Raw genomic sequence first — 144,179 nt, forward strand, 5'->3', positions numbered from 1 at the left:
TAAGGTTTTGGTGGTTGGAAAAGCAGTGGTTCCCAATTCTAATGTGAAATTTCGTGTGAGGGACACTTTCTCTATGTCCAAGCTCTACCCAGAATGCATTTCAACTTCCTGTCTACTGTTCCATAGCGGTAGATGTTTACTTGCACACTTGCTAAAATATGCATTTCTGTTTTAAATGTCTTGAGAAAGCTCAAGATGATGCTCGTAAAAAAGTTGCAACTGCGTTATAGTTGCGGTGACATAACGCAAGGTGTATGTCACGGAGCATCGCTAGTGGCAGGAGAACTGGCTAGCATGTTTTGAATTAGAAATCTGGAACAAGATTTAACTTGGCATGGGGGAGGTGCTAAATCGAAAACCGGGTTACGATTTTGGGACAGGTTGATTCTGGGGTCAACGGTAAGCGATTTACCCACCAATGAGGGCAGGATTGTCGTTGGATGTGGACTCAGAGGACCTGCTTTGGATGCAAGAGGCGATGTTTCTGAAATCAAATTAGTCGAAAAGATTCCCTCCAATTTAGTTGACAGATCGCAAACAATTTCCCGTGATCCTTCGTGCAAAAGGAAAGTCAAAAACACATTTGCAAAGAGTATGAAACTGGACTCAAAGGGACATTAGTCCTGGATTGCGCCAAAATGGGTTAAAAAGCGGGTTTTAAACGAAACGTTTATTGGAAAGAGAATTTAAAAACCAGAATATAAACGTCCACGCAAACATCCTTTTAAAACTGGGCGTGTTTGTGTTATTGCGAGAACCGCAATGAGTGACCGGATCCTCGTCCAAAGTTGTATAACTTATATTGTGAGAATGAATTTGTCCGACGGAATGCAAGAAACAAATTCAGAAACTTACGCGGGTGGGTTCGAACCCACGACCTCCTGCTTACTAGGGCAGCCATCTTACCACTCGACCACCGTTCTTGCCTGACTAAAATCGGATACCTATACATATAATACCAAACATGGTGCCGGCTTTACCGATGTTGTCACTTTGAAGCGTTTCACACCCCCGCCCAGCACAAAATTGCATATAATTCTTTCTAGGGGTAGTCAATATATTATGTCACCATAATTCAATACTTGTTTTGTTTTATTTTGTAAACAGACCCAAGGAAGAAAACACACCGTCATAAAATCGATGATCACGGATATAACCTACTCCGAGAGCAAGGAAGGGTAAGTTATTACATAAAGTTGCGAAGACATGTGGCCAGTGTGTTTCTTGCACGTCAAAGTCAGGCACATACGCAGTCTGAACTTGTATTGCATATTTTGATTCTTAAATGGAACATTGATAAAATAACCCCAAGATAAGATTAAGTGTCTTTTCTAATTTTGCCTCGTCGATCTGCGGAAAATATGTAATTCGTAAAAAGAAATAGGTCTACCCAGTTTTTTTAATATTTTGGTTTTAGAGTTGGAATTGATATAATGCCACTTTATATAAAAACTAAGACTTCTGACCTAAAAATTGAAGAACTACAAGTCATAGCGATATACTGTTGTTGGCTCTGTTGTAAGGCCACTTCTTCATCCGCCTATAATAAATCATAATTCGGACCATGTGTGTAACCCGGCAGGGTCGGGAAAAGTCAATATCTCTTCAATGTTTAAAACCAAAAGTGTTCCTTCGTCTTGAACTTGGAGGTGATGAGTGCAGCTATGACTGTCCAGGGATCTATGACCCAATTCTGGTACCAAGCCTCTTGCGTCAGAAAGTTGACCTTTGACCGAGGCTGATTGACGCCGACAAAATGCGCTTTCCGTCCACCATTTTGTTCGTTACTTCGCAGTTTACTCGAGATTTGACACTGATTCTCGGCTTTTGGTTACCATGGAGTTCAGGGTACGTCTATTCCACTGTTGATTTGCCTTTTGAGGCCGGCAAGCGGGACATGTTGAATGTGGTTCGAAAGTGTGTCACGCACGGTGGACAATCCCATAGTGTCCTGACCGTTAAGATTTATTCCGTCATGAGGCGGTGAATCGTAAAGTTTTGTATGCTATTGTGGTCTTAATAGATGCAGCAAATAGAGAACATCTCAACCGAAAAGCGTATGTTCATATCGGCCCACAATGTAAAAATAAATTACTGATCTATAAGCTTAACCATTACAGATCTATTAGTAAGAAAATGGAACCGTTGTGACATTAGGACATGTCGTTTCCAGGATTCATATTCAACATTCGGGCAGCTTTGGTACAACGCGCCCTGGCGAGATTGTGTCATTGTAAGAACAAAACGTAGCTCCAGTGCCTTAATTGTCCGTATTGGCTCTTGTACGCGTGTTAAACTGATTTTATTAATTTTGTTAAATCATCATCCCCAAAACTTCAACACCCACCGCCACCAAGGGCGTCAATCGATTCTCCTAAGTGGGCGGGGGGGGGGGGGGAGGCCCGGATTACCCAACAGGCACAGTATGCACTGTGCCTAGGGCCTACGAAAAATTCAGGGCCTACGAAAACATCGGGGCCTACGAAAATACCGCAGTATGCCATAAAACACATAATTATAGGGCCTACCCACACCACCGTCCACGCGCACAGAAAAGTGTTTAAAAACTCTCTATCAGAATTTTCGATTTCACCAACTGAAGCATGGTACCAACAATGGACGTCGATCGGTGATTATAACTACTGCGAGCGCGAAGCCCTAACGTCGCGGAGTTTGGGCCCGCATAAGGGCCCCGAAAAAAATTGGATTCTAGACGCTCTGTGTACTGAGGCAATTTATGACCATTTTTGAGCAGAAGATCATTATCGAGTTTTGAGTCGTTGAATCAGCTTTTCTGAGCTATAGAATCAAATATGGGCTAAACTTTTTATTCGGGGACGAAAAAACAAATCGGAATGGACAAACGGTAAACTATCCCCCACCTTAAAAAGGCCCCCACCGATTGTCGCGAATAACCGCCCCCACTCCAAATTTAACGCAAATAACTGCTGGGTCATCCTGGCGATGTCCTTGTTAGGTACGTTTACCCAATTACGGTGAAATGACAGAGGGTTTATCCCACATTATACAACCCAGTTTACCCGTGACCTCGTTTTCAGAACGAACCCTGCAGTTTTCTCCTGGGTCCCCTGTGAACTTTACCTTTTTACAAAGAAGTGGCGCGGTCACTGAAGACCTTGGGGACTGGAAGTGTTTTGAAGATCCCTGCATTTTAGAGTCGATCTTGAAAAGGACTTTTAATGTTTTTCAAAAAATAGTTTGCCCACCCATCAATGGAATTGGGACGATATTATGAAGCCATTTTGTGCCAAAGTTTCAGACACCTTATGAAGTATTGTTTACTATGGTGCCCACTGCCCAGATTCCAGACATAGGCTGCACAAGTCTACCAGCACGTGTTCTGACTTCTCAGCACTGCAGGTCTTATTCACGTAGTATCCCATTCTACCCAGTGACCTTTGACCTGTCCTCATTTGCATAAAGACACCTAACTGTACTTTTTTTTCAACTTCAGTGACACCCTTTTGGGCGCCTGCAGTCAACGATACCACGTGCTGCGCGCTGTAATGTTTGGTACGCAAAGCTATGTACAGGGAGCGTACTCGTAGTAGGCCTACATCTAGAAATGTCTTGCTTTCCTTTTTAGTGATTTTCATACCGTGGTGGTGTGATGTTACACGTTATAGTGCCTCTCTTTTCACCACAATACGTGAAAGTTTTTTTATAGTCATAAAGTCGAATTCTTTGCTTCGGAGCTACGTTCAAAGTATATTTAATAATTTTAGGTTGGTACCCGGCAATCCTTATTGTAGCTAGGGCAGATAGAAGCGTCAATGATCAAGCTTGAGAGATTTGAAATTGACTTTTATTTATCTATTTTTTTACTTGTTAAAACCAAAACATGGCTGTTTGTTTTCATTCGGTTTTAATATCATTCGATTCAGTTTCAGTTACCAAAAAAATCTAAAGATCGCTGCTCAAGATTAACATCCAAAATGTGTTTTTTATGAAACTCTCGAAATCTCCAGGGAGTAAACGAGAGTTTTAATTTGAGCAAGAAACGCCGCAAATTGGGATGATTGATCGTTAGTTTAGTCTACGGCCAAAGCATGACAGCAAACCTGGAGGAGTTGCGGTTACCCACAAACCATCCGAGACTTGTTAAGTCGTATACATAAAACCTGACAAGAACAATTTGTTGGTCAGTTGTTAGAGGTGTCGATATAGAAACCTCACAACTTTACAATGATATCGCTGTATAATGTAGTATTTATAAATAGCTAAGACAGTTTAGCCATTCTTATTGGTCGAGAGCCCGTCAAGTGGCCGTTGATGATAAATACCGGCTGGCTGGTTTTAAACACTTTTCCAGTGTCACATGAAATTTGGACTCTTATGAAATCCTGTGCCTTTTATCGTTTTATTGGTTAAACGTTCACAATCCTCACGTAGGCATGCGCAACACTACCAGTGAGTTATAGCATTTCATAGTCCTTAATTCACATTACACCTGCACAGCTGCGTTGGTTCTGCCGCACATCGCGCAGTACGTGTGACGCGCGCGCCAATCTCCATATAAGGAGTTGTTTACCACACAACTCTCGAGACTGGACTTACCATTATATAACAAGAGGGGTGTCCCGAAAAATATGAAGCAAACTTGTTGAACAAAATCGTTGGAAATGAATATAATTTTGGGCTTGTTTTAATTTTTGGACCGAAAATTTGTGATTTTATTATGAATGGGAATAAATATGTGCTTGGCCGGTATTAAACACTATGTTTAAGACCGGTTCGAGTCACCCATCCAGATTCAATTTTATTACCCATTATCACCCATCCCGATTCAAACCGGTCTTAAACAAAGTGTTTAAAACCGGCCAATCATATTTTCTTCCCTTAGCACATGTAGTCTTCCATCGAGTTGGATATAGTAGCAGTTTGGTAAAACTGGCTAGCTTAGCCTGGTAAATCATTATGTTTCATGAGGCTGCGTTGATATGAAAATGATTTTATCCTTGAGACGAGACTGCTCAGTTTAATCCGAAGGTCGCCTTTCATTATGTAGAAATCTGAACATGCATGAATACCCCCATGAGCGGTATAGTTAACTATAGAAGTAGTATAATGGGTGGGTTTTTTAGGATCTCAACTTTTGCTTCCACAACTGTTGTATATTTCAATATCACATGTGAATAATGCTTGAGAAATAATGAACAGTTTTCTGGACTCATCATGATACGGTTTCTCTTTCTTGGAGGGTTATACTTTTAGAGTTCACAAATGTTGTTTTGGAGGGGTGGGATATGTTTCCTACGCATCGGAACCAATCACGCAGAGTTGTCCTAATCACATGAACCAGAACTCAACTCTCGGAGACACACTTCAACCTGAACTCTATCATAAACAAGAACTAAGTCTTTCCCTGTCACACTGTGAGGAGAAATATTTCATCCAAGGTGCCAGTCTTTTTTCCGTATCCCCATTGCATTAGGACGTCAGGGATCTCAGCCACCTGTGGTTTTCTAACCGCAATTTTCCATCCACCAATATAATTCAATTGACGGTGTGTTTTGTTGATCTATTTTTTGTCTTCCCTACTCCGAGGACAGGATAGCTTCACCGTGTGAGGTGAGGGAATCGATGCCGGTGAATCTTGCGGTGAGACGGCACCTGGGTCGCCCGTGAACCCGCATTCCTTCTACCTCCCCACGTCTCTCATCAAGTTAAGGGACACACTTCATTCAGGATTAACTTTGGAAAATAACAACTTCATAAGATTCACACTTCAATGACCCGAACTCACTTTGATGATATCCTATGAGTAGCACAGTGGTTTTGCTACCCACCCAACCATTAAAAGCCACCCCCCCCCCCCAAAAAAGAGGAAAGGTTTGAGCGGAAAAGGTAGAGCTTCATTTAAGTGAGGCATTTCTACCACTGTTCGTTGAGATTTTCAAACCATTTATATATACATTTTGCCTTCATATCAAATTGTCAAACATCCAGCAAAGCCTTTTAGCTACGCCCTTGTATACATCTCGCACTTCAAACTTTCCTAAAGCGGTATCAGTTATTTTGCCACATAAATTGATCCTCATTTTGAATGATTTCCCGTGGCTTCGAAACTCATTGCACCGTTAAATCCAGCTCCATTCAACTACGTGTGCCGAATTCGAGAACGGGTTAGCCCCTTTAATTCTACGAGATGGAGACCTCTGCCTAACCCGTATCGTGTCGTGAAGGATTTGGCAGTAGATGCAGGGGACAGGACTAGCATCTATACAGACCACCAACTACGAACTTGGCCCGTCCCGAGCGAGTCTGCAGCCCAGCCCCAGACCGAATTAAGGTCAATTTAATGTAGATTTGTGAGTTATGAAAACATATCCTGGAGGAAAGGAAACAACTAGTAGAAGTGGGGAACTATTATGTCCAGAACATTCCTGAAAGACAAATGTTGCCTTTTCTTTATGCTGTCTGTATTGAAATGGCGTTGTTAATTAAAGTAAAAATAAAGTGATATCATTTCAATTGTGCGGCAAAATTTATTATGAAAACAATGTGACGTACAATTACAAAATAAAAATATATATGTGTTACTTTATTCTAATAATTTGTCTCTCTTGGTTGCATAATAGAGCTTGTTATTTACTGTCATTTTTACGCTCTGTTCACATTAGTGTCAATAATGACATCCGTTTTAGTTAGATTGTTTACAAAAACCCGCCAGATGTTGCCATAGCTGAAATAAGCATATTTAGAACGATCACGATGATAACTCGTGTTCTTCTCATTTGCATAATAACAGAGAAAACAAAATGGTGAATATTTTCTAGTGTGTAATGATCCACAGGTGGTGAACATCCGATTGGTATAAGTGGACGGACCCTGTGTTTTGGTTTACCAGGTATTTTGCTGAGAGAGTGGTTTTGCAAATGTTTATTAGAGCCACGACATTGGAATTAAAGGATTACAGTACACCAAATTTTGTTTTAAAAATAAGGAAATTTCTTATTAAAAATGAGGTTTGTTTTAAATCTATAATTCCTATACAATGTCAACTGATAAAACGAACCAATTGATGGCTTTTTATAGTTCATGTAAGGGCGTATTAACATGAAATCTGTGAGGAACCATTCTGGTAAAAGCAAGTTATTTTCATGCCCTGGTGTTTAAGTCACATTAACTTGGGTGAATTATTGCGCACATTAAATGTTGCACTACTATTAGTTACTTCGTCATTTTAGTTTAGATTTTTTTAATGGGTTTCGCCTAAACACAAGGCCAAGAGCCGTATAGAAGAGTAACATAAAAGGTGTGATAACAAGTATGAAAGATCATAGGAACAAGTTTTCATGAGGATGAAAATGTACCCCAGTGAAAAAAGTCCGAGTTGGGTGGCATATAATTTCCGTGTCAGGTCATGTTCGGTCACAATGTGATTTGATGGTACAATAATTGTAACATGTGTCACACACGTGACTGTCCCCCAGTCTGCAGTATCAGAGGTGAGGTAGTTTGAAAGGATTGCAAAGATGGAGAATTGGAGACATTCACACGGCCATGTCTGGCGGGAAGATCAAATTAATTGTTTTAGCGCTTCCAAAACCACGACCTACCCAAGCCCTTAGAATTACATTGAGAGTAGGACATAACTTCACCCGACGAACCAGACACAAAACGAATTCATCACGTTTAATTTTGCAAACGTCTTCTCGACCGAAATCGGGGAAGAAGGTAGAAAGGGGATATATTTGGTTCCGGGTGTTTTTTTTGGGGGGGGGGGAATAAGTTGACGCCCCCTTCTCCGCCAGTATGACTACCCTGGAGACTTCATAGTCTTTTCTCAAGTCGAATTGAGACCTCCTATTACAGCTACAGGAGTCATGATTTTTTTTTTTTTTTTTGTGGGTCAGATCATTCACGAGCCAATAACGTCTCGAAATGTTAACTTTGTCCGATTTTTTTTTACCGGAGCAGCAAATACCCACCAGTTGGCATTGTGACTTCCTCCAACTTAAATACATTTGGAGAAGTTCAAGCAAGTGGCCCACTTACACGAAGGAGGTTGGGCATCACGACCACATGAGTCCTTGGATGATTGTGCCGTAACCCAGAGGGGGAACTTTGAACTGGAGTACTTTTAATGTTGGATGGAAACGTTACTCAATGGGAATGTATTCACCGTGCAAACATAAGTAAATTGTTTAAATCTAGGATATAAAAATCGTATAGATGTGACTTTTGTTGTCCCTTTTCTATAGCCAAACATGACTTTTGCAATGATTCTTTTCCTGACCGCATTCCAAGATAATCTATGAGATACCCCCTTGCACAGCAAGGGTCTATGATATGTGAGCAGATTCGGTGATTAACATCCATATTCTGGCCATTCAGCGAGCGCCTTTTTTGGGGTCTTCCGTAACCCATTGTTGTTTTACAAAAACACGGCAGTTAAACTGGCCAATCAACGGCTTAGTCCACATTTCTGAACGAAAGACGTCACTGTTATGTTTCCGATTGGCTGGCGCGCGGGGTCACATAAATTGTGCACGGTTACGTTTTATATCAGACGTTCATTCGTGTGGCTCTGCACACGTGAATGTCTGATCCTCAGACTAATTCCAAGACGTTCTCAAGTCGTAAGCCAACTCCATCTTCTCCCCCGTCCAAAATGTCACCTTTCCTGCATGGTCGCATCGAGTTTTCTAAAGGAATTTCTTGTGTAGCGTTATTCCTTTCACATAGAGCACACCAAGCATATATACCTTACGTGTGTATTCCTTCCACACCCCTTGTTAAAAGTACACCCCATCCACCCACCCGTGCACACACTATCACTCAACCTTAGGTGATGATTACCAAACCTCGGCTTCATCTGTAGCTATGGCTCTAGCTTTATGGTATTGAGTCCCTGACTAGTGGAAAACACGGGCTCAGTATTGGGCCAATTCAAGATATACACTGAACGTCAAATCATAATAACACCAGGCCAAAAAATTAGACGATGTTCATTGGATTCTAAATTATTTTGAAGCCTCAGTGATATTTGGCTTCAGTGAAGCCGAAGGCGGAGATATTGCCCAGATCGGAAACCCCCTCCCACCCCAACTTCAATCCCCCTCCCCCTCCACCACCACCCCCTTCCTTTGAAAAATGGCTATCCCACATTCGAATCAGCTGTTGAATTACTCGCACATGGTCCGGGTACCCTACCATTGACCTCAGCATTAGACGACTCCCAGATGACTGGATAAATCAACATGTCAGAATTCCTGCTTACCTCCAGAGCACGGGAGGTATATCCCTGGGATTACCCTGTGCGACGGTGGGTTACGAATCCACTTGACTTGAGGGAATAATTTGGAGTAAATAACAGCCTCATGGTTCACCCAAGTACAGTTAAGAAATACCACAGATGCCTAGGAGAGAACAGTGTTCAGGAAGTGCCTTTAAGACAATTTGAAGGAAGAAGTTGTTACCGGCCATAATGTCACGTGATGCCTCGGTGCTTTTTGATTGGTTCTCATCCAAACAAAACACCCTCCCCCTCCACAACTTATGCTCGTTTGGTTGGGTGATGGAGGTGTTTTCCCTTTTCTACGTTCCGAAAATGTAAAACCTGAAAAGGATTCGGAACCGCACAAATAAAATAGTTTCATTCTCCCGCTGAATTTGTTTGGACAAACCTGGGACCATTTTAGACTTTCAGTCATTCATTGCGTAAGGGGATTGCAGGGGTAAAACCTTGAGCGGAGCGAAATAAAGCAACTGTTGTCTCTTGGGGTTCATGAGGATCAAAGTCCTCAAATTGAGTCGTGTCTGTTTACCCTTAAACCTGGCCAAGTCCTCCAAAACCCTCCTTGCAAAATGGAGGATTTTGCAGGATTGAGGCTATATGGGTGTGTGGCTGATTTTGGAGGATGCACTGTGTCAAGATCTTGGGCCAGACCTTGTGTTGTTTATGCTCAGCCGTGCATAAATTTGTGCCTATATTATGGCTGAAATCCTCCGCACTGCTCCAGGATGTCACTGGCTCTGCCTAATCATAGTGCCGGTGATAGCAAAAATGCCTAGGGAGTTAGGGTTAATGTAGCGCTGAGCAATTCATGTGCAGAAAGTCCCCCACTCGGAATTGTCCTGCTGTTACCTCGCCATTATTTGAGATCAATACGAATACGAGTTACATTTTTGATCGCAGTAAATTTTGCAAAACATATTAGTTTTTTAAACTCTAGTGGCGCATTAGCATAATTGGCTTCTTCCGACGCGACCGATTTTTGTGATGACAAGACGTCAGGTAAAATCAGAGCAAAGCTAGACTCGAACGGCCACTGACAAGGAACTGACAAGGAACGACTCCCCCCACCCCACACGCATCTGTTTGTCCCATTATACGCATTCCGACTTGGACCCATTTGGGTGAATTTTGGTGATTGAAAAGAAACGGGAATCAGGGGGAAAAAAATAAAGTCACTTCACGCTGGCACAGATCGGGGACCTGGGAAGGGTCACGCCTTCTTGGAACGATATTGTTCTGATTGGAGGGGAGGATTGATCCTTATGAATAGATGTAGCTGACAGACTTCGAGAATGAAAAATATCAAAGGAAGAACGAACGTTAAAACATGCGCAGACCTGTTCGCATCAAGCGTTTTCGAATGACAAATTTCTTATTCCCGACGGAAACCAATATAATAGTCCCTGGGATAAGGCCATTCAATCGAAAATGTTATGATTAATCTGAATATTATTTTCTGTTGTAGGATACTTTGGGACACCCGAAAATGGTGCTCTTCAGTTTCACAGCCGGTACTTTTGCCTTCCAGCTAAAAAAAAACCCTGTTATTTTTTGAGTTTATTTTTTGAAAAACATAAAAACATTTTTTCGGCCACTGCCCTCTCAAAAATGGTCCCATCCGGAACTGTTTTCACTTTTTACCATCTTGATAGGATGGATAAACAAGAAAAAAATATGGTTGGTCTAAAGTTTATCGGCATTTGTGTTCTCTGGCCTCTGGGGTATATTGCTTCGAGGCCACCCCCCCCCCCCCCCCCCCCAATCGTGCGACTTTGCCCTATTTGGGGACAGAAATAATTTCGAAACTCATACCTATTCTTAAGATAAACACTTTCTTTGTAATTAAAAAAACCTGCCTGTGACCACAAGCTTTAATTTGAGTGGTAAATAAGCTTTGTCTTGAAAATTGGGCTCGTTATAAGCATTTTGCTTACCCTCTACCCCTTAATCACTCATATAGCATAGCAAACCTATCGTGCATTTTGTGATAAAAGCGCCAAAGACCGATATATCATATCAACAAAATTGCGGATTTTGGACCATCGCAGAACGACGGCCGTGGGAGCCATCCTTTAAAAAGTGCCGAGTCATGCGAGTCAGCACTTTTTGGTAATGCGTTTTCTTGAGCAATATGGACGCCCCTGCCTGCCCCCAAATTATCAGGGGGATAATTTTGTATGTCTCCCCCCCCCCCCCCCCCCATCCCCAGGGAATTTTAAACCATTTCATTGTATCATTCAGCTCAGGCATGTTGTTAATACAGGTCCGACTTTTCACAATATTAGACGTGGAAAAGATGACTAACCTGGAAGAGTCGCAGAAAGGGAGATTTAAAAGCAAGGGGAGGGGATGTAAATGTACTGCTTCTGTTGAGTTTTGTGGATGGTGTCTGCCTTTTCTTTTGGCGACGTTACTTAAAAAAATATTGTGGATAGTTTTGGTAACCATGCGGAATATTTGTCCGCAAGTGGGCGAAGCCATTTTCGTGAATAATTCAGTGGTTCCATTGCAGGACACTTTTACGTTCTCGTCCCCCCCCCCCCCCCCCCCACACGCCCGTCCGGTTTTTTTTTTTATTCCAACGATACATTTGGAGAAGAAAAATACGAAAATGTGCATCGGTGGATTCGAACCAGAGACTTTCTATCCATAGCTCCGCTCGCTATCGATCCACCAGGCTACTGGGTAGGCCGCTCTTTAAAATGCTTTAATGTAACCAGTTGACTAAATGATCCCATCGAAACTACTGAACTATTAAGTAAGATTTGGGGCTTTGCATGGTGGAGATACTGATACTAATTACTGAATTATTCATGATATTGCTTCACTCACCTACGGAAAAAAAAAATCGCGTGCCATGCTCATTGGGAATGAGAAATTGCCGAACTCCCAATGAGAATGAGATTGGGCATTACTCTTAACTATAGTATCTGGAAGACCACTTGATGGTATTTTTTTCTAAAGCCTGCGTTCCATTTTATGCGTGTTCTCTCAACCACCAGTTGATTTTGAATCAAGTATCGATGAGAATGGCATGACATCCTTGGGTCAAACATATTCAAAGCGCCCTCTGTTGACGCACAGTGACGGGCAAATAATTGACGTGATTCAACTTGCATTTATTTTAGTTTTAGTCTATAACCAGTAAAAATCACAAGCATCAATACATTCCACAGTAAGTGTGTATGCTTTCCGAAAAAAGGCAGGAAAAAACTTTATTTTCTGATCCCAAGACAAAGAATCGAGGTTGCAAGAAAACCATTCAGCATAATTGCCTCAAACATAAACATAAGCTTGCAGCAAATAAAACGAAACCTTAATCGTCAGCTCATTAATCGATCCTCAAACAAAATAAAGCAGAATATACATGTACATGAAACACCATGAACGTTACTTAGAAAACATGATGCTAAGTCCAGCCAGTACTCCTCCAAAATTTCGTTTAGACTACAGAAATACGCTACTTCTACTAAAACTACTTTTACACAGTCGATTTGTATTAAAGATTCGATATTCATCTATTAATTTTACAGAAAATGTACAATCATAGTCACATTACATCTGACATTGCAAATAGCAGCGTTGTCTGGGAACCAGACTTCTGCAGTGTTAAGATCACAATGCACACATGAGGACACTTATTAAATACAACGTCAGACAACTTTGAGGTTTTGAGGCTCAAATTGGCAGTTTCTGCACTCAGTTTTGTTCGTCTTCTGAATACAATTCTTCATATCAGCTATCAGGCAAAGGAAAAATAATCGGAACTTGCCAATGCCTCGGATATGTATGAATGGAATGATCACGGAATGTCATAATCGGAAGAAAAATGTCGTTTTTCGTCAATAATGATCAGCATGTTGTCACTCATCATCATTCTTTCGTCTTTTCGTGGTTTACACCTCGCCACTTTCAACTTCGACTCATTCATGATTGAATTGCTGTTGGCATGGTTACCAAATAAACAATGGTAACTATATTTCACAGCATTTATTGGTGTCATTTTGTCTGTCTGACAAATTGGATATAAAAATAACTCCCACTCAAACCATATTTGGTCAGAAATTTGAGCACAACAATCGGTGTCGCCTTCACCTGGTTAAGAGGAAACACAGGTTCGGCGGATTAAATGTCACGTTAAAATGTCACCTCTCTGTAATCGGTTCACCATTGTTCTCATTAAGAACGCCCTCTTTTGGTTGCAGCCAGAGAGTGGCAGGCTAAAAATATACTTGTTTGGATGTTAAATAGTGTTACTTGTATTGCTCCAACTCATAAATCTTCAGGGGAAAAATTTACTTTTAACAAAGTGGTAGTTCAATTGTTGTTGACAAAAACCAAAATAAACTTTAAAAATCCTGTACACGCTGCATAGAAAACAAACCTTGTGTGCATTTCTCGACTGCCACTTGCGCAATGAAACCAAGAGAGGGCGCTATATTTGTGATCTATTTATAAAACAAAAACAAAGACATCGGATTCCGCAGCTTTTCAAGTAATATTACACAATTTTTCATAACAATTTTTCGTAACAAGGATACATAACTTCGAAATATTTTCTGTGTATAAAAAGCCATTTTCTATTCACAATGCATTTTGAACATTCCGTCCAATAAAAAAAGTACACATCATTTTTGTTCAGACAGTTCTATATTTTTACAATTGGGTATCATGTAAAAAAAAAATTACATGTTCGTTATTCTTAAAACATTACAGACTGGTTATTCATGAATCTGTTTTAGGTCACATACAATGTAATTATGGCGCTTAAAAAAATGGAACTCCGTAAAACTCGATAAAACATCATCTGCAGAACATATTCACAGTTCAAGAAAACAATTAACCAACGTTCTTCGCAAAACGCCCAAACAGTGATGTTAACATCAAATAAACTGCAAATAATTTCGTTTCACATATTCCATTCACATATTTTTACTACATCATACATGTTCCACAAAACATGAGCTTGCAACGAACAAAATATTCATGAATATGCAGCGCGTATCCAGAGTGGGCGGGGATAAGGTCACGTGGCACACATTAAAGGACCTCCCCAAAAAATCAACGACCACCAAATTTGCATGAGGCTGTTTGTTAAAACAAGTTCTCACTTGGTCAAAATATGCTCTCAGCTCACACATTTTTAGGCATTTTACACACATTACTACAAATGTTATCATTTTTGCACCCAATATTCAAGATCCAACTAAGCCCCGCCCATCTAGTTTCTGGTTGGTCCGCTAAGCATGCATATTCAATTGAACGTGATGCCATTCGTCTTTCAACAAACCACACATTCGTTTTTGGCATTCGGCTTTTTACAGCACGTAAAGTTGTTTTCTTTACAAACTTGGTTGAGCGCAACTGTTATCGCTCATTCCTTTTGTCTTACTTTCTGTCACTCACTCGCGTGGTGACGTAAGTGTGACGTCATAGATTACCGGAGCTCCTGCCGAGCAGAAATACCTCCACAATATTTCCGCATCAGGCTATGCTCCGGTAGTTTTTTTTTTTTTTTAGCTTTTTTTATTTTTTCGTATTTTTTTTGGTAATATATAAAGCTTGAATGAACCACTTTCGTGATATTCAATCAAACTGCATATATAACTTTTTTTTTATTTTTTCATATTCTTGGTTGTTTTTAGTTTTTTTTTCTTCTTTACTTCTTTTTGCTCTTGCTTATCTTTGCGTATTGTGGTGTTAAACAAATACGACTGTTTCTTAACTTGTTTCGTTTCAATAGTTACCCGTTGTTCCGACTGACAAAATTGGTAGTTTTTTCCAGATTTCTGTCAGATACCTAGGGCACCAAGGCCTTGGTATTCTATACAAAAATATAACTTTTTTTCTTTTTTTTCTCTTCTGATAACAAAATCGGCAAGATTCTTTACATTAAGGGCGCGTAAAGCTTACAAATTGATGCAAAGCTCGCATACGTAGTACACAGCTAATAGCGACATGTAGACAAACTTTGCAGTACTTTACATTCGTCCGAGATCGCCACAAGCTTAAACTTTAGTGTTTGACTCTATACAAGGTTTTTCTCATCTGTTTGTCATGTACGTATCACAAAAATTGCATAATGATAACATGTGTACAGTGACTACATTCCACATAGTTACACGTCAGGGTTTGGTCCAATAATATTGAGTACAATGTAGATTCGTTCTCAAAGTACATAAAAGTAGAAGGCTTAAATTGCAAATATTGAATGATTTGATATCGACCAGAACAGGACCGGTTCGTTGAAGACTGATAATTTGATAATAAACGGTTTTAACTTCTGGTCGGTTTTTGCATTTGTAAGTTCACGAAAACATCAATTCGTAATTTAGTACCATTAATAGATTACAATTCAAGATTGCTATTTAAGCCTTCTCGATAGCATTTACTTTTACTTTGACGTTCAATGTGTAGTTTACCATGTTTACCTCAGGTTTAAGATGAACTCGCATCTGGTAAAGTTCACTGTCCCATGTGGTTCCATTTAGTACTGTAAGACAAGACTGGAACTTGGCCAAAAAAGCTGCTCGTTTTAGCTGCAAAGTGGTGGTGGTCAAAAGTTTACATGAAGTACTCGGGCGATTCGGGACTACTCGGCAAACTAACGGCTCGGGGTCGGCGGGAATTCTTCACCAGTTCGAGTTCTTTACGATACTTGTCTCGTTCGTTCTGAACTCGCTCCAGCTCTTTCTTGAGCCGTGTCACCTCGGTGTGAAGGTACAGTTGACTGTGTTCGAGATCCATTCGCTGCTTGAGACGCTTGGTGCGGCAGCATTGGGCGTAGCCTCTGTTCTTGAGTGTCCTTCGTTTCTGCTTCAGCTTTACAACGTCCTCTTTCTTGTAGCCTCGGAGCTGACGATTTAGTTCCCTCACGGTGAGGCGAACTAGCTCGTCGTCGCGGTACAAGGAAAATATGTCTTTAGTCGGCTTGGTCACGGCGGGTGCGCCTGGGTCGGTACTGTCTGAATCAGCCGAGGATGAGATACTATCCTCATCTTCATCATCTTCTTCTTCCTCCTCCTCTTCATCGTCATCGCGCGGCTGAATTCCCGAACAGTCCGAAAACTTGTCGTAGTCGAGGTCAGAGGGACAGGTGAGTGTAGTGGGTAACTCACCTGTATCGCTAGTACTGTAGACCGGAGACATCAGCTGTAAGTTATTTATGGTCGTTAGAGACTGGATGCTGGACATCCAATAGAGCTCATCAAGGCTTGGTTTGTACTCCATATCCACCGGGCTGGGTATTAACCCCAGATCGTCCGGTGATTGAGGTACATCAACGCACGGGGACTCAACTAGCGGAGTCAACAATCCCGTGCCGAGATTGGGTAGGTTGGTCGGTGGGGAGCGACGCTTGGCAGGCCCGGTACCGGAGTTACCGCTGCTCGGTGCTGCGGTAGTCGTCCCGGTACCTTGGCCCTGGAGTAAGCAGGACGTTCCCAGAGAGTTAACCTGATCCTCTCGCTTTACCTCGATGTGTTCAAGAGCCAACGGCAACAGGTCGAAATCCTGAATGTATTCCATGGCTAGAGCGGCATCCGTCTCGAAGTCACAGCTAGTCGTCTGGTCTGTACTTGCCATCTCCCGTACACTGCAGCTGGGTTTCTGATCGAGTCACGCTATACACACGCCGAGCTAGCACCGGGGAAACTAGCGGGGCTGTCGGGTGACCCTACAGCGAGGTCAGCGTGCTGTGCTGGAATGACGGCTACCCCTGTCTCGCGCTTGTCAAATAAATGACTTGTGCGTGTGTTTGTGTGTGTGTGAGTGTCTCTCCCAATCTCTCCTGTTGTGTTTATGCGCTCTTGTCGCGGTCTGGTCGTGCGGTGGTAAGAGCGCAAGCACCAAGGTGAGTCGGGGGTAACCCCGGAGAGAAATTTGAGACAGTAACCCGATTCCCCCAAGGGAAAGACCTTGCGACGGCTCACCAGACAAACCGCCGTTAGGTGTGGAGGATCCCTAGGAGTGAATGCGGCAAACAACGATCGCTACACTACGCGCGAGCCTGCTATATACCCGTCACCGACCGCGATGACGTCATACATTACTTCCTATATTCAGCTCATTACATCACTTTGAACCAATCAGCGCTGACCTTCACAAGTGGAATAGGAATTTCCCGGATGATGTACTTCGGTGTACAATGTTCACAGTTCATCCACGGAGAATTGGTTCAGGGCGCATTAACAATAATATCGATATTCAAATTTTTCGGATCACTCTCCCAGCTCGTGCTTACATATCGAACAAAGGTTAATTCTGTTTTCAACAATATCTTTTACTGTATTAACAATTTTGATAAGCAAAACACAGTGGATTATTTGGTAACATTTTACTACCAGTATTAAAGCCAAAACGAATGCAGACTATAGGATATCGTTGCCTGGTGCTGAAGATTGTGGGCAAACAGAGATAAAATTATTATAAATTATCCCTATTGTGAATTATTTCTATCACAGATGAATTGATTATTATAAACTGGTATGACTAAATATGACGAAATATGCCGCAACAATCAGAAATTTCTAGAGAATCTGAACACGGTAATTATGACAACACTTTATTCATGTAGAAAAAAAAAACCTGAAAATCGGTTCGTCCATGCACGGCTCTATATACACAATCACATCAAAATAACTCTCCTACCATTTTATTTTAGCAAGGAAGACGTTGTTTCTGATGCCAAAACTGTAGGCCTACACCTTTTATCTGGTACAATGTACTTAGTATATGTGGTTGTGTGTTTGTGTTCTTTTGATCTTTTTAATAAATATAAACCCGTTATATTCGCAAGGGGATTTGCATTGAGCGAGTCCCTTTAAGAAGAGGCATTGCAAACTGTTGGGGCAATACCAGAAGCGTGCGCATATTCGTTACTTCCTTTATGTTTGCTTTCAATGGGTTTGACTCACCGGTTGGCTTTCATTATCCAACCCGTGTCGTCATTAAAGGGACGCGCACGGTGCCGGTGACCCCGTACATGTACATCATTACATGACTGTGTTCTGCCCTATTCTCACTAAAATAATCGCAACATTGTATTCCGTGGTTTGAGAGCATTTACATTATCTTGGACTAAAATCTTCGCAGTGATACATTGTACATTCATTGAACATGATTCAAGTCACGGTTTTGGGTAAATTTCTTAAACATCACATGAACTGACAGCGTTAGCCCATGGAGCAGGGCGGATCCCGTAAAAATATTTGCCTTCACACATCACTGGTTCTCCAAAACATTTTGTATTCGTAGTACAAATAGAGACAAGCTACTTAGCATGTCAAATTTGATCCGCCCAGTTTCACGTCCCGCTAGAGAAAGAACACTTAATATAGTACACCATCATCAAAAGAGTTTTAACATAAAGACCGGCTTGGTAGATTTTGCTGGCAATTAAGGAAACCTCAAATAACAAATGTAAAGCTTTCAAAATAACTTTTGTTTTGATTCCGCAGACCCCCCCAAAACAATTCTAGCCCACATGTATATAGAAAAATCATGTATAACCGCCCCCCCCCCCCCCCCCCCCAGTAAAAAGAAGTCCTCATTAGGCAAAAATGTATTTCAATATACCGTTGGAAAAAAAATTAAAGTAGAAGGCTAAAAGAACTTTTATTTCGTCTCAAGCTCGATCGGCCAATTACCGATGACTTCCATTTCTTCGCATTTAATGTGGGTTAAGTGGTGGTATATTTCGCCATTTTGAGCACGGTAACAGGTCCTCCATGTGATCTATTACAATAGAGACCAGTCACTTGAACACGCAATGACACACTGTCTATCCCCCAGGCCATAGAGACTTGTGGAGCCCAACTCGGAAACAGGAAAAGATTCAATCAGATCTCGCCGTCTGTTCGGGATCTCGGTCTCTCTTAATAAGCCCGTCAGTGGTACAATTTCCAATTTGGTAGCGGGAAAAGTGAGAATTTTTAGGACTTGTGAGAACGTGCGTAAGTGTGAATTGATTCCTTTTTCTTTCTTTCTTTTTTGCTGGACTATTAAGAGGGCATGGTGGTTTCAGATTGAAGCAATTATTCTCGGGATGAGTGGAAATTGTAGACAATTATAATAATAATTCTGTGGTATCTTTCCCCATTTTTTTTTCAAGTAAAAATTATTTTAAAAACTTGGATTGAGTAATTACACATGGTATGGCATACTGTACTATTTGGGGCATTGGAAAATATTAAACGGCTAAAATTTGAAAATTTCATTGCCGTATAGTTCCCTTTGTGTGTGTCGTATTACATGACATGACACCCCACCCCCTCAATAAAAAATTAAGGAACAGTTAAATAAGCATTTGAAGCTTCATTGCTGTGTCATATACTCATGCCTAAATATATGGAACGAAAACACATGTACATGCACAATGCGGCGTGCAATATGTGAACAGTTACAAAATTTCAACTTGTTGCGCAATGTGTAAACATGCAGCACTGCACGGGCATAGGTTTGTGAGTCTATTAATATAATGCTATACAAAATGATCTCTGTACCGTGCGTTATGCAGCAACATATTGCATTATGTTGATAGTATTATCAATAGATATTGACGTAGGCCTATATTATCAGTTTTGCACACACTATTGACCTTGTGTTAATAATATTCTGATCTGACAGTCACATTGCGTGCAGGTTTACGTTAAATGACAAATATTAATGTGTACTGCATGGATGTTGGTTCATTCTGTTCCATACACGGACATTTTGGCGGTAAAAGTTAACATAAAGATGAATTGAACTTTAAAATAATCATGAGATATGTATAGAAAAGAAAAGGCATGTCTGCTAGTGATTCATAACAACTAGTAAAAGACAATACAATATGAAGGCATGGTTTTGATTCGAATTAGATTTAAGACGTAAATTGCAAGCAAGTACCGGGTAACCAAAACTGTACACCACAGAGCAAGGAAATATCTGTATGGGTACGGGCGAAGAGGGGGGGGGCTTGATTCTCCTGTCTAGCCCCGCCCCCCCCTACCCACCAACTGTTTACCCAACTCACGCATACCGTTACGTTGAGAACATTTGGCAGGTCTGATCACAGACTCGTTACCCCAACGAGGACACACAACAAGGTCGTCTGGAGGACAAACAATCCTCAATTATCGGAAGAATTTCATCCCCCATAAAAAACAACACAAGGACCCCTTTAAATCTTTCCGTGGCGGGCAGCTTGCACATACAAACGCCGTTTGCGTATAAACAGCCTAAAACTACATGTAAGACAGGACCACTGACCCGTTTCCCAGCACTTTATGAAAACAAAAGTGCCTGAGTTTTCCCTGATATTTCGTGAATAAATTTCCAAAATCCAATGAGAAATATTTTCACTTTAACGAGGTTGCCGGGGAGTCAAGAAGTTCTGTTAAAATCAATAAGAAGTGGTGTAGCACTAAGCACAGCCAATTGATATTCTGGCGAGGTGTGTAATATTCACACTGCATATAAACACTAAATAGCTAATCACAGCCGGCCAGTCAGTTAATAAACACAACTTGGACACATGGCACAAGACGCGTGTACGCCAAACTGTTAAAAACCTTTCCCTTCTGGGTCGCTGTTAACATGGGCGTCGTCAGGATTTTTTTCCGGGGGGGAGGCAAAGCAAACTTTCCCCCCAAATTCCTTAACTTTTTCATTATATTCTCAATTTATCATTTTTGCGAGCGTGAGCTCAGAGATTGGCTGGGAACGAATCCTGGTTACCGTCTTGCCTGAATCATCCTACATGTTCCTTGTTTCAGCTGGAATCTAGGTCAACTTGATAGCCCTCATTTTTTTAAAAAGAAAAAAAAACAAATTTATTGCACCAATTTTGAGAGTCGAGACACGATTAAACTAAAATTAAAGACAGACTTTTTCCGAACGCTGTGAAAAAAAGCGGAAAATTGCCTTTCCAAATCTCCAAGGACCTCCGTCGAACAGTGAGGGGGTTTAAGATGACCTTAAAAGGTCACGCGTACCGTTACCATGGCGATATCCAGCAGGTTTTTAATTAATCAATTCTGGGGGTCTCCATTATTAGAAAACAGGTGTTTTAGCCAGGCATCTGGGCTGAGTGCCTTGGAAGGTCAGGTCTCAATGGGGATTGACCTGGGCTCTGGTCTGGCGAGAAAAACCAGGGACCAAAATTTGGCGGCCGCTCTGTCATTCATCGCGATGGAAATATGGATACAATTTGTTATAATTCGCTTGATGTTCATAGATTTCAACAGAGATTAATAATTTGAGTAATACAATGACGGATTGATATCGCTGCCTAGAAATTCAGTTTTGGAAAGGATGCTGCATCATGACGCCGCTTTTTTTTTCATCATTATATTTATCTCAATGAAGGTCTGTCATTGCAGAAATGTCGAAAAGACATGAATCTGGGATTGAGAAACATTTCCAATTTTGTTGGAAAATAGTTTGAAAATGCACTCGACTCTCTGTCGACTTTGTACACAACCACAGAAGTGGCGTCTGGATACTTCATTCTGTCCTCGTTTTTTTTTTTGGCCCAAAAATAGGGCACTGGCTGTACTGTCGCACAAGTGTTAAAACGAGAAACATCTTGACTCTTCATGGCTCCATGATTTAACTATCATTTTTTTTTATAATCTCAGGTGGTTTTGTGTGGTTTACTGTCACCTGTACACGTGCTTTTATAAATTTAGCATCTTTCATGTCACGCAAATTCAAGGAGCTCGAGGCAAATGGTTAAAACAATTATTTCACAGCTATTTGTGACCTTACATGTTTATACATGTTTGACAATAATTCTCATTTTTGAAGGTTTGTGGTCAACAATCCCTAGAACCGAACGCGCACCTGCACTGTGGTCTTGTCAGGCAGGCAGCAAAAGTGGCAGTGTCACATCATATCAACGCCCCGACTGTAAATATTTGGTCAAACCAAGTTTCAAGGTTGTGTTTTCCTCTCTGTAGTTCGGATTCATTCACCAGGACTGCAGGGGGGCCTGGGCGGGGGTTTGGTTGACGAAACACGGCTTGCTCGGTAGCCTGAGTGCGGTCACCGCTTCGGTGTTTGGGTTGCGGTTGGGAGAGTTTTTCAATCTGCGGTTTGTTGTAACAGCCCACAAGGCTAATTACAAGGGGACTGTCGTTAAGATGCAGGGTCACTGCTCATCAACTTCTCTTCTGGTGGCTATTAAGTTGGTATGGGGTTGTGGGAATGGCTGATGGGAGGAGCCGACAAAGGAAGGGGGCAGATGTTGTTGCCTCCAATACTCATTACATTAAGGTTGACCAAAATCCCCACCCTGGGGCATGAAAAACATGCCAAAACCCGGACACCGGACCTGGGGCAGCCCGTGGGGGGAGGGGTGGGGGAAACAATTGATAGACGCATTAACCTTAAATAAACTGAATGTATTGTAGAGCTATCTTATCAGGATAATACTAACTTTTATTTTGTCATACAACTTTATAAAGTTTTTAATGACAGATTTTTGTTACTCAGTGTACCAAGTTAGACAGGGATAACTAGGAACCAAGAAATGAACCTGGAACTAGGGCACTGAAAGGTAGCCAAGTTGAGAAAAAAAATGTGTTGCGATGTAGGCCAAGGCTGCACACTCACTTTGGGAATCCGCAACTTCCTTTAAAAAAAAAATGACACATGGAAATCAGGTAATGAAGAAAAAAAGAAGACAAAGTCTGAGATGCGAGTTAAGAAATGCACTAATGCAGGTGAGGAAAGGTGAGACTAGTCACATGGGATGAGGGGCTGATGAGTGATGAGGACCCTAGGACTAGTCAAAGAAGTCGTGGTGTGACAGACAGTACGCTCTATGGAGAGACATTATTGCGTGATGATAATGATCTTAACATTACAGACACATTATAATGAAATTTGCAGGAAGACCTCTTTGGTTTGCCCTGCAAAGTTAGCAACAGGTGGTAAGTACCATACACCCCCCTTAGGGTGGTGAGGGGTAAAAGGGGAGGGCATATTTTTAGGGGGTACTTCACAAATTGATTTTCAAAAAATAATCTTATTCTCCTGTGAGTTTGTACGTGTACATGTACATGTAATGGCAAGCTTTATGTGAAATGCAATAACAAATATACAGCCATGTCGAAATGGGAAATGTTCGTCTATGGCTATTCACCATACTGCAACAATAGCAAAAGCCATTGTCGTAGCCACAGCATGCCTGATGACACAGCCTAGCCTCAGACCAATCCGAGTTGTCCACTTTTTGTGGCTACTGGTCTGGCTTTCCTCCATAGACCTTTATCATGAAGCCACCATTTCAGTCTTGTTCCCTGTATCCAATAACAGAACTGAATGATAATATTTTTATGAAAAAAGGGAACCAGACTATTTTTCCTTCTGACCTCGCTTTGGTTACATTGATTTAAATGTGGAAAAAATCAAGATGGCCGCAACGTGATAATGGTCTATTACCGGGATGCTTCAAAGCTTGATTTGGTATATCTCACAATGCGCTCCTGTTTAGAGTGGCGTGTTGAGATCTATAAAAAAAAAACGCACGTGTGATAAATGCTTGGGCATGGAAGCGTCCCTCAAAATCGGATCGGTGTATATTAAGGAACTTTACAACAGCGCCCTCAACTCTGTGCATACCGGGATTAAAAAGGTTCTTACACTCGATATAAGCACTTAAATATGTTCCCCTTCTGGATCGACCAAATAACCTCTGGTTCTCCAATAAAAGGCAACTTGTTATCCCAACGAGGAAGCCAGATGAGAATCTGAATGGATACATCAATCATACCAGACTTATTTATAGACCAGACAGACACCACATGCTATGTTGCGGCCCGTTTGTATCAAATCCCTAAGAACGTTGAACGACAAAACCATACATGAAGATATGTCTAACTTTAATGTTGAAAACATTTTTTAAGCAAATATAACGTAAGACTGGAACATCAAGAAGAGTGTTAAGGCAAAATCAGAATAAACTCAACTAGCCAAACAAATGTGTAAACTTCACAAATTTGACATGAACACAAAATTATGGCAAAACTATGTATAGAATTGATTTAAAAGTAATATACAAATTTGCAAACAAAGAAAAAAACTACCAAATTAGTGCAAGTCGAACATCCTGTGGAAATCATGGCACCTGGTGTGCTGTCAATTTCAGGAAAAGTGGAATTTTTGTATCAATTCCCAACGATGGTCAGCCGACCATCTTTGAAAAAAAAAACTGGGTTTTTTTCCTTCAAATATTGCTTTTTTTCAAATACTGCCCCCTATGTGCCCAATGTATAGTTCGTCCACATTTTGTTTGCACATCCATGAATGGGTGCAAGCCAGCTAGTCTGGCTCCCAGACTTGACAATTCCCAAACGTCTTATAAAGTGCTCTGTTATGGTCAGGGAAAGACAAGAACAACATTTTTTTTCTCTAAAACAGGTCAGTGTAACAGTGTTTGTTATAAAATGCTATCCCCCAATTCCATCCATTTCTAAAAATTACAGCAAAAGCAAATGTTGTATATTACCTTTAACATGGAACCTAACAGTAATGTTACACAAAACCAAAGCTGCAAACATTAATAAAGGAACCCTTTCATAAAGAAACTATTTATAAATAACATTCTTCACAGAATAACATATTACATAACTTTCATCTATGCTCAGGTCAAGCATGTTCTTTTGCCTGATCTCTGTGAGTACAGCAATTATCCTGAACCTGCGTTCTTGTTTATGATCAATAAAAAAGAAACATTCAAATAAATCACTACTTACATGTACTTTGCAAAGTTGTTATAATATTTCCTTATATACAATAATTTTACAATGAGGAGTGGAGCATATTATTGGAATTGAATTTTTTTTATACGAAAGAGGGGACTTTAACTGGTTTGTGAAAGATAACCAGGAATTCAAAGGAAATTTCTAAAGATTTTTGTTAAAAAATGCTAAATTTTAACCAATTTGTTTTTCTTCTGATAAATATTTGCCAAAAGAAATCACTTTTTGGGGGGGGGGGGGGGTAATAAGAGAATTGTTTTTTTATAATTTATTTATTTATTTTTCCGGGGTTTGGGGATAGCATCAAATATCTGTAGAACTGACTTAGTTATACACAAAACTTGGTTCATTACTCCCTAGGCACTTTTGCTAGGATGCAACCTCAATCCTGCAAAATCTTCCAACTGCCTCCATGTAAAAATTGCACACAGCGTCAATTCTGCAAAATTCTCCATTATTTCTTGAGTGTTGTCCTTGGAGGGGTGACCACAGCCTCAATCCTGCGAAATCCTCCAGCAATCACTGTCAATATGTTGAGGCAGAGCCAGTGACATCCTGGAGCAGTGCAGAGGATTTCAAGTATAATCTAGGCCTAAACTTATGCATGGCTGAGCATAAACAGCACAAAGTTCGGTCCAAGACGTTGACACAGTGCATCATCCAAAATCAGCCACACACTTTTGACGTAATTATAGCCTCAATCCTGCAATATCCTCCATTTTGCAAAGAGGATTTTGGAGGATTTGGGAAGGTTAGGGTTAACAAAAATAGCTGGACAGTAAATGAAGCACAACTGGCATTTCCACATGCCTGGTCTCTGGTTTTGAAGACTGGTCTGGCCCCAGACCCTCAGTCCAGTCTGGCTTCAATGCTGAATGTTCTCTGACTGCGTAGATGGGTGTGGTCCTTGGCACATTCTCTAGTCTGGCTTCCGTGTAGACTACCACATCATTTGGAGAATCGAGGTTTTATTCTCGAGCTTCTTCTAAGCTCTGAATAAAGAAACAGAATACAAACCACAAAACTTATCTCACAATAAACTAAGGGGTCAACATTGCATCTGTAATCAAATTCTGGAAGTAAGCTGTAAAGTTATACATTCAATTGTTGCATAAAATGCTGGTTTCACACCATCCTCTTTTGACTTCAGAAACTAATTACAGTGTACATGTATTTTCAAATCAATGTGTGGCATCTGATGGGTAATACTCTGATTTTGACAAATTTTGTCAAAATATAAGGGAAAGCAGCCACATGTATCCTTTTTCTGAGTTCATCAAGACAATTTTACAGGCAATTTGCTCCATGCAGAGAAGAAAACAACAGGCAAATTTTGATTCTGTGTAAAGTAAGTAAAAGTCTGTCACAATCCAACATAGCCCATCGGGCTGGCGTTTATCTCCAGTTTCCTTGGCACAAAATGACTGAGAATATGTCTATTCCCCCTGGATGGGACCAGTCCATCGCATGCTACTCCCCAGCTAATGCCAATACCCATTTATACTCTGTGGGGAGAGGCAAATGGGGGTAAAGTTGCTTGCCCAAGGACACAACATATGGCCAGCAGCTGGATTCAAACCCCTGACCCTCTGATCGTGATTCGCAAACCCTAAATGACTGAGAATATGTCTATTCCCCCTGGATGGGACCAGTCCATCGCATGCTACTCCCCAGCTAATGCCAATACCCATTTATACTCTGTGGGGAGAGGCAAGTGGGGGTAAAGTTGCTTGCCCAAGGACACAACATATGGCCAGCAGCTGGATTCAAACCCCTAACCCTCTGATCGTGAGTCGCAAACCCTAACCGCTTGGCCAAACTTCCCCATTACAATTTACAGGTAAGGTTCCGGGGAATTCCAAAAACTGTTGGAGCAATGTACTTCAGTCGTCCCTGGGGTTCCTTTATTTGTACGTGCACTTGGTCTCCTGCAAGTTTCCTATGAAAATTGCCTCGTACGACTTGACTCTTACTGAAGCAAAAGAACATTTTCCCCATCCTTTGCTCAGAAATGTTATACCATGGAGGGACGTTTGTGTTCCTTCCTCCATGGTTATACCACGTACCACACTCCCTTAGAGTATACCGGAATCAGTCATGTCCCGCCTAAGCCAAGACATTGCGTGCCAGGAGATTATAGCATCAGCCCGTACAGTCGGATATATTTCATGTAGGTATGGGCTCTTTGAACATTAGTCCGTATATCATAATTACTGTCAGGTAGGTCGACGGTTGTAAATCTTAAGGAGTAGAAGGTGTGAACGGGAGCACTGGCAACAGTTACAGTGAGGGTGGTGATCCATTTCTAGGCATCAGGTTTCGGGAAAGCCAGAAACACTTCCAGCCTGTTAGCTTGAACGATTTGCTGTTATGTTGTGATTGTAAGAGGTTATTGGTTTGTGATCAAGGATAAGGATGTGACTTTGCGTTTAATTTTGTAAACGTTTAGCAAATATTTTAAGAGTTACACCCCTCCTACAATGTTGCCATCCCTTCAGTCTCCTGACAACAGGCAGAGTATACGTTCTGAAATGTTGAGTTTCCCCAGTTTTTAAAACAGGGCAGTTAGCTTGTACACACACATCTTGAATGAATAAAATTGTACTGAATCTGAAATGCACAATTAGGGACATACAATATACATACATCTGTGGTATGTCAAAAGCTGGGAAGCCGTAGCCCAAGCCATAGACAAAAAAAGCCAGCTTTCAAAACATGCAACATGATGCCTTGAAAGTGTTAGCCTTAGCCTTAGCCACAGACCAAACCAACCTGACCATGATTGCAACACAGCAACATTATTAAGTTCCCTGAAGACAGTGCCAAGAGATAACAACGCCAATGTGCCATTGAAGAGCGTCACTCATCGGCCGTGTTTGTCAGTGGGGATGTCTGCCATTATAAAAGGGTCAACACGTTGCCAGACACTAGGAATGATCCCCAAAACAATCCAGCGTTAACAAGGTCATAAGAACATTCAGTGAAGCCCTGGGCATGGGCTAATGCATTCTGACTCAACCTTGCTTGTATCTTTCAGTACAAACACAGAAAAGGCCCAATTTCATGGCTCTGTTAACCACAGAATTCCACGCTTAGGGTTACCATTCTGTGCTAACAGTGCTAGCAAAAGAATTCTGCGCGGGGCGGGGGGGAGACATACCTTGATCAGAACTAATGCAAGTGTGAAATGGGAACCTCTTACGGCATGGGGTTTGGGGCCCACTAGACAATCTGAGGCAATTTCTGACAACTATAACCAATTTTTTTTTAGCAAAAGATCATCATTTAAACATCATTTTCGAGTTTGGAGTCATTGAATCAGCTATTCTGAGCTACAGAATCAAATAAAGGCTACAACTTGTTGTTCGGGGACGAAAATAGTGGGGGGGGGGGAACAAACGATACGATAATCCCCACTTTAAAAAGTGGGGGGGGGGGGGGGGGAGGGCCCAGTCCCCCACCCTTTGACGCCCATGGTTCACAAGTACGGTTACGAGTAAAAGTGGATGAACAATAACAAAGGAATGCCTCCGTCACAGTTCATGAATAGCTTGCGAGTTAATTGGGACCGGAGGACTTGTGATAGACTTGTGGGGACTTGCAGGGACTTGTGATGGACTCACTACAACACCGCTTGGCCCCCAGGAATTGGAGTCAGCTGTTACAGGAATATAGCATCAGTGTGCCTATCCACAAACAACCAAACACGTGTGCAAGCAATCATGTGATCATAATTGAAGTCATGTGGAAATGGAAAGTGCCAATTGGCTCTCTCTTAAACTCAATTCCAGAGAGGAATCAAACAGGTTATTCTACTCTGTCCAAATTTCCGGTGTTGGAGTTGGACCAGAGACATACATGTCTACTTTGGGATTTTGTACTCTGTTCATTCTTGCAAAATGTTTTGAGTCCAATGCCTCTCCCGTAAGTTTAAAAAAAACCTGTACAGGCAAGATATCAACACAGAGTTGAGGAAGAATATGTGTAGTTTCGACTTCAAAGTACCACAGGAGTGGAGCTTTATTAAACCTACTTATCACTGCGATACTATTAGTGCAAAAGGTGTATGGTGCCCTAGTTGACAATAAGTTATGGGAAAGTTTTCTATTGTTGGGGAAAATAGGACCGAGTTGTGGGGACTTTCTGCTGCCTTTGGTCACCTTTATCATCATCATCTAAGTGGTCGCAACCGAGATCTTGTTCACAACGCCACGCCAGGTGTCTGTATTCCTCATTATGTACGGAGGGTCTTCAATTTCACATTGGGTGTCTCTCACAATCACATCAATAATAACTTTCGCTCCACTGATCCCCACCATTACGGAACAAGACTGTACATATGTCAGGGGCGGATCTAGCTTTCAGAAAACAGGGGGGGGGGGGAGAAAATTGAAGGTGTACATTGCTGGGGGATTCTCCTGCATTCTAAGGCAATTTGTGAATAAATTTAGCACTTTTAGCATTCCATTTATTATTTTTGACCCATTTCACTAGTATCGTAACTTCAGTCAGCTGCTGGAGGGGTGGAATTGCAACCCCCCCCCAACCCACCATCTAGATCTGCTACTGTAGGTGTTGTGTATGTGTTTTCACGAGTTGATCACCCGTGAAGCAGGCGACTCACTCGCGATGCAGGCGACTCACTCGCGATGCAGGCGACTCACTCGCGATGCAGGCGACTCACTCGCGATGCAGGCGACTCACTCGCGATGCAGGCTAGGCAAAGCCAACTCCCCCACATAGCTGGCAAGGCAAAGCCTCATTTCAACAATTTATAAAAACAACCCGAGTCAAAGTATCTTTTCTTTGATTTTAGGGACATTTTAAGATTCCTTGGGCCTCTCCAGCTCTAGTCAACTTCTTTCCAGATGACCATACAACTAAAACATAGATTAGCCTGTCCTTGGTTATATGGATTCATTAATAACCCAGGTCTGCCCAGACTCCTGGATAAAAACATGCATGAGTGTCCTCAGAGTGTCCTCAAGCTTCCCCCCAATCACCATCCTTGAGGGATAAATCAAGGGGCTGATTATTGTGTTTGGTTTAAGACCGATTCCAGCTGGTACTCCAGGCAACCCCTGAGTGATTGGTCTGCTCCATGGTTTGCCCTGTTTCCCCCCAGGGGGGCTGTCAAGAGGAAAATCTGGCACCTGTCATCCTGGGCTATAATGCTGTTTTGGGATATCTTAGGGGCTGGGATTTGGATTGTAGTACAGGTACTTCTGTGGCAATTTGGGATTTGTGAAATCGATCTGGGTTGTCAAAAATACAGACAAAACTAACAATCATTATTGCAATAATCAGTTATGTGTAATTTGATGACGGTTACTTCCAGCAGATGTTCAAGGTTTTATGGAAACTTTGTGGAATGTATGCCCAAAATTTCGGAAAACTCTTATTTAAAAAATAAAGTAACTTTGCCTGTCCTTTCTGTCACTATATTTACTGCTCCTCTTGCTTTTGTCTGTTTAAAAAAATATGTCATACAATTCTGACACTGTAAAGTCATGATGGTTTGAAAACAAAACAAATACTTGCTATCTGCCCAGGCGAGCTACTATCTCAGAAACAGCAACTCACCGCAGGCGCAGTGAGACATACACATTTGGATATTATTTTTTAAATTGACTGTGGCCTCTCAACGCTTCCGTAGATATTTGAAAGCATTTGGAAATTTATGTTTGAAGTTTTATTAAATTGTACTAAATTTTTGATTTGCTTCAATGGAGATACATTGTGGAAGTTTGGGAAGGGGTAGGGGTGGGGTAGGCTGTGGGGTGGGAGGGGTGGGGTGCTGTATGCAGTTGTGTAAAGGACTATAGCCGTGCCACCCTTAAAAAAACCACCTGTTTTCTGAAAACAAGTTATCTTTGGGCACTCGCTTCTCATCAAATATTCCTTAATTTCAACTGGCCTTGTGTATTAACTGCAAGCTTGACCAAGGTTGAAACAACTTTCTCATGAGGCCTGTCCAAAGTAGCATGGTCACTTTAATGTCTCATCTTGTTTCAACATTCTTCTGGAACCCTACAGATAAAGTTTGTGTTTGGAGGTCAAATTTAATTTGCTCATTTCATGGTTTATTAGCGAATATTGGCCGCCTGGTGTCCTCAGTCAACGAGTGGACAGTGGGGTACAGAAACTTTAACAATCAGTGTGTCCAAGCTATGTCAAAGTGATCAAACTTCTTTACTGTTTGAACTTTGAAGTGCAAGTAATAAATAGTCATCTTTCATGCAACACACTGTACCTAAAGAATGGTTTGAAGAACTTTTGTGTGTTATAAGGTCCCAAATCTGTCTTTGTACCTTTACAATGACAAAAAACAACAACAGAACCAAAAGGGAAACTGGCTTGGAGAACTTTTTGTTCGTAAAAATTTGAACCCTTCGTTTTTAAGCATACCTTGATTTGTCTGGGGTTTTTTGTGCACTTTTATTCTATTGATTTGTTATGTCCAAGTTATGTCAAAGTGATCAAACTTCTTACCGTTTGAAGTGCAAGTAATAAATAGTCATCTTTCATGCAACACACTGTAACTAAAGAATGGTTTGAGGAACTTTTGTGTGTTATAATATAAGGTCCCAAATCTGTCTTTGTACCTTTACAATGACAAAAAACAACAACAGAACCAAAAGGGAAACTGGCTTGGAGAACTTTTTGTTGGTGGGGATTTGAACCCTACGTTTTTAAATATACCTTGATTTGTCTGCTTTTCTGTGCACTTTTATTCTATTGATTTGTTATTTAAGGATAATGGAAGCAATTTGAAGACAAAACATGTTTTTGACGATTCAAGGAACAACAGTACGCCTACAATAAATATGAAGCGCGTTATTAGAGAACTAAACTGTCAAAATTTAATATATGTACTTTTTGAGAAAACTGTGAATGGTAATTCCTCATATTGGCATTATATTAAGCTCAATGATTTCAGAAGATTTATTTACAATCAAGTAGGATATTTCATATTTTGACACTTTCAGTTTTGCATGTTTGCAAATGGTGTATATTACCTTTAGAGCAATTTCAATTAATTGGGGCATTTTTTTTTTCAAATTAAATTTCAAATCACAATTCAAACTACATTTCATATTTGAATCAGAGATGAAACTGGCATATGGCCAAAAAATCGGAAAATACGTAGAACAAAAATACGTGTCCGAAATCTGGGCCGCGCTACAGTTACACACATGTACAGTATGCATGTACAGTACACTTCATGCCCAATTTCCAGACACCAACTCCAGCTTAATTATTTTCGATTCAAACAAAATTTTACGATGAAAAAAAAAATGGTCAGTGTTTTCATTGCATAAAACGCCTGAATTACGGTTAGAGTAAAGGAGTCATCAACAAAGAAGTTCACTTCTTACTTTAAAAGTCGAGGGAAAAATCCGAAAGACAAGGGCACCGTTCATGGTGCTTCAATCATGACAATGATTCAACCACACAACACCACTACTCCACGTACATGTACTTGCATTCGTACGTGGGGAAAAATCAGGCATTATCGTCTTTCTCTTCCAACAAATGCCAGTGAAATGTTAAATGCTCTCTTCGCTATTCTCGAGATAATCATCATGATTTTTAAAGCATTGCATTTTGTACTTGTAACTAAATCTGAAACCTCCGAAAATCGCACAACATAATGATTTTATCCACTGGATCGTTCACGAGGCCGAGGCCACCTGTTCCTGACCGGCGCAGCCATGTGCTACGTGCTGGGCGGACGGTGCATTACGTACGCTGGTACCATTGCATACATCTTTGTATATGCACGCACGTGCGACGACACAGTGATTTTTCCATGTCGCCTGTCAATGTTTAACCTTTTGTCCAGCCTGAAAAGGCTCCGATCAGTGTTTTGGCCTGTGTTTCTACCGTTGAAACACACCAATAACGACTGGTGAAAGAGATTAAAACTACGTTCGCGATGATTTTAAGGTGCCATTTCCATCGACTTTTCATCGACTTTTCTTCGAAATTATGATTGAAATAAAATGACATTTTGTAAAAAAATCGTTACAAAATCAAATTTTGTGGGACACATTGTAAAAAAATCGGAAATTTCGTTGGAAAATTCAAAAAGTCGGATTTCCGATTAAAATCGGAAAAGTTTCATCTCTGTTGAATTTCCCTTTCAATGCTGCTGTTCAGTGGGAACCCTGTGCTCTGAATCAACAAACTATTAGATGCAATTCTGAAGGTTTACAGAAGTGAATGTTGGACCCAGGAATGCTTTGATTGTGTCCTAGCCCAAGACGTTAGGTCAGATGTGACGGGCTAATTGGATTCAGCTTGACCCTGTGTGGGCGTGTTACCAGTTTATATACTACGGACCAAAAATGCACTGCCTACAAATCCTGGGCATGTTCTCACTGTTCACACAAACGAGGCCCCCTTCAATGGCGAAACCATTGTGCACGCTATTGTGCGAAGCTACTGCCCCGTGATGGATTATCTGAACTATAGCTAGCACAATGCTTTTGCCATTGAAGGGGGCCGTTGTGATAAAGCACATATAAATTAACTTCACTATGTGCACGAATCTGCTTTGCACAGGAATATTGTGCTTACTACAGGCATGGAGGTATAAGACAGAACTTTACCAACAGCTAAATACCAAAAACTAAATACTATTTTTTTTAATTTGCTTGAATAACTGGTATCTTCAGCTCCATTACATGTACATTCAATACAATAATCACGTTTCAAACATGATGCCAAGGCCCCAATGTGGATCAGGTTGTATAGACAGTGTAAAGATTTCCTAGAAATTATCAACAAGAATTTTCCGCCCACGTCTTAACCTCAAACTTTTTTTAGATTTTGTTTTTGTGTTTTTATTGGTGGTTTTGGGTTTTTCCCCGGTTTTTTGGGTTTTTTTTTTTTTTTTTGAATGTCAAGTTTTTTAGTTTTCATAGAATACTGGTGCACCATGTGCTCTAGATCAATAAACAAAACTGTAAGAATCATCCACATACCGTGTGCAAAGTACTTTTTTAATTTGAAATTAATTTAATGCCAAAAACCCACCGGTTGCGGTTTAAAGTATCCACAGCTGGAGTGGAAGTCACAAATCAATTCTGGGTCAATAACTGCTTTGAACTGACAATCACCTGACAGGAAACCATAAAATGGAGGTGGGGGGGGGGGGGGAGAGTGGGTTGGTATGGTAGGCTGTCTGAAGGTCAAGGGTCACAGGAAAGAGTCGGTATGCAAATTATAGAGGCCGCTTTGTTGCTTAGCAATAGAGTAAGTTGACAGTAGGTTTGTGCAGTATTGGATTTCTGGAATCCACGTATACTATACTATTATATAATTTCCGCGCTTTTCGGCATTACCGGGTTCTTTTCTAGGCAGACTTTTATGCCATCAAAATAAAATAATGCACATTATGACAGGGAAACTGCAAACAGGTCCACATGAGCGAAACTTGAAAGGCTCCACTGCATTACTAGTAAGCAAAAAATATGGATTGAGAATTCCAGCTCCACAATTTGTATCTTATCTAGATACCACGACAACAAAGACGTTAAATAATCATCCTTATAGTGCAGATCTGGCCAAGTTGTTTCTGTCACTTTTGTTCAAAGGACTTTTGCACACATTTGGCCACATTTTAGATGGAATATCGTGGTACTGAAATTCCACACCGAGTTTGTTGGTATTTCGGTATATTTTAAGCAACGTCATTATTTTGGAATTGTTCGGTATCAAAAAAAATATTGTCACTATGCGGTTAACTAAATATCGTCCAAGCCTAGCTTTCAAAGCTTAGGCCACTTTCGAATTACTTGTCTTAGGCAGGAAGTTACACATTGGCTTTTTAGTGGCTGAATTAACTTCAAATACATGTGAAGGTTACTGTCAGCAAAAGCCAAGTACACACTACTTTGGATGGAACTTTAAGAAAAATTGTAGGCTGGTTCCAGTCTCTCAATTATATTCCAGACTTCAATAGGAGGGATTGGGAACCAGTTTTTACCATGCTGGATAATCACGTTAAAAACCACTGACAGCTTTGTTTTGCATTTTTAGTACTTGTCACACCCCTTGGTACATGTAAATATGGAATCTTCCATGAGCCAGAACTCACCTTGTTGAGCAGTATGTGCTAGATCCTCCATTTGATCAGCGGGGGTGTTACCAACTGACAGCTCTATGTATGATGGCATGCTGCTGGCTGTGCTGCCCTTTTCATTTGGTGTCAGTGAGGGCAGTGTTACCTCCTTCTTGGCTTTTGAAGTGAGCTTGGCGGGTGCCAGTGTGTGCGTATCATCACTAGGGGGCGCTGTGATTGGATCGTCTTGGGACGAGTTGTTGGATATCGGCGTGTCGTCGAAAAGTTCCAGACAATCAGTCTGGTTGTACGATGCCGCTACATCAGACGACGGATCATTGGACGTCTGGATTAAAGACGGATTTGTTGACTTTGCCTCTGCCTTTGTTGTAGTTTTGTGCTCAGTTGATGATGCAATTTCTTTTGTCTTATCAAGAGAGGATAACTTGATGAATGATGGAATGATACCACGAACCTCTCCACTTGTTGTCACCGAGGGCGCTCTTTCCTTAGCTTCACCCTCCTCGGCAGTCACACTGATAAATGACGGCATGTTATCGGCCGCCTCTCCTGTTGCAGACTCTGAGGGCGCTATTTTTTCTGGTGGACCGTCCGCTGATAGCTTGATGAACGATGGAGTGTTGATATTTTCATCTGCTCTTTTGGCCTTCTTAGGTTGGGTTCTGTTTATAAGGCACAAAAATAAAAAAATTCAAGTCGTTCATTATGAAACTGAGTCAGATTTTTAACCAAATTCATTGTCAATTCTACAGGTTAAGAGGAACAAAATGTTTATGGAGGCAATTTATTTTTTTGGGGGGGGGGGGTTGGGAGTAAACATACGAGAATAACAACTTCATTAGTGGAACCAATGCTATAGAAGTACCAGGTAAAAACATGCTCTTTATTTCAGGAAAAAAAAAATCGTTCAAATAAGTATATTTTGAGATTTTGATTTCAATGCGTTGGTTTTTTTCTTCATTGACAGGTAGAACTTTTTAGCAGTCCCACCCGAGTAATTTGTAATTTTTTTCTCACAATCACTAGGGACAACACTGAGTATACAGTGTTTATAAAATACGTCGGTGAAAGGAAAAACCCAATATTAAATTTACATCACTCCAACGCAATTTCTATCTTATGAAAACTTTCAGTTTGTATAACACCCCCGCCCCCCGGAAAATTAGCGTTAATATCAGGGATGCTTAATACAGGCAAACACAGTCTGCCAATGCAAAATCAACCTATAATTTGTTTGTGCTTGGTATTCCACAAGGGCATTTATATTTAGTCCAGCTGTCCACATTTATATGGATTGAAAGAGAATTTATTGTAGTGAGTTGACCTAGAAAACTGCAAGGTCAATGTCACTGTCTGGTTTGACCACAGGGATAAGCTTTTTCACACACTTCAACGACCTTTCTGAGGGTCACGAACCTTCAACTGGGCTCAGAAATAAGGTCATTTTTCAATAACAACCAGCTCCATCTTGACTGTCTGCTCCAGGTTAATTTAGGAGCTGGTACTGCTCGAACTAAATGAAAATACCCTGAATGTTGGGCCTCAAACTATCGTGATTTTGATTTTTAACGGCAGATAATGGACCAAATACCAGGAGGTGAGACTTGTCACAATTTTCCTGATTTTAGGGTTTTTTTCTGGATTTGTTGTGAATTCAAGAGTTTTTGTAAAGACTTTTTGAGCTTTTACTGCAAAGTTGTTTTTTATCCGTAACAATTTATGCAGAGCACAAGAAACTTACCAGGTTAGTTTTTGAACATTCTTCTTTGGATTTTGAGTGAAAAATACAAAATGCATGAAAAGGAAATTATCCTATATGCCTGTAAATTTAATATCTCTGCGATGCAGCACACCATCTATTAGAGGCGTTAAACTAACCTTGTATCTGTTTCGTACGTGTGCCCCGATCGCTTTGCAGCTTTCTTCGTCTTGGTTTTGCTCCTGCTGCTCTCACCAGCATCTTTCTTGTGTAACAAGGGACAGGCCTTCCCTTTGTCGCATTTCCCTGTCTTGCTGAACTGTGCACATCTTAGGATGTGCTGCTTCTTGCACTGCAAGAGACATTTGGATAAAAAAAGGCAAAAAACTTTAACTTGAACCAGTTTGAACTTTTCCGTTCCTTTTTTAAGTTCTGGCCGGAGCTTCTAAATGTCACTTGGTCAGTGTTGTTGGACTTGAGTCCAGGACTCGGACTCGAATTGGACTTGAGTCACATTTTTCGTGACTCGGACTCGACTTGAGTCACATTAGAGAATGACTCGGACTCGGACTCGAGCTTGGTGACTCGTGACTCGAGTCAAGTATTTTCATCAAAAGAAAAAAAAAAACCTTACGTATTTGTGCAACGAACGTAGCATTCTTTTTTAATTTTAATGTCCAAAAAAAAAAAAAACCACTAAAAACTTAACAAAATTTGTTTGTAACAATTCGGAAAGATGTTTATGAAAAGTTTGCTGAAAGTCCGCATCACATGTCCACACCATTCAGTTTCTTACCAGGAGCGACATGATCTGCACTATCGACCCCTACCTTATCTCCCAGTGGGCAGTGCCCTTTGATGAAAGCAGCACATGGCGTTGCTTTGCTGCTGACCTTGACGTGGGAGTATGGGCAGTCGTCCCTGTTGCAAACGCCGCGGAGAAAGTAGGAACACACTGGCATCTGGAGTGTTGATAAAGATCGAGAAATCAGCACTGCGATCAGTGGATGACATTTTCGCTTTAAAGCTATAGTCCATCATTTGCAGCCATCCGAAAAAGTAACGGGCGTATTATTGTTGAAAGACTTACTTGGTTGAAAGATAGTAAGTGGACTAAACTCCCTGTGAAATTAATCTTTCTGGCAAGCTATCATGATGAAGTTATCAACGAAAGAAGGCCTTTCCAACGGTGCGTCTTAAGACGCACCGTAGGAAAATTTAATTTAGTAGTTCGTTTTGTTATTCGGCGAAGCGCGCACAAGCATTGGCACGACGCACAGGCGCGCGCGGTTGCTATAATTCGTCGGATCAGTGCGCGACATCGCGTATAGCTGCAATTCAAAACAATTCAAAACATGATTCAGCAACTTTTGATTTGAAATTGAGATCCTAGAATGCTGTTTTTCTCGGAATATACAGCTGAAGCTGAGCTGAAACTTCATCAGGTTAGTTTTTCAGTATCCTTCATTAGATTTTGAGCACTTTTGTTGCTTCAAACGAACAAAATGCACAAATTACAAATGATGGACTATATCTTTAAACTCCTTGCATGGACAATAGGGGTGTGCATTTACAGGTAGTGCTGGAACTGGATACCCCACTGAAAAATACACGGGTACCCGGGTACCCGTTAAAGAAAACCAACCCAAAAATCAAATCTTGGAAGTTGCTGTTGAGTTTGTTCATAAAGGTCCGCATGGTAATACTACCACATCAGTGCGTCAAAACAGCAAGAGATAAGTGTGTACAGTGAACATAGCTTTACGGTGTAAACTGCAGCTTTCGCGAGCGTCATAAACGTAAAATATGTTTTGTTTTCCCATGTTGCCTGGTTTTTCATTTTAAAAATTACCCACAAATGACATTTCTGTTGCATTGTCTGAGAAGTTACTACGTAATATGTAAAGTTAATTACGGGTACCCAATCCCATCCGGAACTGTTTCCTGACATCAGCGGTCGAGTACTCGGGTACACGGTTCCGATGCACAGCCCTAATGGACAATAGATGGTGCATACATGTAGTGACCACCGGTGAATGCAGAGCACACTGCATGCACGCATATGGTACAGTGCGGGGTGGGGGGGGGAAACATATGGTACAAAGTACACCCGATGAATTCTCATCGGAATGTGAATAACCTTGTAGCGTCTTTGCATAATTGTCAGGCACATACGTTGGGTACCTGTGAGGGTAGAGGACCGAATGTGCGCTGATATCGGCTGCCGCGTGGTCTCGAGGCCTGATGGGGAATAATTGGGGAATAATTGTAAAGCGCTTTGAGATTGTTAATACGATGGAAAGCGCTATGTAAGCATTACAATTTATTTTTATTTATAAATTTGTGCTCAAAATTCCATCTTTACTTTCCCTTTGTTACCGTTGTGGGGGTACTTGTGCAAGTAGTCTATAATGATTCTGTGCCCTGTGACTGTAAAATGTTGTGCCTACCGGAGCACAAGCACAGCATACTGTGCCAATCAGAGAGTAAAATATCAGAAGGGGGGATTATGAAAACACTGACCTTATCTTTGGAAACTTTGTGAGAGAAGAGACAGGAGCCATCAGTCTTGGGGCAGGTGCCACGTAGAAATCTTTAAAAAAACATTTAAAAGAATTTGAATTTACATCCAAAGAAAGTGACTGCAGTTACGGGTTCTGTTCCTACACGAGAACAAAATTCTGAGTTTTAGGTTAAAGAACTCACTCAACTATTTAGCGATATTTAAATCCAACAGAAGCGCCGTGGATAGAGGATAGGATTTTGATTTTTGTTGAGGGAAATTTTGGGGTAAATGATGTTGAAGACGACAAAACGCAACACAAAAATATTAAGATGGTGATCACAAAAACTGCGTTAATCCGCATGGCAGCAACTGAAAAATGCGTAAGAAAATCACATTGTCCAGTAGATGTTTCTGTTCAATTAACAAAAATAGGGTCATTAGAATTCAAAGAAAACTGCTTAACCCTAACCACCCCTAACCCTTCAAAATCCAACTGCATGTTTTCTTTGATTCTGTTGGAGAGAGGACTGCACTGATTACGCCTTACATGGGTCAGGCATGCCACTATAATCAGAGCCCAACAGTTTGGGTGTTGAATACCGTGTGGTGTTGGATATTGCAAGAGTGAGAAAGCATTCTAAGGGGATGCAGAAGTCATTTTGGAATGATAAAAACACTGTGAAAACTACAAAACGAAAGAGGGGCTTGTAGCAACTACCCAATCGCCCCAAAGTGGACACAGTTCGCTGGAGACAATGACCAGAGTCAAATTTCAGAAACTTTCACTTGGAAAATTTATGTGCTAAGCGAGAATCAGATGAGTACCAGTTAGAAGGCATTATACATTTCATGACATTTTAGCTGGTAACCAATTTTTGCTAAGCACATCATTTCTGTGCTCAGCAGCCCAAGACATTTGCCCCAGGGGTGGGGCGTGATAGGGTTTGGCAGAGGGTGGCTAGGGTGGGGTTAAATCTATATATTTTTTCTTACCTCGTGCAGACAGCTACTTTATCAGGATCGTGTATATACGGGCAAGCGTTGCCCCTTTTGCAACGACCGTACAGATTGTAAAACATACAGTACTGCTTCATCTGGGATTGTTTCTTGGAGCGTTCTTTGGCGGCCAAGCTAACGTGAATGCTCCGTCGTAAGACGTGGCTAGCAAAAGGAAGATAGATTGTATGTAGGTGATAGTGCATTGTCGTTGGGTTCTCTTAGCCTTATAAAATATTACTGCAGATTTGTACGTAAACATCGTTGTAGATGACGGCAGAGATGGTTATTGTGGTTGATTTAAGCTGCTTTGCACCGAAATGGCAGCTTTGAACTGAGATTGTCTTGAGAATGTTTTATTGGCCCAATGAGCAGGGTAATAATGATGTAGCGCCTTGAGCACCAATACTGGTGGAAACGTGCACTTTATAAATACACATTATTATTAATATTTTTATTGTTAAGTCTCTCAACTACAGCACTGCAGGGACATGTGAGTATTCAAGTCATAGTGTTTGTAGTTCACTAACCTCGCTACTTTTCTTGTGACAGACGGAGTTGATGAAGACTTGAACGCAGGCTTGTGGCTGTGCCTTGATGAATGGCTAGGTGTCTCAGTCCGCTTCCTAGAGGTGCTAGGGGAGCTTGTAGGGTGACCCGAGGGTGCAGTATGGGTGCTCGGTTGGATGCGGTGTAAGACCTTGCTATATCGGTTGATGCGAAGCTTAAACGGACTGCCTCCCACATTAACCAGGGACCCTGACGGCCTTCTGTCACCTTAAAAAGTGGAAAAAATCCGATGGAAAAAATCAACTAGTGAAGTAAAATGAATGTTAGTACCTGCTCCAATTTTTGGTTTAAAAAACCAGCAGTATGAAGGTACTTGCAAAATTGTAAAATTATACATTTTGTATTTTTATCTTAATTTGTATTTTTGGAGTTTTGCCAAACTCTTTAAAGATGAGCAAAAAATAATTTTAATTTACATCCCCCCGACACAAAAAATGTTTGCATAAATTGTGGTTTATGGATGATTCATAATTAAAAAGGTATCCTCTCTGAGTGATCTCCGTTTGTTATTTCTCAGGTTTGCAGCATTGGTAATGTTGCTAGCATCGTGACTTTGGGCATGGTCCCTGGCTACATGGCATATAAGGGTTGGTGGCTTCTGACTAGCGCCCCTTGAACAAAGACATTGACAAAATGGGGAACCGCCAACATAGGGCTGGAAAGCTCTGACAGTTGGAAGAGCATCGGTACGGTGTCCCGAAGGTCGCAGGTTCAAACCCCGCTCCGGTCGAATTCTCTGTTCAATTTCATAATTAATATCTAAGCAACTTGTCAGTTTCCCTTTGTGGTTTATAGACAACATATAATTTGTTTCAATTTTGTGTGTATGTGTGTTTGCTGGGGGGGGGGGGGGTTAAGGGACTATATATGACAGATAGCACCAACCTTCAGCTCTTCTTATGAGTTTTGTCTTCGTGTTCTTGACCGTGACAAGCCGCTCGACGTCTGACGTCTTTCTTGATGACCTTGACAATGACGTCATGGATGACAAAGGACGGACGACGCTCCGATGACCTTTGACCAAGTTGTATCTGGACCTCAGAAGGACCGGTGTGTTACTGAGAACTGTTTGCCTTCTCCTATATCGTGAAACACAAAGCAGAGTCTGTCAACTTGTAATTTTAAGGTCCTAAGAACTTTATCCAGTTGAAATTTATTCATATTTTTTTTTGGCGAAGAAGTTCTGAAGACACGTGTTTGATGAGTTATTATAAGATAATATTCTTGCATATTTCAAAGTTTCAATTCTTATGTATAAATTGTTTTCTTTTAATACATGTATGTGAATTTGGACAAACTATTGGGAGAACTAGTTGCCACTAAGGCAGTTAAGTTATTGAGTGAAGTTTTCATTCAAGAAAGATCCATTCCCCGTTTTTTTTAATTTTTGACCCAATGATGACTTCTTCTAATCTATAGATCACTCATTGATCTGATACACGGTACCCTGTGGAGACATGTGTATAATAGGGAACAAAAGATTGTATACGTCTCCACAGGGCAATTTCTATAGGTGAATACATCTCCACAAGGTTATCACGAAATATGGATTTTACTCAAAAGCTAGGAATTTCCAAGGTGTGTTGATCCGTCGCAAATTGAAGTATTTTATGTAAGGGATATTAAGTCCGAATTTTAGCCCAGGAAATTAATTCTGGTTAAAATAGGAGCAGATTTTCAAACTCAAAATTTTAGTACAGGAGAACAAAGAAATGACTCCACAAGGATACAAATTTCAGTATGTGTGTTCTTACCTTTCCATGAAGGTCAGAGGCTTCCTTTGGACACTTGATGCATGAGATTTTTTCAAGGCGTATCGAGAGCTGTAGCTTCCTTTTGTTGCCATCTTACAAGATGAAGAAGACCCTGCAATCACAGACATAAATATGGACTCAGGTGAAAAAACAAGTGCTTCAACTTAACCTTTTAAGGGCCTGGCCAGAACAAAAAAAATAACCAAAAGAAATGAAAGAAGAATCCAAATCAGCTAGGATGATCCTTAAAAAAGAATCAGTCATCTGGGTTTTATTAGACTTGACGGACTGCGGAAGTACAGCCAGCCAGTATTACTTTACATGACACTTTCAAAGTTTACGAATGAAGAATGTCTTTCTTAGTTTCTGGCAATCGGAAGATATTCAACAATTCTCATCTTTTGCATAAAAAAAACAACTTTTGAAAACAGTGGTTATATTTCTTTTGAGAAAGTGTATTATATAGGAAACTTTATGGGATATTCATGATAATGGGAGGTTTATATACTCCTTTTAGATATTCCTTTGAGAAAACGAGATATTTCAGATTTTAGGATTTTATATACTCTACCTTTTCTATCATCACTGCTCCTGTGTGGCAGTCTCGATCCTCTCGCTGACCTTTGACCAAATGACCCTTGACCTCTATATAAGCCCCGCCCTCTGCTCCTCCCAGATCCATAACCTCTGAATATTGATGACCGATATCCTCTCCCTCCGCGACCTCTAAAGGTCACCGCCCCACGACCTCTAAAGGTTACAGCCCCACGACCTCTAAAGGCAGAAAAAGAAAATCCTCGGCTAAATGGAGATCCGCGACCTCTTGAACTCGCAAACCCACGTCCTCTGCTTCTAATGTAAGCCGGGCCTGTCCTACTTGGGAATCCGTAACTTCTAGCGGAGACATGGTCGTGGTGACGAGTTGATTTATGCAGGCTGCTGGAAGGGGTGGCTATTGGCTTTGCGTTGGTGGTTGCATGAGAAGTGTGATGGGTGTGAGACGACTTGCTTGCAGACGGAGTACTGGTGTAAGTGTAACGGGAAGAATGGCTGGTGGATGGTTTGTGGTGATGCGAATCGTGTCCATGCTTCCTGGAGGAAGATGACGGCGTCTTGGATGACTCAAACCGATACTTAGACCGATGACTGTCCAGGCTGTGATGTCTGGACGTGGAGGAACGTCTTTCAGTTTCAGAGCTACGACTTCTAGACGTCGGGGTTGTGTTGGATCTGAACAGCGATCTGCTACCGTCGTCAGATTGCGAGGCGTGATGAGAAGGTCTCCAGGAGTATTTACTGGATGATCCCTTCGGTGAGTGGCTGGAAATCGGCGACGTTGGTTTGACAAGGTGGGTTGATCTGTGAGAATGCTCCTTAAGGCTACGGCGACTCCAGCTCTTACTCAGAGGATCTGAAGCTGACAAGCTGCGAGTTGTTGAGGATCTTGGAGTTTCTGAAAGGCTTGAATGTAAACCGGGCTTCTGGCTCATTTGCCATGTTGATGAGCTACGGCTACTCACCGGTAGGCCTAGTAAGTATTTGTCTTCGATCTCTTTCAGCCGGCTAGAGCTACTCAAATAGCCTTGCGACGTAGATCTCTGAATCGGGAATGATTCCACAGGTACACTCAGAAAAGAGGATTGTCTGTAGGATTTTCTCTGAGTAAATGCATCAAGGCTGGGTGATTTAGCAGCTGAATATTGTCCAGATTCACGACTAGTGTATCCAGACTGGTTAGGCGTGGAGCTCCTGTGCTCACTTGAAGCTTTGGTTGAATATGTGGATGATCTCGAAACCAAGGCCGACGATTTACCAGGGTCAGCTGACCATCGATCGTAACTCCAACACGGATTTGCTCCACTGGTTTTAGTCAGTACCTTTGAGTCCCTACTTGTCGTGGAGATGTGCTTGGTTCTGTCATATCCTTTCCCCAGATATTTAGCCTCGAGCTCACTGGTGTACCTTGGGGTAGGCTCGGAAGCAGCTTTGATGCTATACTTGGATGAGGTCGACAAAGGCTTCGGACTGTTCAGGGAATCTGTGGGAAAATATGATCATAATTTAACTTAGTTTGGAAAAACATGGATTTGGGCATGTTGGTAGGGACCGCACACAAACTGGCAGATCTCCACAGCTGTCACGCAACAGTGAACAACGTTTTTTCTAAGTTGCCGCACGATTGCTCTACGGGTTTATGCTGATCAGAAGGTATAACGGGGTGATTCCACGTGTTATTGAACGTCATCATAATTTTCATACGTCAACAACAATGAGTCCAAAATACTGGGAATGTTTTTATTTTTTATTTATAAGCCGAATTAGTCCATCTCAACGTATCATGTGATGGCTCCTCCTTTTCGTGATTGGTGTATGACGTCCGATAGGACTGCTTAGGCTGTTTATTAAACCTAGTATGTAAACAAGGCATATACATACACAGTTTTTCCATCTAGAACTTAGAAGTGAGCAAAAAATCAATCATTACAGAAGAATTTTTTAAGGTCATATTTCAGTAATCCCTTATCTGATTTCAAAAATTTAAACAGCTATGAGCCTAGATAAACATGTATGTTTTCTCTCACTTGACACAAAAAGTGGCTTTTAAAACCCTTTTTAAAAATTGGGTGCAGTCCCTAATAATGTTGGGACTGAGATTTATCATTTCCTAGTGAGAAACATTTTAAAATTTAATTCTGTCAGTGTCAGAAAATCCTTTCAACATGTTCACAACTCCCCACCATGTCCATAGATTTTGCACATGACCACCAAAGCATCTTTAGGATACAACATTCTTTCAATGATTAACACAACCCTATTTCTCATTATATTGTTACTGGATGCGGGTTTTCCCCTTTGAAGTTTGAGGCGTCCGAAAACTGGGCAATATTATCGTCAGACGTTCAAAGATTCTCCGTCCCAGCTTTAACAATCGAAACAAATGCTGACTACGATGCATACATCGGACTAGTGTATTACTGAAGCAAAATAGATAATGCAATATCTTACCTGTCAGTTTCTGGATTTCTTGCTGTAATTTGGACAGTCGCGATAGAGTTGATTGCCTGTCGTAGTTCGCCATGGTTAGTAAGCGTTCGCGTATTATGATGTGTACGCGATCGAATTTTGTGATCATCACATTGTTGTGCCCATTCTTGAAAATCACGCATTCTCGAAAATGGGCATGCACATTCTCGAGAATGGGCGCGCATTCTAAGAATGAGCGCCCATTCTTAAGAACGAGCACGCGTTCTTAAGAATGAGCGCTCATTCTTAAGATTGGTTGGGAATATCACGTGCACAATTTATGAATTTTGCCCAATCTTAACAAACATTGCACGACATAATTATGTTAAATGAATTGTATAGCGGTTAAAAGGGAAACAATTCATATAAAGAGGAAAGAAAATGTGCTATGCTTCTGTACTCGTATAATTACGATAATTTGAATCAAATTAAACCTGTTATTATTGCTTTTTTCTGCCCACTATGGGAAGTTTTGTAATAACGGAGGACTGGGAACTAGTCTGGGAAGTGCTTTGTTTAGGCTAGACAAGTTACAAGTCCCTGCATGTATCATATGCGTGCCACAAAAAAAAAAACGATGTCCAGAAGCTGCCAAAATTGCTCTTTTGACTAGATAGAATCCAGCTCTGCGACGTTATGGTGGGATGTGAACAATAAATTGGTGGCAATTTAATGGGAAATAGCATTAGCACTATGGGATGTCGCAGTATTCATTCTCATTCTTCACATTCTTCATTCTTACGTCCCCCCCCCCTTGCTTTTATTATCCCAAAAATCAGAATTCTTTGCACTAGTATTATTATGTCTCTTATATTTTCCCGGTCCCCCCCCCCCATATTAATACGCCTTTACTTATCATATCCACTCTACTTTTCAGAGCCTTGCGTTGCAACAGTATAATTATTGAGAATCAGTGAACGAGGATTCAGCTAGACTTGCCAAGCGCAGCCGGTGCTCGGCATCGACAAGACCGTTATCTTGTCGCGCATTCTCGAGAATGTGCGCTCAATCTGGAAGAGTTATTTTTTGCCAAGATTGAGCAAGGATCCACTTGCACATTCTCAAGAATGTGCATGCCCATTCTCGAGAATGCGTGATTTTCAAGAATGGGCACAACAACATCATCACCGTGTTTTGTGAATAGCGCCATCAATCGTTTGTAATCGTACAACCAAAAAACACGTGCTTGCAAACATAATTTGAATCGAAATATGACGTTCCATGCGAATCTTGGTAAGATTTGTTCGTTTAGTTTAATTTGCAAAACCAATTTTGTTTACAATTGTCAGCAGCCACTTATCTTCTGTTTTATGTCTGAAAACAAGTCCATTATTTGTGAATTCATGCGTTAAATTTGGAGGGATACGGGAGAGAGAAAAATAATTTCTAATTCAAGAACTTTGCACCCGTGTGTGTCTTCAGACTGGGACCTTGAGTGCTAAAAAAAACAGGCGAAACGAAATCAGGCCAACTTCCCTATTCGGCTCACGAAATTCCCAGAAATGTTCATGAGGCAAAGACAAGGTCCTCAGTATTTCACCAGCTAAGTTTGAAGTCTCAATTCAAATTTTAAAGAAGACTTTTCTTCACTTTTTTGCAACTGAGAGGGAATTAAGTCAAATGATTTCAAAATGTCAAACCATGCATTGGCCAGCTGTTTGAAAAGACTGGCCTCTTCATTCAATGTCACTGGTCTGGTGGCGGACTATGGAGAAATGTGAAGAAATAGAGACAGACTACCAGACATGCCAGATGTTTCTTTTCGCAATTGATGCAGTACTGAAGGGTTGTTGGACTGGTTGTTTCAGGTGCTAGCCCCTTAAAGGTGGCCAATTTACTGGACTACCTCCATAAATAAAGGCCATGCACACTTGGAACATGTACCCGAAATGTAGAACTTTGTCAAATTTGGATTTTCACATGTAGTCTTTGTTTGTAGTTTATTTACGCTTAAGAAGCACACTCGCCCTCTTTAAAGCGATAGAAAGTAGGCCTAGTCCCCTTTTTTTCAGATATCTTTATGTCGTGTAATTTCCAGGTTCATTTGCACACGTTAGCCTATCTAAATTCCAACACAAAATTACACGAAAAGTAGATGTCTGAAAAAGGGGGGACTACTTTTCTATCGCTTTCAAAGAGGGTGAGTGTGCTTCTAGAAGTACAAACTACAAACAAAGTCTAAATGTGAAAACCAAAATTTGACAAAGTTCTACTTTTTCGGGTACATGTTCCAAGTGTGGCCATTATTTACGGAGGTAGTCCAGTAAATTGGCCACATTTGTAGGGCTATTCAGGTACCAGTCTATTTTCTTGTATTGCATGTTTTCCATACCTTAAATTTTGGGACTCTCGTACACAGTATTGAGAGTCCCCAAATTGGAAAGATTTCCATATAACATGTTCACTAATTTTCCTCTGTATTGACTAACAAGCCCCCAGATAGCAATTTCATGTCATCAAAGTCAATTTGAGCAGTGAGAAAATACAAGCATTTTCTTAGAAAACACTTAGAATTTTTCAGTCCACTCTCATAGGGTTTGTACACAGGGTGTTGAGTGAACTTCTTATATGGAAATCTTTCCCCCAAATTTTCAGACTAGTGTGCCTTTCTTACTTTCTCAGCACTATCATTTTTGGAGTCGACGTACTAACGCTACGGGTTTCAAAAAAGGCAATGATAGTCGATTTACAGCAATCCAGAATCTCATACAAAAATCTCGCCAAAAAGCAGCCATGACTGGTCCACGTCTCTTTAAAATTGAATAACAATGGACCTCGAACCGAAAATCTTTTTAGATATGGGAGTTTTTACTCACCGATATCAGGTTTCCGACACGGCGCAACGTGCACGAATAAATAGCATACCCTACAGTAGTTGATGCAGGAGAGTCGGTTACTGACATCAACTATATGCTGTTTATTACTCGTGCACGCCGCATCGCATTTAGTGTCCATGAATTAATGTTACAAGAGTGAAACTTTGCTATTCCTATGGTATTTTTTTTGGTTTCACCAAAAAAAGTACAGGTTTTCAAATGTCTATTTCTCTAGCAATGCAAAAGCTATTCACATTGGAATGTTCACTAGCAACTTTAACCGGTGTAATGACAAAATTACACACAAAAATGAACTCCCCTGCCCCCTCCCACCCCTGCCGCCCCCTGCCACCCCTCCGCCCCCTCCCCCGTGGTGACAGGTTACACATATCTTTACAAAATTAATTTTCCTGCAATCTTGTACCTTACTTTTGGTGCCAAAGCTGATTTTCATTTTTAAAATGCATGTAAACTGAAGTGCAGCTCATGGATGCTGGCCTGCTTGGCCTGGTTGGCCTGTGACAGAAACTTAATTAAGGACCACGTACCCCTTAAGGCCAGCCATTAAGCACGCTTCCCATAATGCTTTGATAGTTTCTTGGGGCATACATGTATAATTTTCCCTTGCATGGATATCTTTAAAGGGAATGTACATCATTGGCTTTTGCTGTAATTTTCAGAAATGGAGTATTTGAGGGGTTAGTATAATATATCAAATATTGTTACACTGACATGCTTGAAGGTTTATGTTCGAAAATGCTGGAAAAACCAAGAAAAACAAAATTGTTCAAGTAGTCTGGTTCCCTGACTCCAGTAAAGATGAAATGGATCAATTTATAGTTGCCAGAAAATTGTAAGGTAAGGGAACCAGTCTAGCTGGCCTGCACCCATTCATGAACATGTAACCAATACAAAACAAAATTTGGACTGAAAAAGGGTAAATTTGGAGCAGTAGTTGAAATATAGTTAGGTTTTTCCAACGGTGGTCGGCCGACCACCGTTGGAAATGTATACAAAAATACCATTTTCTTGGAAATGACTTCACACCAGGTGCCATAATTTTACAGGATGCTTTAGACTGTCATTTACCAACATCCTAGTAAGGTATTTCTTAAAAACTTGGTAGTTTTATTTTTCGATGTTTGCAAATGTTGTATATTCCCTTTAACACGGTATAACACCAGCCATGGTTTTAACTCGTTTCCAATTTATAGCCATTTGTGACAAAACCTGCATAACAGCATCGACTGAATTTTATTGGAAGCATTCGTTCCCATCCATTTTCCCTTTTTGTTTGATTGTCATTCAATAAATCAAATTATTTTATTTTTTTAGTTGTAGAAAATATCCTGGCTTTTTCCATCATTTTTGTCACGGCATTAAGACAAGAAAGACTTAAGTCAAAACATAAAAATCTCCGTCATGTAAATTCTGAATAAACTATTGTCTGGGCCAGACAATGACTTATTAAATTTTAAATCAAAAATCTGTAGATTGGTCTAATGCAGTGGCAAGTTGCTGTAATATTCAATGCTGCATTATTTTAAAACATGTTAAAAAGATTGCAGTTGTTTAATTGATCTCAAAATAACACTGAACCATTTCAAAACACTTTTTGTAATCAGTGGACTGCATATGCAATATAAATTTCCGAACAGTTATCGTTTGGATTAAGAATTCTCTTTAGTTGAGAGTGCAGACGTGTACATGTTTCAACTATGACTGAAAAAGAAGAACGAAATCTTCTCCACCTCATTACCTCTTCACCCTAGTGCAAGATGCTTAACGGAGACTCGTATGCACTCATACGCAGTCACTGCATGTGAGATGATCGAAAGATCAATAACCTCTCCCTCTGCTCATTTTGGTTGCCATGGTAATGCGGGATTTGTTCACCTTCATTTTGCAGTATTGACCCACTGTTCTCGGGTTTTCAAAACCGTTCTTTTTCCTTCTTCGCCTCATGTTTCATGTTGTTTCTGTTTTGAATTGGGTAGTTTAGATGTTCATTGAATATTTAATTTTACAACATGAATTTTCTCAAATACTTTTTCTTGTAAAAAAAAAAAAAAAAAAACAAGAAAAAGAAATCGGTAGATACTTTTTAGAAAATATATCATTTAATATCTTTCTTTGTGTTAATGTAAGAGTACTAGATTAGTTATTTTAGTAATGGAAACGGTATGAAAAAGCTATTTCATTTGTACAAACATTTGGAAATATCCCAATAAATTATTTTAATAAAGGACAAATCATTGAATAATGCCGAAAGCATCCTTTTTTTCCGTTTTCTTTAGACATGCTTAGCTGTTTTTGTTTCTGAACTGTGAATATAGACATGGAGTTTGAAATCAGGGATATTGGCAGAAATAAGGCTTCTAATTTTTTTTCTTGGATATAGAGTCTGACAAGAAATTGGTCAGCGACAGTGAAACCTTACGCAGTGTCGATGACGTTTGTAGGAAACGATCAGCACCATATGAGGCTGCATTCAGGCATCGTGTGACAATCACTGACACTGCACGCGCATTCTCCGTCAATAGTTTGGGCTCGGAGAAATGGTGCATTATGATGGCATTGTCTTCACTTGTGCGTTTACTTCCTCATCAGTGACTGCAGGATGCGGTGAGGCGGACACGTGCCAGGAGGTGTGTCCAGCAGAGGCCAGTGTCTTGGTGATGCTGTGCGGAGACGCAGTGTCTTATGACGAGCATGAATTATGTGACGGGCTTGTGTTGATGATGTGTCGGGGTGAATTGTAAGCTGTACTATTGAATGCAGAAAGGTGCTTGCTGTGTCAAGTTGTCCGGATGAGTCTTATGATGGTGAGTTGATTGATGTTCTTTTGTGAAAAGTACCTTGTTGCCTTTTTATGTCTGTTGCCATTTTGTAATGTAATAATGTAAGTGTTTGAGTTGGCCAGTAATTTGTTTGTATCATTCTTGCTTTAGAGTAAAATGAAAGGACATTTCTTTGTTTTTAGAATAGTGAAAGTAGATAAATCAATTTTACAGTTTTAAGATGAAGGGATGAAGGAGTTGAAACAATTGTCAGGATTTTTGCAACACATTTTGTATTTTAGGAGTAGGGCTGTCCGTTTTCGAATAATTTACTGTTCGATTACTCAAAACCGTGTTTGACCTAATATTCAGATATTCGAAACTGCCAGCTGAAACTGCATGCCATGCCGGGCAAAAGGTGCCTGCGGAGCGTGCCAGTTAAACTTTGTGTGCAACGATCGATATAGGCCGCTCATTGCTCCATTATGGTCCACTGCAGTGTTTTGCAGTAAGCATTTTATAACTGTCAACATGATGGTCAAGGGTTTTAACTTGCTAGAAGGACAGGAACAATGAACAGCCGTCGACAATAACGTTACCATCAACAACATCAAAAAAATTTCTTGTTCGTTGGTGCCATTGTGCCGTTCACTTTAACCTGCTAAAAGGACAGGAACAATGAACAGCCTTCGACAAAAAAGTTACCATCAACAACATCAAAAAATGTTCTTGTTCGTTGGTGCCATTGTGCCGCTCATTTTAACCTGCTTAAAGGACAGGAACAATGAACAGCCGTCGACAAAAACGTTACCATCAACAACAACAAAAGTGGCACTATGAGTTTACGTGCATAGTTTTTTGGTTTTTGCATATTCAAACCAGCAAAAAGCTATTCGAATGTTTAGTCGATGATGGAATATTTGGTATATTTGGGAGAGACCTATAGGAGTCTTGCATTCTCAACTCACTCTTTTCAGGTTTTATTTATTTAGTCATAGGTGTTTATAATTATGTACTTGTGTTTTTTTCCCCGATGTTAAATACACAAATAATACAGTGCATTGCAATGGTACATTTTTTTGTTTTTTAAACAAAATTCACAGGTTAAGCCCCTAAGTAGTCTAGACTACATCAAAAAACTGGAAACCAGTGTAGAATTTGTTTAGTTTTGGGTACATAAAGATGAAAATACGGAAATTACACGAATGATACTTTTTACGAAGAGATGAGCATTCATGAACTAATTTTAATATCCCATCAGAAACCAACAATGAGAGTTGCAAAATTAGCCAATGTATTGTCAGCGATTCGCATAAATACTCAAATCTGTCATTGAGCTAGTCAAGAGCCTCCCCAAAAACTAATGAGCCAAAAAGTTGTTGACCTTTGACCTATGTTGGCAATATGAGAATGATGTCCTATAGGTTGCCTGTGGTGATCAGTAACCAGCCACCTTCATTCTTGGCTCCCTCGTGTCTGAGTGCTAAATAAATCAGAGGGCAAGATCCACTCGATTCGCTGAGTGCTCATTATTCTCAGGTGTTACTTGCCCATTAAGAGCCAGCCAGACTTTCTCTCGGAGACCCCTGGGGCTCGATGTCGGAAATTTTAACCCCCAACAATCGCCAAAGCATGACTAAAATCTGCCTGGTAATCGCGGCTGATCTCTTTGAGAGATAATTTATCATTTGGACAGATTTTTTTTTTTGTTCCGGTGATTTCCAGAGGCAATTTTTCTTGTTTGTTGGTGCCATTGTGCCGCTCATTTTCTCTATCCATAATTTATTACTCATTCGTGGTTGAGTCATCGTTTTGAAATTTTTTTAATCTGATGGGAAATTTGATTGCTGCATGAATTATTCAGGAAATTGTGTTTAAATGAGAAGATTATTTATCATTTTTTTTTGGTGAAGCTATGCAAACATGGTTCTTAATTTGATGACTGGTAGGCCTATTGAAATTCTTGACAATGAAAATTGACTTAGCAGCGCTAGGCAAATAACTCAAAGGGATTATTCCAGGTTTTTTTTTTTTTGACTGGTTTTTATAATTTTGGTATTTTGTGCCCTCTGTCAATGAAAATAACTTCTTCTTTTTTTAATTGGATTCAGTAGACTTTTGCGCAGATTCAGAGGGGGGGCAAAAATAATTTGACCCAGATGAACTTCACGACAAGAACTTTTAAAGCCTAATAATTTATTCTCTAATAGATTTGTCAGGATTTTTCTTGATTTCAGGATTTTTTGTCAGGATCTTTAAAGAATCTTTTTTAAATCCGAAAATCCTGAGTATTTACCACTAAAGGTGTTTTTATCTTGAAAAATTTACACTATTATAGAACAAATTAGGAGATGGGTATTTTAAGTGGTGCCTTTAGACAAATACAAATATAGATCAAAGATTATGCATTGCTCTGCGGGCCCTCGGCAAGCCTCAAACCCTCGGCTGATTATTTCGTGGATTTATCATGTTCCCTTAAACTCAACCCTGTCTCTGAACTTTTCATTTAATTTATAGTTACAATGTTATTAATTATCTTTTACAGCCATGACTATGTAAATTCTTTTTTTGACAAAAACATTCAGTCAATTAACTTAATTTAAAAGCCATTTTGTTGTTGTTATGTTGTTCAATTATCAGTTGGCAACAATCCAATGTTTGTAACTGTGGAGAAAACAATCTACATTTCGAGTGCAGATCACATCGTCTCTGAGAATCCACTCTGTTTCCAAGACATCAAAGGCTACACTACGTATGTTCCGACCTCAGATGTTAATCTTCAAGTACAAATAAATTACTTCGTGTAGTGTGTCGTCTAATGTCCCATAGTACATGCAATTAGTGTCGGAGCCGGGGTGATTTTTCTACAGCAATCTGCTCATCAGAGGAGTACCGACTTGAGGTACACAGTATGCCGGGTCCGCTGATAAGTGTAATATTTATTGAGCCCTCTGAGTATCCCTCTCTGCTTGTCCGGGGCGACAGTGCACTGATGCATTGTGGGTTATAAGCACGTTGATTTCAGACTTGTTGCATCGCATGGAAATGAGGAATTCTAGATGAGCACTGGAGACAGATTTATTCACAGTATAGGGAGACGAGCCGGCGGTTTAAAGCAAAGCTCAGAGTATGGGAGGAATAGGAAATAAATTCAGAACAATTTGAATATGTTTGAATGTTGCCTGAAGATCTATATGGGAAATTTGTGTCAATTTGCTTGTAGCTTAGGGTCAGTGTTGCAATATAACAACAAGGGGAGTAATTTGCATTACATTATGTTTGTAAATCCAGAATGTTCCGTGTATCATGCAGGGTGCGCATGGTGGGTTTGTATATTATTGCCATCTGGAAAATAGCATATTTATTCTTGATCAGGTATTTTTTTAAGGTCGTCATTTCTAAGCACCATTGATATATCGATATTACTCGATTATTCAATATTATTTTGATATCGATATCGCCAATAGCAATTGTTTTATTGAAAAAATATCAAAAACAGGTCAGATTATTACCAAAGCAGATCTTCCGTTTGTACTTTTACTTTGTTTTTACTGTATAATAAAATATAATTCGGCGCTAACTTGTGTTTGTGACTGAAAATAAAATAATCATGAAATAATAAGCGGCCACGCTTTGTGCTCTGCGTTCGCTGAAATTCTTGGTCTCCCCTAATGTAAAACCTTAAAAGAAACCGTCTATTCTGGACAAACCCTCAGTGCAGAGATTTGTTTAAAAAAACATTTGAGCAAATAACCCCAGAGAAAGCTGTGGAAAATTGGGATTTAAGATTGATTTTTTTTTTATCAAGTGTCATCTTTATGGTCTTTAACTTTTACATGGGGATAATCGATATACTGAATATTCTCGATATTGGATTTCCGATATATCGCTTATTGCAAATTCTGATATCGACAGTGCTCAGTCAATTCCCAAGAACGCTGTTAGTTTCTTCAGAAGTTCAAAAAATAAATGTTTCAAGAAAGCACTGTCAAAAATGTTGTACGGAACAAACTGTTCCGTTCAACAACAAAACAGTCCCTATAAGGCATGTAAAAAATCATATTACAATTGGAGGAGTCAGATCTGTTAGGAAAGAACAATCGTTCAGAGAGTTGTATTTAAAAGGCCCATGCAATGTAATTTGTTTAATGGAATCCTTGGGAATGCACCTTTGTGTCTCACTTAACCTTTTTAAATTTTCGTTTTGCCATTTTCAAGGGTATTTTGGTACCTATTTGGTTTTATGCTACTGTTCATTTCCATATTCATGAACAAAAGTATGATGTCATTTCAGGCAGAAACATTGATGTTACAGCTGTTTCAGCACCAAAAGTTGGCAGAATTTTGGAGATTTCACCGTCATAAATTTCCTTTTCTTTGGTGATTCGTTGTTGTGCCAGTACATGGCAGTAATTGGCAATAAGCAAACTTTTCTCACAATTTTTTTCAATAAGCAAATTTTTGGGTTCACAAATTAAACAGAAACCTCCTAAATTGAACAGTGTCTTCCTGAAATGACATCACAGCAACAGCGCTTTCAGTTGTCCAGAAAGCACGGAACATTTTAAATTTTTAATTGTTAAGTGCCAAAAAAGGATTTCAAATATTTTTCATACATTTAAGAGGAGCCTGAGAAAATTGCACAAAATATGTTCCTAAGAAAAATTCACTTCATGGCCCTTGTAAAATGGGAATCAGGATCTTGTTAACTTGATACAGGATAGCATTAATAAATGCTAAAACAGATTCATAAATTACATGCCTGATGGGCTTTTTAGAACTGTGACGTTACTAAAATTTTCATTATTTTTCCAAGAAAGTTTTATTTATGACACATTACTTCTTGAATAATATATGAAGTTTGCTTTTTGCAGGTTCTGCATCCGAGGATAAACTGAGATGTGGATATCTGCAAGGAGAGAACTGGACTCGGCAAATGCCAGAAGGTCATTTGTAAACCCCCCCCCCTTCCCAACTAGATATTGATTGGCTGTGACGGAAGAGGCGAGAAGTTGCCGGTCATTCGTTCTAGTCGACGCTCTGACTGAATGAAGGATGATTCAGCAGCAGAATGGACATGTAAACAGGTCATGGTTGATTGAGGACGGGATGAGAAATCGCGGGATGCATCGTCGACCGCATACGCCAAAGCGAGAGCAAGACTTGCGAGCAGATAACGATGGTAAACAGAGATGGAGCATCTAGGATTGCACAACAGCGGACCGGTGTTTACTAAACACTCCCCGATGAGTCTGGATAGTGGTGTATCGAAGAGTGGTTTGGATAACCGGAGAGAGTCTTTAAACAGATGCCGGTTGTAGGCTCGGCGATAGGTTACACCGTATCCAGGCTTCCTTTACGTCAACAGGTTTGCTGGATGTGAGCACACATTGATTGCAAAATGGTGAACGAATAAAACCTTAGATTGGAAAAGATGGTAGAAAATAGACACAAGGACAGGCTATTATAACCTGCAGTTCGAAGAAAGTCAAGATTTCGGGGAACCAAATTTTGACTAAGTGTGAGTGAATTCGTCTCAGTCGAACATATTTAGTTGACTGGCTGTGTGAATGAAGTTGGAATCATGTTGTACAAGACGGCTTTTAGAAGCAAACATAACGCAAGGATGTACTCGGTGGCCTACGGCTTCATGCTGCCATGGATCTGGTCGGTCAACCGACTTCTGTCCTTAGTGATACGGACGACAGATGAATCCCGAAATGAGGAGGAGGCACCATGCTACGAACGCTGCGTGATTCTCCTCTTCTCGCTGCCTGTCTGCCTCGCCCTGATCATCGCGTTCTCCCCCTTTGCGTTGTTTGGTTTCATCGCCAGGGTGTATCTAGCCAGCAAGCGTGCCCCGTACATGTACTCCTTTGCAGACACACCAAGTCGGGTCAACGTTAACGAGTGTATATGGGCGGATCTCTCATCCAAACACTTCTTCAAACTCGCCGTTATCGATACTTGCCTTATGCCGGAGGGCATGTCAAGATTAAACAACCTCCGGAATGTTCAGACCCGGTCGGTCAATCTCGCACGTCGGATCATTAACTCGCAAGTCAGACCAAGCCCAAGGATTTTTGTCCAATCTCCATCGGACAGTGAACTGAAAACCTACAGCATACACCCACCGGCCTCCACCAACCCAATGAGTCTGTTTAATGTCGGAGAAAGCAATCAACTAGACGTCAGTGACGCAGAAGTGTCCTGTGTGACGTACACAAATATCCTACCGGAAGAAACGTCCTTCTTTGCGCAGGGTACCGATAAGATCAGGGATAATTGTGAGAACGGGGAACCCATTCACCAATGCAATGGGGACACACCTCTTACACCGGACACACCTGTCAATGGAGACATGTTAAGAGATTCTAGAGATGCCGATCAAGACTCAAGAAATGATCCGCTAGATAACTTGAACTCTGTGCCTGATATCGTACCCAAAGACATCTCGGATACCCCAACGCCATCAGAATCCTTGGCCTCCACTCCAAACTTAGACTGTAGCATTCAGATTGAGGTACCTATAACACCTTTCCATGAGCCAAAGCCCCACACACTCACTGGCGGTCCTCAACATCAAAAACTCCACAGTGAAAATAAGATAGGAGACGTTCCTTCACCGTCGGAACACGCCGTCAACATCAATTTTCCCGCCGGTTTGGACTTCATCTGTTTTCAAGAGGTCTTCGAGCGCAGAGCCGCCAAGAAACTTGTCAAGACTCTCCACCTGTGGTTCAGTCACATCATCTACGACGTAGGCGTGGACTCCTGGAGAATTAACAGACATTTCTTGAACAGTGGTCTGTTGTTTGCCAGCCGCTACCCAATCCTGGACGCAGCGTTTGAATGTTTCAGTCAGAGTCAGAACGAAGATCGGGCAGTTTCCAAGGGACTTCTGATGGTCAAGGTAAGAATCTGATTTTATTAGCCCAGCAAAAAGTAAACCCACAAATCTCAAGAATTTTTTTTGTCAATGTTTTGATGAATGAAATACAAAAATAGTTTGCCTTTCCAGAAACTTTGGCAGTAGCCAGAAATAACACACGAGTCTATGGGAAGTGGCTGCAGCGGCTAGCCAGTGGTTTCCATAGGTGCACGTGTTATTCCCGGACACAGCCAAGTAATTCGGACACGTACGGCTTTTTATATTTGCAAACGGCATTCCTAAATTTTAGTTGAAAGTCCTAAATTACTTTGCATACTTGAAATTCAGTGTCCGAAACTGATCCGAATGCAGCTTCGCGATGTTTCGCACTGAACCGACGAATTATAGCAACCGCGCACACGTGTGTGTCGTGTCAACGCTTGCGTGCGTGCTTCACCAAATAAAAAAGCGAACTACTAACGGAAATTTCCAACAATCGTTGGAAAGGCCTTCTTTCATTGATTTCTTCAAAATGACAGCATGCCAAAAAGAATAATTTCACAGGGAGTTTAGTTCCCTTACTATCTTTCAACCAAGTATGTTTTTCAACAATAATTACGTCAGTTACTTTTCGAATCGCTGCAAATGATGGACTGTAGCTTCAAATATTGGTCAAAACATTGTGGGGTTGGGCTTATTGGATCTGTCTGTTTAAGCAAGCGGCAGTTCAACAATTACATGTTTGTTTGATTGGCAAATGTAAATTCAAGAGTTGTGTCTGGGGCTGTCCCGAATATACCGAATATTTGATCATCAACTAAATATTTGAATAGCTTTTTGCAATTTGAATATTCAAAAAGAAAAGAAAAAATATGCAAGTGCACACACGACTGTGATGTGATTTTAATCGCAAAGTTGCATTTTTTATTGTCACTTTTTCTTGTTTTTGTCGACGCCTATTTATTGGTCCCATTCTTTTAGCTAGTTAAGTAAAGTCCATTGATGGTCATACAGTCCTTACTGCAAGTACTCCATCGGCCCATAATTAATATCCATCGCTGCGTGCAAGTTTTAACCGGCATGCTTTGTAAATTGTATGCAACTTTTGACCAGGGAGGAAGGCAGCACAGCTGCCGTGTGTACAACTTGATCGGCAGGTTTCGAGTATTCAAATATTCAGTCAAGTGCAGTTTCCAATAATGGAATACTAAATTATTCCAAAACAGATGGTCCTAGTTGTGTCGAAAAAGCCGATTACGTAAATATGGAATTCTGGATTCCAATGGATTCTGATCATTTAACCCTCCTATGCAAACATACATTCTGTGCCTTAAGTTGTCCTTGCTGTCAAAATCAATTAAGCATGGACGCCAATCGGTGGAGGAGGGGGGGGGGATATCATATTGTTTGTCCCCTTCCCCCCACTTTTTTCGTCCCTCTCCAAAAACAGAGAAACCTACATATGATTTTATAGCTCAGAATAGCTGAATCAATTACTCCAAACTTAAAAATGATGTTTAAATTACGATCTTTTACTTTAAAAAAAATGTGTTAAAAGTGGTCAGAAATTGCCTCAGATCGCACCACAGAGCGTCTTGTATCCTAAATTGTTCGGGGCCCTTAAGCGGGCCCTGAGCCCACGCCATAAGGGCTTCGCACTTGCATTAGTTCTGATCAACGAATGTCCCTCCCCCACTTTTGAAAAGTGATTGACGCCCTTGCAATCAAGTGACTGCTTTCAACCCTTAAGAATTCCCAGCCAACATAAAGCAGGATTGACTTGCCTTGGACTGATTAAGTAACCTGATTCAGCTATGCTTTTACTTTGGATGAGTGATAAAACAGCTGTGACCACAACTTGCCTGCTTTGTCTGTTGACCCAGTTTGACTAGACACAGTACTTGCTTGACATATGATCTGACTGCTAATGACAAGCTATAGCCCTTGTTAAAAGTATAGCAGGGGAAGTGGAAGTGAAATTTGACTGTCTGTGACTGCTTAAATAGCAGGAGGGTTAATAGAATATCCGAATGAACAAAAAAATATATCTGACTTGATTAATTAAGGATGTCTTACCAGCACTTTGGTACTTTTGTTCAGCTAGTTTGGGTGATGACTTGAACTTTTTAAAGTTTCAACAATTTCCCGTTTAAAGTTTCCACATCCAGAACTTTGAAAGTTTGTGAATGTGAACTATTAAAACACGGTGCCCAGCAAATTCTAATGGGAAATGTAAATTTTAAATTGGCAATCTGCATTCTCAATAGAGCATGACTCTGCCAACATGTTGTTTTCCAATCCTAACATATACAATGTCAACTTCAAAATTACATCTGGTGCCCCGTATTCCCTATGGGATTTGCAGTGAAGCAGCAGGTAACGCAAGGGGCCGGGTTATGCAAATCAACGTACGGTAAAGTACTTGCAAATGGTGTGAATATATTTGAGACACTCAGTGCGTGAGATTTGGAAATTGCAATGGGAATTGTTAAATAATCTGAGGACACTGACTTGTTTCAATAAGAAAATTTGATATTTGTTTTAAAGTTGTTTACAACGAGCAAAAAAGTTTAAGTCAAGAATGTGACTTTACAACTAAATATCTTGAAACATTAAAAGTTACTTTTATTGTTTAGTCAAAATGCAAGAAGATACAAGACATTAAACTGACATCAGAACGACAGCAGGATAAACGAATCCTTAAGTAATGTCTCAAGTGTTGTGGCCTAATGTAGGAACCCAATTTCAATTGACATGCAGATCATTCATGCGAAAAATTAGGTTGTTTTTTTTGCCCTTCCAGTGTTTGAATCAAAAAGGATAACCATAGTAACCACACAGTCTTTTTACGCAAAACTTGTCAGAGCTTGCTTGATATATAATTCAAAGCACATACTGATTGCTTCAGTATTATTTTTTTATGAAGAGAATCTATGCACACGCCAAAACTAAAAAAAAAATGAGTCCTTTCTAATGCAACTCGATAAAAATTCCTTTAGGCTAAAAACAAAAATGGGGGGTTTATTGTAACACCCTAAAAATTATCCTGGTAGGTAGGTAGGAAAACAATTGTGTTCGTAACTTTGTGCAACGTTGGTCAGTCGGTCGGTCTTTTGTACATACTTTCTTTAGGAATACCTTTAACAATATCCTGTTTAGTTACCCAATTCTATTATGAGCATTTGCTCATAATACAAACAGACAAAAAAAATTGCATAAGTAAGATTTCTTGTTATCGTTTCGGTTTGCAGTAACACCAAAGGGTAATAACTACTGTCGATCAGTAGACGTTTAGTTCTGAAAAGAACTTGTCCTGCTTATTATCAACTTTCGCTAAGTAGTTTTTAGTTCTGATAAGAACATTCCTGCTTAGTTCTAAACGCACTTGTCTTTGGTTGTCTCAACGTTTGGACTAGCCTGCCCCATAGTATGACTAGAGCCTATACATCTACTGAGCGACATGATACAAACCGAAATGATACTGATACTCCGCCATGCAAAGCCTGAAATCTTATATAAACATATTTATTTTCTTCAAAATATAGTTGTGTTTTTTTTATTTTTTTATTTTGGCCCAATGTGGCAATAAAAAGCTTTTGAGGTTGGCAGTTTCACCTAAAAATATATATATATTTGGGGTACCTTTAACAGATTAATTAACCTGATTAATTTTAATTTGCTAATAATAACCAAAAAAACCTTGCATAAGGAAGATTTTTTTATTTTAAAAATATAGTATATTTTAAATTGTGGCCAAATGTGGCAATAAAAACTTTTGAGGTTGGCAATTTGGCCCCAAAATATCCAGGTAGGCTGAGTTACCGTAAACACACAATATTTTGTTTGGCTTTATTGATGATATGGGAAAGGAATTGAATACCCATAGCAAATGTGAAATGAAATGGGGGGGGGATGCAAAGAATGACTTGTGCCTTCATCACAAGTTCCATTACTTCTACTTCATCTGTTCATCCATTACCCTGATCCACTCCGATCAAATCTGAAACATAATCCTTACGTTCCATAATCCTACCTCCTAGCTCAGGGATGTATCCAGGGAAGTCGACATGAAGTAAAGGTATTGAATATTTGAATGACAGATGTCTTCAGGGAATAGAAGACTGTTTATGATTTACTGTGTTTATACATTATAAAACATTTAATGTTTTCAGAGAGGTATTTTTTTATATCTATATGAAATATATTGTGGGTTGTATAATAAGTTGTTTTGCCATTTTTTGTTGGGGGTGGGGGGGGTGAGTAGGATTAAGTGTGTTTACTTATATATTTCTCCCCTTTTTCTTATTCAGAAACTATCATGTTTCTCAAAATGTACATGTGCTGGTACCTATGAAAACAGTCCGTGACTTTTTGATGTTACAAGCATGCAACTTTTTCTCAGATAAGCTGACTTCTCCTTTCTTTATTTTAACCAATTCCCTTGTATGCTCTTCAAAACTGAAAAATACTGTAGCTCAGTCTTGTATAACTCGGAATGTCCTCATTTTTGTGACTTCCCAGTTGTGTGCCTGTTTTTTTGTTAGAAAATTAGAAAAATGCTTGAAGAGAGCAACCCATCCCTCATCACCCTGTCAAAACATGGTGGGGAAGTGTAAGGAGGATGGATCTCTCCATGCCTTATGGAATATGTACGTCACTCCTTTTTTTTCTTTTTTTCTTTTTTACAAATTAGAGACACGTACGTGGACAGGTCAATAGTGTACTGTGATATGAGCCATAGCATGTAAGATATTACACAGCCTCGTCTCTGCTTTTGGCAAAGCATACTACTCTTCCATATTGGCCTCTCTTTTTTTTTAAGAATAAGAAATCTGTGAAATGTTTAGATTTCCGAAGTCAATTTGCAAATTTCATGGGAAATGAAGGGAATTAAATATGATTGAGAGTCATGGTGAGAACATAATATAAATGCTACATAAACTGAAATGATGACTGATTCAAAATTTGAATAGACCCTTATACATCTCTCAAATTAACATGTAACATAACATTTTTGACATTCTTAAAAAAATAGGTTTACTACTTATCCTTTCATATTTGTTTGGTGGGATCCTTTGTATTCTTTCAAGACGGTATACACTTTAAAGATTACCCTATATTGACCATATGTGGCAACGTATATCAGACTTATCACAGAAATCTCAACACAAGGTTGTTACCAATCTCCCATGAATACATCAGGCTGTTACCATGGCAACTGAAAGTCAAATGGTCTTGGGATTGTGAGTTAATGGAGGCGGTGCATTTGAATGGATCGAGTAATGAACTGGCTAAGGAAATGCTTTGTACTGCAGATCAGATGGGTGACATCAATGTGGTCTATTGTTAATGTCAAGTGATGTTATGATCAATCACACCACAGCTAGTATTACATGTAGCAACCAGGTTTATAAAAAACGATTATTTTTTTTACTTAAATTACAGAAAGTAACCTTTGGTACACAAAATTGTTTGGGAAAAAATGAGTTAAAGGGAAAATACAACATTTGCAAACATCAAAAACTAAAACTACCAAATCATTTTGAAATACCTTGCTGGACTGTTAGTGAATGACAGTGTAAAGCATCCTGTAAAATCATGGCACCTAGTATACTGTCATTTTCAAGAAAAGTGGTATTTTTGTATCAATTTCCAACGCTGATCGGCCGATCAGCGTTGGAAAAAACTGGCTTTGTTTCAAATACTGGCCCCAGTTGACCATCGCACTTGTTTGCAATCGATTACACACCTATGAACGGGTACGAGCCAGCTAGACTGGTTCCCTGACCTTACAATTCCCCAATGTATGTAAACTACTCTGTTTCTTCTTATATGGAGTCAGGGAACCAGACTACAGGAAAATGATTGTTTTTCTTGGTTTTTATAGCATTTTCGAACCCAAAACCTTAAAAAAGTCAGCGTAACTATATTTGCTATATATTTCCAACCACCCAATTCCATCCATTTCTGAAAATTACAGCAAAAGCAAATGATGTATATTCCCTTTAAAATTTAATTTTTTGACCTGTGGTATGCAGAGTTTAAAATTATGGTACAAAAAATGAATGCACTCACGAAATATGATTGACTGGACATCCATTTTTGTTCAGATAGGGCCTACATATATAATAAATTGTCAAATTTGTCATTGTAATTTCACCCCTGATAGTCCAACACGCAGAAATGTGAACTACCTAGAGCACAAATGTCTGCAGATTTTTTTTGGACTATGTGATGATTGAGAATTTTACATGAATTCATATAATTCTTGCGGTTCATTACTTGCAGGTGGTTGCGTGGTGACATTTCTGGGCTCGTTCCTAGCCCGGCAAAATGAGCTGCAGTTGAGATACGATCAAATCCCTGAAATGTTTCTCAGTCAACATGAGTCGTTGACATACATTTATATTCATTCATTCGATTCCATCAGATATATGCAAGCTTTTCAGGGGGGAAAAAAATTCAGTTTGTGAAAATCTGGTTGATAACAATCTTTGTGGAACATCTCAGAAAAAGGTTCATGGTTTGTAAATCTGGGTCATAACGATCTGACCGCTGCATTATTTAATGAAATCTTGCTTCCAGACAATCTCCGATATACAGTCTCCGTCATCGTTTTTTTTTCTCCCTTCTTGTAGTCGGCTGACTTGTACTACTGTCTGAGACAGACGGAGCCTACGAAATCCTTCTCCCTATCCCCCCCCCCCCCCCATTCCTCCTGGGTATCGACTCAACCGTTCTCAACAGGTCTTAGATGGTTCTTTTTTGCATCTCCGGTTTCATTCCTTAGACTATGAATTGGCGTCCTTCACCGATCGTGTTTAAAGCACGGTCAGTAGTTGGCATTGGGAAACCATTATCCAAATATAGATCCAATATAGCATCTTGCCTTACTTTTTTCTTTTTTTGGGGGGGGGGGTTGAGGAACTGGAGGGTGCTGTTAGGTTTTAAGATATATATTTATCTTTCGGGCTATGCAAATATAGAATATGATGTATTGTTTCAGAGGTTATCCGTTTTTGCTCTGTATACATGGGTATTACTAAGAATATACTCATGGTCATGCAAATATCCATGGAAACAAGAATTGATCGTCCTCATGGGATGGGCTACTGTCAGATTTCATCATAGCTCATGGTCATCAGTCGGAGTTACCATGACAAACATGGCACCTTGGGCTTGGTTGGTTAGTTCATGTTGATGTCATCGGATCCTGTTCATATCGCTAGGGAGTCGTGTGAAAAGCCTTTCAACACCAGCGTTTGTTGACACCCATGCTCATCAGCGCTGGAGAATGGGAACCCATCCGTTTCCTTGGCATGTGCAGAGCATCTACATACTAAAGTGTGCGTTGAACTTGCAGACTATGCTTGTGGTGATGTTAATAAGATAGAACTCAAATTACTCAGCCTATGCGAACTTTGTTGCTTTGCTTTAATAATGTATGTATGCTCTGTAGGCTTCGATCATAATGACATCAAAATACCACGTGACCATCCGGTTTTCCCGGGATCAGCCACCATTGCAGTAGCCAAGTGTTTGGTTAGCAACCACGTCCTGCAGCACTCTAAAAACAACTGAGTCAAAATATTGACTGGTTTTCATGGGCGTCGCGAGGGGGGGGGGGCAAGGGGGGGCGCTTGCCCCCCCCCCCCCCTGGAAAAGCCACCAAAAAAAAAAAAAAAAAAAAAAAGAGAAAAAAAGAAAAGAAAAAGAGGCGCGAACTCATAGTGGTGTAAATTTAATGAGTTGGGGGGGGGGGGGCAAAATGTCCCTGCCCCCGTCTAAAACTGAGAAATCGAGAATTTGTTCAGAAATACAAGAATTTTTTGGGAAAAATATGTTTTGCTCCCCTCTAGAAAAAAATCCTGGCGACGCCCATGCTGGTTTTCCTAGTTATTGAAAATTGACTAAAAATTTAGTTCAACAAGCAAAGTTTCATACTATGACTAGAAAAGGTAGTTGAATTTGACAGACTCCAGTTTTAGTTAGTTGCTTAACTACATGTATACTTTCCAATACTGACTGGACTAGTCCGATTGACTGATTTTCAGTTGCACCCAGCTGACCCTGAATGGCTGGTCAAATTTAACTGGTTTCAGTCAAATCTGACTAATGTTTTTTTTGTAGAGTGTGTGTGTTAACTACAGTAGGGCTTATTTTCACATAAACTAACTGCAACTTCTTTTTCAAATGGCATGATGGTCACTAGTTACGCGTGCCAATGTACGGTTGTCATAATTGTGCCTATACCCAGCACTGTTTTTCTCACTAGTTTTTGCCATCCATCATGGCTTTGAACGGCTTGCTCTATTACCTACTGCGCGCAGTGCTATACGGGAGTTGCCTATATATAACTCTACAAATAGCGAAAATGACCTTCCGGTATGTTTAGGCCGAATCACATGGGTCGGTGAGATTGGCTGTTGTTATATTGAGACCTAATACATATATACATTGTAAGGGCCCTGTCACACTTCTGCGTATCCTAATTCCTTATGAGTTGCGCATTGACATTTTTTTCATACGCAGTCGTATGCACAATACGCACCTCATATGCATCTCTATCGTTTTGTGTAGGTTATGTACGCAGATATACGCATGGTACGGCCCAGTACGCAGGATAGTTTTGGGCATGCACAAAACCACGCTGCGTACGCTGTTACGCAGATCATAAGTTATAAATACGCAGCGCATCGGTCCCGCATCGGTCGAGTGCATTACGAGTACGCTATGTGTTCGTGACACACCCCGTCAGCATATGCGCCGCCTGTATTGGACGTATACATAGCGGGAATATGCTCAGAAGTGCGTCAAGCATGCGGTCGGCATAAGTCGGGTGCGTCCGGAATACGCTCAGCATGTGCACTGCATACTGACCTATTCGCAGCCCGAAAAATAATGTTGAGCACTGCATACGCAACTCATACGCATCTCATACACAATGGATGCGCTGAATTCGTTACTTGTACGCTAGATGTGCGTCGCACATAAGTCAAAGTGATCAAAACATTTCGACGTTAATTGAGCGTACAGCTGCGTATTGAAAATTTTGATAAGGACTCATAAGGAATTAGGATACGCAAAGGTGTGACAGGGGCTTAACTGTTCTGCAATTCTGTCGTTACAGTAACTTTTTTTTTGTCAAGTGTTCAGTAGCTCAACACCATATTATTAGTAAGAAACAAATCGTGGACATTACAATAGGTGCCATTCTTCAACCCAGCAAATTTGCTGCTGGCGACAGGATTCTGCCGACAAAAAAAAAAAATTGGTCTAGCGACGCCCGTGATTAATATCTGCAATTTTTTGCAAACTCTGTTGCCAACCGCAGCTTAATTTTATGCTCTTGTGGCAGCCTATACAAAATTGCTCTCAATGTTTACAACCAAAAAAAAGATTTAACATGTATGATTCAAGAGATCTAGTTTTGTTTGAGTTTGATTTATACAGAATTAAATTGAATACCATTAATATTGAAACACGAAACGGAGACGATAAAAGGTCAGGTTGAAGGAAAGCTACATGTAAGCAGTTGACAACTCATCCGAACACTCTTCTTTGTCAATTCCCATCCCTGTCTTGAAGTGCTTTCATCTCTTGGACGGGTAGAATGTAATCACGTCCAGTGATTATTTCTACATGGTTTACAAACATTCAATCATTCAAACTTCAGCAAGTCCGAAGGCTTCATTAGATTTCACGCAAAGAATACAGATACGCCTTGTTAGCTCTGTCTTGTAGGGTCGACTGGATATTGCAAGCAGCTCGCTCAATCTTTCGATCTTTAAGTTGCCTTCCCAGTGCTGTTTTCGAGTTTCATCCCGAAAAAATAGATTCCTTTTCAAAATTACTATTTCTCTTTAGTCATTCACTTTTGAATGAGACATGGACCGAAGAAATGTTTTTATTACTTCACAATTTTGAATAATTGGCTGTCAGGCAGGTTTTGTGCTTGTGCTTGATTATTTATTAATCGGAAGAATATAAATGGAATTTGTTGAAGAGCATGGGGAACGCATCTTAAACAGATGAGAGCCCCAGTTTTATTCTTCAGCTTTCAGGAGGTTGCTTGTTTTAGGATGTCCCCCAATGCATGCGCCTGTTTTCCTTTTTTTCTCACGGGACATTTAGAATATTGACTTAGAACTGGGCCGGTGTACTCCGCCAGGTTCTCAAAATGTTCCTTGAGACTGAAGCAGGACAAACCCTCGGAGGTGGTTTAACGAATTGCAAGACATGATTTGGGCAGTGTTATTGATGTGAGTGTGAATTTCCAGACTAGGTGGTTGAATAAATTTTGGGTCTTCATGCCCACAGAAATGATGAACAGCACATATTGCAATTAAGAAAACAGCTTGATGATGAGTTTTTGAAACATCACGTTTTAGTTTTGAATCAGCTGTGAAATGAACAATATCTCTCTGCTTATCTCTCATTTGGCAACTGGCATATTCCTTTGGAATATGTGTGATATCTGGAAGGGTATAATTTTGTATTTAAGTTTCATGTATTATTCTTTTCTTATAATAATAATAATTATTTATTTACGGTATAGCGCTAATTCCGTGATAAAATACAGGTATGTTCGAATGCACTTTCCATTGTAAAACATCAAAAAATACATTTAAACAAATTAATTAATTAACAAAAACAATCCAATCTTAAATAAAAATGCCGACAGAAATACATTATAAAGCAATTAAAACTTTAAGCTAAAAAAGCCCCTTAAGAATAAGAAAACCCCCTTAAGAAAACCCTCTTTCTTTTTCTGTTTATAAATCTGTTTCATTTTTTGTTTCAAATAAGCAAGGCTAATCTGACAAAGTAGCAACTTTCAGCAAGGCCATGGTGTTTCCTTGGGCTCAAGAGGGGGAGGGTTGGCTGTCAAGAGAAGGGGGGGGGGAATGTAGCAGGCATATGGGCTACATTTTTTTCTGCTTGCGTTTTCCTATTTTATTTTGCAGCCCAAGGGGATGATGTATTTAGACCCCCTGACCATCCAATGCATCTGCCACTTTTCTGAATAATGTCTCAAAAAAATCTCAAGATTGTGCCACACTTCCAGCAACTCTAGCATTGCTCGTTCGACATACTCATTATCTCAAGCAGCTTTGGTTCATAGTGTCAGGGCATATATGTCTAGAGTATTACCGCTCAAAGCTACAAAACCCAAAATCTATCAGCGAGATTTTTTTTTTTTTTGGTACTTATCGAGTGGATGTAAACATCTGAGCATGTGGTACCTTGGGCCATATCTCCGCCGACATGCCGTCTGTTACAGTCTTCCCGTATCCTGGCGGATTAATGTGTGTTCTTTTTTATCTGATCTCATCTCATCTGTATTGATTATGTGTCGTCTTGTTCAGTGGCTCGCCTCTAGCTAGTCGCCTTACCATCCTAGTGGTTTGCTTGACTTAAAGGGAATATATACATCATTTGCTTTTGCTGTAATTTTCAGAAATGGATGAAATTGGGGGGTTGGAAATATATAGCAAATATAGTTACACTGATTTTTTTGAGGTTTTGGGTTCGAAAATGCTATAAAAACCAAGAAAAACGATCATTTTCCTGTAGTCTGGTTCCCTGACTCCATATGAGAAGAAACAGAGTAGTTTACATACATTGGGGAATTGTAAGGTCAGGGAACCAGTCTAGCTGGCTCGTACCCGTTCATAGGTTTGTAATCGATTGCAAACAAGTGCGATGGTCAATTGGGGCCAGTACTTGAAAAAAAAGCCAGTTGTTTCCAACGCTGATCGGCCGATCAGCGTTGGAAATTGATACAAAAATACCACTTTTCTTGAAAATGACAGTATACCAGGTACCATGATTTTACAGGATGCTTTACACTGTCATTCACTAACAGTCCAGCAAGGTATTTCAAAATGATTTGGTAGTTTTATTTTTTGATGTTTGCAAATGTTGTATTTTCCCTTTAAAGCAATGCTTGAATAGGGCTAGTATGAAGTGTTCTAGTGATGAAGCCCATAGGATAACCATTACAATTTGTATGCACTAACCCTAACTCCCTAGCGTCTTTGACTAGGAGCTGGACCAATTCTATAAAAATCCATCAATCACTGAACTGCACTTGACATAATGGAATCCACCACTGACGCACTGGTTGACATTCATGGACTTGCTTTGTACATGGCTTTTATCACAATAGTACAGGAAGCGAGGCAAACTCAATCGGATATCCCTAGCACTGCTTCAGGCCATTAAGCCCAAGTCCATCATACTCCATCAATATTTAGTCACGCCAGGCCTTCTGGACCAAGTCCCCCAAAATCCACCAAAATGGGGGGATATGGATTTTGGTGGAGTTGGTGTGGTTAGGGGTAATATATGAAAACTTTGTTGCCATTTTGTTATCTATTAGAATCCTGGCCTCTCCTGGTTGCGCAAAGTAAATTTCAACAGTTTACATAATAGTTAAACACAATTTAAGAATACAATAAATTGAAAAAATGTAGTTTCGAAACAGCTGTTATATTCTTGTGTGTGTTCCACACGTAAAGGCTTTCGTAACCGTGCAATTTTTTTCACTTTTTTTCAACTAGATATATCGCATTTTGGAAACTAGAGAGCACTCAGAGAGCGCAAACCTCCACCAAGGCTAAACAATTCCCCGCCATATTGTCAGTACACCCAAAAGAAATACTCACATAAATGATGAAGAATCCTTTATAAAAATCCTGGCTCCAAACCCAGATCTGGATCACTTCCAAAATCTAATCGATTTGTACTATTACGAAGGACCACCCCTAAAAATTTTCATGCAAATCCGTCCATGACTTTTTGAGTTACCTTGTTATCAGACAAACCAACCAACCAACAAACGCTGATGAAAACATAACCTCCTTGGCGGAGATAATAAACTCTTCATATGAAATCAAATTTTCTCCTATTAAAAAAAATGTCCAATCAAGTAATTATGACTTCTGTTTTACTTACTTAAAGTGGAAAAATTGGTACCTGAAATTAAAGGTTCACCAATTCAAATATCAGTATTCTGCTGGTTACCCTTTATAGATTTTTTTATTATTGTATTGTACTTTTCATAAGTTTTGTTCGTTTCATTAATTGGTTGAGGTTTGTGGCAGCAGTTTATTTGTGCAACTATGTATGCATCTTACTAATAGGACTCTTTGAGTGCAGTTTGAGTTAAAAAAAAAAAAAAAATCAGCTTTGGTGACAGCAACTTACAATTTAGCAGGCCCCTTATCTCGCTTTCAACTGAACCATGATACAAACGTTTTAATTTCCATTACAGATTGATGTATTGACTCCTTAAAGTGTTTGCATTTTTAAAAAATCCTACATTTGTCAACGAGAGCACACTGTGTACTAAATTGTAAATATCCATACCGGCCTCTTTCCACCCCCCAGGTATCCATTAAGTCGCTGACCATGCAAACCCGACACTATCAACTTCAAAAATCTTTCCTCTAAGAGACAAGTACAATGCCCCCCGGAACAGTTCTTGTTACTTTTTAAAAGACGGAGACAACACAGCTTCTTTGCAGATGCAAAAGGTGCATCCTCTCATCTTTAAGACACCGCGAGGTTGTTTTCTCCCCCGGGAGAACGGTCAACCCACATTGATGACTGGGATGGAGAAGACGGTGAGATTAGAAGCAGAGGGAATCATGCTGAAGGGTTAGAAAAACAGTCCCACGACGAAGGGAGTAAAAAGAACAGGGATTGATGGTGAATGACGAAAGTAGAGTGAGAAAACAAAACGAGCCGTCAAGAGAAATACTGATGCACTTTTTCTTGTGGGCCGGCTGGAGTATTGAGGGATGTTGAGTTGTTAATTGGAGCGTGATAATTGAAGTGTAAACACGGATGCTGAGATGCTATCACTCGGTGTGATGTTTACTAGAGGTTGGGACGGAGGAGGGAAACGAGGCAGAATACACTATGATGTATGAAGCACCTGCTGGTGATTTCTCAGTTGAAAACAGAATGTGGACACAGTGCATATTTTTAACAGAAACATCACAACAATCCTTCCCAAAACTGTTAGTTGTACGTTACTTTGTGTGCATAATGTACAATAATAAAACTTGACCTCTCAATTTTTTCGTGAGCATCTTGTTGTCCCGAATGACTTGACCTGATGACCAAGTGATCCAAGATGAGTTATGCATGATTGTCATCGTTGTTTACGCTTGACTCTGTTCATGAACAGTAGATGATGCTGAGTTGCCTCAGAGCCACTAGGACGGTCCCAATGTCACATTGCGATTGCGTGTACGCACAAGCTTGAGAACAAACATGTATGGCATGGAGTACGCACAAGTAATTGTCATCAAATGTTCACAAATGCATAGTGGCTGTGTGTGTGCACTAGGCACACAATCTCTCATATGTCATACCCCTAGCTCTCTTTATCCGAAATGAGGAGTTATGTACCTACTTGTGAGTGAAGTCTATGATTAAATATCACAGTTATCTACGATGACCTGCTGGTTTGTGATCGCCCAAAAGGTGGTCACATGACCGGAGTGGTTTAATTCACTACGCTGAATAAAGATGTCGCGATGACTTCGAAAGCTACGTCGCTGCAATATTTTTGATTCCAAATATCTCAATATTTCTTATCACAGTTGTTGGTTGATATTTTCTCTCATCATACTTTTGTCCAATAGCAGATTTGCTGTAAAGTAACTGACTTGTAGGCATTTTCAGACGTGGAGACAATATCTCGCCAACTGAAACCAATCTGTAACTCTTCCCAACAAAATCCAATACAATGGCTATGATATGTGTTGCCAGAAGAAGAGAAAAAAAAAGAAGTCTGAATAAATTTGTTTCGATAGATTTACGGAAACTGAGACATTACCGAGTGACAGAAATTGAAATTAATCAAATTTTCTGGCAGACAGTGCACTTAGCACAAATCACATCCATGCTCAGATTACGTTGGTACGCCTACCACGCGCAGTGCACAGTGAGTAACCGGCGCTTATTTTGACCGAAATTGTCCGCCGCTGACGCTGGCAAGCTGTATAAATGTCACGTTTCCAGGGAATTCATGCATTAGTGAAATCAGATCGATCAGTTGGCGATTACATACTTGATCGTGTTGAGTAGCAGTTAATGTTGCTACTTACAACCTCTGTAATAGTGCTTGTCCTTTCCCTAAATTGAATTTTAAGCTGTGGTAGACTGCAGGGATTTCATAATCTCCCGTGTTTTCTCTTTCTTATTAGGCTCTTTGTGTCATGTACCTTTCTGAGATTTTTTTGCTGGCTGGTTGCCAGATGTCCATGTTTCCGTGCGACATTTACAGGCTTCGGTTGAGCTCATCAGGCCATATTAAAAGACGCTAAGTTGTTGATTTGTGTGAAGCATGATTTAAACCTGACACATATTAAAAAAAAAACCTAATTATATTTTTTAAAATAAATATTTGTTTTGTATTAGAAAATATTAAATATAAAAAAACAAAAACTGCACAATTTGCTCTCTTCCAAAAAAACCCATCATCGTTTCATGTATTCATGCAGTACACTTTTTGGTTGAGTCTTGAATTTGCGGTATTTTTCTTTGTCGAATAGCTCGGTGTAGGACATTATTATAATGTATTATACATGTACATGTAGATCTAAATTAATGCCCCATAGTCATTTCGGGATCTGCAGAGAATTTTTTGAAACATTATTCAAATGGCATAATAGTTGAGAATAAATTGGGAGTTTGTAGGAGACGGTGATTATCATGTGCCACTGTATCAGCAATAGCTCCATGGTACGTATCAGGGCAATTCCATGGTAACTCGCGTTACATTTAAAGGGGTGTCTTCTGTCAACTCTGTGCTATTATTCTATAAGATTGACGCATTTCGAGTGGACTTTTCTCACAGACGATGCTTAGAAGTTAAGTGACTAACCTACTAAAAAGAAGCCAACAAAATACATTTTTTGTTGGTTTGACGATAAGATTTTTATCGGTAACTCCCGTTACAAAAAAAGGACATCGCAAAAATTGAAACACCTTGCATTTGAAAATATCCGCATACTGTGCACTGTTGGAAGAATCTTTTCAGTGCCCTTTCATCATTAGGGTGTAGGTCATGTGCTACCATAACAATGAATAAAAAATGATCTATCATGAAATCTCTAGAGGGATATGTTTCGGTTACTCGCGTTACAGTTTGTCCACTCATATTTGGTACAAGTTAAAACAAATAAGAAAATAAAAATCAACCCAAATAAAATCTTTCGGCATAGATTATGACCTCTCTTCCTTAAAAACAAAATTTAGCAATAACACTTGCATATTGCATGTGAAAACTAGTTTACTAACTAAAATCCATAATTTTAGCCCCCCAAAACAGGGGTATTTTGGGCAAAAAAACCCTACATTTGACCACATTTCATCTCACTGGCACACCACACAAATGAAAAGTCTTGTTGTCAGCGCCGTCCCCTTTAATTTGATGTTGTGATGCTTGTTGTTCTGAAGATTTCATAGATTTCCATTTTCAACCATGTCCACTTTTTCGTGGAATCACCCATCCGCAACAACAAAATAAAAATTGTACATATAATATACAGGGTGGTGCTAAAAGAAGGAAACCCACTTTTGACAGGAATTTTAACATACTTTAATGTATTTGAACTGTTTTTTTTTTATAATGTAGTGAAGTATAGCTCTTCAACCATACGTGGTGAAAAATCTTTTTAAAAATCGTAACAATAGTGTTATTATGCTAATTTGAATACAAATCCCCAAAATCACGGTTGTCCACATGTAAGTCTAGTGTAGTGTTTTTGTCTTCAAATCAAGCTCCGGAGCTCAGTCAAGCGGATGGAATAAAGCCGTCCGTGGACAGACAGGTTTGGCACATGAAAGTTTAAACTACCATATCTCAGAGACAAAATAGGCATTTGCAATCACATTTTTCGGCACTTAGGCCTATGTTTAAAGATCCATATTGTAATACCATTAAATTGAATTTTTGAAATATACTCAACAAATAGGTGAAAATTGCTGTCAAAAGTGGGTTTCCTTCTTTTCGCACCACCTTGCAGAGGTGTTTTTGAGACGCTCGTATTTCATATTCTGACAAAATGCCGCGGTATCCTACCTTCAGCATGCATGTATCCTGTGGGTTTTTTTGGAGCGAGTTATACATTGGAAACACGCTTGGCACACGAGTCGCTTTATGTTTCACGGTCAAGATTTGAAGAAATCTGGCGACCTGGATGTTGAGCACTCTTACCTGAGAACTCTTGGCGCATTCTTTGAATACGTAATGAGCATTGGACGTGTTGATGGTGGATGGATACGCGTACTTCAGTGCTTTCTCAGACATGTGACCACTATTATCTTCATGTATGAATTCAGACAAATGTACTCTCAAGTATATGAGCAGGGAAAAAATGCTTTGCAAAAAGAAGGACACATGCTGTTATCAATTTTGTAATGTATTTTGAGTAATGAGGCCAAGGGTTCGTATACGATACTTTTGGCAGTACAACCCGGAAAGAGAGCAGGGTGGGGGTGAGATTTTCCTTTAAGAGATTTCAGAAAAAGTCTCCGAAATGATATGCTAGGGAAAAACAGCAATCCCGTTGGAATCAGTCAGGCCTGTTTTAAACGCTGTGCCACTGCTGTGCCGATCGAACTCAATTGAATTGAGCTCGTGGCAATAGCTTGTTTATAGAATGGCAGTTGCTCTAAACGCTGAGCTTAATAGTCGAATAAAGGCATCTAGAGTAGCTTGCCGGGTTAAAAAAATAACATTCAAATTGTACATTCGTGCCCATTTCACTGCCCGTGGTACAGGCTCGATAGAGGTTATTGTGAGCATGCGCTAAATGTTAGCCCCAACTTCGACTTGAATTGAGTTTGGCACAGCAGTGGCAAGGCGTTGAGAACAGTGCCGTGCTGCTGCTGTTTGGTATGATGACAGCACAACAGACCCTGTCGAGCCAAAGGATGTACCGTTCAAAACTCTTCTTTTTCCTTTTTGGGCATTCGTGCCCATTTCACTGCCCGTGGTACAGGCTCGATAGAGGTTATTGTGAGCATGCGCTAAATGTTAGCCCCAACTTCGACTTGAATTGAGTTTGGCACAGCAGTGGCAAGGCGTTGAGAACAGTGCCGTGCTGCTGCTGTTTGGTATGATGACAGCACAACAGACCCTGTCGAGCCAAAGGATGTACCGTTCAAAACTCTTCTTTTTTTTCGAGCGAAATGGTTCTAAATGCCGCGCTATCGCTGTGTCGAGTCTGTAGCGTAGCGAGATATTTTTTTCAGGGGTTTCAGTATACAATTCCCCCTCATACCCGAAAATTTCAATGTGCTAGATGGCCGTGTTGATGGTATAAAACACATCCGCATACATTGTGGCACGCGCAAGCAGGCTGAGTGCAGAGAGAACATTCAGCGTGTTAATTAGATACACAGTTGTACCCCTCCCCTCTCCCGTTTTCCCCCTTTTCCCTTTTTCCTCCACTTTTTTCTTGCCACCCCCCTCTCTACACCCCTGAATTGAGTTCAGCAAAGCATTTAAAACATGCCTTAGGGAATGAACACCCACTGAACATACATCCTGGGCAGGATTCAAACCTCACCAGGGCAAATTTGTATTTAAAAAAAAACACCCCAACTCATTTACAACACTACTTTTTGCAGAAATAGTAATTCTGTTCATCCACAAGACTCTGATTTACCACAAGTCTTCGGTCTGAACCCTTGTCTGCTCAGCCCTCTGGCTGTCTAGGTATTAAGACTGGCTTCTTACAATAAGTAAATGGTGGATTAAGACAAACCCGAGATTACACTGCCTCTTTGGATATTACACAGTGTCCCTGGAGCAGGATTTGTACAAGCTGGTTGTATCAACCATGACTGCGGTTGATCATCAGATGGAACATTTTGTCCGTCTTGAACAGTGTGAAATGACTTTGACCCCGTAAATTGCCAGCGTTTCATCCCTGACAGGATCCCGGTTGCATTAAGGTATTGAAAATTGTTTGCTTTGTGGTCTTATTCCTTCTTTTCTTTACAGGCAACTTCCCAAATCTGTTTAACAACACTATAAGAAGCGTACAAATAAACATCCTTAATTTTGAATTTAAAGTGCAGAAACTGTTTACGTGCATGTCATACATAAACTTTGTTATCGTTTCGTTTTTGTCCAGTTTATTTAAAGGTCCAGATAATAACAAGACTAGATTTGCTTAGTTGAGCTTGGCTAAGGGCGAATCCGGGGGGGGGGGGGGGGGGGGGACAACAGGGGCCATGCCCCAAAGGGTTCGTTTTTTGGGGGGATGGGGGGTGGGGCATGGCCCCTGTTGCCCCCCCCCCCCAAAAAAAAAACCGAACCCTTTTTTTTTTTAAGTGACGTCGCAATCAAGGCAGGCACTGTGTACGCCACCATCTTTTCCTCAAAAAAGCGGGCCCTAGAGCCCACGCCTTAATTTTTTGCACCCTATTTTTGGGGACCAACATTTTTTGGCCCCCCCCCCCCCAAAAAAAAATGTGTTCTGGGTCCACCCTTGAGCTTGGCAAGAACATCTCACATACTCAGTGACTCAGTCAGTCAATCCGTCAGTCAGTTACTTCGTCAGTCACACAGCAATAGGATGACCATTTCTGACCAGGGCAAAAACTATTCGAATATTCGGTTGATGATCTAATATTTGGTATATTCGGGACAGCCCTACTGACAATCACTGTATCATTTTAGATACGTGTATGCTCCACTGTATCAATCATTCCTTTAAAGGTACTCGTCTATAGGTTTTCTGATGTCAAACCGCCTATTGATGGCTTACTGATATATACCTTGCATTTATTCTCCAAGTTGCAACATCACAGTCCACATCACATATAGGTTAAAGCAGCAAAAGTGCTCAAAGTCTAAAGAAGGGTGCTGAACAACTAACCTGATGAACTTCCTGTTAGCTCGGTGGTCGAGTGGTAAGACATCTGCACTAGAAGGCAGGAGGTCGTGGGTTCGAGTCCCACCCGAGTGATTTTTCCAACTTTCACTCGGGAGGTAACACACTGAGTATACAGTATTTATACGTCGGTGAAGGGCAAAACCTAATTTGATTAACCTGATGAACTTTTAGCTCAGTGAACGCTGTATGTTCCGAGAAAACAATATTCTAGGATCTCGATTTCAAATCAATTTCATTTCATTTCAATTTTGAATTGGACCTGAATTCAGTGTCTGAGACACGTTCTCACTGAGCCAATTGCAGTACGCGATGTTGTGCACTGAACCGATGAATTATATCAGCCGTGAATAACGATGCGTCTTTAGATGCATCATTGGAAAGGCCTTCTTTCATGGATTTCTTCAAAATGACAGCTTGCCAGAAAGAATCATTTCTCAGGGAGTTTAGTCCTATTACTATCTTTAAACCAAGTATGTTTTTCAACAATAATTACATCAGTTAGTTTTTGGAAAGCTGCAAATGATGGACTGAACCCTTTTAATTAAAAAATTTCTACTTCGGTTTGTTTCGTGAAAATGAATAAATTGCACTGCAAATTGCTTATAGGTCCAAAAAAATAAGTTCTGCTTTCGGTTTCCCTACCTACCCTATTCTGACAGCCCCTACCCTAATTTTTTTTATGGGAAAAATGAGAAAACAACATCCCAGACCATCAATTTCTACCTTTTACCCTTGACTACATGCAGATGCCTCCATATGATTGTACACGAAAAGAATTGGCCCAAAAAAAAAAAAATTCCCTACCTACCTACCCTATTTTCAAATGCCATATATTACGGAAGCAGAACTATTTTATTTTGTTTGGCCTTACTGACTGAATTGACCTGAAATATACAAAATCACACATTTTAGAGGATCTAATGTTTCGGTCCTAGCAGTAATATTTGTCAAAGGCAGACTTCAGGTTTTTTTCCTCAAACTTTTTTTCCTTGTAACACGACCTCATGTTTGTTGCTAACGGTAAAGCCACTCCAAGTCCGTGCATTACATCGGACATAAATTATTTATCAACCAGCAAATCCATGGAGACCAAAATGCCATTTGTGAATGCAGCCCCAGAAATCCCCGGATCTCCCCGCCTGACTTTGCATACCTCTCATGCCAAACACCACGCATAAAGAGCCTTTTATTTTTAATGAAAATAAGTCCGCAAACTATTTGGCTTGCATGTGTTTGACAAACACAAATGCTAAATTAATGCACGCGCTGCTTGTTTGTCCCAGCTTGCGTTACTATAATGCATACAAATATTGTCACAGTTTGTGCTACAATTTTGCCCGCAAAACAGTGAATGAATGAACAAGGAGGTTGTTGGTGATCCCTTTTGAATTTTTCAAAATATTTCTGACTTAATTTTAATTCATGGTGTTTAATTTGCCATCCTTTTCTTATTTTGATTTGAATATCTGGAAAAATGCAGAACACACCTGCTATATACAATTTGACTGTAAAATTTTGCAAAATTGGAAATATTTTCATATACCATAATGTACTCAACAGTAACAAATGTTGCCTGTGAAATTTGCATACTGATTGCCACTTTGTAAACCGAATACTGGCCCACTGACCGACATGTTTGTATCTTACATGCATATAAACCGCGGCGCTTTTTCCTCACTCCTGTCCTCATCTGATACAAGGGCAGTCACGCGTAAAATCCCCCACGGCAAAATACGCGTAAAACCTCCTTCAAGCATTTTGAAGTTGGAAACGTCGTCCCACCTCATTTCACGTCACAGAGATGCAAGGCAACTCTCTTTTTTTGTCAGGGGGGGGGGGGAGGGGAATGGGAGTAGGGCTTACGTTATTTGCACGTCAGCAGTTGCTGTCGTTGACATGTATATGTCAAAGGTTGGAGTGTTTTCTAGAACACTCTACAGGGTTGGAAAAATACGGAAAAGATGTGCACTGTACAAGTACATAAACATGCTGCAAAGATGTTAAGTACACAGTTTTGAGTTGATTTTTTGGTGGTGGTGTTGTTTCTATCACTTTCAGTCTTCACAGATTTTCAAGAAACCAAACTCTGCAAATGCTCATTTTATACTAAAATATTTATAAAAATCACCCTAAAAACAAGTATCCTTGGAACAAGAAATGAACTTATATTATCCCTTGAACCAAAAAAAATGGTTCATTAATTAGAATATTAGAAATGAAGAAATTATTTCCAAAACGTGATGTATCCATAAAGTGAAAAAATGTGTACAGTTATTTAAACTTGTAGAACATGCAAGAGTATATAACAGCTGTTTCTAAACTACTTAAATTGTATTCAAGTATCTAACAGTCATCACAACCTACTTTGCGCAACCAGAAGAGGGCGGGATTCTAACGGGGAACAAAAGGTGTTTTTCACATTTTCGAAACGAACTGTTCAAATATTCAGTTTGATATTTATAGAATTTCTTAGTTCACGTGGCATCAGTATCAATATTCACAAACGAAACAAAAAGAATATTCTTACTTGCATGCACAATATTTTTGTACAAGTTTTTCTAAATCCTTGTCGATATCGGGTTCCATTTTTATGCTGGCTAGCTATTCCACAAAATGAACTTTACAGAAAGCCGAAATCCTAATCACTTTAAAGGTAGATCATTTGCAGCTTTCCAAAAAGTAACTGACCAAATTATTTTTTTTAAAGCTTACTTGGTTTAAAGATGGGAATGGCAATAAACTCTCTGTGAATTTTTTCCTTCTGGCATGCTGTCATTTTGAAGAAAACAATAAAAGAAGGTCATTTCCAAAGATGAGTCAAGTGACGCATGTTTGGAAATTTCTGTAAGTAATTGGTTTGTAATTGGGGGAATCCGTGAACTGGTGCGCGCAATCATTGACACAACGCACACATGCGCGTGGTGGCTATTATTCATCGGTTCAGTGCGTGACATGCCGTAGCTGCAATTGGCTGAATAAGAACCTGTTCCAGATGCTGATTTCGAGCAGGATTCAAAATATGACTCGGCAACTTTTGAATTGAAATGGAGATCCTAGAATATTGTTTTCTCAGAATTTTCAGCATTCACAGAGTTAAAACTTCATCATGTAAGTTGTTAAGCACCCGTCTTTAGATTTTGAGCACTGTGATTGCTTCAAACAAAACAAATGACAAATGATCGACTCTACCTTTAAGCGTGTCATGATAGACCTATTTAGCTCCTCAAGCATTATGTTAAGTCCCTCACTGACGCAGTCATGATCACCGCCGTTTCCGTGGTTTAATCAACCGTAATTTAATAGAGCCCCTTGTCATATATCTTGTTCTCCGTCCTGATCATTTTGCCGCCGGCTAGTCGATTTTTGTTCCTATTACTGCCACGCCGATTGATGGCCGTGTGGCACTCCTAAGCCATTTCCATCTCATTATCCCATTTATCAAATTTAGTCCCTTGCACAATGTTGTCTACAACAACAAAAGTCATGCTTTGGTACAAACAAGACTGGAAAATTTCATTGTGCCAAGCTGCTTTTTCATGGCTATTTTTTTCTTAAGCTTAGGGCTTTATATTTTCCAACAACCTACTGGTATTTGATTATTTTAACTCAGACTTTATCGCATATTGGAATATTTAAAATGCACTGATCAAATTGGACATGCGGCAGCCTAACTTGGCCACTTATTTGGATTTGCTTGCTTCTGCGGTTGTCCAAAATTGACAAAGATCTTATTAAAGTAATGTAAAGAAGAGGTAGCCAGATGGCTAATAGTTGACAAATTTAATGAAGAAATGTGAGAAGAAATGTGAGAAGATGTGTCTCACAGAGGCTCTCAAATTAAGCGCAAAATGAAAGTTCATTTAAAATCTTCAATTGTTTATGTGCATTGGGGAGTCTGTCGGGGAGTCAGTCAGTCAGTCAGTCAGCAACCCAGTCAGAAGGAATATATGTCCCTTTTATGGTCCAACAAAACTACTCCGGATGTACATGTACATGGGGAGATTTGAAATGGACCATGACTTGCTGTGAACTTCTCATTGTGGTAGTTCATCAGATCTTTCTTCTGCTTTTGTTCTGTACACAGGTCCAAGTTGGCAAGACGCGAGAGGGTCATCCCGTGGTGGGTTACATCGCAGTCACACAACTCCAAGCTGCACAAGGTAATGTTCATTATATATGCTCATTATGTGCACCCATCAATTGCCCCCTCCCCTCGGGCTACCTCACCCAAGATGTTGGAATTGTCACTTTTAGGAGGCCAAATCATCTCCCCTGGGAGAAAATGTAAGTGACAATATCCGAGATGCACTAGTTGCCTGTCCATCTACATCTAGTGCTCCAGTGTTGCCAACGGTAAAAATTTTCATGAGTGACCAAAATCACCCTGGGGCTTGAAAACAACAAACTGACCAAACCCTGACCTAAGACCTGGGGCCAGGGGGGGGGGGGTGGAGGAAGGGGGGGGGGCACATTTGATCGGTGCATTACATGACTGTATGGATGTCTACATGTATAAGCTCACGCTGCATAATTTTGTGCAGTGCATCGTTAACCCAATGCATCCCTCAGGCCCTACACCAAACTTTGACTATGGTACAGTTTTCAGGAGGTCACATGTTTGAACAAGTACATTAACAAATTTGGGGATTGCTAACATATATAGCTGGCTAGCTCATTTGGTAGAAAGCTGGTATAATATTCCGGAGGTGGCAATTAAGTTCTTTGTTTTAACGTAGTATCATTAAATATCTTCTTTCTTGTGTGTGTGGGGGGTCTTCTGCAAGTAAATTGACTGAATCATTAGGGTCTTTGTGGTTGGAGGATATTCATGGTTGTCTCATTATACTATACAATACTATTTTATTTCTCGGGAATAATCAACAAATACATGTACACAAATGACCAAAGTTACAATGAACACCTAAAACGAAAGCTTTAGATACAAAAACAAACAAAAACAAAATACCATTCAGCTCCCGAAGGATTTCCCAAAATAAACATTGTTTCTGTCGAGGGGTTCTCCAAGCTGAATGGTATACATGAAAACAACAAGCAATAAATATAAAATGAAGTTTTTAACTATAGTGATTATTCAAACATTTTGTCTTGAAAGTTTTCTCGTTGTTTATTGCTCATTTATATCCCATAATGCCCGTATCTCCTGAACCACCCACACATCAACCATGCTACTCTATAACAAAAACTGTCCTCATTACCGTCTCCAACCACTCTGTTTGATGAAGGAAGATATTTGCTGACATTTATGAATCGGGACAATTGTCACTAGGGCTGTGCATTGGAATCGAGTACCCGAGTACCCGACCGCTGATGTCAGGAATCAGTTCCAGATTGTGGGATCGAGTACCCATAACCAGCTTCTCAAATTACTTCAATAGTAGCTTGTCAGGCAATGAAAAAGAAAAGTGTTGAATGTCATTTGTGGGGAATTTTCAAAAGGAAGACCAGGCTTCATGGAAAAACGAAACAGGTTTCACGTTTTTGACGCTCGCGGAAGTTGCAGGTTTCACCAGAAAGTTATAATTTAAGCTCACTGTACACATCTTGCTGCATTGATGGTCAGAGGTGATCGTGGGGATCTTTATAAATGCACAATCTGAACAGCAACTTCTGAGATTTGAATTTTGGGTTGGGTGTCTTTAACCGGTACCCATGTTGTTGTTTTTTCAATTTGATACCTGGTTCCCATACTACCCGTAATTTTCACTCCTTATTTTCACTCATCAGGTACAAGCAAAAACCAATGTTTTTTTTTCTCAACAATCTGTGAGCTTGCTCCACACATTCACTTAGTCTTTTAAAAAACTTAAAAGTCTTAAGTTTTAAAGCCATAGCTTTTTTCTAGGTTTGTTGATTTCATAAAAGGCGAACAGCTTTGTCAAAGGTTCTATTGTTTAGATGATCAATATCTGTTAGTGCAAAGTTGCAATTTTGAGTGATTTTTTTTGGGGGGGAAGGGCAAAAGCAAAATGTGTTAATGGGTTAGGTTTTATAATTTTGAGGTCAAACAGTTGTATATGTAGCTTGGTTTTCATTTGTTCATTTTGCAATGTTAACATGTAAAACATAGAAAAGTTTAATATCCTTCCTCTTTATAAAAAGGCTACATGTGTGCACTGCGTGGTTAAATAAATGTAATGTTCTGTAACTGGAGTAAAATCTGAAATTCTAGAGTGTCAGCGAAGAGAAGCTGGCATAGATTTATATTCATCAATACGATGACATTTCGAAAGTGGGTACAACACAAAGAAACAGATTACTGCTGGAATTGCCTAGTAGAGAAGGAATTACAAATGTTGTATCGTTTTTCCAGAATCTTTTGGCAGCTGGATGAATGGACGAATGGCGCAAGGCATGGCAGCCGAAATTGTTAGATTGATTCCTTGTCATTTTTTAATGTTTCTTCCGGAAGGCATATAGTCTAGATAGTGCAGAAGTTATTACTGACTGTGCTGCCGCCAACCCGCAGGTGTTTCAGTAATTCATGCTTAGCGTTGCAGAGTGCATGCCGCACAAGAAATATTGAACTAATTCCAGGGAAATTCACGGGAACATCTGTCAGACCGTAGGGATGTGTTAGCAATGCTTGTTCATTGCTAACACAATGAGAGTCACTTGCGGTGAATAAGTGTCTCTCACAAACTTACAGCAGATTGACACTCTTATAAATGGATGGATAGCTCAAATTTCCTGAAACATCAATCAATGATTCTAGGTAGGTCACGTCTCATTGTGTTTTGAGGAAGGATCTTATCAATTTAAAGCCCAAAACCAGTCTCTTGACTGAAGTTTTCGTGTTAATTAAATTAATAAATGCCGTCAGATCAGAGAACTGTCAAGAATTTCTATTTTCGCTTTCCCATCCACTGCGTTTTCTGAGCACCTGTTAAGTAGGAAGTACTTACCGTTACATTATAAGACTAACGGCAGTTGTCATTCCCACAGGATGTGTCGTTTTCAAGAAATAAAGAGGAATTGGAGCCCTGTACGAACAAATGAAAAGTTCTCAGAAATTTTGGTCGTGCACCACTGTACCCCGTGCAACTGGTACGAGCCCTACACAAGACATTGACACCCATCTGCGCATGCTCAACAAATAGACGGGTATCTCAAAGGGCCCGTTCGAGTATGCAGGGCCAAGTCATGAAATATGGGACTCGAGTCGGACTCGTGTCTGAGTCCGAGTCATGAGTCATACAAGTCTGCAATAAGGGTTCTCAAAAGTATATTAAAAATGACCGTGTGGTTACGTACATGATGTGATTGCCTACGTAGGTAAGGTGGTATCATCAGGATTCATCTATGTACAGAAGCTGAGCTATCTGCCCGGGAGAGGCCAAAGATATTTTAAAGGGAAAATACAACATTTGCAAACATCAATAAATAAAACTACCAAATCATTTTGAAATACCTAGCTGGACTGTTAGTGAATGACAGTGTAAAGCATCCTGTAAAATCATGGCACCTGGTATACTGTCATTTTCAAGAAAAGTGATATTTTTGTATCAATTTCCAACGCTGATCGGCCGATCAGCGTTGGAAACAACTGGCTTTTTTTTCAAATACTGGCCCCAATTGACCATCGCACTTGTTTGCAATCGTTTACAAACCTATGAACGGGTATGAGCCAGCTAGACTGGTTCCCTGACCTTACAAGTCACCAATGTATATGTAAACTGCTCTGTTTCTTCTTATATGGAGTCAGGGAACCAGACTACAGGAAAATGATCGTTTTTCTTGGTTTTTATAGCATTTTCGAACCCCAAACCTCAAAAAAAGTCAGTGTGACTATATTTGCTATATATTTCAAACCCCCCCCCCCATTCCATCCATTTCTGAAAATTACAGCAAAAGCAAATGATGTATATTCCCTTTAAGAAGTAATACGATTGGGTCAACAGTGTTGTGTGTTATTAATTATCCTGCGTACACGAGCGAAACATGATGGAAACTTGGGAGCCCCCGGCAAGGATTGATGCAAAAGTAAATAGATATGGTATTGCACAAGCAACTAGAGAATTGAAAACATGGTGCAGCCCAGATTAGTTGTTAATCCACTAACCCAAAATTAAATCAAAACGGGACAGTCAGAAACTTATAGGTGGTTTGACAATTTATCAGTCACAGAATGTTAGTATTAATGTTTTTTCTTATAAAGCCAGTATGATCAAAAAGTGCGGATGGGAATCTTCAAAATGTAAGCTTGTAAAAGGAGACCCCATTACACTACAGCTTTAGGGATAATTTACATATATGTTCACGTAAATTGTTTATGCAAAATATGTGTAAAACTTAAAAGGCATACAAGATCATTTGTATTTATCCCAAAAGTAACCTACACAATTTTTATCAAAAGTTTTATACTTGGATTAGAGATGGTAACGGTACCAAACACCCTGTGAAATAATTCCATCTGACTTGCTGTCATTTAGAAGAAATTAAGAAATGTAGGCTTTTTCCAACACTCAGTCAACCGACTGATTTCTGGAATAAAGAGTGCTTATTGACAAAATCTTGTTTTGGATCAGAAGATTGAGCTTTGGTTTTCACTGTTTACTCAAACAGTAAAAATTAGCTGAAAATTCAACAGGTTAGACTTTGAACATTCTTCTTTGGATTTTGAGTGGTGTTATTAATGGAAACGAACAAAATGCATGATCCTTATATGCCTTTAATTGTTGAACAAAACAGTGCATATAGGACAAGCACTGACAGAATAACATGGAGAGCCTCACGCCGTTCAACAGCTACATCTACTACATGTGGATAAAGAGAAATGCATTGGTACAGCGCTATCCCACCCACACATCCTAATGAATGAGAAGAACACACCTAATTGCCAGGATGCAATCTACTAATGGCATATGAATCTCCCTGTTGCTCTAGTAATAGGTTGCAATTTACTGCTTTTTAGGAGCAGACAGTAAGGAATTCTATTCCCAAAGTGCATGTAATTTGCGTGGGATTTTTGTTTCTGTATGATAAAACAAAATTTTACGCTTGTGTTGAAATTCTGTCTTTCATTTACCTTGTAATGATATTTACAGCAATGCAGATGTACTGTAACTTCATGAATGCAAATGTATCAATGGAGTTATATGCAAATTAAGTCCCTGTCAAATTATTGATTCGTTGAAAGTTTGTCATGTGACCCTCCATTGTTATATCCATTCATTTGTAGCTTAGTTTCGTATTGTCCTGTGAAAAAAATACTTGAATTGACAAACATTCATCTCTACTTCGGTTCACTTGTTCAATATTACAAAATAGTACTATTTGTGATAGATAATTTATTTTTGAGTAATCATTGTCCAGCCTCCATTAATTTCCTTCAATTTTTTTTTAAGGACTAAAGTGTGTTAAAGGTAGAGAGGACCATTTGCAGCTATCCAAAAGTAACGGACCAGATTATTTTTTAAAAGCTCACTTGGTTTCAAGATAGTAATGGCACTAAACTCCCTGTGAAATTATTCCTTCTGGCATGCTGTCATTTGGAAGAAAACAACAGAAGAAGGTCATTTCCAAAGATGTGTCAAGTGACACATTTTTGGAAATTTTCATGAATACCACATTTAGTTTGTTTTGTAATTGGGCAAATTTTTGAATGGGTGTGCACAAGTGTTCAGACGATTATTTGTGAGAATCCTCGGTTCAGTGTGTGACATCACGTAGCTGCCCTTGGCTGAATGAGAATCAAATTCCGGAATGCTGATTTCAGAATTGTGTCACGAGAGGGCGCAATTCAAAATTTGACTCGGCAACTGTTGATTTGAAATCAAGATCCAGAATATTGTGGGGGGGGTTTTCTTCAAAATATACAGCATCCAGAGAGCTAAAACTTCATCAGATTAGTTGTTAAACACCCATATTTAGTTTTGAGCACTTTTGTTGCTTCAAACAAAACCAAAAAAAATGCACAAATGACAAATGGTCGATTGTACCGGTACCTTAAATGCATGTAGTTTCTTACATTTAGGATAATTTTCTATTGATTCTTTGCTCAAAAAGGTTACCTTCATTGCTGAAGCAATGTTTTGCTGTAAGCCATGCTAATTATTCCCAAAATACGCCACAATTAAAATAAAAATCCCAAAACCTAGTCACGACTCGGAAGCCTCATCTAATCTCACTCCAGCGCCATTCCGGTCCTTGTGTAAACCTCTACAGCAAATAACCTTGGTCCTGATAGCTTCTCCGCCCTGTAACTGTGACCAAACAAAATTGAAATTATCTACCCAGTTCTATGTTGATACAGTAAACGCAACGTTGACAGTTACGGCAATAACCTAATTACATTATCCAGGGCTACCGTACGCGTGTGCTGTTATTAAATACCGGCTACCAAGCTCTAGAGAAGAGTGTGTTTCTTTTTCATTAGTATGGGAACTGTGTTCTCAGGGTTTTGAGGAGAATTTTGTTACCGTGAATTCACCTGGATTTCGTCAAGGAATGAGTTGATTTTAGTGTCCAATGAAAATATCAGAGTGCGCTTGTTTTGCATCAGTTGATGTGTTGTGGCAATTAAACTGCTTCAATGTTCACAGCAAAAAGCCAATTTGAAACTACACAGTACAAATATGTGTGTAATATGTAATGTTAGCTGAATTAATTAATGAGATATAAGTGCTGTAAGCAACAGTTTGGGATGTTCAGCATTTTGATTTTTGATTTTCAGTACGTACTAATAAAAATCTGTGAAGTTTCTTGCAAGAACTTAATGAAATAACTATGTTAACTTGTGGTAGATATATAGGTTCACTCTATTAAAACACCAATGACATTTTACAAAAAGGAACTTTGACGTTATGGAAACGTACTGCTTTTTGTTGTTACGGATAATACATATAAAGTTACTGACATTACCTGTCTGAAATCAACTTCAAACACGTGAATCATGGTATTCTAAAGTTCTGTGAGATATTTTCATAAAATATGAACCTTTCTCTCTGCCTTAAAAACAAAAACTCACGATAACATTTGCATTTTTCATATCTGCTCAAATCCATTTATGCTGCATGACCGAATCTGATCGACAATGAGAATACAATACTTGTTAGTTTTTTTTTTCATCGCAATATTCTGCCGAAACACCTGAGCATTATTACTCAGAATTCTTCTTTTTTTTCCCCTGCTGCCCGTCTCTGTTTGGACCTCCTAGAAACCAATATCCGCTCGGGCCAGCTGGATTGCATTCTCAACTGGCTGAGCAGTTTCCATAGCAACACTCACACGGAATACCTGGAGTTGGTGGCTTTCGATCTGCTGTGCGGCAACTTCAATTTTGACAACATGTCACCAGGTAAGAGCTATGCTCCTTTTCATCAATACTTATCCTCTGAGATCCTTCAAATTCCTAACAAGAAGGTTGGTTGGATTTTGCCGGATTGAAGAAGATACAACCCAGCCATCAAATACATAATTTGTGGCTAATCGTCCTTAAGCGCAGCGGAGGCTGAATTACGAAGGACACAGCTTCAACGTGGTCGAGACGAAGGCATTTACATGGGGCTTATGATGGCTTTGAAAGTTCAAGTATTATACAGTTCAATGACCTAACAGTTTGTTATCCTAATGAGAAAATTCCGAAAGCTGCCATTTGTTTCCCACATGGAAGGTGGAAAATTTTGGTGAATTCTTGAGGGTTAAGAAAAGCCCCATCCTTTCTACCTAGTTTCAGTGAAAGGCATAGGATCATTTACTTTCTATGCATTTTTTTCCTTTCCAATAATGACACCACTTAAAATCCAAGGAAGAATGTTCAAAACCTATATAACCTGTTGAAGTTTCAGCTCAGTGGATTTTACACTGAAAAACTATGCCCAAACTTTTGATCACAAAATATAGTTTCAGCTACATAACTCTTTATTTCCAGAAATCTGTCAATTGGCTGATTGTTGGAAATCACCTACATTTCTTGATTTCTTCTTAATAACAGCAACCCAGGTGGAATTAAGATTTTTGTTAATGATTTGTTAAGTTTATTTTGGGATAAACGAAATGATCCTATGTGCCTTTAACTTGGGAAACCCAACAATTACAAATAACGTGCTAGCTCATGAGTTAATGAGTACCCTATAGTGCCAGTGAGGTGTGCCATGCTATTCTGTGTTCGCATGCAATTAATCACCCTTTCGTCATTAGAACCACATTATAAATACACACTGGAGCAACCCTTCATTATATAAAATGGTCGTTATATTAATTATATTTCCTGCTCAGTGTTCAATCAATGCCTAGCTTTGGTGCCTAATTGAGTTTAGAATGAGCCATCATTGTCGGAGAGGTGTGCGAGTTGCCACAGTGAGTCATGTTGTAATTAAAGACATGTTTACGGAGGTAGAAAGAGCAAGGACTTAATTAATGAGGGCATTGGGATTATGTAACACCGGTAGAGGGCGGCAGATATGTTACAAGAGCTTAGTGAAGACTATGATGGTGGGGGGGGGGCGCCTTGTGCCATCAGTTTGCATTGTTGTCATTAATAAGTTCATTGATGAACATACCTTTGCATCGTTCCCAGCCACTCTGAAAATCAGGGGAAACCTTGAAAATGATTTCCATTTTTTCCAGTTAGGGGAGAACTCAAGGAATATTGGGGAAAAAAATTAAGGGAAATACAAACTCAGGGAATTTGACAGTGACCCAGAAGGAAAGGTTTTCACCAGTTTGGCGTATGTGCGTCTTGTGCCAGTCTGTGTTCAAGTTGCATCCTTTGACTGACTGGCTATGTTGGCTTTTTAGTGTTAATTAATTAATGCTGTGTGAATATACTGCTGCAACCACCTCTTGATTTCCCAGCAACCTCGTTATAGTGAAAATATTTCTCATGGAATTTTGGGATATTTCTCAGGGAAATATCAGGGAATTTTGTTTTTATAAAGTGCTGGGAACCCTGCTCTTTCGTACACAACTAGGCCAAGTACGGCATAAACAACACCATCAATCTTAGCAATTAATGTATAGAGAATCTCATTCTAGTCAGAGGACATCATTAAGATATACAAGATGATCAGTAAAATGTTGCATATGATGACCTGTACTTTTATGTTAAAAAGATACAGCTACATGTGAAATTGTACATACCACAAACTACATTAGAAAGACGCTGCATTTTATTTTTAGATTGTCTCAGGTGTAAAGCTGATGCAAGCAATCCAATTACTTTAATGTCCTTATCCTCGAGTCATGAGTACTGTTGTATCATGTTTCCTGTTCTGAACCATGTCTTGACCGCGAACATGAATTTAGGGAGTCACGTTGTTTCCTGGGAATTCTCAGCACCAAATTGTAAGCAAAAATACGGTGTATATACAAGCATTACATTCACTGTGTGGACTTCGGAACAGAAGATGTCCACATAAACCTGGTTGTAGTGACATTGTGTGGACTTGCCTGTGTCCACACAGTGTTTCCCCCTCTCTGGAAAACAGGATTAGAGGCATTTTGGGGTTAGGTTTATCTGTGGAGAAACACTAAAGGGAATCATCTACAGGAAAAAAATGGGTTGAAAGAGTTTTCACAGTGTGAGTAACATGGGTTTTTTTCACAGGTTTTTCTTAACTACATGTACATGAAAACAAAAGAATGTCCACACTACGTATGTAACGTAAACTTGTGTGTTTGGTCAGGTTTAATTACCGTACATGGTCAGGGGCGTAGCCAGGGTTTTGTTTTCCCACTGCAGAAAGATTTTTTGCCCCGATTTTGTATTTATAATCCATTTTGCCGTCCTAATTTCATTCTATCAAAGTCGCGATTTTGGCTTTAAAATCTCTCCACGCGCCCGTTGCACTCTGCCACTCTGCAACCCCTGGCTACGCTGCTGTACTTGGTTCAAAATTTGAGACAGATATATATTTGGAAATATTACTTTACGCCTGTTTAATATGTTTTGGGAAAACCTCAGAAAAAAATTCTAGTGTTGAAAAATTATGCATGTTTGTCCGTCTCCCAACCCATTACATGAACTTAGACATTTACAAGAACGGTACACACATCAAAATCGTAACTGTCTTCTTATATCAGACATGCCTTGTGAGTTATGTTCTTAGTAGTTATCAAATGATAAAACATAAGGAAGGACATTTGTCGGTTTAATTATCGCGTTGGTGCCATCATCTTTTTTTAAAATTAATTTGTCCAGACAGCCAATTTTCTACGCTATCAGCTGACTAAACAGCGTGATAATCTCGTGGGAAAGATTCCATAAAACCAGCGCTTGGTAATTTGCCGCTACCATCATATAAAATTAATCATTTCATTTTTTTCCCCTTTTATGGCTGTAATGTACCGCTAAATGCCTTGGGATGTTGATAACTAGGAGGACATTGTGTATTGGGCCGTGTCATATTTCCTCCGAGAAACGCAAATATTGAGCTGTGTTTCCCTGGATAGTTTTCATTGAAGGCAAGCTTGGCAAATGTTGGCAAACCCTGTTGAGGTCTGGCCAGCCCGGGGCATTTTCCTTGTATAATTTCCTGTCCAAAAGTTTACATTGTGTTGTCAACGGATGAACTCGATATGTCTTGTGAGGCGTCTTCGGTTCAAAGGAATTTCAGAGGGGAATGAGTGGGAAATTTTGACAGACAAAAATAACACACTGAGGGTTTGAATGCATGCATGGACTTCGAATTGAAAGGAATTGACGTTATTTGTGAAGAAAGTGTTGCAAGGTGATTATGAATGACAGCTTCTGGATGTATGAATTGTTGTATGCATTGCAGGTGATATGCCAGACTGGAGCCATCCTGTATTCCTTATATACCACGACCCGTGTAGACAGAGGCCGGGACTAGACCGAGCCTGGACTGTTGGCACCATACTCAGGAAGAAGCGTCTTCAAGACGAAGAGGTTTGCACACCAGAGGGCTTACAGAGGTAGGTCCTCACCCTTCCCCCCCCCCCCCCTCTCTCTCTCTCTCTCACCCCTCCCCCTCCTGTCTCCCCCTTGGTCGCATGGACTCCGTGTGCACAAGTACCCCCTCAATGGTTACAAAGGGAGAGTTGGGGGAGACTGCTGGGAGGGACATTGGAATGCATTGCTGACGGTGCCTGATGCTCACGCGAAGACGCTTTTGGTTTGTGCACATTCAGAATAATATATGCATGTTATACGCACGCAGTGCGTCACTCCCATTGAGCTCTTGACATCCTAACAAACATGTGATCTTCTGTTGTACATTGGGAGCTCCATCCAATCTTTTTACAAATAAGTATCTATTGCCTAATTTTCAGTGCTCTAGAGGATCCTCAACAGCGAGGCAACTATCTTGAGGATGCTGAGGTCTTTGAGGCTGGAGGTGAGGCTGTCCGATGGGGAGCCTCGGATAGCAGTCACTATGAGGGAGTCGGCAGGCGGAGGGTAGATTATATCCTGTATAGCAACCATAGGACACATATGCAACAGGTAGGACATGTTGAGGTTCATTGATGAGGTTTGAGGTTTGTGAGGTTAAACAACTGGGAACCTCAGATAGTAGTCACAACAAAGATTTAGCAGACGGAGGGTAGATTATGTCCTGTATAGCAACCATAAGACACGCATGCAATAGTGTAGGAACATTGCTGAGGCTTGAGGTTTAATGTCTCAAAGATGAGTTTTAGTGTGAGGTTGTCTGATTGGGAAGATCAGTTCCATATTTCTTGAAATCAACAACGCTGCCCCAAAAAATAGCTATCTAACAAGAAATTAGGACAATTAATGACTAAATGCAACACATTTAACAGGCAAGTCATGTTGAGGTTTGAGGTATTATGTAAGGCTGTCTCAAAGATGAGGTTTAGTGTGAGGTTGTCTGATTGGGAACCTCATAGCAGTCTGATATTTGAACTATTTGCCTTTCCTCCACAGCTCTGTGAAGAGTACAGCTTTGTCAGTCAGCTAGCCACGTTGACCGATCACGTTCCCCTCAGCATGACGTTTTCCACGGCCATCGGTCCCGGGGCGATGCAGGAATGGCCCCAAGCTGTGACACCAGACAGTAATGGTTCTCATTCCTGTAAGATCATGTATGAAACCACTGTCTGATAATTGATGGTAGGCCACTAACCAAAGAGATACTTGTTTGTCATTGTCATCCATTCCAGAATTCGACAACATAGGAGTTCTTTTAATTTTCTGTTCAGCGTTTGTCTAATGTTGGGTTTTTAATATGTAGAAGTTAGGGGCTCCGTGCACAAGTACCCCTTCAACGGCCAGGAAAGGAGAGTTGGGGATGACCTAGACTGGTTCCCGGTCCATCCACTACGTATTTCGAATGATCCAAAGTTATTGGGGGCAGGAATTAGTTTGGGAGACCATCGCAAGTTAAATTCGAACGTATTCGCGCGCCGACGACGCCTGACGCTCACGCGCGAAGACCCTATGGCTTAGCTTTGTGGACATTCAGGATAAAGAAGTTGTGCGTTCTTCGCGCGCGAACCAGTACAGTGCGCACACGCGGTGTCCCGTCTATGGGCTCTCAAAAGTGGTAAAAACGCGCCCTCTTTTGTTGGCGCACGGAGCCTATAGTACATGTGGCAGTTCACAGTAAACGGCAAAGCTAGTTTAGTTTGGACAGAAATTTTGATTAAGAAGAAAAGTCAATAGATTCTTTCATGTCTGCCCCATAAATATTGTTTAATGTGCGCCTGGTAAATATTTATTTTACTGGCCTTTAATGGGGTACTTATTGAAATCCATTTACTATCACTAAAGCCAACATGCACTATGTGAAGGCTACATCATTTGAGATTTGATAAGTGCTTTCATTTTTTTCCCCTTCAGAACCTGCTGTGCAGATCCACGCTTTTAAAGGTCCATTAGTTCAAATGAGTTTCTCCATGGAAACCCTTCCGATTATCTCGCCAGGCAGACTGTGGAGCTCCATTGGGGTAATTTTGTCGGCTGTTTGTTTCACTCTTTGAGGGATTCCTGACTGCCGTTTCCAAGGTTTTTGCATCATTACTACTAGTGCTGGCGTTGTGACTTCAAAGCTTTGTGTGTTTTTTCCCAGCTACATGGTTTCTGACTAGCGCCTTTGCAATTTCTAAGAAATTGTCATAGTGGGAAAATGCCATCTTGTGGAGGTGGCTAGTTTAGATGGCAGAGCACGAGTACGGTGTTTCAGAGATTGCTGGTTCGAACCCAACTTTGAACAGTCTCAGCACAGAACAGTAGCATGTGTTATTTACTTATTTTAAGTTACATTTACTACCTAACTTGACACAACCTAGAATTTTTTTTTGGAAAGAATGGTGCTTTCTGACGCCACTTTTTTTTCATCATGTATGATCTCAATGAAGGTCAGTCATTGCAAAAATGTTGAAAACGCATGACTCTGGGACTAAGAAACATTTCCAATTTTGTTAGGAATTACTTTGAAAATGCACTCGACTCTCCATAGACTTTCTACACAACCAAAGAAGTGGCGTCTGGATACTACATTCTTTCCCAATTTGGTGGGGTTTTTTTTTGGGGGGGGGGGGTTGAGAAATCTTACATTTATTTTGTTGAGTCTTTTTAAAGACATAATGCAATTTATATGATTTGGTAACAAACTTTTGTTGGCTCATCCAGTTACCTTTAATGCAATTTTATGAACTTGTATGCACTCCCTAAACCACACCTTGTTATCCGTCAGTGTGTTTTTGTGTGACATTTGCCCCGAGCTAAGGCAAACATTTGATGAACGATCAAAGTGTTAACCCAAAGTGTTAACTATACTAAACCTTTAGGGTGTACGTGTATCTGATGTAGAAGTCTCATAACAGAGTGTCTCTGTTCCCTGTTGATGTTCTGTGTTCCTGGGATGCCTTTGACTTCTCCTGTCAACACAGGGAGAATCTTTACGTTTGTTTAACTGATAAGCAAATTTAAACAGAGAGATTGGGTTTGTTTGGATGGGGCGTCAAAAAGTAATTTGGGGTTTGTCAAGCCAGCGCTAGCGTCTAGGGGTCTGAAGGCTTCATCCCAAAAATTTGTTTCATGCTTCCTTAACAGTTTGAGGAAACTACCCCAAATTCAAGCTTTTTTTTTTTCAAACATGATGGCAAAGTCAGGCATGCAACTTTTCCTTGGATCATTTGATTTCCTTGTTTTTCATTTCTCACTTTAATTCTATTAAAAATTGAAAAACACTGTACAAAGTCTTGTAAAGATTGGAGTTTCCTCTTTTTTGTTACAAGTTGCATGCCTGCAAAGTAATGAGAGGAGTCTGTGAAAATATCAAAGAAAGCTCTTGATCCTCCCTGTAGTTTTGATGTAGAATGGTGTCTCGAGATTATCACAGTACAAATTGTTGTTCAGAAGTAAAAAAAGAAATCACCAAATGACCCCAAATATCATGCAACTATGGGAGGAAATAACTGCATTATATTTGGAGGGGGGGGCGGCTAAAAGTCCTTACTTGCAGCTGAGAAGCTGAATTGCGAAGGACACAGCTACAACGTGGTCGAGCCGAAGGCATGTAAAGGCGCCTTAGGCAGCCACCATAGGACCCATGTCTGATCACGGAGCACAGCCAGAGATTGAAAGTGTTGATTTTTGCGGAGGGAGGAAAACCATAGAGCCCGCAGATAAACTTTTGTGGCACAGGAGAGAATCAACACACATCTCTACTCACATATGACCCGAGCCAGGAATCGAACCCGGGCCACAGTGGTGAGAGGCGAGCACTTTACGCACTAGCCACCCGTGGCCTTGTTAATTGTAATTGTCCGTCAGTGTTTTTTCCAAGTTTTCATTTTACTTTGGAATTCTGTTGTGACATTTTCAACATTTTCAAATATCAAATGATTTTCAGGTGGATGGCTGAAAAAAAAATCCCAATTTTTTTTTCATGAAGACAGTATCTGTCTTCAGAGTAGGTAAGTTAAAGTAATTAGAGTTTACATTTAATAGCACTCTCTTGTTGATACTAATTCATTTTTTCCCCATGTATTTTTAAATTTGTTTAAATAGGGTTTGGTTAGGCCAAATAAATAAATTTAAAAAAAACATGTTTAGCGTCCCAATCCGCTTCTTTTTTTGTTAATTAAAAGAAGAAAAAAAATTAATGATAAATTTTAAACAGTGAAATCATTTTGGCCTCTTTGTCTGTTGCATCTAGCCCATATAAAGCTGGTATGTCATTTCCTGAGTCCAACTGGTGGCCATTTTAAAAAGAAGTCGTTTTGGAAAATGGTTCGGGCGGCCATTTTGGAGGGGGAAAAAGGGCCTCCTCCTTTTTTTTCAAAAAGGCAGGACGTTAAACATGTATTTTTTACTTGGCCTTACCTTACTGTTTAAACTTTTCTTTTCTCATTTTATTTTCTTGAATTAATCAGTCTGCTGTTTTTTTTTTATATCTTTCCATAATTTCCCACGTAAAATTGAGAATTTGGTGCAATTTGACAAACTAATAGAATTTGTGTGTGTGTGTGTGTGTCTTTTAGGTGTGATTGTCGTGAAATCTTTGGTTCACTATAGTCTTTAAGAAAATGAAAAACCAAAGATATTCAGATATGGTATATCATAGTTTGTAATGCATATTAAAAAGTAGCGTGTTAATCAGAAAATTTAACATCAAAAGTACTTCATTTTCTGAAGTAGTTAAATTATCAAAGTTTTAAATCATTTTTTTTAATTGATTATTTTTGGCTTTGAATTGATTTGTTATTGTTTCCATTTTACTTGTTTACATTTTAATTAACAAAAATGTAATTGTTTATTAATACAGTGCACAATGTTGATCTATGGATTTTTTTTCCTTTCACGTTAAATTGTTTAGTGATTTTTGTTGTCTCTGTAATTAAAGGAGACATTGATTTGTTGCTGATAACCTTTCTAATTTATTAATCAAATTATTTATTGCTTTAAGTATTTGTGAGTTAAACTAATACATTATTGACAGCTTTTATTTTGTTGGTTAACTAAAATGTTTATTCCTATTCATTTTCAAGGTGAAGGATTTTAATTGTTTACTAAAAGTTTGATTGAATTTTCAAGTTCAAAATTCATTCCAAAGATATGTCTGAAGTTTTGTATATATTTTTATCCTTTTTATCTGTACATGTATTCAGTATTTCAACTCTTTAACAATGACTGTGTGCAATATCTAAGTCTGTCCGACACTATACGGTGTACATTGTGCAATGTTTCTGTGAGAAAAATATCATTTTCTGAACTGTCTACATATCCAGTTGCTTGATGTCTTTTTTCAGTCGTCTTTGTGTCATTCTCATGAGCGCCCTCGTATGTCGGGAAGATGCTCAACTCGTCTTCTCAACTAATTAGTAATAACATTGCATTCATTATTGTGACTACATTGACTTTTATTCATTTCAGTAAAAAAATTAGCAAAATAAAATTTCAGGTGTTCGAAGAAATAACTTTCCAATATGCACATACTTCATGATCAATTGTTTACACATCGTCGCAGAGCTGACATACCGGCGAATCGACCTTTTTGGCGTTTTTGAGATTTTGTTATTTTGGGGGTTTATAAAGGTTGCTCCTTCAAGTATTTATGCCAAAATTCCTTATTCTTGTCTGGATTTTGAGATTCGGAGCCCCCCCCCCCCCCCCCAGTCATGACATAGTGACGAATAAAGAATTTCGCTAATGTAAGGTATGCGTTCAAAGTACCCAAAAATATTTGTCAGTTTTTCAGATTGCGCGTGCGTGCGCAATCCGACAAACTGAAGAATAGCATACAAACAGTGTGAAGAACAACCAGCTATTAGAGATTTTTGTAATTTGACAAACTGACGAATACGTTTACGATCAAATAAAATTATATCGCTCAACTTCTCCAATTAAATAAGTAACCTGATGGATACTACGTTTCCTATTTTATTTCGAATATACACCAAAAGGGTTATTATCGAAACATAAAGGGTAAAATACAATGCCCAAAAAATTGTCCAACTATTACTCGAAACAGGCTTTTCGCTTATTCGTCGGTATGTCAGCTCTGCGACGTCATATATCTGTCATTCAAGTCTTCAGCCGATTGTTCATCATATTGAAAAAAAACAATGGATGTCCAAAAAAATTTATACAGCTACAGATTTTTCCGTTAAATAAAACAAGTCTTCAGCTTATTGTTCATCATATTGGAAAAAACAAAGGATGTCCAAAAAAATTTATACAGCTACAGATTTTTCTGTTAAATAAAAAACATATTTCAAAAAATTATACTTACAGCTTTTTTGTAATGAACTAAAAATTCATACATGTACACTAAAGGCACATACAAGTAATCACAAATTTTATTTAAAAGTATTGATCGAGATGTTTAATGTCATCAAATCTAATTAGAGCAAACATAGTGTGGCTTTTTTTCTTCAAATGTTAACATAAAATCACTAGTAAAATATTAGTATGGTTTCCAGACCATAATATTCTGACGAGTTCCGATGAATCATACCAGTAGGTCCGGTAACCACTAGTATCTATACAATATATACATATTTCCGAATATGTCCGAAGTTTGCCGAATGCATTTCGTCGATACTCACGGATAGCACCTGGGTATTTCCAGTTGTAAAATAGGTTTTATTTATCTGCCATGCTTTTTAACAAACAAAAAATTAGTTTTTAATTAATATTCATTGCTTACATTAAAAAAAAATTGAAATTCAAAGATGATTTTGTGCATCAAGTATGCCCTCAGATCGTACGAGGGGCGAGCTTTGCTAGGTGATGTACTATTTTGAATCTGACAACAGTTACTGGGATTTTCCAAAACTTGGCATGGTCTCCATTTCGGCTTCGCATGCTAACAGTGCTATTGGGTCCCAAACTTTGAAGATTCCAGGTCAACGTTAGTCAATGTTTCCTTATAGAAATATCAAAGTGCATATCATATGTATCATATGATATATGCATATTATATATCAATTGTATGATATATGAAGCAAGTGTTATTTTGTTTTAATTTGATCGGAACATTAAAAGCTATAAATGATAAAGCCAAACCGGAAATGAAGCCAAGCTTTTGCAAAAGGACCGCCATGTTTCTTTTTAATCCTTGCGGTTGCCTGACCTACAATTTAGACGTCTGTGCGTCGGGGAAATTGTCAGGTCAGGGAACCAGACTAGTAAAATATCTGATGACATCATGATGACGTCCCATAGATTTCCACATCTTCGGATAAGAGTTACTGTGCATTTCGTCTTTTCGCAGGAATTTGGTATTATAAATTCACCTACATACCATGTTAATCGATGTTCACAAGTTAAGAACATGATTTTTTTTCTTCAAATACAAACACTCGTTATTCAATACCTGATGACATCATCATGACATCATAGTAATATACACTCCCAGTGATGTACATTCCAAGTTACAAGCTTATACCTTGTACAGTTTAGAGCAAAAGTTGCTGAGAATTATAAGAAAAGAAAAAAAAAGTAGTTTAACAAATTTTAAACAGCGAGCCAAATCACCCAAAAATGTAAAATATGGACATTATTCGGCACACAATTCAATGAAAACAGGCGATTTGCATCCAATTTGATTGGTCTTCTGGCAAAACTGATGGGCAAGACAATTTTCTGAATGGTAAAATTTACATACAAGAAAGTATTGTACCTTATGTACCCATGTTTTTCTAAAATCAATTTTACTTTTAGTACTACTGCTGTCCAAATCAGCCCAAATTCCTCTGGCATTTTAGTAAACCTGCTATTTTTAAATCAGTTTTGATCTCGTTGGGATACTGAAAGAGTAAACGGTAAATAGATATTTCTCGGTGAAATATTCCACTCATACCAATGCGACACTATCCATTGCTGCGTTGCCGATTGAAATACCGCCCTCAGCGACGTTGACATTGTGAGACTTCATGTAGTATCCTGTTGTTTTGTTCAGTAGTACGTCATCGCCACGACTACCAATAAAAAAATTTTAAACTTCTGTTAGCGCTATCGTCCCATACAAAAACAATCTGACCATTCTTCGTAACAAATAACTGGATAACAAATAACTGGATATACATTTTAGATTTGAAGTTACAATAATGGGAAAGGACATTTTTTTTTTAGACGAGGTTCCTTTTTATATATTTTTTACCCAAAAGTACACCCATTCTGAAGTCTTTTGTTAAAATATCAGGCTTTCGAGCAGACCCAGTTGAAAAAGTAGCACAACAGAAATATTAAAATTAAAAAAAAAAAACAAGACAAAAGTGGGACTTTCAAGGACAAAATCAGTGTAATAGGACTTTTGCAGGCTTTCCGGAGTAGTTTTCGTTGATACTCGCCCATGTCCGCATTATCATAAGCCTCATTTGGCATGTTCTGTACTCACAACACTTGTGCTCCATCCTCAACTAAGCTCTTGGAAGTACAGCTGCAGTACTCCTGCGCCCAAGCCCTTCATTGTTTGATTTACATATGACAGTGTGTAACACTGTTATGAAAAATATTCAATGAGATTTCATTTTTCGAAATTGTTGGACAAAAACGTAGGAAAAAGCAGGAATTTCAAGAAAAAAGCAGGAAAAGTAGGAGCAAGGTAAAAAAAAATTAGGAATACTTGAAAGCCTGAAATATATCAGAAAATTTTCCAACTTGGAGCTTACCTTAACATGACTCCAAACGGACCATACTCTGTCACCATGTCGGTGGCTTGGTGGACCTCCGGTCCCGAGATCACATAATTCTTGAAGACTTGTCCTTGGATCTTTTCCATGAGGATGTACGCTCCGCGCTCCTCCTGCCCACTGAGTCTCTCCAGCTCCGCCTTCAGTTCACTGTTGTACAGATTGTTACCTGCTCGGACAAAAGACAACACCAGGTGAGATGTAAAGTTGATGCAGTCGTCAATGTGACAAACCAAGCAGCTCATAAAGACAGAATCTGCAAAGGTGACCTTTCTTTATCAAACACACAGCCTCTTCTATTCATGAATATTCTCTTCTATTCTGGAACAGTGCAAGTAACAGTAACAGAGCGTTTTTAACGATAAAACTACTACACTTTTATGAGATGGATTTGCATCGGAGAGATGTAAATTGTATATTGGATTTTGCCCTTTGCCGACGTATTTTATGTAAACACTGTATACTCGGTGTTGTCTGAGGGCTTTCGAGAAAAAAAATTAACTAACTGGGATGGGACTCGAACCTGTGTCCTGCTACAGTCATGAAAAGTAAAGTTCATTATATCCATTTGGCAAATATTAGTATCTAAATTTGCAATACAGCAATTTCTTTGAAACCACCTGTGATAAAAAAAAAATTATTCCTTAAAAATGTATTCATTTAGCCACTCTCTAGTACTGATATAAAATATGGCATTGAATTTTTAAAGTCGGAATAAAAGGGCTTTTAATTTCTTACCTCCGCCTTCTCTTTGTGGTTTTAAAACGTATTTCTCCGGGTTTTGGATACCCATTGCTGCTGCTGCATCACCTTCCTCCGTCTAAGATTAAATCCAAAACAAACGGTACTAAGATTTTAAATTCACTTTCTTGCTGTAGCTGGTTTTCATGAAATGTGAAAATGAAATTACAGTGTGAGGGGACGGAAATAAAACGAATCACTTTCGGTTTTGATCTTCCTCCTTTATCATTATTAAATTAATTATTGCATATGGGATCGTTTGCATTTATCCTAAAAGGAACTTACCCAATTATTATCAAAAAGCTTTAAGGAATGTACTGGAACTTAACAAACCCGTGAAATTATTCAGTCTGGCTTGCTGTCATTTAAATCAAGAAATGCAGGTGATTTCCAACGATCAGTCAATTGACCGATTTGTGGAATAATTAGTGATAGTGACGAAATCGTGTTTCGTGATCAAAAGGTTGTGCATGGATGGTTTTTCAGTTTTCTCGAAAAAGTGAATCCACAGAGCTGAAACCTCAACATGTTAGGTTTTGAACATTCTTAAATGGACTTTGAGTAATATTGGAAAAACAAAAATTAATGTAATATTTCCATTCTCTTTTCAAGAGTTGGGATCTAATCACTACCTGGATTGACAACCTTCTTGCCAATATTTTTTAAAACTAAATTCAACTTGTTGGTGTACTCTTATGCTTGACTTACCAGTCCCAGGTCATACTGATGTACAAATGTACTCCTAATCTGTCTAATTGCCTCGGCGTCATCCAAGAATCGTTCCAAGACGCCAGGTTTGGATAATTCTTGCTGAATCTTCTTGGTTCCTGCCAGATGCCAGTTGACAGAAGGGCAGGATACAGCCAAGGATCTCTCAATCAGCAATCGTGCATTCCATTCCTTACAAAACATGCAAGACAGAACATATTTGTAAATGAACCACTGACGAGACAGCTTGCAACAGATTCAGAGACCTGCTAGTGAACAAATGTGTGAGTGCTTTTTATTGTTTTGCACTTTCAGGCTATAGACAAAACCAGCTCTATCGGAAATATCTCGGAAGCTGCGGGCCAACAAATTCGTGTTCATGCATGAGTCACGTGATTGTGCCATGTAGTTTCTGGAAGTAGCGTTTTGAAATCAGGTTTTTGAACCCATGATGACCTTTGACCCCAGTTTGGTCGTGTGACATGTTGGGACAGGGCTACTGATACTTTTGACAAAGTTTGGTTGAAATCAGTAAAAATATGTAGGAGCAAAGATAATGTCAATGTTTGTTACTAACTAGCTAACAGACTAACGCCGAGAAAGTTTGGTCATGTGACATGTTGGGGCTGGGCTACTGATACTTTTGACAAAGTTTGGTTGAAATCGGTCAAAATACGAAGGAGCAATAAACAATGTCAACGTTTGTTACTAACCAACTAACTAACGGACTAACGGAGAGACATGATTTGTTGAGCTGCCATCCCGCAGCTAAAAATGTGTTTGCAACCGAGCATTAGAATAAAAGATGCCAATGATTCACACAATAGTAAACTACAGTGCTAAACACTATTTATTTTTAAAAAAATAGTACATCTCTCTGACACTTTGTATTTTATTATCTTTTTCTTATCAATTGTTTTAGTAATGAAAACAGTGACAAGGGATTTAATTAGCTTGCAAAATTTTAAAAGATAAATATGTTAAAGACTCACCGTTTCTGAGGGATATTGTCTCGGAGCATAACCGATCCTGAAATACACAAATGCTATCTCCTTACCGTCCCTGGAACAAATAGGCAGAAATTATGTAATAATCAGTCACTGAACAAGCTTCTCCTCCCCCTCACAAAGGGGAACGCCCCTCCCCCTTTGTCTCACACCCAAAAGGAGTGCTCCACAATTCACATCATTAAGATATATTCAGAACTGAGAGACAACTTTACTCAACAACTGAAAAATGAAATAAATACGACAAGCTAGAAAATTTTTAAAATTATCTCAACTTCAAATAAGTTTTACATCAAGTGGAACCTGACCTTCAGAGCAACTGAAGAGATTATTATGGCCATGAAATGACTACAAAATCTTTTAAAGGGAATACGGAATCATTTGTTTTTCATGCATTTTGTTTGTTTCCAGTAATAACACAACCCAAAATCCAAAGAAGAAATGTTCCAAACCTAACCTGTTGAGGTTTCGGCTCAGTGGATACTACACTTTTTGAGAAAACTGCAAAACCATGCACAGCTTTTCGATCACGAAACATGATTTCGCCAATATAACTCTTTTTTTCTCTCCCAAAATCGACTGTTCATTGGAAATCTACTGGTCATTGGAAATCACATACATATCTTGATTTCTAGAAAATGATATCAAGCAAGATATAATAATTTCACAGGGGAGTTTAGTACCAGTACAATCTTTTAGCTAAGTAAGCTTTTTAATCATTTAGTAGGTTAATTTTGGGATAAATACAAATGATCCTATATGCCTTTAAACTAATTCTGAAATGAAAACTTACATGAATAATCGTCTATCCTGATCGACCGTAGCTCTCTGCCCAACATCTGTGAGTGTTCTACGCATGACCCGGATAGCTGGGTTATACATCCGCATTGTGTGCTCAAGCCAGCACTGATCAAAGATGTTATACTCGGCAGTGGAGACTAGGAACAAGACCCACGCACTGGAACAAAGAAAACAATTCATCCAACAATAAAATTACAATCATAGAAAATGTGCATCAAAGTGGTAAAGCACACCTTCAATGGAAAATTCTGAAGAAACTGAATGTTAGGAAAGTCTGAATTTGCATACGGTGAGCTGATATATAGTCAAAAACATCACAGTGCATTCTTTTACTTTTGTCAAAATTATGGGCTCCGTGCGCGAACAAGAGAGGGCGCTCTTTGACCACTTTCGTGAGCCCCGTGGGCGGGACACACCGCGTGCACATACTGATTCGAGCGCGTATATAGCGCGAATTGTGCACAACTAATTCATTGGCTCCGGCTTGCAAATTATACACATATGCCTATGGAAGCATCGAAATCAAGATGGATGTGTTGGTGCCTAGCCGTAGCCAATAATTCAGACATGGCTACGCTTGCATACCTCGGTTGTCCATAGAGTTCCCAAGCCTTAGCCGCTCCTTCACCAATTGCCATGACAGCTTTGTTACCAGCTAACTCAGCCTTCATCTCATCACATAGGCCCATATTGTATCTGCAAAATAGCAACCCGAATCACACAGACATACATCACAATCTTATCTATGATTTGTAATATCAAGCGCGAGTCTCGATTCAAACAAGTCTCTTACAAAATGGGGAAAATTTGGTTTTAGCATCTATCAGTCGAAGTTACAGGGCTTAGGGAAATAGTGCCTTTTTGTGATCACAGTTCCTACATGTAAGGGCAGAGTCAAGTCCAAACTCCGTCGCAAGTCGATCACAAGTCCACTACAATTTCTAAGTCAATCACACTGAAATAACAAATTCTTTTGTCACAATTAAAACGGAGCACGTTTGTGACTTAATAACTTGTGACCGACTTGCCTCTGAGTGTGTAGATGCAGACTAGTGTCTTTAATGCCCAACCAACTATTCTCATGAACCACACTATACAAACTGAAATGTAATTTTTAAAAATTATTATCAATGCCTGTCAAGTACTTATCCCATGAGCACGAGTGAAACACGGGATAATGTAGTATGTCTGTGTCGAACGAAGGCCAAGAGACATGTGGGACACATGCATTTTCCGTGTTCCAAAAGCACAAGTGGGATAAGGAATTTATCTTCAAGCAACTTGATACACTGCAAAGATAGAACACGCACGCTGTACACAAACTTTTCAATAGTTATCCTATCGAACATGTGTGCAGTAGGAATGGCACGCACATCTTACAATAGCGCGATACGCAGAGTGTTGTATGGACCGTGGTATACGGAATAATGTAACACGGTTTGTTGCCATGGTTTGACCAATCAGGATCGAGGATTCAAGTTTGCTTGAAGATAACACCTCTCATAGTCACTGTTACGATTGACTGTAACTGTTGAGGATTAGACCGTACCTATGCAGATCAGCTACCTGCATGCCAACACCACCCATGCCTGCCGCTATCGTGTTGATTTCAACCATCTTCAGGGCTAACTCGGGACCTGTCGTATCTACCATGTAATCCGGCCGCACCACGCACAGAGATATAGGCTAAAAGGACACACAATTCATATAACAAGTTTAAAATCAAACAATCAATCATATATCATCTCAATAGAGGACAGTCATTGCAAAAATATTGAAAAGACACTACATTTTATCACCAATTTTTTCACACTTTTTCCTACCTTTTTTAATCCTTCACTCTCCATCTGTTGATACAGATCCATCAATCTTGAAGTGAAATCATCTACAGCGATAGTACTGCCAAGAAAACGTAAGAGAATTTCATTTTGGCATATGGATGCATACGCCAGTACCTGTGACCCATTTAACAATGAACCTTTTTAAAGGCATCCTTAATGCAAACTTCCTAGGCATTTTTGCTTTGATGTAACCTCAATCCTGCAAAATCCTCCAGCAATCACTGTCAACATGTTGAGGCCGAGCCAGTGACATCCTGGAGCAGTGCGGAGGATTTCAGGTATAATCTAGGCCTAAATTTATGCTAGGCTGAGCATAAACAACACAAGGTCTGGCCCAAGACCTTGACACAGTGCATCCTCCGAAATCAGCAACAAACTTTTGCCATGTAACCTCAATCCTGCAAAATCCTCCATTTTGCAAAGAGGAATTTGGAGGGTGAGGGTTAACATACTATACCTCTTGAGTGACGTTGTCAAAAATTCCCTATCCATAGCAACCCGGAGCATCAAGACACCGATGCTATCTTGCATCTGATTGGCTGCTTCATACAGTCTCCTTGGCAACGGTGAAGGGAAGAGTGTGTGAGGTACATAGGTCACGACCTCCGAGGAATTGAGGCTGCCTGCCGCTCGCTTGAGTACACCATGCATCAGTGCGTAGTGCTTGGAGCAGTCCGTCAGATATTGTAATGTGCTGGTGTCCAGTGACGGTAGCTGGTACTTGGCCGGGTCGTCACTCATGTTGAACTTGTATTGCGTATATCTGCAGAAAAAAAAAGGAAAAAGAAAACTGTTAATTGTAGGCCAGTTTAAAAAGTAGTTATACAAACAAGAAAACAGGGATAAAGAATGACTCATGATGTATAAAAATCAGAGCTCTTTTTATTAGAAGATAGGTCTGTTTAAGTCGAGTCATTTCCAAGAACTGTCCCACCTAACAAAATTCATAGCATAAGCCGTTTCACAATTTCCACTGCGCGTGTGCACATTAGGAATCAATGATTTATTTCGGGACTAAACAGTTTGCCACAAAGCATGCAAACTCACAGCAGGATACCAACGGAATCAAAGAAAAGTTCTTGTTTTTAAGTAAATGCAAAATTTAGAATTTCATTTTGCAACAGCACCATGGTTTCAGATGTTTTGTTAGTCCGAGTAACTTGGACCCAACTTATCGCCTTTTTAACATTCGGACATGGTCTGGCGATAGTGGGGTCTAAGCTAATCCTTATATGCAACTAGCTCAACAACGAGCAACACAATTCTGTCATTGACCCAAAAACCCAACATTGCCCAACAAAAACATCAGATTTCACCCTCGAAATGGCCTCCAAATTACTAGATACGCCACCTGAGGTACAAGTAGACATCGATAATTAAGATGGTTGTACTGATGTTTACTTACGATCCGGATGAAAATTTCCCGTTCAATTCCGAGAGCTCCCCTCGCGATCGTCATCATCATCTTCCTATACTGTGCAGCAGTGATGTAGTGCCTTGATGCTGGGCCTTGGCCTTAAGGCTGCCTTAAGGCTGAATTTTAGGGCCTTGGCCTCGAGGCTTGAGGGCAAAAGCCTTGGCCTTGGCCTTGGCCTTGAGGGTTCAGGGCCTTGCAATTTTGAGTCAAGGCTCTTCAAGGCCCATAGATTTTTGCATTTTCAGATAAATCTGTTCAAAATTTTGCTGTTACCATTTTGATTGTATTACCATGGAGGAGGGAAGCACCCTATAGATTTGTGTGTTGGGCACACTTCCACTTTTGTAGCATCACATTTTGTTACCATTTTAGTAGATTTGCTGCAAAAATATTCTGTACACTTGTGGGGCTAATGAGATGATCACTTTAATTGCATATAACTATGGAATAGATCTGATTGGTTGTATATGTCTCCCTGATAAGTGCTAAAGATTTGCATGTATCTGTTTTAGTTAATGCTGATATTTCTGACCATGTTGGGCCAGCAAATAAAAATTTCCCAAATCAGTTTCTTGGATCCCCCTTTTGCTGCACTTGAAGAATTGTGCCTCAATATAGAAGTAAATCATTATTTTGTTTTAGTTAAACTATATTGAAGACCTGAACTTATACTTTAATAGATACAGTGCAGTCATAAAACGGTGTAGGCCTATGCGAGCATGTTGATTGCAATTAAAGAAATGTTGTTCTTCGTAACGAGCAATTCGTGATGATAAGGGCGGATCTAGGGGGGCCATAAGGGGCCATGCCCCCCCCCCCCCCCCCAAAAAAAAACGAAACCATTTTTTTTATGTGACGTTGTAATAAAGGCAGGCAATGAGTACACCACCATCTTTTCCTCAAAAAACATCGGTTAAAATGGTCAGAAATTGCCTCAAAGCGCACAACAGACCATCTCGAATCCAAACATTTTTCGGGGCCCTTAAGCGGGCCCCCAAGCCCAAGCCGTAATTTTTTTACCCACTTTTTTCCTGTTGTTGCTAGAAATGTTACGTATGGAACTACACAGGCACTCTAAGTAGTTCTCATTTGAGAGTGGGGGGCGGTATACAGCGCCAACAATGAGATCAGACAGTTGTGGTGGAGTCGCCATTGGCGTGGGTCCTGGTCTGGATGGAAAAATCATCCAGACAGCCGACGATTGTGAGGCACTCTTTGTCGAGATCGATCTCGAACACAGAAATGCCAAATCACAAACATGCGAATTTCTCATAGTCTAGTTCGGAGGGAAAGATTTCATGGTTAGAAATGTTAGGATTTAACCAGGTTTCTGTAAGGATGACAATGACTGGTTTAGCAGTGTGCAGGAGGTTCCAAAATTCCACCAGTTTATTTCTGATGCTACGACAGTTAACGACCAGAACGCCCAGGTTTGAAGAAAGGGGGGTGCCGGCAATATTGACAGGCGCGTTGGATTTTTCTGGGGATGAGATGGCTGATGGGATGGCAGACCAATTATACATGCGCTGTCAAAATTATTTTCTTGAGATATGTTGCTACATGTACAGGATGTAGATGCATGTGATGCTGAATCAGAGACAACGATGGATGATTCAAAGAAACTTGAAGTGAAGTGTAAGACACCACAGGTAGGGCAATGCCAACTTACATTGATAGGGTCGCATAGGTAATGTTTGAGTGCTTAGGCCCCTATGTGGGTAACCCCTATGTGTACACAGTTCTTATGAAACCAGACTGCGCAATCATCACAGGCTACTGCAGGGGGTTTCAACGGTATCAGGTCAACTCGGACCCAAACCAAGTCGGACCCATGCCAACTCGGACCCACGCCAACTCGGACCCACGCCAACTCGGACCCACTACCAACTCGGACCCACTACCAACTCGGACCCACTACCAACTCGGACCCACTACCAACTCGGACCCACTACCAACTCGGACCCAGGCATGACCAACTCGGACCCAACAATGACTCAATCATTAGTTTCAGAGATTATATTTATAATAATATTTTAATATTAATATTTTTTTTTACGAATCTGTTTAACTTTTTATACATTTTTGATTTAACTTTTTTGTTTGGCACAATCCTGTTTTGTTTAATATGGAACCTTCGTTTCTCTTGCAGTGTATGCAATGGTGTATATATGTGTGTTTTTTTTTTTAAAATAGAGATTAGAACAGACTTCGTTTTTTTATCTTATTTATTGACTTATAATGTTTACTTATATTTATTGAGTTAATAATGTTATGTTTGAAAGAGTTTATGGAATCAATGCATACTTCTTTTTTTTAAATTTTTCTATGAATATCTGTTCTGAATTTGTATATTTTGTTACGTTGAAGTTTGGATTAAAAATGAAATAAATTGTTGTTAAATTGAGCAAGATGGCGTGAGCAATGTCAATTAATACGTTTTAATGAAAATAAATAATAATAATAAATAATTAATTACACTTTTAAAGCGCATTTCAAAATAGCATTTCAATGCGCTTTACAATGACAAAAATGTTATGTAACTGCTGCAATACAGATAATTGTCCTTACAATTACAATGAAAATTTATACTAAACAGCATCACTGTAAACAGATGAGAAGTGGACGAACTTTATGAAATGCCGCATGATTGAAAACGATGTCGAATAATTGCAAAACGATGGGTCCGAGTTGGTCATGCATGGGTCCGAGTTGGTCGTGGGTCCGAGTTGGTTGTGGGTCCGAGTTGGTAGTGGGTCCGAGTTGGCGTGGGTCCGAGTTGGTAGTGGGTCCGAGTTGGCATGGGTCCGAGTTGGCTTAGGTCCGAGTTGGTTTGGGTCCGAGTTGGATCGAAACCGTTTCAACGAACAGCACGACTACTCCTAGAACGTAGTGGAGCCTCATACTCGTAGATTAAGAAACACTACGTGGAGCCTCATAGTTCTAGGAGTACAGCACGACTGCAAATACCACAGGGGTACTTAGGCTTGTAAGGCATCGCAGTTCGTGACCACATTAATTTTCCGACTCGTGTTTGAATTGCGATGTGGCCTTCATCCCAGCGATCATTCGATGGTCCCCGTATCCGCCCAAGTGCGATTCCGTTACCGCGTGCGCTCGGTGATGCATCGATTATGATAATGAGCAGACTAGATCACGTTTGTAAACACAAATGCATTTCGAACGATGAAAGGGAGTCAGGAACTAGCTTGAACCGGTTGCCGTCCATAAAATCTGCCCTAGTTCCCGACTCCCTATTAAACGTTCGAAATGCACCTGTATTTTCAAACGTAATCCAGTCTACTCATTATCATAATCGATGCTTCGCGCGCGCCCGGTAACTGAATCGCACTCTGGGATACGAATGAACGCTGGGCGCCGGGCATGAAGACCACATCGCAATTCAAGGTCGGAAATTTAACGAGTTCACGATCGCGAGGGGAGCTCTCGGAATTGAACGGGAAATTTCACTTTTTATCCGGATTGTAAGTAACTTTCAGTACAATCATCTTAATTATCGATGTCTACTTGTACCTCAGGTGGCGTATCTAGTAATTTGGAGGCCGTTTTGAGGGTGAAATCTGATGTTTTTGTTGGGCAATGTTGGGTTTTGGGGTCAATGACAAAATTGTGTTGCATAAAGCCTAACCATTAGCTTGGTCCGAATGTTAAAAAGGCGATAAGTTGGGTCCAAGTTACTCGGACTAATGTTTTGTATGCTCCAACTTTTGTGTTATTAAGGTATTGAAAACATGCATATTGCATGATATTGAAAACATAGTATTGTAAAAACATGCAACACAAGAAAATAGACTGGCACAAGCATGACAAGTGACATGGTCTGTGTTCTTATTCCTCCACGATCCAACCACGGACCAAATACGCAGTCATCGACAGTCAGTGACAGTGGTCTAGTGTAGTGGTGGCTTCAAATAGCAAAAAGTTGGACATACAGTCTAGTCTTTAGCTGTAAATTAAAAACATTCATATATTTCAAGAGATATACATGCCGTGTAGAAGACAACCGTTTGCTGAAGCTGTTTATTTCCACAATTGCGCCAGTCAAACCGCACCCGGACCCTCAGCTAGCTCTTTTAAAGCGTGGTCGAAAAGAAAAGGGGTCGCCCTCTTTTGTAATTTTTTTGATTCACCATTTTTGCACACGGCCGCGCTAGATGACTGACATGACGTAAAAAAGTCAAGTGGAACCGGAGCGTTCTCTCTGACCATGCTCTGACAATCATGTCTGAAAAGGTTCTCTGAAAATACCCAGTTTGTCATGACTTGGCAGTTTTAAAAACTGCTATTTGCATCGCTTCGTTATTCAGCACTTCTGTGGTGAGGAAACACCTAATTGCATTACTGAGCAGTGTAAGATAATTTTTGTAAATGGACCTTTTCGTACGTGCGAATTCATGATTTGTTGTTCGTTATTACTAAATATTAGCCCCATTATTCGGATTATTCCATTAATGCGTGTGTGTAATGTGTACTCCTAGAACACCACGTAGTGGAGCCTCGTAGGTTCAGAACCCCGCAAAATTGTTGTCAGCACAAAACACTAATTGAGTACAAAAACGTCCATCCCAACCAAGCTTTTTCCCACAGAACCGCTGCACAGTTTGCCCCTAAACTCCGTACAATACCTCATGACATACTCACGTTATGTGCACCCAACAAAAATCGGTGGATTCTGTCTGTTTTCGGCAAAAATGATGAAAAAATACCCTTTCCGCACTGAGCCAACCGAAACGAGCACGCGCGCAGAATGATCGCAGTCATTTTCGGTTGGGTCCTACTAAAGCGCGTCAACAAGCGTCAACTAGTTTTAGTAATCGTTAAGTGCGCGTCAACAAATTTTGTATAGGCCTTTGAACAATAAAAACAGCTCATATTGTAGAAAAAGCAATAATGAATATCTTCTGCATATTAATTAAAGTTAAAATTATTTTAAAACTTGGTTTTTTGAACGCGAAATGTACGACGAATTTGTCGATAAAAGTTGGCCGCCATCTTGTTTGGATGGCGCTGTAGACTTCGCGCATGCGTAGTATGGCTCTTTACACTTCACGCATGCGTAGTACGGCTAGCTACACATAAACAAGATGGCGGCCAACTTTTATCGACAAATTCGTCGTACATTTCGCGTTCAAAAAACCAAGTTTTAAAATAATTTTAACTTTAATTGATATGCAGAAGATGTTCATTATTGCTTTTTCTACCATATAAAGCTGTTTGTATTGTTCAAAGGCCTATACAAAATTTGTTGACGCGCACTTAACGATTACTAAAACTTGTTGACGCTTGTTGACGCTTGTTGACGCGCTTTAGTAGGACCGTTTCGGTTCAATCGCTCGGAGCGCGCCGCGGGGGGTATGTTGTAGGAGCGGAACGATAGTACGCGCATGCGTACAAGTGCAAGTACGTACCCCCCGCGGCGCGCTCCGAGCGATCGAACCCGAAAATGACTGCGATCATTCTGCGCGCGTGCACGTTTCAAGTGTCAGGTTGGCTCAGTGCGGAAAGGGCATATTTTTCATCATTTTTGCCAAAAAACCGACAGAATCCACCGATGTTTGGTGGGTGCACATAACGTGAGTATGTCATAACGTATTGTACGGAGTTTAGGGGTAAACTGTGCAGCGGTTCTGTGGGAAAAAGCTTGGTTGGGATGGACGTTTTTGTACTTAATTAGTGTTTTGTGTTGACAACAATTTTGCGGGGTTCTGACTCTATAAGGCTCCACTACGTGGAGCCTCATAGTTCTAGGAGTATGTAATGTGGCCAATTTACTGGACTACCTCCGTAAACATAGGCCACACATCTACCATGTACAAAAACATGTCGAACTTTGTCAAATTTTGATTTTCACATTTAGGCTTAGTTTGTAGGGGTTTTTTTTTGCTTTAGAAGCATACTCACCCTCTCTCTTTATTATCTCCAAATGTTAAAAAAAGGCGATTCGTAGTGTCCTAGTTACTCTGACTAGGCCAAGTTTTAATTGTCTTTTTGTAATGTTGTCTCCCGTAATTTTGAACAATGAATCACAAGGCCTATTCTACATTTCTAGTCATGCCAGTCGAGTAACTAGGATTTAGGACTCTACAAATTGGTATGTGGTCGGACTATCGCCCGACCATGTCCAAATGTTAAAAAAGGTAATTTGTAGAGTCCTTACACTGTCATGAATGTAGTCACTGGGACTTGACCATGCCTATTCAGGTGTACCAGTTCCGGATCATCGGCAGTCCCGGATCATCGGCAGTTCCGGATCACTTGATCAAACCAAATTTTTCTTGAGATTTTTTTCACCAATTTGAAGGTCTATTATCATCATTTTGCAATTGTTTGGGGAGGAAAAAAAATTAGCCTACCATCCTGTTCGGCAGAGTATCAGTTTGTTTTGTAACTAGCCTGTGAAGGAAGCGCATAATGGCAAAAAATCTGCTTTCTGGAACTGTCACACTGACAGTCTTTATCACGATCATGTCAATGGAGGTCAGTCATTGCAAAAAATGTTATTAAAGACATGAATCTCGGAGTGAGAAACATTTCCAATTTTGTAAGAACATGGAGAAAAGAACTTTGAAAATGCACTTGACTCTCCTTAGACTTTGTACACAATCAAAGAAGTGACGTCTGGTTGCAACATTCTTTCAGGAAATGCCACAGTAGCACTGCTACTCACTAGGCCCAGGACCTGGGGCACTAGAGCTCCTTTTTTTTTAAATTTTGACGATGACTGAATGACCGACCAAAGCCAAAATTTGAACAAAAAAGGAATTCTAGCGCCCCAGTTACTGGATCTATGCTATCACCATCTTTATTTTCGTGCTGAGTTTTGTTGTCAAAATCATCAATTTTACACAAAAATTTCCCTTAAAAAAATCAAAACACAGCCTTTTACAGTATCAACCAAAATTCCTGTTGGCTAATGACCAGTAAGTAGTTCGTAAGTTGGATAATCTAAAATTGGATTTTCGCTCTGTATAGGTCCATAAGTAACATACATCCATAAGATCCATAGGTCCGTAAGTATTACTATGCAATTAAAATTTTTAGGTGTGTTTTCAAAGTTAAAATTTGTTGGAAAAGTCAAATCTGTGTCCGTTTTGTCATGTTTTGGTGTGTTTATGTGTGTAGGGTAATAATAATGGGGGTCCGATCTGTGGGGGGGGGTGTTGCACTTGGTTAGGGTGGAGGGTCTCTCTTTCTAGAGTCGAAGGGGGCAGTTGTTTTTTAGCTCCTCTTCCCCCACCCCTTTTTCATAATCGGTAGGTATTAAATTAAGATCAAGAAAAAAATGGGCCTACTGGTTTTTTTTTTAACCCTGCTATGCCCAGTGCAGTTGGCAAAGAGAATTATCAGACCTTTCAAAACATTTTAAATTTGCCTGACTAAAAAGGTTTTGAAAGGTGAAATAGTGCTGGAACTTTGGGACTTTTCGAAAGGTTTCCAAAGGTGAAGCAACTCTGTGGGCAAATTCAGTAAGTTGCATTTCAATACCTTTCGAAAGGAATTGAAAGGTGTGGTAGTGCAGTAACAATAAATTCTGGAGGATTTTAAAAGCTCCAGCATTTTTTTCCCTCCAATTTGCCAGCATCCAGATTTTGATGTGTTTTGAATGGTCTAACTACAGTTAATACATGTGAGTGGCCTAGCATATTTAGCAACTTGTATTTCCAATTCTTTAAGCAGTGTTTGATACATCTTGAAAATAATGCGCAATTCCTTCTCTTCCAAGTGATAAGTTGTGGAAGATTCTGGATTGAATCAAAAGGCGAAGTTGGTCGGCAGTGCAGTCTTGCCGCTCTGTGCGGTGAGCCCTGTAAACAGTGCAGCATACACAGAATTCACAGCGGATTCACCTGTTGACTGTCTCGAATACATGTACATGCAATTTTGTTTTGAAAGCATCCAACCCATTTGTGCTGGCTATAAAAATTCAGATCCCCCCCAACAAAGTAAAATTCCCACCCACCCACCCAATTTTTTTTCAGTGTAATAGAGAACACAATCTTTTTTCTTGGTCAAATTTATTTCACAGGTGTTTGCTTCATATCTCTAAAGAGGAATCTCGCTGACAATGGCGACATCATCACCTCCAACCAAAGATTCCTGCGTTCCGCTGCCTCTAGATCCCGAGGTCTTAAATGATCTCCAGGCGTCCTCCAAGGACTGGGCCCTGACCCACGGTCTGGTAGTCATGTACATGGCGCCCGATCAGATCTGTTGTCCAGACCGTATCACCTACGTCCCGCATACTCTGCTGCCCTCGCCTGTCCCGCGACGATTGTTTGAGAGGATGGTGAGCCTACAGCCACACATCAACCTGTTGATGCATCGAGTGGCCGAGGATAGAGAATTTATGACTTCGGCCCTCAAGAGGTTTGTACTATAATGCAGATAGACTCCTAGCACAAACAGAAATATGTGCATTTGTTACAAATTGTCCATCTTGTTTTGTTTTTTGATGTTTGCAAATTTTGTATGTATTACCTTTAGCTAAAGGACCCAAATACTACAAAAAATAGATTCTGTCAAAGTTTTAAATGTAAACCAATATATCAGTAGTTTTTAAAATTCATTTATGTGTCTTTTTTCCCCCAGCACGATAAAAGTGGATGATTTTACGGCAAAGCTGTTCGAAATCTATGAGGAAATGCATCAAGCAGGATATACAAAGGTGGGATGTTTATGAATATATAACTCAACTTTCAGTAAATCAAACTGAATAATTATTTTTCCTCATGATTGAACTACAATGCTGAACCAGCACAAATTGACTGCCTAACCCTAACAGTCCTGAATCCTCCAAAATCCTTCAGGCAGTTTTGGAGGATTTTGGAGGATCGAGGATTGGCAAAAAAAATAGGGAATGATTTGCCTCAAGTTCGTCGGCTGTACCCATTATAAAAATTGTTCATGTTCAGCCATGTAGAATTTAGTCCTGCATTATGCTCGATAGCATCTGCACTGCTTCTGAATGTCATCGGCACTGCCTCAACCCATTAACAGTGATTGTTGGAGGATTTTGCAGGATTGAGGCAATGGTCACCCTCCACTGAACAAATTCAAGAAATAACGGATGATTTTGGAGGAGTGAGGCTGAATCTAATTATTGCATGGTTTCAATTGGAGGATTTTGCAGGATTGAGGATGGTTCCTAGCCAAAAGGGCCTAGGGGGTTAGGGTTAAAAAGTGTATCAGTGTGAAATGAATAATTAAAATTACTAAATAAGTTTGATATTGTTAAGTGTGCATATTCATATGTGTAAACTACATTTCAGTGCTTTGCACTCAGTGGCAACATTTTCACTGAATATTCCCCATTAACAACTTGATTAACGAGAACATCAACAAGAACATTGACCCTAACTCCCTAGGCCTTTTTGCTAGGATGTAGCCTCAATCCTGCAAAATCCTCAAATTGGCCTCATGGAATAATAGCATATAGCCTCAATCCTGCAAATTCCTCCATTATTTCTTGAAAAATCCTGGGGCAATGACTGTCAATATGTTGAGGCTTGGCCAGTGACATCCTGGAGCAGTGCAGAGGATTTTCAGCATAATCCAGGCCTATAATTATGCATGGCTGATCAAAAACAACACAAGGTCCGTCCCAAGACCTTGACAAATTGCATCCTACGAAATCAGTAACGCAATTTTGCCATGTAACCTCAAGCCTCCAAATTCCTCCACTTTGGCAAAGAGGATTTTGAAGGATTCAGGGCGGATAGGGTTAACAAGAATAGAACATTCTTTTAGTCTTGTTCGATTTTTCTTTCTTTTTCCACTGTAGCCTGTCAAGTTAACCCTGCTTCGCTCAGACTACATGATAGATACAACCAGTCCACAGCACGCCATGAAGCAGATAGAGATTAACACCATGGCCAGTAGCTTTGGCGGTCTGTCAGCCAACTTGACTCATCTGCACAAGTCAGTAAACCCAAAAGTTTGAATTGAACTTTGAATCCAAGGGGGAATATCAATATTCTCAGTCGTACATGCTACTGAAACCAGAGATAAATGCCGGTCTGATGGGCATTATTGGCTTGTGACAGACTTTACTTAATACTACTACCTTCAAGTTCAGCTAAAATAAAATGTAACATACAGGAAGCATATACAACAGATTTCTGTTATCATTATATCAAAAGGATTAACAGAGATATAAGTAGTTTTGTTTTTCATGTCATCGTTTGTAGTTCATCTTGTGGCTTCTGACAAGTATTTCTGTCCATTTAAATAATGTCTACAGATATACGCTGGGCCTACATTCATCAGAAGACAACTTTGAAGTTAACATTCCCGAGAATAAATCAGTGGAAGCATTGGCGGAAGGAATGGTAAAAGCATGGCAACTCTATGGAAGACGAGAGTAAGTACTGATGGCTACATCTCAGGTTTTGTAAAGAGAAAAAGCTGCGGAATAGTCATTGGAAAAATTAAAGATCATCACAGATATCCCAAAATATAGATTTGTTTTTCTAAATTGTTATTTGTTTTAGCAAAACAATAGTTATTCACTTTTGAATGAGACATCGACTGAACAAATCAGCCCATGTTTAGTTATAAAAATAATAGTTTACAATTTTAGAATTATTGACTGCCAGATAAGCCAGACAATAATTTCCATTTGTGGGGTAGGCTGGTTCCTGCCCCACAATCAGTATCGTTATTGTGTGGACCAGGAGCCAGTCTGCTCAAAAAGCAGATCTGTGCCCCCAAAAAAAATCCTTTTTTTTTTAGAGGATTATAGACGTCCCATAAAAAAAAAAAAAAAAGGAGATTTTTTGGTTGGAATGCAACTTACAAAGTTGAATATTTATTAAAATTGAATTGACGAATGGGGAACCTTAAGAATATCATAAAAGATTTGTGACATTTATCGTGAAAACAAGTGATTCTTCATTTTGGAGGAACCCCAAATGGGTCCTGAAAATCTTGCTTTCATGAATGATATCCTGGTTACTCTTGAAAGGGTTTGAATTTTTTTAAACTTATCGTCAAGATTTTATCGAAAACCTCAAATGAATTGATTTCTTGTGTGAGATTGTTCTTGTCAATTTAGGCAAATTTTGTCGCGTCAGTGTAACAAGGTCGTAACTCGATTCTGCAACAAATTCGTATCTCGCACGAATATGCTCCGTGCAACAAGGCCATATCTTGCATATCGCAACATCTATTGACTTTGTGTGTACATCTGGGTTATTTTAATCGAGATACGACCTTTTGGCATCGAAAAGTTGCGTTTCACGTACATGACGTCACACGCTGTTTTTCAGTTTTAGGAGATACGACCTTGTTGCACAGATGCGATTTGTTGCTTACTTTGCCTTGATAATGTATTCTACCCTTGTCTTCATATGAATTAGGGCCGTGGTTTGTTACATGGTATGCTGTCCAGAGCAGAACATTTTCGATCAACGCTTGCTGGAGTTTATGATGAAGAAGAAGGACTCCGGTATCAGGGTCATTCGTCGAAGCTTAACTGACGTGGGAAAGAGAGGCCGTCTTTCGGAAGACAGACGATTATTTGTGTAAGCATATCTTCAGTTTTATCTTATCTGTGTAATGCTGTCTTGTTTATATGCATTTTCTTGTCCATTTATGTTTATTATTCTAGGTTCATTTACGGTATGCAGTTTTTTAGAATATTCCCAGTATTCATCCTATAGACCTTTTACATTCTGCAGCCGTCTTTGGGGGCTTTTTGTGATATTTTCATCATTTACCCTCCTATTCAAACATTCTTTCTGTGTCAAGTAGTCCTTTCAGTCAAAATCAATCAAGTGACTGTTTTTCGACAGTTAAGAATTCCCAGCCTACATAAAAGCAGGATTGACTGGCTGGGACTGTTTAAGTTACTTGATACAGCTGTGCTTTGACTCTGGGTGAGTGATGAAACAGCTGTGACCACAACTTGCCTGCTTTGTCTGTTGACCCAGTTTGACTAGTCGCAGTGCTTGCTTGACATATGATCTGACTGCTGGTGACTAACCTTTGTTAATAGTATAGCAGGGGAAGTGGAAGTAAATTTTGACTGTTTGTGACTGTTTAAATAGCAGGAGGGTAACCCTGACCCTCCTAAATCCTCCAAAATCCTCCTGGTGGTTTTGGAGGATTTTGGAGGATTGAGGATGAATGGTGTTTGAAGAAGAGGAGGATTTTGGAGGATTGAGGATAAATTTCATTTTGAGAGGCAGGACTGTTGGATGATTTTGAAGGATAGAGATGCTGGGTATCCTTCATTTCAACATAAAAAGCAAAGTTTTTGAGGATTTTGGAGGATTGATGGTTCCTAGCAAAAAGGCCCTACGGAGTTAAGATTTTGAACTTAAAGCACAGGGCAAAAACCTTCTTAGGGAAGATTCTTGTATTTTAAAAATATACTTTATTATAAATTTTTGGCAAAATATGGCAATAGAAGTTTGAGGTTGGCAATTTGGCCTTAAAAAAAATCCAGGTAGGTCGGGTTCTTGTAAACAGACAATTGGTTTGGCTTAACTATTGTTTGAATTTTGCAGAGATGGGTCAGAGGTCGCCGTGGTGTATTACCGAGTCGGTTACGTCCCATCCCACTTCTGCTGTGGTGAAAAGGTCAGTTCAATCCCCCTTACGTAATGGACTCTTCCAAAGTTGACCACAAGCCCCGCCCACTTCGCTTGTCGGAAGCAACACATGCATCTGCTCAATGCCATGTGGGTCATTCTATGAGTTTAGGGTCCACTGTGTGACATTTTCCCTGTCCCTGTTACCTTGGTACTTTGTAATTTGCCATTCAAGAATCATTAAGAATGACTACAAATGATTTTTTTATTTGTTGGTTAAGTAACATGGCATTTGAAAATAGGGTAGGTAGGTAGGTAGGGAATTTTTTTTGGGGGGGGGGGCATTTTTTTTTTGTACGATCATATGGAGATGTCTGCATGTAGTCAAGGGTAAAAGGTAGTAATTGATGATTTTCGGGTTTTTTCCTCATTTTTCCCCCAAACAAATTAGGGTAGGGGCTGTCAAAATAGGGTAGGTAGGGTAGCCAGAAGCAGAACTATTTTTTGGGGCCTAAGCATCACTTGAATCTTCTTCCTTGAAGGCATGGGATGCCAAGCTCCTAGCAGAGAAGTCCTTGGCAGTGACGTGTCCATCTATCGACTGGCATCTGGCTGGCACCAAGAAGATTCAACAGGAGCTATCTCGACCTGGAGTCTTGGAGAAATTCTTGGATAATCCGGAGATCATTGACGATATCAGGGCCACGTTTGCTGGACAGTATCATCTGGAACTGGTGAGTGTTAAAGATAATATACAACATTTGCAAACATCAACAAAAAAAACTACCAAATTATCACGAAATACCTTACTGGACTGTTAGTGAATGACAGTCTAAAGCATCCTGTATAATCATGGAACCTGGTGTGCCGACATTTTCAAGGAAAGTGGTATTTTGTATCAATTTTCAACACTGGTCAGCTGACCAGCGTTGGAATAAACTTGCTTTCTACAAATAGTGATCCCAATTTATCATATTTAGTCCCCATTTTATTTGCAATCGATTACACACACGTGAACAGATAAAAGTTATTTAGACTGATTCCCTGACCTTACAATTCCCCAGCGTCTATATATATTACCCTGTTTCATCTTAAGTGGGGTCAGAGAACCAGACTACAAGAACGTGATTGTTTTTCTTGGTGATTTTCCAGCATCTACGGACCCACAATGTCAAACATGTCAGTGTAACAACATTTGCTATAAAACACTAACCCCCAAAATCCACCCATTTGTGAAAATTACAGCAACAGCAGATATTGTATATTCCATTTAAAGTCAAGTTCGTCATAAGTCCACACAAGTCAATCCCAAAACGGTTAGCCTCTGGTCAAGTCACAGTGTTATTTCCCCTGTTACAGGTGACAGGCCTTGTAAATAGACTGATTCCGTTAGGCCCTGCCCACTGGCCGGTGCACAACAACATTGTGCGCCTCTCCAATGCCAAACTGCATGTTCAAGGTGTGCGCGTCATCTGCCGGTGCAAACGTGTCAAACCTTTATGGATGCATGTTGGACACGAACCCTAACAACCCATCAAACCCCAACAGCATGTTTTGTTGGAATCTGTCAGGATGGGTACAGTACCCCTAAACTGACAGTCTTTTACATTGGGTTGGCACACCTCCAGAATCAAAGTCAGAAATGTGTGCAGTTTCCCATATGGTGTTTGAATTTGCCAGGATGGGTAGGATTCCTACTAAAACATGCTAGGGAGTTAGGGTTTATCACGGCTGTGATTGGCCAAAATACCACTGGGCGGGGCTTATTGGATCGGTCCAGTGACTTGTGCGTCTCTTGTTTTTTTGTTTCTCAATGATCAGAATGAGGAAGGTGATGCGGCAGCAGCGATGGGAATCCAGAACCCTGAGGGATACGTCTTGAAACCACAACGAGAAGGCGGAGGTACGTAGGATAGTCACTCAGTTAGGTCAAGTGATGTCAAACTTAACATGCTGCCAGCAGTGGTGTGGTCAGGTCCAATACAAGTCATCACAAGTCCCAACAAGTCCTCACAAGTCCTCACAAAAAAACACGTCCTCACAGCTCCATCATATCTCCTCACAACTCCTCACACCTCCTCACACCTCAAAACTCTTCACAATTCTTCACAAGCCCTCACAAGTCCTCACAAGTCCTCACAAGTCCTCACAAGTCCTCACAAGTCCTCACAAGTCCTCACAAGTCCTCACAACTCTTCACAAGTCCTCACAACTCCACACACCTCACAACTCCACACACCTCCACACAAGTCCTCACAACTCTGCACACCTCACAACTCATAACTCCTCACACATCCTCCCAACTCCTCACAACTTCTCACAACGCTTGCACACCTCACAACCCCTCATAAGTCCTCACAACTCCTCACAGCTCTGCACAAGTCAATCTCAAGTCATTAAATCCCAAGTGAAAATCACAAGCTTTAAATGAATTGTAACAAAAGGTACTCCTTCGTTGTTATGATCCCTTGGTACATGTGACTGGATCTGTGAAGGGCTTTTGATATACTTGTATCTGGACTTAGGAATAGTTTGGTTGTGGTACCCACTGCTTTATCAGATTCGCACCAGCCAGCCGATCTTGGCAAGCTCGGTGGTAGAGTGGTAAGATATCTTCACTAGTTAGCAGGAGGTCGTGGGTTCGAGTCCCACCCGAGCTGTTTGTGAATTTTCTCACACTCACTTGGGACAACATCGAGTGAACAGTGTTTATAAAAATATGTTGGTGAAGGGCAAAACCCAATATTGAACTTATAATGGACTTGTGATAGATTCGACTACAATGCTGTAGCAGGAACATGCTGTTCCCAAGTAGCATATGAAAAATTTCAAATTTTTGAGATGCTCTCTTTGATATATTACTTAAAAAATATTTCCCACTTTTCAAAGTACCACTAGTCTCTAATAAGCAAAGTCTTATTTCACAATCTGTTAAAGACAACCCAACAAGTCTTGTAGCAGTAGTGTTAAAGCCAGAGTCCATCATTTGCAGCTATCCAAAAAGTAACTGGCGTAATTATTGTTAAAAAACTTAATTGGTTGAAAGATAGTAAGGGGACTAAACTCCCTGTGATATTATTTTTTCTGGCAAGCTGTCATTTTCAAGAAATCAACAAAAGAAGGCCTTTCCAACAGTGCTTCTTAAGACGCACTGTAGGAAATTTAAGTTAGTAGTTTGTTTGTAATTCGGCAAACTGTGCGCAAGCGTTGACACGACGCACACGCGCGCGGTTGCTATAATTCGTCGGATCAGTGCGCGACATCGCGTAGCTGCAATCAGCTCAGTGAGAACGTATCTCGGACGCAGAATTCCGGCCCAATTTAAAACATGATTCAGCAACTTTTGATTTGAAATCGAGATCCTAGAATGCTGTTTTTCTCAAAATATACAGCTGAAGCTGAGCTGAAACTTCATCAGGTTCAGTACCCTTCTTTAGATTTTGAGCACTTTTGTTGCTTCAAACGAACAAAAAGGAACAAATTACAAATGATGGACTATACCTTTAACTCAAGAACAACCCAGAACAACTAGGAAAAGAAAACAAGTGCACACAGTGTTTACTTTATTTCCCTCGGTAGGTAATAATTTCTATGGGGAAGAGTTGAGCCAGAAACTGCGAGAGTTGGAAGGGAAGGAGGAGCGAGCCGCCTACATACTGATGGAACGCGTTCAACCTCAGGTTGTCTCCAATTACGAAGTACGAGGAAATCAGCCTGTTGAAATGAAAGACATGGTCAGTGAACTGGGGATCTTTGGAATATTTGTCAGGTAAGATGATGCGTACTTTCAAGTATGAAATGTTAGCATTAGATGTCTGTCTACATATTTATGGCTTTTCTATTCTGTAGCCCTGCCTGTTACTCCCTGTACTGCCCCAAACCACCCTACACCGTCCTGCAAGTTACTCCCTGTACCACCCCAAACTGCCCTACCTGTTACTCCCTGTACTGCCCCAAACCATCCTGCCTGTTACTCCCTGTACTGCCCCAAACCACCCTGCCTGTTACTCCCTGTACCACCCCAAACTGCCCTGCCTGTTACTCCCTGTACTGCCCCAAACTGCCCTGCCTGTTACTCCCTGTACTGCCCCAAACCATCCTGCCTGTTACTCCCTGTACTGCCCCAAACCACCCTGCCTGTTACTCCCTGTACCACCCCAAACTGCCCTACCTGTTACTCCCTGTACTGCCCCAAACCATCCTGCCTGTTACTCCCTGTACTGCCCCAAACCACCCTACACTGTCCTGCAAGTTACTCCCTGTACCACCCCAAACTGCCCTACCTGTTACTCCCTGTACTGCCCCAAACCATCCTGCCTGTTACTCCCTGTACTGCCCCAAATCACCCTGCCTGTTACTCCCTGTACTGCCCCAAACCATCCTGCCTGTTACTCCCTGTACTGCCCCAAACCACCCTGCCTGTTACTCCCTGTACTGCCCCAAACCACTCTGCCTGTTACTCCCTGTACTGCCCCAAACCACCCTGCCTGTTACTCCCTGTACTGCCCCAAACCACCCTGCCTGTTACTCCCTGTACTGCCCCAAATCACCCTGCCTGTTACTCCCTGTACTGCCCCAAACCATCCTGCCTGTTACTCCCTGTACTGCCCCAAACCACCCTGCCTGTTACTCCCTGTACTGCCCCAAACCACTCTGCCTGTTACTCCCTGTACTGCCCCAAACCACCCTGCCTGTTACTCCCTGTACTGCCCCAAACCACCCTGCCTGTTACTCCCTGTACTGCCCCAAACCACCCTGCCTGTTACTCCCTGTACTGCCCCAAACCATCCTGCCTGTTACTCCCTGTACTGCCCCAAACCACCCTGCCTGTTACTCCCTGTACCACCCCAAACTGCCCTGCCTGTTACTCCCTGTACTGCCCCAAACTGCCCTGCCTGTTACTCCCTGTACTGCCCCAAACCATCCTGCCTGTTACTCCCTGTACTGCCCCAAACCACCCTGCCTGTTACTCCCTGTACCACCCCAAACTGCCCTACCTGTTACTCCCTGTACTGCCCCAAACCATCCTGCCTGTTACTCCCTGTACTGCCCCAAACCACCCTACACTGTCCTGCAAGTTACTCCCTGTACCACCCCAAACTGCCCTACCTGTTACTCCCTGTACTGCCCCAAACCATCCTGCCTGTTACTCCCTGTACTGCCCCAAATCACCCTGCCTGTTACTCCCTGTACTGCCCCAAACCATCCTGCCTGTTACTCCCTGTACTGCCCCAAACCACCCTGCCTGTTACTCCCTGTACTGCCCCAAACCACTCTGCCTGTTACTCCCTGTACTGCCCCAAACCACCCTGCCTGTTACTCCCTGTACTGCCCCAAACCACCCTGCCTGTTACTCCCTGTACTGCCCCAAATCACCCTGCCTGTTACTCCCTGTACTGCCCCAAACCATCCTGCCTGTTACTCCCTGTACTGCCCCAAACCACCCTGCCTGTTACTCCCTGTACTGCCCCAAACCACTCTGCCTGTTACTCCCTGTACTGCCCCAAACCACCCTGCCTGTTACTCCCTGTACTGCCCCAAACCACCCTGCCTGTTACTCCCTGTACTGCCCCAAACCACCCTGCCTGTTACTACCTGTACTGCCCCAAACCACCCTGCCTGTTACTCCCTGTACTGCCGCAAACCACCCTACACCGTCCTGAAAGTTACTCCCTGTACCACCCCAAACTGCCCTGCCTGTTACTCCCTGTACTGCCCCAAACCGACCTAAACCTTCCTGCAAGTTACTCCCTGTACCACCCCAAACTGCCCTACCTGTTACTCCCTGTACTGCCCCAAACCGACCTAAACCTTCCTGCAAGTTATTGCACCAAACTGCCCTGCCTGTTACTCCCTGTACTGCCCGAAACTGCCCTAAACTGTCCTGCCTGTTACTCCCTGTACTGCCTCAAACTGACATGCCTGTTACTCCTGTACTGCCCCAAACCACCCTGCCTGTTACTCCCTGTGCTGCCCCAAACTGCCCTGCCCGTTACTCCTGTACTGCCCCAAACCACCCTGCCTGTTACTCCCTGTACTGCCCCAAACTGCCCTAAACTGTCCTGCCTGTTACTCCCTGTACTGCCCCAAACTGCCCTGCCTGTTACTCCCTGTACTGCCCTAAACCACCCTGCCTGTTACTCCCTGTACTGCCTCAAACTGCCCTGCCTGTTACTCCCTGAACTGCCCCAAACTGCCCTGCCCGTTACTCCTGTACTGCCCCAAACCACCCTGCCTGTTACTCCCTGTACTGCCCCAAACTGCCCTAAACTGTCCTGCCTGTTACTCCCTGTACTGCCCCAAACTGCCCTGCCTGTTACTCCCTGTACTGCCCTAAACCACCCTGCCTGTTACTCCCTGTACTGCCCCAAACTGTCCTAAACTGTCCTGTCTGTTACTCCCTGTACTGCCCCAAACTGCCCTGCCTGTTACTCCCTGTACTGCCCTGAACCACCCTGCCTGTTACTCCCTGTACTGCCCCAAACTGTCCTGCTTGTTACTCCCTGTACTGCCTCAAACTGCCCTGCCTGTTACTCCCCGTACTGCCCCAAACCACCCTACCTGTTACTCCCCGTACTGCCTCAAACCACCCTGCCTGTTACTCTCTGTACTGCCCCTAACTGCCCTGCCTGTTCCAAACTGTCCATACACTGTATGGTTTTGTGGATCCATTAGGGAGTGCATACAGTGTAATACAGTGCGGAACAGGTGAAAAATAGTAATACTCATCTTAACACTGTAAAGTTGTGCAATTTTTTTATTAATTTTTTTGTGGGGGGAGGTGGTGAATCGGACACCTTCCAATTTTTTGGTTTCCTCAATAATTCGTTTGTGGTACCTGCTGCAACTACATTAGACTCGAACCAGCCAGCTCCCCCTGGTGAGCTTGGTGGTGGGATGGTAAGATATCTGCACTGGTAAGCAGGAGGTCTCGGGTTCGAGTCCCACCCGAGTAAGCTTGTGACTTTCTCCTCGCAAACCATCAGACGACACTGAGTATATAGAGTATCTATAAAATGTGTCGGTGAAGGGCAAAAACATTTTCATCTCCTCGACACAAATTTCATCCTGTACAAAAGTTTCCTAGACAGTAACATGTATATATATTTCATTTATTCAACAGCAAAGGCAGTGACACTGTTTTGAACACATCAGCCGGTCAATTACTGCGGACCAAAAACATCAAAACAGACGAGGGTGGATTAATGACTGGTTCGTCATGTATGGACAGTCCGTATCTTGTGTGATTGGAGGTGGATAGAACAGGGACAGAACAGAAAAGGGGAAACTACTCAGGAGCACAGATTGAAAGCTGAGTATATTGGGTCTATGCACGATCTATAGAGGGCGACATACAGACCATTAGACTGGTTCCCAGTCCTTTGTTCATCAATTCTGACTCCGAATGTATGAACTGGTACCGTCTAATTGAATTTACATACGCTGTGAAAAATTCCTCCCAGTGTCTGCTAAACAAAAAAAATTCCCCACAATGCAATGAGCCTTGATCTTTTTCTATTATCTCATTTTGACCTCCTAGTTTACTGTATTTTGTTCAGAGATTTTAATGCCTTGGGTGTAGGCAGAGAGAACCGTGAACATCATTTACATTTTTGGCAGGCACACATGCCCTGAAATTTGGACGTCTTTATGTTTACTGTGACTAGCTTGCGCTGGCAATTAATTGGTCCATGCCGAGAGCGCAGTAGTATTCTTTGATCAAATAGCATTTTTATGTATGCATGAAACTTAAACACCACCTCTAAAACTAGAACGTTCACTTGCACTATGTTGTCCAATTAGAAGCGTTAAATGCGCGGTGGCTACTGACCCCCATTATTTTATGGAAAACGGAACCAGTATAATATACTAATAAGTTTTCTCTGCACAAATTTCGCATTGGATCGTTTCAAAAGAAAGTAACAGTCAGTACCTTTTTTTTCTACACATACTGAGATTATCCAATTATTCCCACCTCTATTGACGGGTTAAATTTTTAATTTGACATTTATTCATACCAGGGATTCATAGTTTATGTTTTTGAGAGATTGAATTAATTTGGTGTTCTTTAGAAGGGTTAAGTATAGAGGTATTCCTGATAGATATTTAGCCATTAGCCATGAGAATTGAGAATTCAATTGGGTTGGAACAAATATTGTAAATGTTCAATTAAACTAAAAATTAAAAATCACTTGCTTCATATATCAGATCATATAATATCTATTATTTATTTACTGTGGCGGCTACCTGGCCTATGATTCATCAGAAATAGTCAGAATCTTTTGGTATGGAAACCAGACTAGATTTCCACAGCACGTGCCATGGCAAGTACATAGCCACGGCCTCCACCTACTATGTAGATTTCTTTTTTGGGGGGGGGGGGGCTTGCATGGCTCTGGAAGAGTAGTAGTAATGGTGGAGTGTCATGGCCTAGTGGGTTAAGAGCACCGGACTCATGCTCTGGTGTTCAGAGGCAACAGTGGCGTGGGTTCGTGCATGGGCCCGGACTCTTGTGCCCTTAAGCAAGGCACTTAACCATTATTGCTTCGTCCTTTGGATGGGACGTTAAGCCGGAGGTCCCGTGTGTTGTATAAGGCCCAACGCACGTAAAAGAACCCAGCAACACTTATCGCTAAGAGAAGGGGTTTGCCCCGGTGTTTCTGGCCTCCTACATACACTCCCTTGTGGAAGTCCTTACGAGAAGAACCAACCAAGTACCAAGTAATAGTTACAATACATCCTTTGCAATTGGCAGCCATCTTTGGTGTTTCTTTGTTATTGTAATTAAGTAACAATGAATACATGTCCCATGGGACAAAAGCCTGCCCCTCAAAGATGGCTGTAATGCAAAGCGTGTATTGGGAGTATTGTGCGATACATGTAAACAGTCTCAGTAGATTAAAATAAACTCTCCGTAGGGACGTTTTGAAAACTGCTGTTAATTGTTTTGTATATATAACAAAGAATGGCAAACAAACTGCCTCTTTAATACAGAGACTCAGTTTACTGCAATAATTTATTCAGATTCTCAAGTATTGTAAAAATACTATTCCACTTGTCCATACATCTGCCATATAACAACAATCTGTGGGACTAAAAGTCACATATAATATGATTGTACTTTTCTTATTATTTGGGTTTTCCACAAACCTGGCTGAAGAGCCTTATTACTGATAAGAGTTTATCATGTACATAAAAGAATTAAATTCACTGCTTATTTTTTTGTCTCTTAAATTTCTCCCCTTAAATACATTTGTAGCACGATATGGGACAGAGGGAACCCCCTCCCCCTCTTTTGTGTTGGTCATTGTGTTACCAGAATCTCAGGAAGCCTTGAGATATCTGGGGGATGTGTTAGGTAACAATAGTCAGTAACAGTAGGGTTTGCATAGGGTCCAGGGAGATTTTTTTTGGGGGGGGGTACCCCTCCGTCCCATATCATGCGTGGTATACTATTGTAAGCACCGGCATACTTAATGCAAAAAATTACTTTACTGAAAAAAAAAAAATCTGAGAAAGCCAAAGAAATTAAAACTCCATACTGCTGTTTATATAATGGCAATATACCCGAGGAAATTTAGAAAGAAAGGTATTGTACAGGTTTAGGTGTATCTAAAATCATGTCTTCCAATAAAAGTACAGAGGAGGATCATTGGACTGTAGGCTTTGAAATTGTTGGGTGTGATTTTAGATTTCTCTAACTAAGTGGACTTTAAATTCAGTATTATTTTCATGACAGACCAAGTCAAATAAATGCCTCCTTAAGAAGACATTGGAGATCGGACTAGGTATTCTTTGAGTGTGCTGTTGAAAAATTATATAATGTATAAGCACAATGTCTTCTATTCAACACTCTGTATAAATTTGTTCCTTTTTTTTAAACTGTTTTTAGTTCACTGCTAAATTGTCGCTTTATAAATTGACAAGGAATGTTTTGGTTGTTGTTTTGCTTCGATGAAAAAGCCAGCTCGTTTTGTGTAAAATTTCTATTTTGTATATATATATAAAATATTTCAATTTTTAAGGGGTTGAGGAATAGATATGAAACTCTTGAATAAATTATCTCTGTTTGATAAAAAAAAAAATCTGTCTGCTTGTTTAGATTCTGTTCACGTATTTGTGATCAGGTTCACGGTACCCTGTGGAGACATGTGCATAATAGGGAACAAAAGATTGTATATGTCTCCGCAGAGCAATTTCTATAGGTGAATACGTCTCCACAAGGTTATCACGAAATAGACATATGGATTTAACTCAAAAACTAGGAATTTCCAAGGTCCGTTGATGCGTCGCAAATTGAAGTATTTTATGTAAGGGATATTAGCCCAGGAAATTAATTCTGGTTAAAATAGGAGCATTTTGAAAGTACACTTTCAAACTCGACAACTATACTACACGAGAGCAAAGAAATGACTCCATCAGGATACAAATTCCAGAATGTGTGCTTTGCTTGTGTAAGCAGTAAAAGATATTAAAAAATATTATGATTTGTATTGCTTTTTATCCTTCCTATTCTGACTCTGCACCTATTCTAACTCCGCCTTTATTTTGACTCCACCCCTTCCTTAACTCATTTAAATAATCCAAGTTTTACGTCAGTCAGTTTCAGTTGTACTAGCTGACTCTTTATCTATCACCTCTGCTCGTAAAGCTTGCATAATGTTTGGATGTGGTCGATGAATTCTCGTCTCCTTCACTGTTTCATTGTCATTCGTCTCTGCCAAGACGACATCTTTGTAGTATCTATCGATGTACTGACTGACATAGGAGGGGCTACCCCGGGGATCGTGCGCCCCACTATCTTCCGGCTTCCTCCAGAATTGTATCTGAGCCTGCGAGACGTGGCGCTGAGCGTTCAGCTCAATCTCACGGTGGAGCCACACCCGTAAATCCTCCGGGAAGAGTTCTCGGAACGTCTCATCGACATGCGAACCGCGGCAGAGTCGTAGCTTATTGGCCGTCCTGGGGTGGACGAAGAGTTTAAATCCTCGCCAGATTCCCTCAAAGAAGATTCCATGATTAATACCGATAATGAGACCCATTCGCTCGGGATAGTGTTCAGCTACCACGTGGTTGACGGCGCGGGCTAGGTGAGGACTGCACGCAGAAAGGCTCAAACCTATTGACAAGTAGAGAGTTATACCAAAACAATATCAAGATGGCTTCAAATCCAGTCTGATATATCACCAACCCCTTAGTCGGCCAATGATGCCGTTACTGATCTTTTTCATAATGTGTTATTGGACTAAAATCCATCACATCCTTGCAAATATCCATGTAAAATAGCTTGCTTATGGACCCAGGATTCTAGATGTCTGACCTACTTAGCAAAGCCCATCAAGTTAAAAAAAGAAAAAAGACAAAAAAAGTAAGCTTGAAATCCCAGTCCAGATGACTGGGATAATCTTTAAAACTCCACAGACCAGTTTTAGTGTCAAACTTCTGGACACACTCAGACTCCAAGAATCATTTGAGAAAATGTTCAGAGGCTGTAGACATTGAAGGTTGTCTTTTTCTTACCTGAGCAGTCTAGTACCCAGACCCATTTATATTCCTCGGGTTTCATGCATTTCTTAGCGTTTTCCATCAGGAATAGCGTGTGCTGTACATTGTCCTCTCCAGTGAAGTGCCTGGCTGCCTGTACGAATGATGAGTACACCACTGGTCGACCAAGCTTATCGATTCCAACCTGTCTCTGTTGGATGGAGTTCAGGAGGAGGTATTTATAAAAAAAAAATTCACATATGAAAAGTTCAGTTGTGTTGTTTTTAAACATCTTTGTCACACGGGGCGAGTAAAAAAAAAACGAAACCCAAATGTCGGGACTATTGTTTTATTGAAGCTTTGCCCGTAGCACTTTCAAAATCGAGGATATGGAAGCCCAATTCATAAGCTTTCTTTCAGCACAAGAATCATTCAAATCACTCATGTACTTTTCAGGTTACGGAATTTTAAACACAACCACCGTTTTAAAGTTCTGTCCACGGATCGCAAAAACGGTGTGCGTTCTTTCAGCAAAACGAAAACAATTCACACACATCTTTATGTGATTTGTTTTCGTTTTGCTGAAAGAACACTTTACCTTTTTGTGATCCGTGGACAGAACTTTAAAACGGTGGTTGTGTTTAAAATTCTTCAACTTGAAAGGTACATTGATTTGAACGATTCTTGTACTCTAAAAGAAAGCTTATGAATTGGGCTTTCATATCCTAGGTCTTGAAAGTGCTACATGCATAACTTCACTAAAACTATGGTCCCGACATATTTGGGTTTCGTGGGTTTTTTTTAATCACCCTGTACATGTACTTCTATCGGTTCAAGTTGTAATGTCTTCAGTTAGCACCAAAATCTTAAATGTGATTGTTTTTGGAAAAATTCTTTGGCCAATTACACACAAAAAACAGAAACAAAACTTTGAAAAAGACTGTTTCTCCTGGTCCACCAAAAGGTCCAGTTTATTATACATAAATCGAATTATTTATGGTCAAAGGATCTGAATCTTATTTGCTTTCTCGAAGTGTTTGAAATTTCGGAGAAGGTTATCGAAGCGGCCGGCACTTAAGGACAATGTTTCTTTAAAAAAAAAATACAATTGCGAGTAAAGATCAATTTAATTTAGAGCTTAACACGAGAGTAGAACAGACGCAACTATAACAAACGGTGCAAAATGGTATATAAATCATCTCAAATGCCTTTGACAAATTTGGATAAAATTAACAAAATGTTTCGACTTTTGGGGTAAATTTAATTCGCAAGTGAAATGTTCATTTATTCAGGTAAGAAAACGCTTAAGTTAAAATCTTACCCATGAATGGAACCCCGGTCTCTCTTCACAGTATTTACAGTCAGCCTCCCATGGTCGGATTTCTTGTCGCCATTCTAAGGTCGCTTTGAGTTTAAGGAAAGCTGTGTCTACATCCCAGTCGTAACCCCGCAGATACCTCAATAAACTGCCAGAAGAAAAATCATTGCAGCTCAGTGTTAGTTATAGATTTAATCTCGGACTGCAATGAATCACAATTTACACAGTTATTTGATTGGAAATTTTGGAATTATGCCACATCTGCCTTTATTATTTAGGCAAACATCGCCAGATAACAGTTTACATGTTGTACATACCAAAAGTGGTTCTCACATCGTGCGCAGCCGGTTTCTTTTTTTCTGCGACCAATTATAGGTCTACGAAATGTCTACTGCAACTTGTTTTTGACTGTCGGTCGCTTATTAATCTTGAAATAAAAATGACCTCATCATTTAGTAAATTCTTTTCTTTTCAACGTTAGTTTTATCGGCAAACCGGCAGATTGAATCCGGTTCTCCAACCCAATAGCGTGTATACATGCCGGTACCGCTTGGCGGCTACCTATTGAGTAATTGCCTCGCGGCATCTCGGTGGGTGACACTTTGCGTCATATTACAATGGCAAACAAGTTTTACTTTAAAATCGATTACATTTTAAATAGCAATTTACGCAAACAAAATTATACATTTGTTGTCTTTGTCTGGGGCTGTGCAAAGTTCTCAAATGTTCGAAAAAACATATACCTCAGACCTTGCAAACCTCCGGAGGAAGGTGGTATAAGTGTGTACATGTGTATCCTGACGAACGGAAATAAAACCATCGTTATTTCTCATGATGATTATTAAAGGCCATGGGATCATTTGCTTTCATCCCAAAAGTAACCTACCAAATTATTATCAAAAGGCTTACTTGGATTAACAATCGTACTGGTACTAAACACCCCGTTAAATTATTCCGTCTGGCTTGAAACCGTAGAAACGTATAAGTGATTTCCAACATTATTGACTGATTTTTTGAGGTAAAGAGTGCTATATCCGAAATTGGGTTCCGTGATCAAAAGCTTATGCATGTTTTTTTCCCCTGTTTTCTCTAAAAGTTTAGTATTCCGACTGAGCTGAGGCTTGAACAGGTTATAATGTTTGGATTTTGAGTGGTGTTATTGTTGGAAACGAACACAATGCATGAAATATGTTTTTGTCTGATATGTTTTCATCGCATGACGCCAGCCAGCCCGCTCCTACCTATATGGACGCATGCTGTATACGTGATCACCTTACACTCGTACTCGCGAGGCCCCCTTCAATGGAGAAACCATTGTGCACACTATTGTACAAAGCAATTGCACCGTGATGGATTACCTGAACAATAGCTAGCACAATTCGCCATTGATGGGGCCTTGATAGCTTGACCGGATTGGTCTATTTCAACACCGCAAGTTTCTTCTTGTGTCAAGGTTTAGATGACTAGAATGGTAACTAGAGGCTAACTTGTATTTGTCGTGTAGGAATCCTTCTTCATCTTTGAGCCCCTCTGACCGGCGTTGAAGCTCGCTCAGCCGGCGGGCTTGCTCCTCTTCGTCTGGGTCGTGATGGTGACCATGTGGTGACATCTTAGATCTACAGGGATGAGTCGAAGGAACATTTACAATGATTGAAAAGCCGAGATTCATGTATTTCAAGTTTTGAATATTGCAGTTTTCTTACTGTCTGAAATTGCAATGGAAAAGCCTACTTAGCCCGTCAGCTTCACGAGGCCGCGATGTGCAGGACATAGTCATGCAGACACTTTTTAGATGAGTTTTTGCATGTAGCAGTATAATCGAGTCCACCTCATTCGGGTCCGAGCCCAGCCGAGCCCATGTTTGTCTGAGTCCGGCTCAAGTCTGAGTCTAAATTGTCAAGTCCGAGTTCAGTCGCGAAAGGGTTTTTATATAGCAGAACACGTGCGCGCGCGACGAGTACATCATAGGCATCCTAGTATAGGTAGGACTGATTTTTGGCGAGGCAAAACTTAACATTTTCAGACAACAGACGCGGGACAGTTTAAACAAAAAATACATTTAAGCTTTAAACACAGGTAGTTTTTTTTGGAATCGGTTGGAGTCCGACAGGTAGTCCAACCACGAGTCTGAGCCGCCCGAGTCTCGAGTCCAAAAAAATGCGAGTCCGGACTCGCGTCCTCGGACTCGAGTTCTCCATCACTGGCAGTAAATAAATAATGAGGCACTTATGTTATTAAGATATAACACTGCAAGTGAAAGGAAACAATGTTGCATTCTGATTCCATTTTTTTCATCATATATAATCTCAATGAAAGTCAGTCACTGCAAAAATGTTGAAAAGACATGAATCATGGGACTGAGAAACATTTCCAATTTTGTTAGAAAATACTTTGAAAAAAAAACATGCAACTCTCCATTACTCTATACACAGCCAGAGAAATGGCGTCTGGATACTACATTATTTCCTAGTTACATTATTACATGTCAAATTGTGAAAGGTTTTTTGACATATGTAAAACAAAAAAAATGTCGAATAAAAAATAACACCATTATCGATCTCAACGGCTCGCAACACTGCACCCAGTTTAGTCTAAACTTACCACTAATCTTTAGTCTGTCAAAATCGGTGGAGGGAAGAAGTTGCAGGTGCGTGTACAGTACATGTGCATGTACCTGTGGCTTAGTTGGAAACTGAACAAAAATGCTGCATATATCGAACGGGAAGTATGAATAGCCAGGATGTCAGAGTGGTAAATGGAATTCCACCTGGTACAATTCCATAAACATCACATGTACATGGAGCGTTAAGCCGGCTTGTACTGTACCTTGTGTAACACGCCCGTTGTACTTTGATCCTTCAATTCTCTATTATTAGAATCTCCACCGTGCATACAGACTGATATTTTTATGCAAATTCTATTGACTTTTAACAATGTGTGCAACCTAGGCGCAAGGGGAGTCTTTTTGTGTCCGGTTGATTGTTGGAATACGCGTGACGTCAGTGGTACCATAGAAATATGCATCAGGAAATCCTTTGATGGTCATAGCAGCAGTAGGGAAAAACTGGATGTAGCATTAGCAAGGACAAAATAAAGAGGGGGGTATTTTTTTTAAGGAGAAACAGTTGGGAAATTTCCAGGGGGAAAAATTATTTTAACGGGTTTAAACCCCCATTTTTTGGCGGAAAATTGATTTTAATAGTAACCTTAGGATTTCGTTTCCTTGGTCTCGCTACCGAAGTTGGGACTCGATCAAAATAATATAAATTCATATCATTACCAACAAGAAATACAAGAGGAAAATGGTACAATTTATACCTTTCAATATCCATTCCATGCTTCTCAGTGTCATAACGAATCAAGTTTCAATTTGCAGGGATGGATGGGGCCGGGGCGGGGGTTGCATCTAGGGACCCTCATTTGCCGAAGGGGCCTCATTGTTTTTGAAGCAATTGAAAAAGTTCATTTTTGGACAATTGTGCGGGGGGGGGGGCGGGAGGATGCACAGGCCTCGAGCGGGTGCCCGTGTGTGCCCCTCCCCACCCCCACCCCACCACACACACACACCCACACACCCCAATTTGTATCATATTTTACAAGGTTTGAGTTGGAATACCATCGGGAATAAAAATCAACTTGAGTGGCACGGGACAGCGGCCCTCTTATGATTCTCTGGGAAGTTGCGTTGAAATGTGGGACATGTCGTTTGCGGTAGATTGTCGGTCGGGGATATTTGGTATAGCACCCTATAGGGAACATTTGCTTTTAGTGCACTTTTTCGTTTGAAGTGTCAAACTTGCTCAAAATCTTGAGAAGGGTGAATAACAACTTAGGTCTACTTTGAATTTCAGCTCATGTGGATACTAGGCCTATGTTTACATTTTGAGAAACCAGAAAATCATCTGCAAAATTTTCAGGGTCTTGTTCTGGAATTCGTTGTTTATGCTAGGTTCACACATTCCCGAATTAGTTGTGATTACACCCAGAATCAACCAAGAATTAAAATTGGTTCCCGAATCACCCCGACAATTTTGAATTGTCGACAATGTTCAAATTATTTTGTCGGGGCACTTCCCGATCTTTCACGATCTTTCACCGAAATAAACAGAATTATCACGAGGCAGCCAAGAACCATTCCCCGATTTACTGAAGAATTGCTAATCTTGGCGATTCGGCTTAAAAATCGGGAATGTGTGACCTAGCAATACGCACGTTGAAAAAGTGCCGGGCCCGCTGCAATGATTGTTTTCTTCCGAAATGGTACCATTTAAATTTTAATGAGGACTAAGGTATGCGGTACCAATTCTGTCTTTACAGGGATTCTTTTTGTTATAAATCGGTACGTCTCCGGGTTTCATGGAATTCACCCTGGCACAGTTAATTTGCTCTCTCATGGCTGGCCCAAGTCTAGTGGAAACAGGAAACCAATTCGGGGACATTTCCGCAGCGTAATACTATTAATAGACCTAAGACATTGTGTGCTTTCCTGTAGAGACAAACTACAGCCAATCGTGGTCCATGGCTCCCATTGGAAAGCAAACATGTAAACAAAGTGTGACACATTATGTCTCAGGTCTATTGCGCCACCGGCGCGGTGAGTGCGGATGGATTTCATGGAATAGCAAATGTTGTCCTTGCTAGAAATGATTACTTTTAGGCCTACGTTGCACGCTATGTAGTTTCTGCTATGTACTGTCGAAGTTCGAACCCATACCGTAACGGTTCCGTGTGTTCTCTGTTAATTTACTGTTCAGGGTAGGCGGCCTATAATCTGGCACTGAAAAACAATCCCATCAAATCAAAGGGTAAAATACATCACGGTGTGTCAAAATAGATTGGCGCAGGATTTGTTTCGTGTGGGTGTGAAATAGGGGTGAAAAATAATCAGGGGAATCCCCTTCACTTTGGAACGAGGTTGGGAAAGGTGGCGTTACAGTCGATATCAACGCAATTACCATCCCTGGGATCGAGTGTGCACTTTGGAATTTCCAGTTTTTCGGAGTAGTCGGATCCCCACACAACTCTGATATCGTATAATGTTGCATGACGCCTGGGTATCCTGGAATAAATAGTCGGTTTATTTCCTCCGTTCGTAAAGTGATGCGTAATCGCCGAGGGTTGTTGGGACATCAAGATAGGTAATTCTTTCCCTGATTTTAATTGTAAGAATGCATTTATTAATTTTGTGCATTTGTACTAAAGTGTGTCGCTTTGGTAAGTGTTCTTTCACAGTGAATATTGAGCTACATTCTACACGTACTACACTCCGTACCCGTACGAACAGCTGCGCAGTGAAGTTGCTACTCACAGTCACAGCAGTGACGTACGTACGTACGACGCCCTGTTTACGGGTCTACGCGGCATGCATGTGATCATGGCATTCCTTTAACTCTCCTGCTGTTTGAACAGTCACAGACAGTCTAAAATTCAGTCCTCTTCTTCCCTAGCCCCATAAATGTGGCCAGTTTACTGGACTGCCTCCGTAAACATAGGCCACACAGCCACCATCTTGGAAACTGACTCGGCGAAATTTTGAAAGTGATTTCCACATTGCGACTTCAAACCCAGTTCATTTATGCCTTAAAAATACACTTACCCTCTTAATAACAAAATTAGAACCTGCTGTCAGAATCTTTTGGTCTGGGAACCGGACTACCACTGGGCCTGCGGCGTGCGTCCTGCACGCGTGATTGACAGGTGAACGATCTGCGCGAGGGCATTGTTCAGTTGGACCATGGAGATAGCTCCAAGGTTGGACCAAGTTGCCAAGAAGGCTCCAGAAAATGTCGTAAATTACGCAGCAGCTGGGCAACTGACACTGGCAGCAGGTTCTAATTTTGTTATTAAGAGGGTAAGTGTATTTTTAAAGCATAAATGAACTGGGTGTGAAGTCGCAATGTGGAAATCACTTTCATTTTTTTCAAAATTTCGCCGAGTCAGTTTCCAAGATGGTGGCTGTGTGGCCTATGTTTACGGAGGCAGTCCAGTAAACTGGCCACATTTATGGGGCTACTTCTTCCCCTGCCATGCCTTTTACTCTGGCTAGTCACCAACAGTCATAGCCCTGTAAATGTGGCTGAAAAGAAATACTGGACTACACTACAAAGTACAATGTCATGACTGTGACTAGTCAAATTCAGTCAAACAAAAACAGGCAAAAAGTAGGCACAGCAGGCTTATCAATCACTAGTCCGAGTAACTTGTTGGACCCAACTTATCGCCTTTTTAACATTCGGACATGGTCTGGCGATAGTCGGGTCCAAGCTAATCGGTATATGAATGTTTTCAACAGTTAAGAGAACTGTTGAAAACAGTCACTTGATTGATTTTGACTGAATGAACAACTTTGCACAGAATGTACGTTTGCATCTATAGGAGGGTTAATTTAAAAGAAACTCAACTTTTTGTTTTTCAATTCTTAATTTGAAATTTGCTGATAAACTCTACTGTATTACTTTACATTATCAAAGAGCAGCAGAACATTTTGATTTAAGCATATTTTGCTATATTTTTTTTTGATATATTTATTTCAAAGTTATCCTTTATTGAGGCCATCAAAAGCAATTTAAGGATAAAACATTTTTAAGAAGAATAATTGTTACACTAGCAAAGAGGATTGTTACTTTTCAGTAATATCCTTTCTATTAATTTTATATCTAGTTTCATATTTATTCAAAGTTAACAATACTCAACAGATAAATCGTCTATAAACAGGTGAATTCATTAACCCTAACCGAACTCAACCCATCAAAGTTCAACAGCAGGTTTTGTTTAAATCTGTTGGGATAGGTACAGTACCCCTAAACTGATGGTCTTTTAGGTTACACCTCTATGTTCCAACACCCCTATGTTCCGACTGCACATATTCCTATTCCTAACCCTAACCCTAACCCTAACCGGGAGTAACACAATCTAGGTTGTCGGAACATAGGGGTGTCGGAACATAGAGCAGTCACCGTCTTTTACACTGGGGTTGGCATACATGTACCTCCAGAAACCAAGTCCAACAGTGTGTGTGTACAATTTCCCATGAGGGTGTTGGAATTTGCCAGAGTGGGTATGGTTCCTAGTACATTAGGCTGGGAAGTTGGGGTTAAAATACATATCTCAGGTTTCAACTGCTAAATGGACAACCTGTAGATGAAAATACCTAAGGCAGTTTGCCCATTCCTATTGGTTGAGAGCCCGTCACGTGGCCGGTCTTAAACGGTTGAAAAAGACATGGCTGGCTGGTCTTTAACACTTTTCCAGCGTCACATGAAATTTGGAATCCTATGAAATCCGGTGCCAGCGCTGTTTTATTGGTTGAACCTTCACAATCCTCACGTAGGCATGCGCAATACTACCAGTGAGTCAGTATTTCATAGTCCTAAATGCATACCTCACCAGTACATCTGCGTTCTGTGCAACATCATGCAGTACGCGCAACACACGCGTCAATCTCCATATTAGGAGTTGTTTTCCAGAAGGTCGTACCATTGTTTAGATCGAGGGGTGTTTTGTTGAACGAAATCGTTGAAAATTTATAATTTTTGACTTTTTTTTACTTATGTGGACTGAAAAGTTTGATTATTTGACTGAAAAGGTATTTATGAATGGGAATAAATATGTGCTTGATCGGTATTAAACACTCTGTTTAAGACATACAGTTGGAGTCTGGATGCTGATAATTACCCTTGCCTTCGGTTTAGGTAATTATCTTCATCCAGACTCCAACCGGTTTTAAACAGAGTGTTTGATACCTCCCAATCACACATTTATTCCCTTATCGCTACTTAGTAGGCCAAGTAAAAAAAGTCCAATTTCAAACAAATGTAACATGGTCTACACTTTGGGGATTGATGTCACATTTTTTCATTAAATGCAGTTTCCTCATGCTTTTTTTCCTATCCTATGTTATCTAAGTGATGGTCAGTTGTTGTAAACATGTTTCAAAAACATGAATTTGAGACTAAGAAACATGTCCACATGGGCGTCGCGAGGGGGGGGGGGGAAGGTGCGAAGCCATATTGATGTTAATTTGATGAGGGGGGGGGGAGGGCAAATACTCCCCTGCTCACGCTCAGAAAAATGATAAATTGAGAATATAATTTTAAAAAGTTGAGGAATTTTTGAGAAAAATTTGCTTCCCCCCCCCCTGGAAAAAATCCTGGCGATGCCCATGCATGTCCAATATTGTTTGGAAATACTTGGAAACTTTTCACATCTGGATTGGGGCTCAAAGGAAATGCTGAATTCACATTCTAATCCTGAGAAACATGGTGATGGTCAAATTAAGCTGTCTCTAGATCATCTGCAAAATGTTGTAGATATGCTTTACCAAGTGTTGTCTAATTGGGGAAAGTCCCTGCTAGAAGCTTCAAAAGTAATTCTTCAAAGTAAATTTTAAAAGGTCCATGACATTATTTTTTCTTACGAACATAGTTTGTGTAACTTTCTACTCTTAAATGTATAAAAACTATTTGTTATCCCTTTTTGGTTAATTTTATTGAAAAGTGCACTTCTTTGAACATTTAAAATTGTCCATGCTTTTCCAGACAAATTATGGCGCTATTGCAGTGATGTCATTTCAGGAAGACACTATTCAGTTTAAGGGATTTCGGTTCAAATTGTGAACCTAAACATTTGCTCATTGAAAACATCTGTGAGAAAAGTTTGGTCATTGGCTTACTGCCATGTACTGACTCAACGAATCACAACCAAAAAAGAAAGATTATGACAGCAAAATATCCAAAAATCTGACAACTTTTGGTGCTGAAATAAATGTAACATTGAGGTTCACACTTGTGCTCATGAATATGGAAATTTTCATTAGCATAAAAACCAAAAAGGCACCAAAATACCCTTGAAATGGCAAAACGCAAATTGAAAGTAAGGTTAAATGGGACACAAAGGTTCATTTTCGAGGATTGCATTAAAACAAATTATATTGCATGGGCCATTTAAGCAACAATCTCCTGCCAGATTATTAATTGATTGGCATCAACTGACTCTGTGGTGATGTATTTAGTGTATCTATTCTTAAGACTAAATAGTTTCCAAGAAAAGAATGTAAAAATCAACACTTTTTTTGATAGTGTATGAAAAAGTCTATGAATAGATTAATTAATTCATCTGTTTTTAGGGTTACAAAATATAGGAAAATGAATTAAACTGCTACAAACTGCTTATCAACGACTTGATTGACCCGAAATAACAAATTTATGAACAAAATTAGCAGGACCTCTGTCAAAGGGAAATAAGTATTATTGTTTGTAGTTTGTTTCTCAATGCATTTAATTTCCAAATTTCCAAAGAACCCCCCCCCCCAACAATACATATTTGGCCAGCATGCAATTGATACGATCAATTTTAAGTTTTTTAAGTGGAATGAATTTTGAAATGTACACTTATCTTTCAAGTCACAACATGTTTGCTCGTTATATTTGTATTCTACTTCAATTATAAAGAATTGTGTTTTTTTACATTTAGACAATAAACATGATCTAGCAGTCTAGCATGGAGAACCCCTCTGCCGCAGAATGTTATCTACCAGACACCTATCAACCCCCTTCAAAAGTGGACGAAACCAATTTGGATTCAGGGGCGTTCCAACATGTGAAAGATCTTCACGTACAAGTGGAGAACTACATGAAAGCCCTGCCCGTGAATGAGAAAAGCATTGCCGAGCATGTAGACCAAATAGTGGCGTTGGACTTTCCCCTACCGGCAAAGTTCTCCAAGGTTAACGTCGTTGACCTTATCAAGAAAAACAAGAATATAAAGGTAAGGCCAAGTATAACAAAAAAATAGTTTCCCGTCCGGGCTTTTTGAAAAAAGGAAGGAAGCAGCCCCTTTCCCAAAGATGTGTCTAAAGGAGCTGTCGCCCTTTCTTCCAAATTCTGAACTTGCAAACAATTTTGCTTGAAACAAATAAAAAGACAGAATGTACTTGAAATGTATGACTAATAATTGCATGAGCCTCTTGCGTTATCGATAAAATGCGTTCAAATGTCTCACCCAGTGGTCTCCCCGAACTCTCCCTTTCTTACCCGCGAGGGGGTAGTTGTACACGGAGCCCATAAGTGAACCGCATGAACACATTTGCATGCATATTGCTGCGAAACTCGTGATAAGAATCGATGCACTTATCCTGTAAATTGTATACTTTTAAAGAGAAATCAGTCAATCTATTTTCGGCAGATATGAGTAACTGTGCTACTTTGAAGTCCTTGTTCTAATGTGTGAGGTCATCCAGGGTAGTGCCTTGTTCAGCAGATCACAGGTGTCAACAGGGTCAACTGAGGTACCTTGCGGGGCACTTGATTAAATTTCCTCACTTAGATAACAGATTTAGTTGTTGGGGTTTGAGGTTATTCTATGAAGCCCTGGTCCTTCATGATAGGATTCAAGTGACGCATGTACATGGGGATCACTGTTTTAGTGAAGTCCCTAGATTTTGTGCATGTTTAACTCATTCTTGAAAACTTTAGCTGTTGAAAATCAAGGGTTGCTTGCAACGTATTGTGTTGTGACGTACGAGTGGTCATTTCTGACGTACATTAAAGTGGGTATATAAAACCAAAAAATGCACCCTGGACACTGATATAATATGTAGTAGGCTCACAGATTATACATGTTTTTTTTTTAAAATCTGACCAATTTCAACCTGGCTGCCTGTTGTTTTATTAAGCTTTG

General features: G+C 40.2%; 7 protein-coding genes and 1 non-coding gene across 16 annotated transcripts in view; 4 read left to right on the top strand and 4 right to left on the bottom strand.

Annotated features, from left to right (window-relative positions):
* Nucleotides 1-12,383: 12,383 nt before the first annotated feature.
* LOC119737653 (transcription factor MafB-like) lies at nucleotides 12,384-17,275 on the bottom strand. Its single transcript, XM_038212141.1, has one exon. It carries the CDS (start codon nucleotides 16,847-16,849, stop codon nucleotides 15,830-15,832), a length of 1,020 nt encoding a protein of 339 aa, XP_038068069.1. The 5' UTR covers nucleotides 16,850-17,275; the 3' UTR covers nucleotides 12,384-15,829.
* A 7,966-nt stretch (nucleotides 17,276-25,241) lies between these two features.
* Nucleotides 25,242-45,754, bottom strand: LOC119737381. The gene is made up of 11 exons (XM_038211700.1): nucleotides 45,633-45,754; nucleotides 43,198-44,664; nucleotides 42,627-42,738; nucleotides 41,758-41,951; nucleotides 40,833-41,079; nucleotides 40,300-40,467; nucleotides 39,324-39,393; nucleotides 37,631-37,762; nucleotides 36,980-37,152; nucleotides 35,117-35,763; nucleotides 25,242-26,003 (listed from the first exon to the last, which is right to left on the bottom strand). Exons 1-11 carry the CDS (start codon nucleotides 45,703-45,705, stop codon nucleotides 25,960-25,962), a joined length of 3,327 nt encoding a protein of 1,108 aa, XP_038067628.1. The 5' UTR covers nucleotides 45,706-45,754; the 3' UTR covers nucleotides 25,242-25,959.
* Nucleotides 45,755-46,776: 1,022 nt separating this feature from the next.
* Nucleotides 46,777-96,983, top strand: LOC119737382 (sphingomyelin phosphodiesterase 5-like). 4 transcript variants are annotated; one of them, XR_005272370.1, is made up of 10 exons: nucleotides 46,777-46,883; nucleotides 51,077-51,291; nucleotides 56,121-58,159; nucleotides 82,133-82,208; nucleotides 89,225-89,365; nucleotides 92,790-92,943; nucleotides 93,301-93,472; nucleotides 93,917-94,102; nucleotides 94,832-94,938; nucleotides 96,849-96,983. XR_005272370.1 is itself a non-coding variant. In XM_038211704.1 (9 exons), coding segments are annotated over exons 3-9 (2,022 nt in total). In that variant the 5' UTR covers nucleotides 46,777-46,883; nucleotides 51,077-51,291; nucleotides 56,121-56,830; the 3' UTR covers nucleotides 94,834-95,383. The 4 variants fall into 4 exon arrangements, 3 of the variants coding, with proteins under 3 accessions (XP_038067632.1, XP_038067631.1, XP_038067630.1); XM_038211704.1 differs by lacking the exon at nucleotides 96,849-96,983 and having other exon boundaries at nucleotides 93,917-94,064; nucleotides 94,832-95,383; XM_038211703.1 differs by lacking the exon at nucleotides 96,849-96,983 and having other exon boundaries at nucleotides 50,868-51,291; nucleotides 94,832-95,382.
* Nucleotides 78,048-78,120, top strand: Trnal-uag. Its single transcript has one exon. It is a non-coding gene; the product is annotated as a tRNA-Leu (tRNA).
* A 3,530-nt stretch (nucleotides 96,984-100,513) lies between the features above and the next one.
* On the bottom strand, nucleotides 100,514-112,319 carry LOC119737559 (glutathione synthetase-like). 3 transcript variants are annotated; one of them, XM_038212007.1, is made up of 11 exons: nucleotides 112,157-112,319; nucleotides 107,190-107,495; nucleotides 106,715-106,790; nucleotides 106,441-106,577; nucleotides 105,477-105,587; nucleotides 104,884-105,048; nucleotides 104,076-104,145; nucleotides 103,084-103,275; nucleotides 102,373-102,454; nucleotides 101,614-101,803; nucleotides 100,514-100,920 (listed from the first exon to the last, which is right to left on the bottom strand). In XM_038212007.1, the coding sequence occupies exons 2-11, from the start codon at nucleotides 107,471-107,473 to the stop codon at nucleotides 100,797-100,799; spliced, it is 1,431 nt and encodes a 476-aa protein (XP_038067935.1). In that variant the 5' UTR covers nucleotides 107,474-107,495; nucleotides 112,157-112,319; the 3' UTR covers nucleotides 100,514-100,796. The 3 variants fall into 3 exon arrangements, with proteins under 3 accessions (XP_038067935.1, XP_038067937.1, XP_038067936.1); XM_038212009.1 differs by having other exon boundaries at nucleotides 112,153-112,319; XM_038212008.1 differs by lacking the exon at nucleotides 112,157-112,319 and adding an exon at nucleotides 108,138-108,173.
* On the top strand, nucleotides 111,472-128,808 carry LOC119737558 (glutathione synthetase-like). 3 transcript variants are annotated; one of them, XM_038212003.1, is made up of 11 exons: nucleotides 111,472-111,631; nucleotides 116,194-116,534; nucleotides 116,757-116,832; nucleotides 117,949-118,085; nucleotides 118,408-118,527; nucleotides 119,525-119,689; nucleotides 120,677-120,749; nucleotides 121,243-121,434; nucleotides 122,522-122,603; nucleotides 124,280-124,469; nucleotides 127,824-128,808. In XM_038212003.1, the coding sequence occupies exons 2-11, from the start codon at nucleotides 116,233-116,235 to the stop codon at nucleotides 127,945-127,947; spliced, it is 1,461 nt and encodes a 486-aa protein (XP_038067931.1). In that variant the 5' UTR covers nucleotides 111,472-111,631; nucleotides 116,194-116,232; the 3' UTR covers nucleotides 127,948-128,808. The 3 variants fall into 3 exon arrangements, with proteins under 3 accessions (XP_038067931.1, XP_038067934.1, XP_038067933.1); XM_038212006.1 differs by lacking the exon at nucleotides 111,472-111,631 and adding an exon at nucleotides 112,404-112,484; XM_038212005.1 differs by lacking the exon at nucleotides 111,472-111,631 and adding an exon at nucleotides 112,410-112,517.
* An 876-nt stretch (nucleotides 128,809-129,684) lies between these two features.
* Nucleotides 129,685-136,322, bottom strand: LOC119737560 (protein real-time-like). The gene is made up of 5 exons (XM_038212010.1): nucleotides 136,104-136,322; nucleotides 134,990-135,118; nucleotides 133,506-133,650; nucleotides 132,221-132,395; nucleotides 129,685-131,819 (listed from the first exon to the last, which is right to left on the bottom strand). The coding sequence occupies exons 2-5, from the start codon at nucleotides 135,109-135,111 to the stop codon at nucleotides 131,296-131,298; spliced, it is 966 nt and encodes a 321-aa protein (XP_038067938.1). The 5' UTR covers nucleotides 135,112-135,118; nucleotides 136,104-136,322; the 3' UTR covers nucleotides 129,685-131,295.
* A 1,772-nt stretch (nucleotides 136,323-138,094) lies between these two features.
* LOC119737561 overlaps nucleotides 138,095-144,179 on the top strand; it is a 34,580-nt gene continuing 28,495 nt past the window's right edge. The window contains exons 1-2 of one of the 2 annotated variants that reach the window (XM_038212011.1): nucleotides 138,095-138,640; nucleotides 142,974-143,267. In XM_038212011.1, the coding sequence (XP_038067939.1) occupies nucleotides 143,001-143,267 (267 nt within the window). In that variant the 5' untranslated portion in view covers nucleotides 138,095-138,640; nucleotides 142,974-143,000. Of the gene's footprint in view, nucleotides 138,641-139,529; nucleotides 139,664-142,973; nucleotides 143,268-144,179 lie in introns of those variants that run through there. The other variant, XM_038212012.1, reaches the window with a different exon arrangement.

Source organism: Patiria miniata, unplaced genomic scaffold, assembly GCF_015706575.1.
Source record: "Patiria miniata isolate m_02_andy unplaced genomic scaffold, ASM1570657v1 HiC_scaffold_3, whole genome shotgun sequence".
Classification (NCBI taxonomy): Eukaryota; Metazoa; Echinodermata; class Asteroidea; order Valvatida; family Asterinidae; genus Patiria; species Patiria miniata.

What these genes read in the sequence shown, in the direction of transcription:
- LOC119737382 (XM_038211703.1), top strand. Translation starts at nt 56,831, where the DNA reads ATGTTGTACAAGACGGCTTTTAGAAGCAAACATAACGCAAGGATGTAC. An exon ending in ACACCAGAGGGCTTACAGAG is followed by an intron (nt 92,944 to 93,300) that starts GTAGGTCCTCAC and finishes CCTAATTTTCAG; the next exon opens with TGCTCTAGAGGATCCTCAAC. An exon ending in ATAGGACACATATGCAACAG is followed by an intron (nt 93,473 to 93,916) that starts GTAGGACATGTT and finishes TTTCCTCCACAG; the next exon opens with CTCTGTGAAGAGTACAGCTT.
- LOC119737558 (XM_038212003.1), top strand. Translation starts at nt 116,233, where the DNA reads ATGGCGACATCATCACCTCCAACCAAAGATTCCTGCGTTCCGCTGCCT. An exon ending in ATCAAGCAGGATATACAAAG is followed by an intron (nt 116,833 to 117,948) that starts GTGGGATGTTTA and finishes TTTCCACTGTAG; the next exon opens with CCTGTCAAGTTAACCCTGCT. An exon ending in GAAGACAGACGATTATTTGT is followed by an intron (nt 119,690 to 120,676) that starts GTAAGCATATCT and finishes TGAATTTTGCAG; the next exon opens with AGATGGGTCAGAGGTCGCCG.
- LOC119737653 (XM_038212141.1), bottom strand. Translation starts at nt 16,849, where the DNA reads ATGGCAAGTACAGACCAGACGACTAGCTGTGACTTCGAGACGGATGCC.
- LOC119737560 (XM_038212010.1), bottom strand. Translation starts at nt 135,111, where the DNA reads ATGTCACCACATGGTCACCATCACGACCCAGACGAAGAGGAGCAAGCC. An exon ending in TTCCTACACGACAAATACAA is followed by an intron (nt 133,651 to 134,989) that starts GTTAGCCTCTAG and finishes TTCTTCTGGCAG; the next exon opens with TTTATTGAGGTATCTGCGGG. An exon ending in GACCGGGGTTCCATTCATGG is followed by an intron (nt 132,396 to 133,505) that starts GTAAGATTTTAA and finishes TCCATCCAACAG; the next exon opens with AGACAGGTTGGAATCGATAA.
- LOC119737381 (XM_038211700.1), bottom strand. Translation starts at nt 45,705, where the DNA reads ATGGCGAACTACGACAGGCAATCAACTCTATCGCGACTGTCCAAATTA. An exon ending in GAGCAGTGATGATAGAAAAG is followed by an intron (nt 42,739 to 43,197) that starts GTAGAGTATATA and finishes CTGTGATTGCAG; the next exon opens with GGTCTTCTTCATCTTGTAAG. An exon ending in AAAGTAGCTGTCTGCACGAG is followed by an intron (nt 39,394 to 40,299) that starts GTAAGAAAAAAT and finishes GTTTTTTTAAAG; the next exon opens with ATTTCTACGTGGCACCTGCC.
- LOC119737559 (XM_038212007.1), bottom strand. Translation starts at nt 107,473, where the DNA reads ATGAGTGACGACCCGGCCAAGTACCAGCTACCGTCACTGGACACCAGC. An exon ending in CAGGTAGCTGATCTGCATAG is followed by an intron (nt 105,588 to 106,440) that starts GTACGGTCTAAT and finishes GCTATTTTGCAG; the next exon opens with ATACAATATGGGCCTATGTG. An exon ending in CAGGATAGACGATTATTCAT is followed by an intron (nt 104,146 to 104,883) that starts GTAAGTTTTCAT and finishes TATTTGTTCCAG; the next exon opens with GGACGGTAAGGAGATAGCAT.